General features: G+C 35.4%; 3 protein-coding genes across 4 annotated transcripts in view; 1 reads left to right on the forward strand and 2 right to left on the reverse strand.

The window, feature by feature from the left end:
• Positions 1-7,747, reverse strand: part of LOC135157721 (uncharacterized) — a 9,435-nt gene extending 1,688 nt beyond the window's left edge. The window contains exon 1 of the mRNA XM_064114428.1: positions 1-7,747. This exon is cut by the window's left edge and continues 1,688 nt beyond it. Within this exon, the coding sequence (XP_063970498.1) occupies positions 1-2,815 (2,815 nt within the window). The 5' untranslated portion in view covers positions 2,816-7,747.
• Positions 7,748-30,023: 22,276 nt separating this feature from the next.
• On the reverse strand, positions 30,024-30,713 carry LOC135157759 (uncharacterized). The gene has a single exon (XM_064114580.1). It carries the CDS (start codon positions 30,711-30,713, stop codon positions 30,024-30,026), a length of 690 nt encoding a protein of 229 aa, XP_063970650.1.
• Positions 30,714-38,350: 7,637 nt separating this feature from the next.
• On the forward strand, positions 38,351-108,699 carry LOC129260712 (A-kinase anchor protein 13-like). Of its 2 annotated transcripts, XM_064114160.1 has the most exons (8): positions 38,351-39,094; positions 39,753-39,936; positions 81,102-81,285; positions 88,407-88,427; positions 98,382-98,521; positions 99,174-99,296; positions 100,515-100,619; positions 105,167-106,592. In XM_064114160.1, the coding sequence occupies exons 1-8, from the start codon at positions 38,882-38,884 to the stop codon at positions 105,352-105,354; spliced, it is 1,158 nt and encodes a 385-aa protein (XP_063970230.1). In that variant the 5' UTR covers positions 38,351-38,881; the 3' UTR covers positions 105,355-106,592. The 2 variants fall into 2 exon arrangements, with proteins under 2 accessions (XP_063970230.1, XP_063970231.1); XM_064114161.1 differs by lacking the exon at positions 88,407-88,427 and having other exon boundaries at positions 105,167-108,699.
• The last annotated feature ends 35,480 nt before the right edge of the window (positions 108,700-144,179 follow it).

Here is a 144,179-nt window from a genome sequence, read left to right on the forward strand (position 1 = left end):
TCTGGACAATGCGGAATGGACCCTTCCAGTGCATGAGAAGTTTGTTATGGTCAGTCGGAAGAAGAACCAATACCTCATCACCTACTTTAAATGAGCGTTTCTTTGCTTTTCTATTGTAGCTCTTCCTGTATTTCTCATGCGATTTGTGTAGTTCTCGTTGAGCAATCTCGCAGGTCTTTTCCATCTTCTCCTTTAGATCCAAAACGAATTGGTAGGTGCTCTTGGTTTCAGGATGATCAAAGTCCTTTGTCCATAACTCACGTAGTATCAACAGTGGTCCCCTGACCACCCGTCCGTATAAGAGCTCAAAAGGTGCGAAGCCGGTGCTAGATTGGGGTGTCTCCCGGTATGCAAACAGCAAAGAATCAATGTACCGGTCCCAGTCTTTGGGGCGTTCTTCGCACATCTTCACTAGCATCCTCTTCAGTGTACCATTGAACTTCTCCACGAGACCATTACATTGAGGATGGTAGGGGGTAGTCATGATATGCCTTAAAGACAGTAGACGAGACACCTCCTTCATGACACCGGAGGTGAACTGTGAACCCCTGTCCGTGAGCATTTCTTTCGGAAAGCCCACTCGTGAAAATATACTCAACAGTGCCTCCGCTACACTGGATGTATCAATATTCCTAAGGGGCACTGCCTCCGGATACCGCGTCGCATAATCTACGAGGGTGAGGATATATCGATTTCCTTTCGACGAGATTGGAGCAATCGGGCCAACTATGTCTACTGCGACGCGATGAAACGGCTCATCGATTAGCGGTGTTGAGCCGAGGGGCACCTTTGTCACCTTCCCTTTGGGAAAAGAACGCTGGCAAGAATCACATGACCTGCAGAACAACTTTACATCATGGTGCATCCCCGGCCAGAAGAAATTTGCTAAGATCCGGTCACCCGTCTTGCTCGCTCCTAAGTGTCCACCCATGACTGACTCATGGGCCAGCTTTAGAACCTGCTTCCTTAATGGCTGCGGAACTATTAACTGAGTATTGACGTCGGCTGCTGCCCTTGAGTCTTGAAATTCACGGTAGAGCACACCATTCAACATCTTGAACGAAGACTTATTCCCATTACGGCTTACCTTGACCTCTTCAGCCGCAACCCGTTGTCTAATCTTATCCAGTGTCTTGTCAGCTTCCTGTGCTTTCCTAAATCCATCTGGAGTTACCTCGGTCAACTGTCCAGGTACTTTCAATCCTTTTATAGGTTTCCATCTCTCTCTGGCTTGTTGTCTGGTCTCTGCTGCCAATGCATAAGATATGGTCCCTTGCTCTGGTGGTTTCCAATCTAAGTCAGGATCGCTAGCATTTCTGACTCCATCTAAGTTGCCTAAAATCAAAGGGTAAATTGGATTACTAACACACAGAACTTCCAATTCCCCAGTAAAGTAGGGGGTATCTACATGTATACGCGCCAGTGGGAATCTCCTAACCGTCCTATCAATCAATAGGCACAGTCGCTGTTTCCCCGTCATTTGACCAGGTTTTACTAACTTCTCTTTTACCAGGGCAGCTGTGCTTCCACTATCTCGGAGGGTTTCCACTAAAACTCCATTAACAAGACCTCGGACAACTGGCATTGAACGCACAGACTTTGCCTCACATGCCACACTCACTACCGGTAAATCTTGCTCCTGAGACCGGTTTGCCCTGCCTGCTTCAAGGCACGGGATACATGAATCAATTAACAGACATGCTGCCTCACCTATATCAAGAGTGAAGTTACTCTCCTCAGTGTGGTGATCCCCTCTCTCTACCTCTGTCCTAGTCTGCATCTCGGCCGTCCCATACGACGACATCAGGGGCTGTGGTCCCAGACCAGCGTAGCCGCGTCCCGATGACCCTTGTGGTTCTGCCAACTCTACCATGCCCGCAGCTAGCCTTCCCTGTCTCTTCTCATTGCAGTTCCGAGCGAAATGTCCTTTGCTACCACAGACGTAACATCCCTCTCGCCTTGGTCGGTTGGTCTGTTTGTCCTGGGACGGCGGCTGCTTCCTCGCCTCTGGTGTACCTGTTATCTTAGAACGAAAGTCAGGACGTGAGTTCTCAGTTCGAGGTTTGTGACTTACATTGGTCAAACGCCACCCACCCCGAGCTTCTATAAAGCGATCCGCTATCTCTGAAAGCTCATCCAAGCTACGAGGTTTGCGCTCTCTTATGAACATCGCCATTTCTCTTGAACAACTATCATAAAACTGTTCTATGAGAACTAATTCCTTCATATTATCTAAATTTTCCTGATATCCACCTAGTATTAACCATTTCTTGAGATAAACTCTCATTCGATAAACAAATTGGCTCGCACTTTCTCCGGAGTCCGGCCTTGCTGATCGCAATTTTTTCCTATACTCTTCACTAGTAATGTCATATCTCTTCAAGAGCGCCCTCTTTAGGGTATCGTAATCTAACGCTTCAGTATCGCTCAGTCTACTATACGTGTCTAATGCCTTGCCTGTCAAAAGCGCGCTCAGATTAGTAGCCCATGACGCCTGTGGCCAGGATTGCGCCGATGCGTATCGCTCAAATCTGCTAAGATACGTATCGAGATTATCCCTATCCTCGCTGAATGTAGGCAATTTTGGTGCTCGTACATGCACTCTACTTTCATTCAGTGTTTCCTCGCTTCTCTCACCTCTCGAACGCTCTAGCTCCACTTGCAACCTAACCAACTCTTGTTCTTCCTTCACTCTCTCACGATCGAGCATGCGCTCTTCTCGTGCCCGATTTTGCTCTCCTTCTATAAAAGATCGTAACTCCGTACCTCTCAGGCCAAGAGATTCCCCGATGCTAGCGAGTTTTTCGACTTCCATTTTGAAATCTAAACTAGCCTAATAATTAAGATTTACACTTACCGCCGTTCTTGAACCAAGCCGCCACTCGAACCAAGTTTTCGCCAGCTCTGCACTCTCTACCGATCCACTACTTACATGTCCTATACCAAGAAAATTTCAAAACATTGTTTTATTATACCACATACCAAACGTTCATGTATATCAAAGCAAACGTCTTATACTAATGAATATCTAACAAGTTGTATCACCAAAAATAAAATCACTACCAGTGGTTGACATATAATTTGAAAAAATAGAGGTCCCTTCGTGGTCGCCAAATTGTCACCACTAGTCTCGGGAAATACAAACAGGTATTAAATAAGTCTGTAGAGTTGTTTGATGGTTATAAACTAGGTAAAACCAATTACCATCTTTATTACTCTTTGAAGAAATAATAGATTATACCTGGTGAATTTGATCACAACAAACAAACAAATCTCGATAATTCACAATAGTTCCATACAACCGTAAGGTTCACCTGTAAACAAGATTTGGTTTAAAAAAGAGTACAATGATTCAAACATTTGGAATTCGTTGCAATTAATTTGCATAGAAAAGAATATATATAATACAATTGTTTTGAAGTATGAATGCATTTTCTTGATAAACTAACAGCAGTATTAAAGAGTCACATTCGCGATGAATACATACAGGTAGCAGTCTGTGGATGATTTAATATCATTTTTTTCTGCCGTTGGCATGACGTCGATCTTGTCAGCTTATCGTGGGCTATATAATACGACGTCTTCAAGTGATGGTCGAATTCCTCAATCGCAGTGCCGAGGAAGATTTCCTCCAGTCATTTATCCTGCAGACAAAACTGGTTCCACAAATGGCGGCCTGGTATCACAGGCTTACCAAGGTGTGAGACTGTGGAAATGGGAATTACTGTTTCTATTAGTTCTTCTTTTACATAATATTCTATATTCTATTTATCTCTCAGTTAAGGAAATATAAAATAAGAAAACAAAAATACTTATAGAATTGTTTTTTTTTTTTCTCCAAAAAAAAAATCAACGACACAAATCACAATAAATGTTGTATACATACTTTATACCCAATCAAGGGATACATAGAAAACTGAATATTTCATGTCTTGTTTTCTTTTTTGTGACAGTAGTAATTATTATTTTTCATACGTCGCATTTACAATTCAGTAGTAAAACTTATTCGTCACCTTTGGACAAAAATAACTATAGTGATAACTTGTCGAAAATCCTGACATGTATATAGAACAAATGAGCATTTAAGTTAAATTTCAGGGTACAATATTTAAATGCTTCCAACCTTTCAACAGCAATTGCATGTAATTAATATAGGTTGAATGATAAGCCAGTTCAACTTACGTTTATCTCGTCAAAACAAAAGTGTAGTAGAAACCCCGCAGAACAGCGTTGGCGTGGTCCTTGTAGGGACTTGGTTCTGACGGCTAATAAACTGGAAAACATTGCATTCTGACAAGAAATCTCCATAGCCTTTTCACCTCACTTCCCACTACACCACGCCCTGGTCTCACTTGCCCTGCACACACACGTATACGGCCTTTCCTGTACACGGCTTTTAGCATTCTGCCAACGTGGCGCGAAAAACTCTCAACCCTAACGTAGCGACAGCGAATCATTATACGCATGGACGCATCGCATTCCGATACTAGTGTCCTAATTAAACCCACGTATTGGCGAACTTTGACAGACAGTGTATTAATATTGCTTTGAAAAGTACCTGACAGGGTATAATACTTGTCTATATTTATTAGGTAAGTAATCAAAGGCAGGGTTCCCACAGTCATGGAAAATCCTGCAAAATCCTGGAAAACTTTGTGGTTGTGGGAAGTCAGGGAATTTGGAAAATTTGTAAAAAGTCATGGAATAAAGATTATTCGAATAAGCGAATAATTGCATTTATTTCTTGGCTATGGCAGCTTTCCAGTTTGTCCTGTCGCGCAACTCTCATACTCTGCTATTATAATTGGTATTCATGATTTCCATTTTCCCAGCTTTGTGACATCCCAAATTTTATATAACTCTGGGACATCACAGGAAGTCATGGAAAGCAGCAATTTAGTCATGGAAAAGTCATGGAATTATGTTTTCAAATTTCTGTGGGAACTGTGCAAAGTGCTATTTTTTTAATGAAAAAAAAAAAAAAACTTTACACAGAGAGGGCGCTAAATGCCAAATATGAATTTGTAGCTGAAAAACTGCTAAATTTGATTCCTGAAAAAAAATCCATTGACCAAGTGCTATACATTTGTAATATGGAATGTGATATAGTACTCCAGATTTATTCACATTAACGACTCTTTGTCAAAACTTTAGAAAGGCTTTAAATCATGTCTTTAGCTTTGGTGAAGGCTCAATAATGTGAACTATACTTGAGTGTCATCTTACATTCCCATCTTAAAAACTGTAGATTCTCTTTTAAAATGTAAATATTCAAATTAAACATGTCTAGTGCCCTCTATTGGCAATAATTTTGTTTTCGTTTTAAAGGGTCATTCAAGTGTTTATCTTACAAATTTAGAGATCGTGTATTAAAAAGTAAGCCTGAGTCATATCGATTATTTTGAAAACCGGTGTTCTACAGCTTTAATTCGATCGAACATCGATGCATCGAAATTTGAAGGCGAGGAAAATCGAGTCTTTTTTTTGCTCCGGCCGGCCGTCGATGCATGCGCTATGCATGCACTGATGGTCTGCGCTGACCGCGCCGGGTGAACGTTGCAAAAGCAAATGACAGAGCAAAGTTCGTTTGTATTTTCCATGATCACAAAACACAAAAAAGGCCGGGGAGCAATGCAGAATTCTTCCCAAAATATCTTCAACAATGATATTTGCAGATGATAACATATAAGTTTAAAATGAAACAATTTTAAAGACATGAATCACGCAGAGTCGATCCGTATGATTTTCGGTTAACTAGCATTCGCAGTCCAAACTCGCACACACCAGCCCCGTCCGCAGCTAGCCCCGTACACTCACTCTCCCGAAACGACAGGCGTGCTTGCCAGAGCCATCTAACAAGTGCAAACAGCGGGGAGAGCGCTGTAACTTGCCTGAGATTGTGTAGTTGGCGGGGTAGTTGGATCCAAAATAAGCTCCAAATAAATTGATGGGAATAAATGTAATTTTCTCTGGATGGTCATTTGAATTGGTATTCAATGCTGATATAACGATTGTGAGGAAAGATTGTGGAATATGAGTTATGAAGATGTTTGAGACTTAATCCTGATAATGATAATCCATTTTTTTCTACACAAGAGCTTGTGATCGAAATAAATACGAATGTCTCGGATCGAGCTCTAAATTCATATAAATTATTATTGGATGTTAAATAATAACGATTTAATAAGATTTTATGGCTATACTAAAAATATTGACGATGTCAGCAAAGTATGTTATGTTAATATGGAAGAATTAATAGTATTATACTGGCATTATTTTTATTTTTTATTTATCTCTGGACGTCTCCGAGCTCCGAGAAAAGAAGCACAATGCGCATGCGCGTTCGATGACGTCTGACATATTTTCCATTCATGAAATCAGAGCCCAAAGTTGGACACAAACAAGCTTCAAATTGATGGAAAAAAAAAATCAAACGTAATTTTTCTCTGTTTTGTCATGTAAAATATTATCATATGGTGATATTACGATCTTCAAAAGAGTTTCTACATGTTGACAATGTTCGATAATCAATCCTGACGTGATAATTATTTTTTTAGACAAGTGCACTCACTCAAGTCGATAGTCATGTGATGTCCGCCATTGACAATTGAAACGAAATACAAACGTTTCACATCGAGCTCTAAATTCATATTAATGATTATTATATGCAAATTATTGTTAGATATTACGATTAAATCATGTTCTATGGTCATGATATTAATATTGTTTATGAAAAGCAAGATTTACTTTACGTTGATCGCATCAATTTTCCAGCCATTTTCTGATTTGATTAAAGCACAGTACTGCGCATGCACGATGAATGGCAACTTCCATTCATGAATTCATCGTGCATAAATTATTTCGGCACGAGCAGACAAGCCGGGCAGACGAGCCGGGCAGACGAGTAAGATTCGAACTATGATTGAAATAAACTTCAAATTAATGGTGAATAGGCATCATAATTACACAATCGGTTTCATTTTGGGGGAAATATAAATGAAGTAAGTAGTAGTCAAGTTGGATATTACTGTTTATTTTGATGTTTGATTGTGTGAACCAAATGAATCGGCCGGCCGACGTATTTTTTTTTGATGCACCGATTTTGCAAATCTGCACCGGCGTTCGATGACACCGATCGAAAACCGATTTTAAAATCGATTCGACTCAGGCTTATTAAAAAGACAGACAAAGTGTAGCCTACATCCTGAAAATTTTAGCCCAGTCCATGGTTTGGAATAGGTTATATATCAAATCAAATAAACCATGTAGATATTTCATTGCAAGTGACCAAATAAAAATACATTTTTATGTAAAATCACAAAATTGATCTTTCAAAACACCGTTTTATATCCTCCATAATAACTGTTTTATGGTAATAGTCAGAGCCACATTTGATGGGATTTACCAAAGCTAAAGACATGCTTTTAAGGGAAAGTTCACCCTGACAAAAAGTTTGATGTAAAAATAACAGAAAATATTGGTGAAGGTTTGTAATTTTGTTATTTGTGATGTATACAAGCAACTTCCTATGTGCGGTAACATGAATTTTAGAAAATCAATTAAATGTCATTTTCACAGAAAAATAAAGATGAGTTTCATTGTACCTTCAGTGTATTAACATACAAATTATTTCACACCCACTCCTGAAAGAAGAATTTATTAAAAATCATTATGAACCATAAAAAAACTGAAATTTATGCATTTTATATTACATCATGTATGAGGCAGCTGCTCATATATGATGTCACATATGAAAAAAAAAATAATTTTTAAAAAAATCTTGAATGGATTTTCCCCAAACCTTCACCATTTTTTAAAATGAGTTTTTATTGTATTTTTACAGCAAACTCTTCGTCAGTGTGAACTTTCCCTTTAAGACACATTGTAAATGTATCCACCCAGTTTGGGAGGAAACAGATGAGACATTGTGTATGTTATATTCCAAAAATAACTCTCCATATACCTCACCAGCATCATTTGATAGTGCTTTTAATATGTGTATAGGTTACCATGGTAATCAATCCCTTACCCACTTCATTTTGAGAGATATTAAAACATTTACCTGAGATAACAGTACATTAGAATGTTTAGATTCTAATTCTTATAGGGGCAATGATATATGATTTCACAAAGTTAATTTTATTTAACTGTGCCACATCTAAATCTATGATGGTATAGTTACAATTGATATTTGCTTTGCAGGCTTTCTCATGAAATCAGGGGTTACTGCAAATACATTCTTTTACCTTTAACGGCCACCGCACACCTTACGACTGTTCGCGATCCGATTTTGGAACAAATCGCACTTTGCTCATTTTCTGAAAATGTGAATAGAACATATCATTTTATTTGAGGTTAAAATTAATTGAAAGAATACTAATATAACCATTTTGAAAGATTGCAAACCTTTATATTGGAGTAAAGGCCAAATTAGTTTCAAATCGTAGCCAATCGTACGACTGCTATGACGTCATTACGACTAGATATTAAATTCGCTTTTATTCTAAGAAGGATGATAGCATAGTCACATATTTGAACATAGGTATTCGTACAATGATTTCGAACATTACACAGTAAGATATTCCAAGTCTCAATATTGGCATCAAATTCTACAACATTTTATTCTGAAATCGGGTCGCAGACCAATTGTAAGGCGTGCGGTCGCCTTAAGGAATATTTCCCTATTTTCCTGGATCTTCATCAAACAACCCTCAAAACCCTAAATAAAATCTCTCATATCAAAAGGTCAACACCAACCCACATCTTTTATACCCCAGCTTACTGCCCTGAAAAGCAAACAATTCAACCTACAAGTAATGACTTCACATTGCTACCTTTGATGCTGTTGCCATGGTAACATGCTACAAAATCCAAATCCCAGAGTCTCGGGTTACTCCCAGCAGCAACAGACAGTATGACCAATTTTTGTTGTTGTGTGTGTGTGTATGTGACTATGCTTCCAGAGAAGTCTATTCTGCGATCATTCAGAAGAGAACGTGACTGCTTCCTTTCTATAAAAGAGGATGGATGAAGATGAAAAGAATACTACAACGAATCAATCCCTCTTGGGAATAGCTGTTTTCAATGAACTGAACCAAAGAAGTTCCATTTTGAGCATAAACTCCTCAGCCCCAAGACATTCATGATAGCATTAGTAGGCATTGCTGACCAGAATGTTAAGGAAGGGGAAGTTAACTTTTTAAAATGAATTTCTTTAAATAGAGGCGGAAGCAGATAATGTTAATGTGTCGATACAAGATTCATTGAATTCAGGTTGAATTTAGATAAAAACATGTAGCTCATAATGTGATTTGTGTGACACAGAGAAAATAGTGTTATTTGTGTTAATATGGAAATTGCCATATAGTAGATAACAATGTACGCATGGTAAATAAAAATCAGACACTATTTACTGGAGAAAGGACAATTCTCTGGTATACTGGTATTCATTGGTGAGATATCAGGTCACACAGTTACTCCATTTATACCCCGTTCTCATCTACATGCTTAAACTAGTTCAGGTTACCAGGTTTGAAGATTGCTTCACTATGGTTCTAATCACCATTTCCTGAACTGGTTTCCAAATTACTTCACATGAAGTGGTCTTGTTGCTAAGGGAACGGTCTCGGCAGAGTAACATGTTTTGCATGAAATTTGAAATGGCAGCGTATGCGTTCTGCACACAGTGTGTACTGAGTAGCGTGCCCAACGTACACACACTCATTCTTTAGAGCAAAGATCGCTTCCCGAAGATTGGTTACGTCCTCACCTATGCTCACACCAGTTCAACTTGGCAAAGTGATCTTGAAAACCACATCGCGAAGTGGTTTTCCAAACTGGTTCGGGAGATCACTTATGATCACTTCCAGACTGCCTCTAGCATCCCCATTACAGGTCTGGTTTCTACTTAACTGGTTTAAGGACGTAGATGAGAATGGAGTCAAAGTTATCACACACTCTGTAATACCTTGGAATTTCATTTCATAAAAAGGGAATTTCACCATGATGCTCAGTTGGTTTTAATAAAAGCGGGAAAATTAGTGAGAAATATTTGTAAAGGTTAGACAGAAATCCTTTTGAGAATACAAGGTGATTTTTTTTAAAGATTTGAATATAGTATGAGAAAATGTTCTATAAATGTGACAGTACATGAGAGTGATGGGCAATTTTGCCCACATGATACACAGAATCACCCCTAAATTTTGCAAAACAAGCTCTTTTGGGCGGCCATCTTTTCTAAAGTTGCCCAGAGATCTGCCACAAACACATTGAAGAAAGTTTAGGAAATCAATTTTGTACCTGACATGTATACAACAGAATGAGTGATGCTTTTACAGCATGATTGCTTGTTGAGGGAAAAAAGTAGCCCCCAATCTTCAACAATTGCCTTAATATGGCAAAAAATATAACTCTTGAAAACAAATACTGAAAAATTATGTCCTGTCTTGTCACAACAGTAATATTCTTACAATTTCTTGATGGCTTAAAGTATTTTTCTCATGAAATTGTTTAAGAAATTATACTTTTGATAATATACAGAATGTATAAGTAAAACTCTTAATTTTTCTGAAAAAATGACATTAAAAAAATTCATATCAAGGGCTTTGTTGAGGAGGTGCTCACATGTGATGTTACAAAATCAAATTGTTTTAATATTCATAACTTAATCTTTCTTGGATAATGTTTCTTCAAACCTTCCTTAATATGTTTCTTTGTTTTTCTGCTTTTGAATGAATGATTGTTGTGATTATAATTAATTTTTTGAAGATCACTATAATCACTATTATTGTAACAAATGTGGTACTTATAGCTGTAAGGAATGCATGTATGTATATATATATAATAATATATATATATATATATAGAGGCCTACCAGTAACTAAAATTGGTTGGTCATCAAATATAAACAGATCCCAGGTGGTTAAATGATTTCAAGTATCTGCCTTTTGGTATGAAGAACTTTCATATTCACTTCAAGATGAAAATTTCTATTTTTTCTAATGACTAAACATTACAAAAATTCAACATGACGGAGAGATGATGTGATAGATTGAGCTTTATTTGCAATGGGGGGCACCCCACATGTTGACCCTGTGACTAGCTAGCTTGTTCAAATATCTTTATCAGATTGTATGATGTCATATGGAGACTGCTTCCACACGTTTCAATACACTACACCTACAGGTCTCTTAAATTGGAAGTGTTTTGTAGTTGTTCTGACACTTGTCTTGAATTCAGATGGTCTTTTGTTCTCAACAAACCACTTATTCCTTTCAATGAGGGGGGGGGGGGCATTGTTATTACAAAGTGGTAGACATCGTGCTTGTACAAGGACTTTCAAACTGGGTTCATCTTTCCCATGCATGCATGGTAGAAAATGACTCGCATAGATTTCATGTAAATGTTAGAATGAAAATTATAACATTTCCCCTGATTTTGACCATTTTTATTTTGATTACATCAGTTTAAAGTTTGAGCAGTATACATGCTCATTAATGAAAAAATATTACCCAGGGAGTGTAGAACCAATTCACTGTGTATTCTCTGCATGTGAGCAAGCTAGGACCAAAAGTCATGCAGCTTTGCTTCTAGTAAGCCCTCTTTTCATTTCGTCTTATGACTTAATTTGTAATTCTATTATTGGAAATTTGAAATAAAATGAATTGGCTTGACTAAATGAGTCAATCAATTAAGGAATGATTTAAAAGGTCAATATTTCTCTAGTCGGAATTAAAAATATATAGTTTTCTCTTGACAATAATTTTTTTTATGCCTCTGTCTCTCCAATCTGATAATATACAGTGTAAAAGCAATTCTCTACCAAGGTGTCTCACATCACCAAAAAGTTCTGCACGAATCTTAAGAAGCATACATTGTATGCTTCTGTAAGATATATTTCATAATTCAATGTGCATGGTATTGTGTCTGAACTGTTGAATAGTATTTCTTAATATACGTGGTTATTGACTTGTTTTAATGCTGCTACTACTGCAATTTTGTAAATTGCGCCATCTTGTGGTGGAGAAATTATGAGAGCTTGTCTGTTCTGGCTGTTGTATTTTTACTTCATTCCCATTTGAAATTAAAAAGAAACTGATAATGAATAAGATTCATAGGAATACAAATATTTTTTAGTAATGAAAATCACTTCATAATGATCATATATTACTTGATTTCATCATTGATACATGATGAAATGGCAAGCAGTGTAAGACTACATATATATGTTACTAGCATGGACTAGGTATGTACTGTACTGTAGTGTTGTTCATGTACTCTTATCTCTTGATCTGTCTCTTCTATTTCTATTGAGCCTGTAAATTCCAATATAGGCCTTTATGCATAAAAAGACCTTGAGTATTTAATGAAAAAAGAAGAGATGACAGATCAAATATATGCTTTGAGATAATGAAAGAATTTATAAATTCTTTGTGAAGGCCACATAATGTTTTAAGCATTGTTTCATGGAGTTAACACTTTGACAGAATATTTATTTAAATTGTCAGAATGCGGTTATAGACTTCTTTGAGAATGACATCTTTTGCTGGCTTTAATTATTTTTAGTTGGCAGTTATATCTTCCTGCTGTTATGAATCTTTAACATTTTTTTTTCTCAATATCATTCTACGTTATTAATCATGCATTATTTCTTTGACTAATGTTTTAATACTTACAGATGAATTATGAATGAACTATACTGTACATATTGTTGATTATTTATGAAAAGTAAAATATACATTGTAAGAATACTAAGAACTGGATACTATGTGTTTTGATGTAGGCTGATTTTTTTTATATCATTTAAGTTTCCTTATGAATAAATAAAAAATGATTTCATTTATCTTTTCATGTAATAAAGATCAAATTGTAATGTGCTTGCATTTAGACAGTGATGCCTGTTTCTCACAACTTTTCTTAACTCTGGACTCTCATTAACCCCATATTATCATTAACCCTCTACTTATATTTTTGCTCTTATAACAGGCCAATTTTTTGGTCTAACTCTAGCGATTATATAGGCCCTACTTACTAAATAATCAGACTATATCCCCACCTATAGTAGCAGATAAAGGATAATTTTGTTTGTAAGAAAGGCATTTCAGGCTTCACGACTACAATTTGATCTTGTTTTGAATGATGTTTCTTTCATATTTTTCACATTCTTGAAACACATGATAAGAATGAATATTATGTTTAATTTTCCCATCCAGATTATAGTTACTTACTTTGACATGGTTTATTTTTATCATTATTCCACAGGAGACATGTCCTTCTTCCCAACCGAATCTCCTATCTATGTAAGTATTATCACTTAGTCTCACTTAAGTATTATCACTGATGTGTCATCTGCTCACATCTATTTAGAATATTCAATTCTGATCTGGCTTGTTCTTAAATTTGTCGATGTTCATCCGAATCGTTGTATCAGTCAATTTTGGTTTTAAAATAATTATTTTTAGAATTTTGCAGAAAATGAAAGTACAAGTACAAGTCCTATTCTAAACAAAATTAAATTTCTAGGCAGCAATTTATTTTGGTTTTTGAGATATGTTGGGATTTTCACTGTGATGCCATACAAATTTTTAATAAAATGCACAGATCCCTTTGGAAACATTTACTGTTGCAAAGCAAACAACATCTTCGCACACTTAATATGCAAATGCGCGGTTAGCCAAACTGTCGTATCTGCATTGCATTGACTTTGTTCATGAAAGAACAATACGTTTTGCCTCATCATGCACATTGAAATCGCAGTCAGGGATGTCATATCCTCTATAGCCTTTTTTTACAGGAAAAATCTAAACCACTCCGACCGAAATTGCAAGCATGTAGCTCTTTTGCGATATTTTCTCTGATTCTTGGTTTGTGTGAAAATAAAGATACCAATCTCAAGCAATTGTCTTGGCCTTTCCAACCATGTATTTTTTCTCGGATTGAAAATGTTGTAAGGCTGGGGAATAAAGTGTGAAAATTATAGTAAGCTTTGAAGGTGTTTCTTCTCTGAAATGGGTTTGCACTGTCATTGTGTGATATGACGGTTCAGAGGATCGCTGACGAATCAATATGCATGTTTGCATGTGTCCCCTACAACCGGGAACGAAAGTGTGATTTATAAAAAGGTGATTTGAAAATTTTCAAATCTTGAGGGTTTTTCATATTTTGAAATTGTTATCATACAATATTTCGCCAAATTTGTTAATCTCTATTATTGCGTGATGTAAGTTTTAGTGCACCCTCGATGAGATTGACTAAAAGGAATAGAATCAATAAATATAGAACAAAGGTTGTCTAGTTTCAGAACACTAAATTTTCCAAACTTTTCAAACATTGACTCTTGCTCTCTCTCTGTCAATTTCCTGTACATTTTGTGTTTACATCTTGTACAGTTTGCACTCTTTGTGATAAAGATTGAGTGTTTCAAATATTGCTGAGATAGAGTTTGTTGAGAGACAAGATGACAAAGACCAAATACACAGTGAACTTGTGTGTTTATAATTATGATCTTTTGGCCTTTGAATGCATTTTGGCTGAAGATATAGATTAAGGTTTCCTCCATGAAAGCAAAGTTCTGTAAGATGAAAAAAATCCTGAATGGATGAAATCAATGATAAAGAATAATCAGAGGAAAATAAAAAAGATGTATAAAATCAAATGTAATTACTGTAGGATTTTGGATAAATTTTGTAATGTGTCTGTAATTCTTTGATGTCCAACTCAAGTTATGATGGTTCAGTGTACCTGGGGAGCGAGGTTGTCAAAAATTATCTTTTGGATATATGCATTGTTCTTGTAGAATGTTTTCTGAATTGTTAACTCCTTACTATACTTGTATAGTTCTGCAAATGTTAAAATGATGCAAAATTTTCTAAAAGGTAACATATTGTATTCAAAATCAATTACTCTGTCTGTGTTATACATGTAAGTACGAGAAAGAGAGAAAGAGAGAGAGAGAGAGAGAGAGAGTGAAACAAAAGAAGAAGGAAGAATGTTTTAGTTTCATAATGTTAAGCCCCCTCTATTGAGCTGTCATGTATGAGAAAAGATATGATGGATAGACCTGTTGACAAGTAGATTCATGTATTATTTACTTTGCAAAACTCAGCAGAAGAGATTATTATTAAATTTGTAAGACAAGATTTCACAAATTATGCGTAGTAAATCACAAAATGTGATATAATTGAATGTGGTTGTCAAGGAAGTATGAACTGATGTCTCTTGGATATTTTTGGGGCTAAATATATCCTGATTTAATATATGTTGCATATGAAGAGATTCTAGGCTCATGATTGGTGGTAACTGCTGGAATTAGATGCTCATAGCATGAAATAGCAACTAGGCTTACTCACTCATAATGTTCATTCAAAGATTGATGGTGAAATGTGAATTTCACTTTGGAATCATACATGTAGATAAAATACAGTAAAAATACAATGAAGATATCATACTAGAGTGATCTTGAAACTGAATGCCAACAATATGGAGGTGCCGTGGCTGAGTGGTCTAAATATCTTGTTGCCTGACAAGACTGGTGGAAGTCTAGGACTCGATACCAAGCCATGTCACCTATCCCCATGCACAAGGCATTTAATCCTACATGTACATTCAAATAAATGGAAATGCAATAAGCATTCTTAAAAACTTGCGATACGTGTACCAATAATATTAATGAATAGTGTCAATTCCTTCTTTGTAAACTATGATACTGTTTAACTTTCTTCCATTAAAGGGAGGGGGCCAGATTAAGATCAGTTTTGGACCAGGTACTCACCCTCCTGATGAGGATGCTGAGGTATTCCTCGTCTTTGAAGGTCTAAATCGACGTCATGTGACCTCTGCCAAGCGTAGTGCTTTCAAGTCTTATATCGGCATCATACCAGGTAAGTCTCTTTTAAGTGATTCTCAATCATCAAGGCCCACATAAAGTATATGGGTGATTTCAAATTCGGTGTTGACCTATATTTCTTAGGCTGCGTTTATGCGACGTCAAGCCATGATTTGAATCATGATTCAAAACACAAACATGAATCACAATACCACAGAATCAGGGTTTAAACGACTTAAATTCAAATGCTGTTTCTCCTCAGATTCGGGCCGATCCAGTGCACATCACAGTGCGCAGTTTGACCCAGGAGGAATAGGTCAACTTTTTTGCGCGTGTTCTAACTTTACATTGGCTGAAATGTTTTTTTGCATGCTATACGTGCATAGAGCAGCTAGATCGTATAGGTCATTTTTTGTGCAACGCTTGCTTGGCTCTTGAAAAATCAATCTTTTGCTTCTGGAATTCAGTCTATTATACATCATTTTTGTTTACTTCAATTCATCTTGTCGGTTTACCAAAAATGGTGTTCGGAAGTGAATTTCTTCGCAGATCCCAATTTGATATTAATTGGCACTGTTAAACTCACAACAACTGAGCTCATCGTCTGCCCAGTTTATAGTTCATTTACTAAAAGTTGAAGCCATGACAAAAAAAAAACAGAATGAAAAGCAGCGGATGATGCAATGACCAACACAGAACTTGAAGATAAATGCATGTGACAAGAAATGGATGGATATTCACGTGAGCATAGCGCATGCCTTGAGCTTGGCAAAAGTGAACCAGAAGTAACCCGAAACAGTGACGTTTTATACGACCATTTTCCTTCATGATTCTACAGAACATCTTTCTAAACACCCCTTTTTCTGTGTTTCATGTTTGTGATATGAAAGACGTCTATTTTCACTTTTAACTAAATGCAATCGTTATTCTGCGGAATCACAATTTGAAATCATGATTTAGATCATGATTGCAAGGGTAAAAAGTGGCGCATAAACACACCCTTAGAGTAGAGAGTATTGCGTAGAATGATGTGTCTGGTGATATATCTCCCATATATACAAAAATCACTTTCAATTATTTGAGAAAATTAAATTAAAAAAAATATTAATCACACAACACATGGGGATTTACTTGCCTTTCACAACACAAAATCAAACTTTTAAAGAGTCAAAACTCTTTTATTCTCTGATGTTTTTAATCAAACCATCACCAATAGTTTCCCTTATACCCTAGTCACACTAGAGGCGGAATGAGCCAGAATGCCATCGGAATGAAAATTCTTGGCACATTTCTGGATATTCGAAGTGCATTCTAAAATTTCTGACTGCATTCTGAGTGCATTCCAAATATTTGGGTCCATTCTTGTGTCCGGCCCGAAAGTTTTGCTCATGCTCAAAACTTTTGAGGTGCATTCGAACTGGAAAAATATTGAATGGCATTCAACGTGCAGTCCAACAGCACTCTGACTGCATTCCAAATATTCTGACAACATTTCAACAACATTTGACACATTTCGATCGCATTCATGGGAGAATCGAATCGCATAAAAGCATGGCTCGCTGTTGCTGCAACGTCAGTCAGCACTGAGGTCATCAAACTGCATTTTTACAAATTTAGATCAATTCGAAATTCCCTCACGATGTGACTCGAATTTTGACAAATTTTCATTCTGGCTGGTTCTGCTTGATTCCTGCTGATTCCGAGTAAGTGTGCCGGGGATTCAGTTTGTTTGCTTTTTTAAACCATCTCATTGTCAGGGTGAACTTTCCCCTTGCCACTAATATCAACATTTGTAGTCATCCAATAAATTCTTGTTGATGAATACTGTATAGCCTACATCCCCTCAGTAAGAAACTGTTTTCTTACCCTAATGAAGTTGACCAGAGAATATTAAACCCCTTGTCATATTGTCTTGTTGTATGCATCAACTGACCTTCACCACATCAAAGAGCTTGTCTTTTTTTTTCTTCTGTCATTATCACAGTGCTCTTTCAAGCTACTCTAATACCCCTTTCATAAACCCAATTATGCAGATAATATCCGCATAATTTGGTCGTAAAATCGGAGCGGGACCAGAGTTATCCGCATTATTTCGATGCTGCAATTATCCGCATAATAGCGGCATCGGGACCAGATTTTGACTTTATGAACGCATTTCCAAAGTAATGCGGATATCCAAAGTAATGCGGATAATTGCCATGGTGCGGTCACAAGGTCACCCTTTTCCAACACAACCCCATCGGAGGGGGTGTGTGCAGTTGCCATGACAATAATCCGCCTTTTTCAAGTCGGGCGCTCGTAAAAAATAGTGTGGATTATTTTCGGAGTTTGTGAATGCAATTTTTATTGAATTATCCGCATAAAATTGTTGTGGATCAAATTTCTTCCTCATTTTTTTTTAATTCTCATTATATTTGGCACACACATCAGTCTTGAGTTAAAGATGTGCAATGCACTTTTTTTGTATGTGTTGGTAGTTGTGTTGCCCTGGTAGCATCATATTGTGGCAAAAATTGCATAAAAATCATGCAGATCAAACTACTTTTGACCTTTTAACCAGTGCTCATGAAATTTGGCCTTAAAGGTCAAGTCCATCCCAGAAAAATGTTGATTTGAATAAATAGAGAAAAATCTAACAAGCATAACGCTGAAAACTTCATCAAAATCGGATGTAAAATAAGAAAGTTATGACATTTTAAAGTTTTGCATATTTTTCTCAAAACAGTTATATGCACAACTCAGTGATATGCAAATGTGAGAGTCTGTGATGTCCATCACTCACTATTTCTTTTGTTTTTATTGTTTGAATTATACAATATTTCAATTTATACAGAATTGACAATAATGTAAAACTTGACTGAACTTCATAATGTTAAACAATGTTAATTCCACAAGTTTAGGGAGGAATAAAGCTCGATTTCAAATGACATGGGTGAGAAAATCAGAATATTTCATATTTCAGATAATAAAATACAACAGGAATAGTGAGTGCATAATGTCATCAGTCCCCTCATTTGCATACTGGCCAGGATGTGCATATAACTGTTGTGTGAAATTAAGTGAAACTTTAAAATGTCATAACTTTCTTATTTTACATCCGATTTTGATGAAATTTTCAGTGTTATGATTGTTGGATTTTTCTCTTTTTATTCAAATCAACTTTTCGTCGGGGTGGACTTGTCCTTTAACAGTGGTCTTGGGGTAAAGTAAAAATGGGCAAGACTTTTTCCATGTGTTGGGAACTGTGTTACCATGGCAATATAATATTACATCAATAAATGTGTAAAAATCTTGTGGATCAAACTACTTCTCCTGTTTATATTATGACATTGGTAGTTTAGTACACATTGAGGTTTTGAGGTGAAGATGTGTAAAACAAAGTTTTGCATGTGTCAGAATTTTTGTTGCCATGGTAATAACATGCTATAGCTCACAAATAGAAAAATTTATTGTTGATTTAAATTCTTCCTTGGTTCTTGACCAGTGCTCATAAAATTTGGCGCAATCATCTTCTAAAAAACAAACTTCTATCAGCCAGAGTTTGTTACAAATTTCTCATAATAGAGATAGAAAATTGGTTAGCTATATATTTCAATTGATGCTTTATATGATACTACAATTCCATAGAATTGAGAGCATTGTTCTTTTCATCTTAATAACATGAACTGTCACACTGGCATCTATGCTCTATTAATACTTTCAAATGTGAAGATATTTTAGGAAACAACCGATTGATACTGCTTGGTACTATTAGATATTTGTAGACAGGATGTTAATTTTTATTTGTTCAGTAGCTGCGATATATTGCTTTCCGTGGCTTGAGTGCCAGCTTGCATACGAGACTGATATTATTCCGTGCTTGTATTAGCAATGAAGGTGATGAGGTGTATCATTTTGTCTGGAGGTGGTAGGAATAAAGGATTCATCTTTTTTTAAGGCTAGGTGAGTCTAATCAGAGTTTTGTTAGAAAATTGTGGTCTTTGTTATCAATGAATGTATTACATGTAAATGTATATTATTCTCCTTGGCCTTTAGTATACATTAATGTGAAATAAATTAGTATCAATTATATTTATAAGTTATGATTATGCGGCAAATACATGTTTGCAGGGCAGCAGAAAAAAGGTTTATAAAGCATTATACTGACTTTTAAATTTTAAATGAAATTAAGATATGAATGTGAACTGAGCTTAATCATTTCTTTATTAAAGGGGAAGTTCATCATGAAAAAAGTATTTTGTAGAAATAGCAGAAAAAAAGGATATTGGTGAAGGTTTGAGAGGAATGAATGAAAGATTAAGAAATTTATTAGAATTCTAAGTTTTTGATATGTGAAGTCATATATGAGCAACTGCCCCATATGTTATGTAATGTAAAATGTAAATTTTAAGGAGTGGGTGGGAAATACCTTTTCCATTGTTATACTGAAAGTACAATCAAAACCATTGTCAAATTTTTCAGAAAATGACATTTTGTTGATTTTCTTAACCATCCTACATGTTGGGACACTGGAAGCTGCTGGCATATGACATCACTTATCAAAATGTAAAAAGTATAATAATTTTTAAATCGATGGATTTTTCTCAAACCTTCACCAATGTTATTTTTGTTTATTTTTGTTTATGTTTTGGCAGGGTGAACTTCCCCTTTAAATTGCAAAATTTAGATACTGGAGAAAGAAGAGAACTGCCTTCCTCATTTTTTAAATATTTTTTTTGCTGCAATTTTGAATATTAATTTTTTGTTGTTGTAAAATCATTTCAACCACCTGAATATTATTAGTACTCATGTAAGATAAACAAATTGTTGAATTTCAAAGCTTTTGGCATTGTAATAGATTTTGAATTACCTGTAAATCATCATGCAAATAATAATATTCACACAAGAAATTACCAATATCAATATCTTTTTCGTTTTATGACCAGGCATCCATGACATGCAAACACATGTCAGGGTATGTACATACGTGACTAAGCAGCTGGTCTTGCAAGTAATCACAAAATTAGTGCAATTTCACTACAGCCACCTCCCTAATTGGATTCTGGAATGACTGGGGAAAAAAATGTTTTTTACCTTGGTGTCTTACAAGTGTCGGGGGCTTATTACCGAGCTGCGACCAACGTGAGCCCAGGTCTGTAATTGTCTAGCTTGAGGACATAGGTCATTTGGGATCCTTTGAGAGATGGAAATATATGGAACAAGATATGATATTTATATGCGTCTCATGGGTGACAGGTTGTGGAATGTAATTGTGAGTGAAATTAAATCGCTGTAGTTATAGGAATAGAAAAGAAAGAAGAAGGGAAGAGAGTTTGTGAGGAAGAGATAAAAGATGGCGGCCTTTTAAAAAGCTCTTAGTAAAATGTTTTTGCGCGCCATATTGATGCAGAAACGCCTTACGCAATGCCGTTATGTGTGCTGCTAAGGGCGTTTTTTCGCTCATGCGATGTGCAAAAGTGTAGTTGTCAAGGCATTGTTGACATGACAAAATATAAGTAGGTTTGACTGCAATGTTTTTTTTCTTCTTGATTTGATGATTGTTTATATCTTGCACCAACTGACAAGATTGATTTTTCATTCCAAACTCCTGATAATCTCCAAGGATAATGAAGTAAATTTCCAAGTTTAGCCAGAGAGCTGATCTCTCTTGTGCCTCAGACTATTGGTTTTATTCATAAATGTTGCACTTGAAGAAGATCATTGTCGATAATTGAAAACATGTCTCATCTCTTCTTACTTGCCTGGATACTTTAATGGAAATCATGTAGGAGGATGTGTTCGGACACATTGCTCTCTGGTAAGACCAGCTGTGGTTACTCGGTTCAAGTGTGTATATATGCGCATAGGTATGGTATTGATCCGACCTGGAGGGCAACGTCGCTATGGAGGCTAAGTATAGCCCCCTCGCACCAGCCATGCACCTTTTCAGATGATCAATGCAAATGCGTTGCAATCTAATTCCAAGAAGCAAGCAAGCAAGCAGTGTAGCTTGGGTTATGGGGGATGAGAGACAGAGAGAAGAAGAAAGAGAACGGTAGAGGATGAAGATAGAATGGGAGAGAGAGTGAGAGAGAGAGAGGAGGTGAGAGACGTAGAGAGGAGAAATACATGCAAATAAAGAGGAACATATTTTAAAAGGAGAAAGAAGGAGGAAAAAAAGTATATTTGAAGATATACTGAAAAAATGACTTTGATGCTATAGATAGAACAGAAGAGATAGTAAAAAAAGAGATAAACTAATTGAGATAGAAAGAGATAGATCAACAGGTAAAGGGATTGTGAAAAGGAGGAAAAGGGAATTTTTAGACCGAGAAATAAGATTAAAGTTGGAGAGAAGTAGAAAGAGAGAGTTGGAATTGAATGCCAAATTGAGAACGAATGTTGGCAAGAAAGAGAGAAATAGAAGGAGTGTAGAAGACAAGTGTGTAGGAGGAGAGAGGAAGAATATTGATAGAAGAGAAGGGAAGACAGAGTATGTGCTTTAGCTCAGGAAGCAGAGAGAGAGAGGGAGAGAGAGGGAGGTTGAGTTGGAGGTGGATTTGAATTGATCACAAGTTCCATGAGTCTTGACATTACTAGAGCTACATAGTGGATGTGGGAAGTTGATACATCTTCAGACTGGGAGTTGTTAATGTAATTTAAACCTTTTTTCATCATTGGAATTGCTAATTGCATGGATGAAGGATCTCTCCTGGTTGGATGGTATTAAACAGGAGCAGTATCTCATTTTCTGATTGTTATGTGGCTTTGATCATTCTTGGATATCAGTTGGAACTTGATACATTGTTCACAAAATCTTCTTGCCTGAAGGTTTGTCTTTGTAAGTTGTTTAAAATATTGTTATCAGGTTTTTACGTTATAATTAATTTTGCCTATTTGTCTGTCTTTGGTTAAGTTTTAGGTAAGAAGATATTTTCTAATGATGTATAGGATATTGTGTACCATTTATTGGAAAGTTTATTTAAAGAATGGCTTTTACCATTCTCTGTAGTTCCTTGATATAGCTTTCATTACTTATGAAGTTGTAGTGCTGAAATTTTAGGCCTATAAATCTATGTATTCTCTGAATTGAAAATAACTTAAAATCACATTACTAGATTTATAAGTTTTTTTTACATTTTGAATTTCAGTACCATGTTCAATGGATCCACTCACTCGCCAATCTACACAGTATGGTGCATATGCTCTACTCACTGGGGAGTATATACCAGGCAGTAGGCATGTTACATGTATATATATGTATATATTCATGTATTCTTTATATTTGCTTGGCTACATTTTCTTTTTAAACTGTTTACAATATTCAAGGGATTTATTCCTGCTAGTACCCATTCACACCTGGCTGGGGAGACGCAAATATAGATTAATGCCGCCTTGTCAAACAACCTACATGTACTCATGTACAGCTGAAGGACTTGTGCTGCAAAAGAAGGCCTGCAATGAATATATAATGTTGATTTTTTTTTAGTAACTTAGTGGTACAGAAATATTGAAAAAATATACATGTAGAATTACATTTATTTCTCCCTAGCCATTTTACTAAGGCAAAAGTGAGCTAGGCTTTGGGTGAGGTAAAATGTTATTCAGCATATGTAGGTTAATTGCTTCATTGGGATGGAATACTCTTTATCCTTCGTCAGAAATGGACTCCCAGGCAATAGCTGCTCGCGTTAATAGTTAATGCTTTCAAATGGTTTCTTCCAGCATTATGATTTGTAGATGCAATAAATTGTTTTTTGCATGTGTTCAAACGACCTGCTTCCCATGCATTTTGATTAAATAGCAGCTAAATATAGATAGACATGTCAAATATTGATCTGGTTATAAAGCATTATGGCAGTGATGTTTATCTGTCTGTTTCTGTTTTTGTTTATGCCCTTCATACTCAACAGTTGGAGGTTTGGTACAAATTTTGTTTCTGCAAGTATATTTCAAAGTAAGATTGAGACAGTATGGAATCTACAGGTTGGAAATAATGCTGAGTCATTCTATTTGTTATCCTGAGCACTGTATCACAATGAGAAATAACTCTTGAATTGTCGGCTACTTTAGGAAATGTTTAATTTGTCAAGTTCATATTCTCAGATGACTGTGTTGCCAAGATATTCTGTTGGATTTCTCTCATTTTCGTCATTTTAATAATCTTGTCTGTCATTGTCAACCAAAGGTCTTCTGCATTTAATACCAGCTGATGCAAATTTTTTTTTGTGTGTGTGTGTGGGGGGGGGGGGGGGGGGCTTCTATATTTCACTTTAAACTATACAGTATGTATGTTATTTCTTATAAATATGTGAAATCTGTTAAAGGTCAAGTCCACCTCAGAAAAAAAGTTGTTTTGAATCAACAGAGAAAAATCAGACAAGCATAATGCTGAAAATTTCACCAAAATCGGATGTAAAATAAGAAAGTTATGACATTTAGAAATTTTGCTTATTTTTCACAAAAAAGTTATATGCACAATTTAGTCACATGCATATGAGAAAATCGATGATGTCCCTCACTCACTATTTCTTTTGTTTTTTATTGTTTGAATTATACAATATTTCAATTTTTACAGATTTGACAATAAGGACCAACTTGACTGAACCATATAATGTTAAGCAATGGTAACTCCACATGTTCAGTGAGAAATAAAACTTTGTTTCACAGGATAATGAGGAGAAAATTAGAATATTTCATATTTCAAATAATAAAATGCAAAAGGAAAAGTGAGTGAGTGATGTCATCAGTTCCCTAATTTGCATACCGACCAGGATGTGCATATAACTATTATGTGAAATTAGACGAAACTTTAAAATGTCATAACTTTCTTATTTTACATCTGATTTTGATGAAATTTTCAGTGTTATGCTCGTTGGATTTTTCTCTTTTTATTCAAATCAACTTTTTGTTGGGGTGGACTTGTCCTTTAAATAAATGAATATGACTCGTGTGTAATAATCAAAATGGTGAATGATACAGCCATTGCTTGGTCATGTTGGTTGAAATTTGCCAACTGAAGGATGACCTTCTTTATTTTCCATTGCTGAAAATCGTTTCTGAGAAACAGAGATTTAAATAACGTATATTTGCCTTGTGGTAGATAAGAGCCACAACAAAATTCTTTTATTTCCTAAATCAGTGCAGTTGACAAGTAGACTGGTGTGTAAAGGTTAGTATAATTACCACTGAGTCTCTATACAATAATATTCTATGACTCATTGGTAAATAGTTCAGTGCAGACTAAGGGTTTTTGGTATCAAAGATACCATTTTCTTTGTCTCGATTGTTGATCCCCAGTTTGACACCCCCAATTTTTAGTCAGTTGTGTGACTTTCAAGTGGCTTACTTCTTTTTTTCTTTTAAGACTATACATTCATTATGTTGACTCATTTGTTTAGTTAGGATTTGTTTAGTAAGGATTTACTTTCATAGAGACAGGATAGGGAGTGAGCCTCATTGTTATTTTTTATGAAAGCACTGCTTGAAGAAGATCATTATTGGAACATAACAAATCTGGATAGAAATAGAGTCTCAAGTAGATTATCACATTGGGTAAGTTTTGGTGAATTTAATTGTTATTTTTTAGTATGGTAATAGATGAGTTGAGTGTGAGCCTGTATGATGTATTCCAGAGGTGATTTTAAAGGTTAAGTGTACTCTCTGAAAAAAAATGAGTGAATTTTCACTGGCTTTCACTCCCCTTAGAAGAGACATCAAGTATCACTCAATTTGGAGTGATTTAGAGTGAACATGATTACAGCAAAAAATGTTATACACAAAATTCACTTGCTGAAAGGGTGATTTTCACTCAACAATTGAAAGTCTCCTTTTCAAGAGATTTTTTTTATTATCTCTGAACATATGTCATATCTGCCAGCATCATAGACTCCTCATGTAGAGAGTAGTATGCTACAACAGTTCTGATGAATACTCACATGAAAAGTGCAATCAGCAGTGTCGATTCACCAGTATTACATTTCTGTACATGTATGGAAAAGCTTGCATGTCAAAAGCGTAAAATACAATGCAGTTTCTCCAAAAATCCATCATTTTGAGTAAAAATATACATACAATATTTCGAAAGAGATCTTGGGCATTCTCGCCATGTACTTATAAAGCAGTGAATTTCATGAATGTGTTTCAGTTATCACAAACAATGGCAATATATAAAGAGTTTAGTTGCAAAAGGGGTTAGGTGAACCTTGGACCATTCCGAGAAAAAACATGTTTTTTATTCTGACTTACAGTCAGACTGCAGGTCCCAAGAAAGTGGCTTCTTTCATCCAAGTGATATTCATGACTTGAGATGTTTTGCATATTGAATGAGCTTGATGCGGACCAAAACACCTCTTTTCATTCGGTCATTGCTGCTCTAATTGTGCATCGAATTTCATGAATTTGGTACCATTGTAAAGAAGAAGAATCATTTTTTCAGGTCATGTGTTTGGATTTATTCAAAGATTTTGTAAAATAGGTTAAAATTTTGATCTAAAATATGCTACAAAAGAAATATTTTCACCTGACAAAAGCTGCTATTTTCACACTTTATTTTTGTTTGAGCCCAAATGATTTTTATATCATGATAAAGCTGAATATGTATGCTTTGAAATGATATAGGTTTCAAAATAAGAATTGGTTTAATCGGGTCAAGATCACACTTTTAATTTGCCTAGTACATAAAGCAGTTTGAAAACAAGAATACTGCACTCTGATTGGTCAAAGAGACCACACAATGGCAAATTCCAACGGTCCCAGTGCCTGGGTTCGTGGGAAGGTCACACTTCCCATGTGGTAATCTCCTCAAATACCCCGCGCCTGTAGTTCTGTGAACCATATCCAGCCAATCAGAACTCTGGATTTCATGCAAGTACAAAAGTTCAGAAATCTCGTCTTGTACCTTGTTGGGAAAAGTGTGATCTTGACCCGATTAAAAGGTGCCGCATATCAAGAGTGGTATTGTGAGAAAGTACAGAAGTTCAGCTTTATGGTGATATAGATATCGTTGAGGCTCAAAATAAAAAGTTTTGCACAATTTGCAAAAGAAAACAGAGGAAGAAAATTCATTTTTGAGGCACATTTACTTATTTAACAAAATATTGTATACAAAATAAATGACCAATATGAAAGAGTAACTTTTACTCTATCTGATGGTGCAATAATATTTCATTTAACTGGAGGTTAAAACAGGTAAATTCTTTGAGAAAGAAAATCTCACGAATCACGAGATTTTGCAAGGAGGAGGATTCAGTCACGAGATGATTTGGATGAATCTGGCCTTTTTGCTCATTAGCATAGGGACCTGCGGTCTGACTGCTTATTGCAATACTTATATGAGAAACTAAATTGTCATGATGTACTACCCTATCATGTGACCATAAAATTGGGTATAAAAGAAATCTACCTGTCTTCAATTTTTTTTCTATATAATAAAAAAAAATTATCATTGTGGACCTAACCCCTTTTGCAAGTAAACTGAAATGAATCCAATCTCTTTTGATTAAAAAAGTGATTTTTCTTTGCCACTTTCATTCATATTTTCATTTGAATTTCAAATTTTCTTTGGTATCATCAGAGTGACTAAAAATTTAGAGGTTTAGAGACAGAAAACAATAAAATTTATGAAAAAAGTACCTAACCCCTTTTGACAAATGAGTTCTTCACAAGAGTTTGGTTGCAAAAGGGATTAGGTCCACTCCAAGAAAATCATTTTCTTTAATTCTCCCATATTGCAATATTCTTATGCGAAACTGAATTTTCATGATACCCTACCATGAGAACATAAAATTGGGTAAAAAAGAAATCTACCTGTCTTCATATTTTTTAAGATAATCTTTTCCAAAAAAAAATCTGTGTGGACCTAACCCCTTTTGCAACTAAACTGAAATGGACCTAACCCCTTTTGAAATAAAAAGTGATTTTTCTTTGCCATTTTAGTTCACTTTTTAATAGGAATTTCAACTTTTCTTTGGTATCATCTTATAGAGCTACTAAAAATCTATACATTGAGACATAAAAATCAAATTTGATGAAAAATGGACCTAATCCCTTTTGCAAGTGAGCTCTTCATAATTATATAGTTTAAACTTGATTTTTAAAAGTTCACTTTGACCAGCCAAACATTAGGTTTATTTTTAATCTACACATTTAAATCTCAAAGATTTAAATTCAAATCTTTGAGCTTTACATGTGAAATAAATATATCAAGGAAATTGTTTTGAATCAGCCAGTTTTCAAATTGAAGATATCTTTCATAGCTGTGAAGTCTTCAATTAAACAAGGTGTTTTCGATCTTCTTTCCTTGAAATATCCTCCATGATTTCAGATAGCATCAAAGGTGAACCAGTTGAACTGTACTTATTCCATGTAATGTCCAAGGGCTTTTTTGGAATATGACCAACTCATACTGAGTGAATTACTGGTTTGAAGAGCATATACCAAACACCCCCCTCAGCATGGTCTATTTTCAGGTTCTAATCACTCTTGAAGGTGGTAATAGAATGCCAAAATTTACAATGCAAATGGGTATAATAACCTACTACTGAGATCATTTTACTTTCAAATGTCAATTTAACTAACGGTGGTGTGTGGGTATTTTATATTTTGTATTTATGCACATCAACTTACGAAGTAGGATGGTGGGGGGGGGGGGGGAATAAGCAAGAAATAAGATGGTTGATGAATTGATAGGCAGTGTGAAGGCAATTCAGAGGAAGAGGGAAAGAGAATCTTTGAGAGATAAGGAGAGAGGGAGAGAAAGGGAAAGATAAGAGTTAAAGGGATACTCTGCACTGAGAATATTTATATCTTAATGAATAGAGTAAAATTTTCAAAGCATAACGCTGAAAATTTGATAAAAAATAAAGAAGTTATTGAATTTTAAAGTTTAGCAATATTTTGTGGAAACAGTTATGCATGTTGTCATGAATATACATTAGGTGGGCTGATGATGTCACATCCCCACATTCCTTTTTCTTATGTTATTACATAAAATCATAATTTGTTCATTATTCCATACTTGTGTGAATAATATGTCTCCCTTATAATGAAATAAGTTGCAGTAATAAATATCTTATGTACATAATCAGTTGTCAATCCAATTGTTTTAGTTCTTGGTAGACAATTTTTGAATAAACCTAATTTCATATAATAAAATACAAAAGAGCAAGTGGGGATATGACATCATCAGCCCACCTAATGAATTTTCATGAAGGCATGCCTATTACTGTTTCACCGGAATAATGCAATTTTTAAAAATTAAATAACTTCATTATTTGTTATCTGATTTTGATCAAATTTTCAGCGTTTTTCCTGTGAATTTTACTCTATTTATTGAAATATGAATATCTTCAGCCTGGAGCATCCCTTTAAATTGGAAGGTCATGAGGAGATATTAAGAAAGATGAAAGAAAGCAATGTAGAGAGTGGGGGGGGGGTGGAGTGAGAAAGAGGTAATGATAGAGGGAGAGTGAAAGAAAGAAGGGGAAGAAGAGAGGGAGGGGAATGTTGAAATTCTTAAAAATATAGTACGTTTAAAAAGACAGTTTGTAGGGAAAATTTGAAGGCAGGATGGTATCAGCTGCTAGAGAATGTTAATGCCAGTTCAATTCTTTGGTAGTTGAGTGATGATTATATTAACCCAAGTTCAATAACCTCTTTAAAGATTGCACATTTCAGTCCATGTTCTTTAGTGTAAAACCTAATATCATTTCAAGTTTTAAACCACTAAAAGTATTTTGTATTCTATTTCAAATTGAGATATGGATGATGTGAGATTCATCACGCCATCTTTCGACAGGCGCATAGGACTATGATGCAATCCCTGGACACGCTATAGATCTTAGTCATATTGATACTGTTTAAGAAGCAGAAACTCTCCATGATCTTGACACCTACATCATGCTACTTGCATGCTCCGATTCTCTCTGGGTTTCATCCCTACTGCCTCCTCTACTCATTGGAGCGTGTCTATGACAACGCATCATTGGTTGATTGACAGCCTCATGTAACACCCTGTCCACCCCTGTTTCATCCAATTACCATTACAAGGCCAGTCAGGATTTGACTGTCTACTTGGAATGCAAGGTTTATACATCTTGAAAACAGAGAATGTGGGGATGAAAGTGTCACTGTTGCCTTAATAATCTATCATTGTCAATACTACTTTAATACAGCACCACCACCATCATGAGCACTTCTATCATCACTCCAACATCAACTGTCAAAATACCACTACTGCGACCACCACCACCACCATCACCACTACCACCACAACCTCCATTACTACCACCTTCACCAACCTATCACCTACTACCGTCACCACTATCACCACCACTATCACCATCACCACCACCACCACCATGAATACCATCACCACCACCACCACAACCTCCATTACTACCACCTTCACCAACCTATCACCTACTACCATCACCACTATCACCACCACTATCACCACCACTATCACCATCACCACCACCATAAATACCATCACCACTACCACCACAACCTCCATTACCACCACCTCTACCAACCTATCACCTACTACCATCACCACTATCACCACCACTATCACCACCACTATCACCATCACCACCACCACCATAAATACCATCACCACTACCACCACAACCTCCATTACTACCACCTCTACCAACCTATCACCTACTACCGTCACCACTATCACCACCACTATCACCATCACCACCACCACCACCATAAATTCCATCACCACTACCACCACAACCTCCATTACTACCACCTTCACCAACCTATCACCTACTACCATCACCACTATCACCACCACTATCACCACCACTATCACCATCACCACCACCACCATAAATACCATCACCACTACCACCACAACCTCCATTACCACCACCTCTACCAACCTATCACCTACTACCATCACCACTACCTACCCCCACCACCACCACCACTGTCATCACTACCACTGCTTTCACCACCACCACCACAACATCACCTCAACCATCATCATCATCACTATTTCTTCACCGCCACTAGGACCACTGTCTACACCAGCAACCCTAACCACCACCACCACCACTTCTGGCAGTGACCTCTGTTTAGAACTACATTTACATCTACTCCTGATGTCACTTTTTAAAACTTAATCCTACCACTTCATTTTTAAATCCCACTACTTGTAACAGTGGTACCACAACATTTCTCAATAGATATGAAATAGAAAGAATGTTATGGAGATATTGAATTTGATATCTGTGTTTGGCGAGGTATATTTCATGAAAAAATTGCCAATGTGAATTTTCTCCTCCCTATAATGAATATGACCACACGGTATTTCTTTTTCAATTAATGTGACTCATTGCAATTTTTGGTAGGCTTTAAAGTAGTTCGAGAATAGAAATGGGTATTTTAGAAGCTTCTCTATATAGCTATCAGAAGCCATTAAGCACTGATCCATTAACAACATTGTCAGTGGTCATGGCCACGTTCTGTCTCTTAAATACCTCAGTCCATCATCATCATCATCATCTGATGTGGACCTGCAAGCTGTCTTGAGTATATACCTCAGGAACATCTCAAGAACATCTCATGGTTAGATGCAGGGTTTGATGCAAGTACAGTCTCTTTTTTTGCATCAGTTCCTCTGCAATTAAAGGTTTGATGAAATGCCTGAAACCTTCTTGGCAGTCTTCCTAATCAAGCTACTGCTATCATCTGTCATTGATGATTGTTGATGCACTTTACCAATATAGCTTTATGGGGATCAAGAAAAAAAATTGAATAAAATAAAGATGAGATAGTTCAAGGAGTTTTTTAAAGAGAATTAACACCTAATATTGATAAAGAGTATTTCCAGTATTATTTTCAATTGATATCCATGGTAGGGGTTAGTTTTATTACTGTGGTTCCTATTGCCTTTTGATCAATGACCAAGGTATTTCCATTATATCTGATAGTCCTGAAGGAATACAGAAAGGATATTAAAACAAGTGTGCGTTTAGACTGACAATATTTTCGGTTGACTAATGACTTTAATGCTTACTTTGTAGGTATTAATAAGTTGGTCCATTATTCTGACATGAAATATTTTTATTTTGTTATGAAGATTCAATTTATAACAAAGACAGGGGTAAAAGAAAGAAAGGAAGAAAGACAGAAGGAAGGAAGGAAGGAAGAGGATGGGTTGAATATACCATTGTTCAATCAAGGGCAAGAATTCAGTTTGAATATCATATTATTAGGCTTCATCAAATTTAGAGTAATTCTTTATTAAATCATATGGGTAGGGCCCTGTGAATGATGGTTTCCATGCTATTGTAAAATAAGAAATCAATGGAGTTCCTTTTGGAATTGGTTGAAACAAAAAAGGAGCAATTAGAGAATAAATCTTGTAATGGTTGGCTTTTGTTTGTTGCTTTTGAGGCCCAAGACTAAGAAGAGGAAAATGAGACTGAGACACATGATAGCTAGAGCTTTGGAGTGCAATTTATTGAGATTACGGGAGGCGGGATCGTGACTGGAACAGTCAGTTGATGAATCAAGCAATACGATATGTGATGAGATGCTTTCCATGCCACCCATTTGGGGAGTAGAAATTGTTATAGATGCCATATAGATCTTTGCCCACTTCTATGAGAGAAAGAATTAGTGGTGGACAGGTGTGCTCTTCAGATAGCATTCGTGCATCGTCATTGTATGTTGAATCCCGTGAGGCGGAGCGTGTTCCATTCCATTTACGAAACTGGGACAAGGGATTTGGCGTTGCCGGGGTAGGAATCAAAGACGGTCACTAGCATGTTTGGATGAAGAATAAAAAAGGATTTTCCATCAGAATCATGAACGAATGTGTGTGAGAATAATCAAATTCATATCTCAAGCTTCAATGACTGATCAAAGCTTTATACTCTGTTTGAACTGTTTGCATCTCCTCTTCAGATACATACTGTACTATTGAAAGAGATAATGTAAAAGATTTTATGATGGTTTAGGTTAGGAGGAGAGAAGCCAACAAATTTACAAATTGTAAATATTCTGTCTCATAGCAAAACATCCTGAAGGAAAATGAAAAAAAAACATCAAGTCATACACAGTAAAAATGTTGTTTAAATATTGAATACAAGGATGTTTGTCTATATGAACTTTATAGTACTTGTTTAATAGTTTAAACAAGTGTTTAGAAATTTTACACAATGAAAAAAGTCATCCCCATGTTGTTAATATTTCGATTGCGAGGACTTTTTTAACGTGTAAACTTTTTTTTATTGATACACACTGTAGTTATGAATAATGATTGTTTAACTTTGACCTGCAACCAATAAACTTGCCTACATGTAAATGTACAGAGACATAACACCTGGACTACCTCCTTCCATGTTCAAATAAACATATACTCTTCAAGGGATGGTCCAGGCTGGAAATATTTATATCTCAATAAATAGAGTAAAATTCACAGAGCAAAATGCTGAAAATTTGATCAAAATCGGATAACAAATAACACAGTTATTGTTATTGTATTTCATTATATGAAATTAAGTTTATTCCAATTTTTTTACCAAGAACTAAAACAGTTGGATTAAGTACTGATTAAGTGCATTAGTTATTCATTGCCGCAACTTATTTCATCATAATGGAGATACATCATTTACGCATGTATGAAAAAATGAAACATGATTTTATGTTATAACATAAGAAAACGGAAAGTAGGGATGTGACATCATTAGCCCACCTAATGAATATTCATGACGATGTGCATATAACTGTTTTCACAAAATATTGATAAACTTTAAAATTTAATAACTTTGTTATTTGTTATCCGATTTTGATGAAATTTTCAGCATTTTGCTCTGTGAATTTTACTATATTTATTTAGATATAAATATTTTCAGCCCGGACCATCCCTTTAAGTAACCCAATTTTTGGATACTCAGTAAATTTCATGAGTTTATGCAATGTTGTGTAAATCTATCACTTGATTTTTATCTGGTTTATACTCTTATAAGTTTTGTTTTTTCTCAAATCATTTGGTATTTTCCCAACCTTTTCAGAGTGTAACATACATGTATAAGATGAAACATATTATCGTAATCACAAATGATTATACAATCAACTAGTGACAGAATGACAGATAAAAAAAAAGGAACTGTTAACGAAAAGCAATAAGAAAGGGAAGAGTAGTTATGTGAGTGTCGGATGTGCTGCAGCTGGTTGTACGTCATTGGAAATCAATACCAAACCGCTTGACATCGTCCATACATGTACAGAGGATGCTGGTAGCTTTGGTTGTTTTCAAACCAATATTATTTCTTCAGCATACAGGATGGGGGACAGATATTAATATAAACTACTGCTTGTAGGAAGAGGGGTTTGTGTCATATGAAGTGGATTGTCAGGTTTAATCAGAAATTTGGCTGAGTGATAATTGCATTATCTAAGATTCTGTGATGTAGGTATCAACTAGACCAGTTGATCATTGGGTCAAGGCCAGACATATAGTGTAGTGTAGATGATTGTACAACTGAAGTAAACCTGTTGTTCAAATGGGTGATTTTTATGAAGTAATATCCTTTTCTCAAATTTAATGTGGATCATTGATTAAAAGGAATCAGTTACCAGAACAGTCTATCATAAGTGCTCATTGTTTAAAGTTTGAAGAGGTAAATTCAATTTGAGGACAGAGTATGATTTATTTTTTAAATCAATATTTTTTTCTGTACAATTTAATACAATATTGCTTTCCATGAGAATCTTTAAATTCATGCAGAAGCTCATTATTCATTTTGGTGTCATTGATTTCTTAATTTGATGGTAGTTGATCTATCTTGTTATTTAATGCATGGCACAAATCAAGAGTTTTTATTTAACTATTTTTATTCTCATTTCAAAGCTCACATCTTGCTTAGATTCCATGTGTTTTTGAAAATGCCATTTAAATTCAGTTTCCAATGTCACTTCAGAGATATATACAAAATAAACTGTAACTTGGGTATCTTTTACAATACTTACTAATCTTTTATAAAATATTCTTCCACTTTTTATATTCATAAGTTGTTGCTATGAATCCACATCTTGTCTACCTTTAATGTGATGATGTTTTATAGGGATTCCATGCAAATCATTTTCTTTCCTTGTCAGATTGGTAGCATTAACAAATCACACTATTTGTCTATTTTCAGCTAGGGCAAAATAAGCTGATTAGTTTAAAATGTATGTGGGTAGGTTAATAAAGGCAAGTTGAGGACACTCAAAATTGGCTGTATCTCTCATAATAAAGTCTTATGGAATGATAATATTTCAAATGTGTGGGTTTGTAGAATAAAACACCTCCCACTCTGTATATAGCTTTCTGGAAAATCTGTTCCCAAAATATTTCAATATGACCTGCAATATATGTTTTATACATGTCTATCGTGATGAAAGGAGGAACATTTACTCACAAAATGAATTATGATTTCATATCCAGATGTCTTACAATAACCAACGGAAAGAAAATTTGCACAGCCTTTCTTGATGTCTTAGTAAAGTGTAAAACCTTTATATCATTTGATATTGTAAGAACATTATTAATTACCAGGGCCCTGTTTGTACTAAGAGTTGTGATTGATCTGATCAGTCACAACTCTGGAAAGCCATCAATGCCACCTTCTAGAATGCATGGCCCGAATTCACAAAGGTGGTTTTGAAAACCCACGGTTGAGTCCATGGTTTATGCAGATTTCCTGTATAAATTATGCTTAATTTAGCGCGTATTGGGCGCGTGTATAAAAAATGTCCAATGCTGATGCGCGCTTTTGTCACAGTGCGCCAACTTGATGCCTGTTGCTGTGGTTATTCACGCTATTTTATTCATGAGTCCACTGTTTTTATTCATGAGTCCACTCTTCAAACATTGGACTCATGAATAAAATAGTGTTTCTAACCATGTTAACAGGCGTCAATTTGGCGCATTGTGACAAAAGCGTGCATCAGCATTGGACATTTTTTATACACGCGCCCGATATGCGCTAAATTAAGCGTAATTTATACAGGAAATCTGCATAAACCATGGACTCAACCGTGGGTTTTCAAAACCACCTTTGTGAATTCGGGCCAATGTGTCTGTTCAAATTATTTTCTGAATGTGACTACACCCATGTGTGCTCCTGATGAAGAATTCAGACATTGATGGACATCGTCAGTTAATATTGATAGGATCAATCACAATTCCTTGTAAAACAGGGCGTAGATGTGTGATGAGTGAAGGATCAATGAACAGCTAGACAACAATTCATTGAATAAAGTGATATATTCAATCATCATTTCAGTATATCTTTTCAGTAAACAAATGTACTGAAATATACAAATTTTGCATAATTTACATGGACCAACTAAGGATGTAGATGTCTTTTTTTTACATGATTCAGTAATAACTACAATAAAAGGAAACTTTTTGCTGCAGTCTCTTGGCAAATTAACGTTACATACCTATCGATCAGGTATGTAACAAGTGGTTCTGTTTATGATATTCATTGTAATTTGAGAGATAGAGGAGTGCTACTTGAAGAGGGTCATCGTCCTTCTACCTTACAATTTAAAATGCATACCCGTTGACGTGATACATTAGCTTGTCATATGTGAACGTTCCCGAGTGTTGTTCTGTGATTAATTCAAGAGAGCAGTAAGCAAAGAAGAGTGGATCAATTGACTTGTTGATTCAATGTAAAGTATTCTATAAATAGAGAGACTCCAACCCTTTTGACACTTTTTCAATAATAGGCTGCGTGTAGAACCGTAGGCAATGGGTAAAATAATGATGTAAGGTAGATTATATGTGGTTCGGGTCATTCTGATGAGATGCATGAGAAACAAAACTTGTGCTCTTTTCATTGTTTACTTTACACTTCATCCATCCTCCTAATTTTGTGAGACTGCTGTAGTTTTAAAATGGATATAATATATATATATATATATATATATATATATATATATATATATATAAATATTTATAATGACTATACGAAACTACAGTTACTGAAAAGTGCTCAACTACATGTACATATAGGAGCTTCATGTAGTATAGTAATAGGGTGGAGCGAGTTGCTTAGATTTTAGTTGTACAGACTGTTTCCCCCTGAGGGTTCATCAGCTGAACCCTCAGGGGGAAACAGTCTGTACAACTAAAATCTAAGCAACTCGCTCCACCCTATTACTATACTATAAATATTTATATATATTTAAATCTTTGTAAATTATTTCTCATACACTTACACTTATGTTATTGATTAAATCTTATGTGTAAATGGGTCCAGATATTTGAGATACATGTTGCTATGACTCATAAATATATTAATTTTAGTGGGTAAACAGTACATAGTAAGATATATTGTCATTTTGTTGCAATTTCCAGGGAATTTTAATGATCTATTCATATCTACTGAAGATTAGTGCATTAGAGGCTGTGCATGTAGAATAGTTGCAGTTTATAGTGCTTTTTGAATCCTCATCATCACCATTATCATCATCACCATCACTATCACCATCACCATTATCATCATCATCAACATCAACACCATCATTATCACCATTATTGTCATCATCATCACCACCACCACCATCATATTCATTACAATCATCATCATCGTCGTCATCATCATCTCATCATCGTCCCTATCATCATTATCACCATCACCATCATCATCATTATCCTTTTCATCATTACCATCATCACCGTAACCATGATCATCATTATCATCGCCACCATCATCATCACCATTAATGGTAGAGGATAAGTGATAAAAGGCATATAGGAACAGCCCTTTTCATATTACAATGTTGATTTTATTCCAAGTGTGTCTGGCAATAACAATATCTATGGGACAGTTATCAAATCAACTTTCATTAACTTAGCACAACCGAATGCAGTAATCATTTCAGATATTGAGAGCTTATGGCACTTCTCTTTTATGTTTACATAGCTGCTTTCTTGAAGACATTTTCTTTACTTGGAATACAGCCCTCCTTAGCTATCGATTGGTTCTTTCTCTAGTAGAGAAAAAACATGGCAGAGTTTCTTTTTTCCAAATTGTGAATCAAATTGTGCTGACAGGATGTTCAGTTTGTATTCACTTCTAAGTTAAGTAGGAATTTCCTAAAAGTAAACTGTGTTTGTTGACTTGTGTTACATGTATCTCATTCACTATTCAACAGCTGTCTTTGTTGAGGGTCACAAGAGGATCTTTTAACCAGAATACACTTCTAGAGAAAAGTCCTCTCAATCAATCAATCTTTGGTCTCTGTAGCACTGCAGTCAGTACTGTGTTTCAGGCTTTTCTAGAAGAAAAGATACCTGCTAGACAGAATTTGTTGAAATCTATAGCGAAAAAGGCCAATGGAATTAATATTTGTGAGTTTCTTTGAATTCCTTGCGGAGTGTAAAATCTATTGATCAATGGATAGTATTCCAGGATTCAACCTATAAGGTAATCAAAAGAACAGTTCCTTGCCATTCATTTTGCGGTGACATTTTCTTGCTGGAAAATAAAGTAGTTCTTACTTGTACACTTGGAAGGAATTTGAAAGAACCACTTAAATTGTGTGGGTTCTGCCCACGTTATCCTTGCTTGTATAATAGACATGTTATGCAAATGAGATGCAATATTTGAAAAGGCGTTATGGAGAGGGATATTATCTGTGCTGAAGTCCTAGAATAGTAACATTGGCTGATGGACATTCCAGGGTGGGAGATATTCCCCCCCCCCCATTGTGATTAGGGAGGGGAATGCTTTTGTCATAATGTAGATTGTTCAGTGGGAAAATCTGGGTAGGGTAAGGTTGTATGGCTCTTCTTGGGGGAGGGGGGGGGGGGTATTATTTGAATCAAACAAATACAAGTTGTTTCGTTGTGTACATATGTTTTACTAAACAGATCATCAGTTATAGGACCTGTATATGATTACTACTCCTTGTGTTGCAACATAATGCAATATACTGTAGATTATTTGAGATGGGATAGATGTATCAATGATGTTTGACGTCTCCATGTCTACATTATGGTAGAGCATCTGTTGATTCATCCGCATAAGGAATTCACATCATTTGATATACATTTTTTGTATGAATAACAAATCTCATACATTTTTTGACCGATCAGATTTAGGACTCATTAATGAGTATTTTGTGATTTATTCTTTTTCAGGTCACGACACTTTTGAGGCTGTATCATTGACTGTGTGTTCTCTTCAAAGTGGATGTTCTACTGTTGAGTTGAGGGCACTTTTCAATGGAAGTTTCATTTTTGTGCCAGATTCTACTTTCTATTTAACTCAGGTAATTTTTTTTATTTTATGGGAATAATTGCATGGAGAAGAATAAATTCGGTGGCTCAGGACTTTGTATATTTTCTACTTATTCTAAGTTCTAAACAATACTATTGATTTATCGATTCATATTAGGGCTGAGTCAAATGTATAAATGTTGTTCAAATGGGCGCATAGATAGAGTCTTGGTAAAGCCAACGAATGATTTTGTTAGGTTTTTTGTATTTGTATTTTGTTCTTTTGGTGGCAGCACTAGTAAAGCTTCTCTGCCTTCTAAGCTGTCTCATTGCTTCATAGATTATTTCTATTTCTTGTATATTCCTATATTATTATGTTTGTAAATGTTATTTTTAATCTATGAACAAAATAAATGCATATGAAAAAAAATGTTTACTTTCTCCACAATGCCCTATGATTCTATCTTTTAGCTGATGAAATCTTAATTTTTTTGTCTTACAAGGAAACCCAAAGCATGAATAAGTTCAATATCAATGATTCTGTTACTCATTCTTATATTATCAACAAAACCCAACATCAGTATCTATATTAATTCACCGTGAGACACATGATAACAAGACACAACATAGATAAATTCTGATAACTGATGAGTGAATTATGATTTAGATATTCATGGCGTAAACATTCTGTGATCTTCATTTTATCCTCAGTTCTTGATCAGTAGTGTTTGGGACCCAGACTCATTAGACAATCCAGCTAGGATTAAAGGAGAGAATTTCAATTTATGTGAGGAAGATTTCCCTAATCTAGATGGGAGAATAACCTGTGCATTCAAGCACATAGAACGGCCGCCATCTTGGAAGATTGTAACAGACTCGCCTCGGATCGATCAGAGTAAGTTTTATTTGTATTTGATATTCCTCTTCAAACATCACATGTATGGAATCTTTACTTTGAGACAAATGAAAAAAAGGGAAATAAAGAGGTGTTGATGCAGATAAAACATTAAGGATAAAGTGACAAGATTTTGTGGTTTATTCCAAGGAATTGTAATGCAGAGCACTAAAGAATAATGGAAAGTAAGGAGATAGTATGGAGGATTGAATTCTCTCCTAAATGTAGGTTAGAATTAAAGGACAAGTCCACCCTAACAAAAATTTGATTTGAAGAAAAAGAGAAAAATCCAACGAGTAAAGCACTGAAAATTTCATCAAAATCGGATGAAAAATAAGAGAGTTATGATATTTTAAAGTTTCACTTAATATCACAAAACAGTTATATGCACATCCTTGTCGGTATGCAAATGAGGAGACTGATGATGTTATATGAATTATGAAATATTCTAATTTTCTCCTAACTGTCTAGTGAAATACGATTAATTCCTCCTTGAACATGTGGAATAGGCATTGTTTAATACTATATTGTTCGGTCAAGTTGGTCCTTATTGTCAAATCTGTAAAAAATGAAATATTGTATAATTCAAACAATAAAAAACAAAAGAAATAGTGAGTGAAGGACATCGACTGTCTCGTTTGCATGTCACTGAGTTGTGCATATCACTGTTTTGTGAAAAATAAGCTAAACTTTAAAATGCCATAATTTTCTTATTTTACATCCGATTTTGATGAAGTTTTCAGTGTTATGCTAGTTTGATTTTTTTCTATTTATTCAAAGCAACATTTTTCTGGGGTGGACTTGACCTTTAACTTAGAAATTGAGAACACTAGCAAAAAGTTGTATGAAACATCCTGGTTGTCTCCCGTTTGTATTGATTAAATACCGCATCAATAGTTCCACACCAAACATAATTGAAACTCTTGCATTAATGTCTTTAAAAGGAGCTACGTGGTCATTCCCATGGGTCAAGCTTGCTTATAAATAGAATGCGATTGCTATGCATCATTTGGATGTGGAGGATTTCATGTCGTCGTGAGAGAGAGAGAGAGAGAGAGAGCAATTATGTATCTATTATCTGAAGGTCACATGAAATCACATTAGTCTGTCTGAGAATATCAATGTTCACTGTGCCATGAAATCCTTGAACGTAACCCGTGCAAATAATTATTAGAAGAGTTCTGGTGAACCTGGGTTTCTTTCCAGGAGATATCACTCGAGTTGTTTTCTTTTCTCCGGAGGGTTATGATATCCTTAGTATTAATTTGAGCACAGGATACAAATAACAAAAATATAAGCAAGATATTTTAGGGGGAACCATGATTTCAACAAAATATGACACTGTTCTCACTACAGTCCTAAAACTAGTTCAGTGGAAACTAGTTTGGTGGAAACTAGTTTAACGTGTAATGAGAACGGTCGAAGCGGTCTTGGAAGCGATCTTCCAAACCAGTTCAGAAAACCACCTCGCGGTGTAGTTTTCAAGATCGCTTTGCCTCATTGAACTGGTTTTAGCGTGAGGACACAACTGTTCTTTGGGAAGCGATCTTCACACATTTTGAGCGTGCTTCTCCACACACTGTGTATAGAATGTCTACGCTGCGGTTTCAAATTTCGCGCGAAACATATCACCCCCACTGAGAGCATTCCCATAACAACAAGGCCACTTTACGTGAAGTGGTTTTGAAAACCACTTTCGGCTGATCAAATGGGAACGCTAGCAAAGCGATCTTCCAAACTGGTTTCCTGAACTGGTTTCTAGTAAACTAGTTTTAGAAAGTATAATGAGAATGGTGTCTATGTTGCTTTCGAATTGTTATTTATCTTACCATCGTTTTATTTTTCAGACCTGACCCTTTCACTCAATATTCCTTTGCTTACATCTTTAGTATGAATCATATATCAGTTTGAATTCTTCTGATTGTACAAGGCAGAATTGTGTATTGGAAGGTATTATGCAACGTACAGTCTCTTATGACTTTTATCTGAGTACTCTGATTATCTATGGTAGATGTGAAAGTATTTATCTCAGATATTATATTTATCAAAGAAGGGGGAGAAGAGCTAGTTTGTAGGAATACAGTGCATGTAGTTTTGTATGTAAACATCAAATAATTTGAATTATTCCTAGATCTATTTACAATATATAGGTCCTATTCATAGATGTAGACTGGATTGTAGCTTGTAGAAAAAAATAGTTAAGCATTTGTGTGTTATGAGAATGGTCGATGAATAATGAAAAAAAAAATTACAAAAATTGGATTAACTGAGGAAATATTGATTTTGATGGAAAAATACTGCTGCTACAAAAATACGGATTTGTGAGATACAGAATGCTATGTGACCACTTCCACTCCACTTCCGGCAGAGCTCTTGAGTGAAGTGAGAAATGTTTGTTTGTAAAATTTAAATGAGGTGGTTGTCAGCTTTAATGGGGAGTAGATGTGCCAACACCAAACTGTGTAGAAAATTATTGGAGATATCTGTAACACAGACATCTGAGGGGGAAAGAAAACTTGGTGTACCAGTGAGAATTTCTTTGGGGCAAGCCTGATCTGATTAGCCTTGGGCAGTTGTCAGGCTAGGGCAAGTGAGGTACTGTCTTTACCATAATTTTCCAGTGGCATAACACAAAGTCTACTATTCATAAATCTTGATCTACCATGGTTCGATTGTGTATGATATAAAGTATATCAGAATAATGTTGAATTCCCCATGAAAACAGATGACTTTAAATGATGAATTTCAGCAGGTAACGGAGAAGAGCTCAGTATGAAAGGGGTATGAGCCTCAATCAATGTATTGCCATGTGATTATTAGAAGATTGAGGCATGATCAATGAGACTTGGAAGAATACACCCACTCAAGATGAAAGTCAATGAATGAATGTCTGATATCATCCTTTCTCTTCCTTCTTCTCTCTCTTCTGAGTTTAAGCCTCCCTGACAGCTTACCCATATTACAAGTTGTAGGCTTTCCCTTGTAGAAGTGATTGGATGGCCCACCATTTGAGAGAACATCGTCTGACTCCCAAAGGCACCTTGCAAAGAGAGAAAATCCATTAAGTCCAGGGAGATGTTTGAAATTAGATTAATAGGTGCCAAGTGTGAATAATTATCTCATACAGAGGAGAGGGATGGTTTGAGCAAAGGGTCTGTTGAATTGCGATTAATCGCGATCTGCTTCGGATATTCCCTGGAGACTACCGAGCCATTGTTGCCTCAGTTGCTGGCCGAGCATTCCAGAGCTGAATCTGTTTGATTTATGTGGATTTGAGCCTCTCTGATGTTCCAATTTGCCCAACGTAATTGGTGGCAGAGGTCTGATAGTTTTATCAAGTAGTCTGTGGATTGGTTTCTAAGGATAGTATGCTCTAGGTGTTTATTATTAATAAGGATTTATTATGGACCACCTGCTTGGAATGACTCTTTACAGAATTTCTTTTTCAACCTAGGTAAGTGGATTACGTGGATGTATCTTAAACTAATCATCCATTTTTTGATATTGCCATAATATCATCTATGAGTCAAATAGAGCGAGAGGGTAAAGATTTGGATGATGTATGGGCTATTAGTTATATCACCAATTATTATGCATCTTTCATATGGATACTCTGACGTAGTAGACCGATGTAGCGATATGCACAACATAGTTTACATTCAAATTGGATGTAGAGCTTACCCCACATTAGTGGCATCCATCCTGTTAGAAGGATGTATGTAGCCTGAATGCCTTTATGTTACTCACTCACCATTATCTTGGTACCCAATCTAAGTAAAGTGCTATGACTGTCCTCCTGTCCTCTACTCCTGGAATATATTGAATCTAATTCGAGATAACAACCTGTTAAACCATAGTCTCTTATGAATGCTCTCTTATCTGCATCTGAGAAATATGTGCTACTTTCATAGAGTAACAGAAACATAAAGCACCCTCTTTTCTGAAGAATAAATGGATAGACCGAGGGCAAAGATTTAATTATCTGCGGAGAGCATCCACTTTCCCCGCTGCCGCTTTACTCCTACGCACCAAGGGTAAAGAAAAATGGAGGCTTCAGAATGGGTGAAGGATGCTAGGAATTGGTAGAAATATGGATATTTCTTTAATCCTGAGATGAACCGTAGGGTGTAATATGCATTAAATTTTGATGCTCCATGGGCATTTTACATTAGTGGGATGGTGATTGGATGAGACTGTTCAGTTGGTCATTGTGATGTCATAGAAAAATTGGTACAATTAAATGGATCATATTAATTTTGTGTTGTGATCATCCTTTTCAATACCGGTATATATTTTAATGCAATAACTGAATTGATACCATTGTATGTATCCAAAAATGAGTGGCTGTAAGAAAAAGATTCTTACAAAATAATAATGAAACTTCAGAGTGGTCATGACCAGTTAGAAAATGAATTGGAGAACTTTCAACTGGAAAATAATTTGTGTAATTGAAATAAATCGTGAGTGCAATTTTTTTCAGCAGTATTTAAGGTTTGGAGATATTATTATCCTTGATTAAAAGTTCTTTTAAAGATATATTAATATCATGTTTCTTATTAGAAGGAAGAAGTAACTGAATTCATGACTTCAAAGGAATCTTGCCTTATGAGATATGGGGGCTCATATGTATTCTTTGAAAAACTCAGATTGCAATGTCTGTGGAATCAAAGTGTCACTGTACAGTAGTAGCGATGAGTTAATATAAGGTGCTTTCATAACCTCTATATCTAGTCTTGATCACAAGAATACCTGTAAATTGCAAGAACATATTCAGGCCCCCAATATCTCATGTTTCATAAGGTGTGAAAAGGTTCCTTTATGAATTCATGAACCAGCAACAAGACTCTTCCATTCTTTATCAAAAATAAAAAATATTGCCTAATATATAAAGTTCTTGTAATTTGCTTTCACACTGCTGCAAAAGATCATGCAACCTTGGATTAAATCTTAGGAAAAAAAAGATGTAATCTTTATTGTTTTTAGTTTTCAAATTACTAACTTGTAGGTCTTTTGCTTTAGGATAATTACAAGTGATTAAATTCCACACTGGCAGAATATCTGGTATTTCCAAATGTCGTCCGTCCGTCGTTTGTCGTCAGTCCGTCCGTCGTTTGTCGTCAGTCCGTCACAAACCTTATGACACATAACTCCACAACCGTAAGTCACTTTAAAACCAAACTTGGATGGTAGATGTATTTGGGGACCTGCATGTTAGGCTGCAGTCGGAGGTCACATGGTAAGGTCAAAGGTCATTTTCAGGTCAACGTTAAAGTTCCCATGCAAGACTCTCTTATGACACCTAACTCCGCAACCGTAAGTCACTTTTCAACCAAACTTGGATGGTAGATGGACTTGGGCGACCTGCATGTTATGCTGCAGTCAGAGGTCACATGGTAAGGTCAAAGGTCATTTTCAAGTCAACGTTAAAGTTTACATGCAAGACACTCTTATGACACCTAACTCCACAAATGTAAGTCACTTTTCAACCAAACTTGGATGGTAGATGTACTTAAGGGACGTGCATGTTATTGTATTGGGAGCTCACATGGTATGGTCAGAGATAACTTTGAGGTCAACATTAAAGTTTACGTGCAAGACTCTTATGACAAGTGTTATTCCATCCCAGTCATTTCACAATGAATTTTCGATACAATTCTGTTGTGTGCCCTCGCAAATCACGATATTTCTGGTTATTTTCATATGTGGGCGAGACACAAAATCGCTTATGCCTTGTTTTAATTTTGGTAGAATTTCTGATTAGAAAATAGAGGTATGTTTGCAACATATTGAGGCTGACTTGATATGACTTGAAAAGAGCTCCTTTGCAATCTGTAGGATCAAAAAGAGAGAATTTGATAAATTTAAGGTGATGGTACCGTACATTGTAGTCAGCTTTTTTTTTTTTAATTTCAGGGAATTGCATTGGAAGAGGAAGTAGATACAGAATGGACATTTTTTTTAAATTAAATATTACTTAATCAATTTATTTATTTATTTGTTTATTCATTTATCTTTCAATTTATTTATGCATTTATTATTTATGCATTAATTAATTAATATATTTTTTAAATTATTTATTTATCTTATTTCATTTTAGTATTATTATTATTTTTTTTGGGGGGGTAAATCTTTGGAACCTGGGATAGAGTTTGCTACCTGTGTATAAAGGTCAATTTGATATTGTTCTAGGATGAGGAGAATAGGTGAATTGTGTGTTTATAAGAAAGGGTATATTAATAGAGGATGGGAATAACCGGCCATCCTTGCAATTCATTGAGCTGAACTTTAAGTAATTGGAAAGATAATTTTATAGATCAGAAAATGTATTGATATAGATTTTAGATTTGGAAAAGTAGGGGAGAGAACTGGAGAAGATTTTTGAGCGTGGTAATTTATATTGTTGATTTGGGAGAGAGACAGAGATACAAAGATAGAGAGAGAGAGAGAGGGAGAGACACACACACATTTAAATGGGGGAAAATTGGCTTAAAGAGAAGTTTCAAATGCCTTTGACTTGAAACAACAACTTATTTGAATTTAGACATATTGGAAATGAAATATGGATGAAATAATGATTTTACAATTGACATCACATACCTAAATAAGTAGTTTTACTTCAGTATCCTCCAGTAATCCAAGATTGGATTTTAAACATTATCAATTGGAATGCAAGATAAAACATGAAACATCCACTGTCTTCTTTTTTACCCATCGTATACTTGAGATGTTTTCTCCATGAAGCTCTGAAAGGCTGGTAATATGACATTTTTAAAAATCATTCATGTTCCAATCATATGGGCATGTATTAGGTTTCTTTAGCAGTAGTATCTGATATTTCTCCTACATGATAGATGAGGAGGATAGCAGGGTGGGGGGGGGGGGGGTCTGGTTGGAGGAAGGAAGACGTGCTCAGAGATGTTATTTCAGTAAGAAACATTCATAAATCCATCCTTGAAGTTGATTGACCATCTTGGATTCTCTCAAGGGTCTATTTTCTAACCTGCCTTCCATGTTAGGTGAAGCGTGTTGTAAAATGATTACAATCGATTGCTGCTTCATCCAATTACAGTTCTTCATTTAGGGTTGCCAATTTGCCCGCTTATTTTTTATGTCATCACCTCGGTCCGGTGTTGAACGAAGAATACCAAGTTTCAGTGTCATTCAAAATATGCATATTCAACGATGAAATTTTAAAGGGATGCTCCGGGCTGAAGATAATATGATTTCAACAGATAAAGAAAAATCAGACAAACAAAACACTGAAAATTTGATCAAAATCAGACAAGGAATAATAAAGTTATGGCATTTTAAAGATTTGCATTATTCCTGTGAAACAGTTCTAGGCAGTCTTCATGAATATTCAATGAGCAAATCGATGATGTCATATCCCCCACTTGTTCTTTTGTATTTTATTATATGAAATAAAGTTCATTCAAATTGTTTCTGATAAAAACTGAAAAAAATTGGATTGACAACTGATTCCGTGCATTCGATATTCATTGCTGCAACTTATTTCATTACAAAGTAGACAAATTATTCACGTATGTATGAAAAAATTAAACAATTATGATTTCATGTAATAACATAAGAAAAAGGAAAGTGGGGATGTTACATCATCAGCCCACCTTATGAATATTCATGATGATGTGCATATAACTATTTTCAAAAATATTGCTAAATTTTAAAATTCTTTAATTTTTTTGTTATCTGATTTTTGATTAAATTTTCAGCATTTAACTCTGAATTTTACTCTATTTATTTAGATACAAATATTTTCAGCCCGTAGTACCCCTTTTAGTAGTGAACAGCTTCAGAAAAGCAAGTAAAAAATTGGCAAAATCAAATATAACTATTAATGAAATGAATTAGAAATTGAATAGAAATGCCGAATCAATGAAATTGAATTTTAATGAAAAATGGGTAAATTTATTCAATATTTCAGTTAATGTCTTTCACACCATAACCATTTTAGGCACATGCATTAATGGTCAAGTCCACCCCAGAAAAATCTTGATTTGAATAAATAGAGAAAAATCAAACTAGCATAACGCTGAAAATTTCATCAAAATCGGATGTAAAATAAAGTTATGGCATTTCAAAGTTTCGCTTATTTTTCACAAAAGTGATATGCACACCTCAGTGTCATGCAAATGAGTCAGTCGATGATGTCCATCACTCACTATTTCTTTTGTTTTTATTGTTTGAATTATACAATATTTCATTTTTACAATTTTGACATTAAGGACTAAGTTGACTGAACCATAGAGTATCAAACAATACTAATTCCACATGTTCAGGGAGGAATTAATCATTGTTTCACTTGACAATGAGGAGAAAATTAGAATATTTCATATAATAAAATACAAAAGAAATAGTGAGAGGATGACGTCATCAGTCTCCTCATTTGCATACCGACCAGAATGTGCATATAACTGTTTTGTAAAATTAAGTGAAATTTTAAAATGTCATAACTTTCTGATTTACATCCGATTTTGATGAAATTTTCAGTGCTATGCTTGTTGGATTTTTCTCTTTTTATTCAAATCAACTTTTTATTGGGGTGGACTTGTCCTTTAACAATTATAATCTAATAATGAATTATATGAGTGACATGCACATTTAGGGGATTTTCCAAAACCAAAGGTGGGCGTTAATTATCATATATGTTACTTATGAAGCTTACCTTCTAAAATATTTGAAATCAAGAGTCACTTGAGACAAACAAGCAGTGATGTATATTTATGTGTGGTAACTCAATATGTCATTGCAAAAACATGGAAGAAGAGATGAATTAGGTCACTTCCTTTTAAGTTCAAGACGTCATACTGGTGTCTTTACACTTTAGGTAATAGTCTACAGTATTATTTTTTTTTACAATTATTTATCTTTCTCCTCCATCACATCTTGTCTCCACTTCATTTCATATGTCTCTCTCTTCCTGTTTCCTCACTTTCTTTCTGACCATCGCTTCTCCATTTGTTCTCTTATTAGCTTCCCTTTCACTTTCTTCTCTATTATCTTCCTTCTCCCCTCTCCTCTCTTTCCTCCCCCTAGCTTGCTCTATCTCTTCCCATTCTGTTGTCCTTTTATTCTGCCCCTTTTTCATTCTCTCTCACCACACTTCCCTTCTCTCTACACCACTCTTCCATTCTCCTTTCATCCTTCTTCCCTTCTTCCATCCTTCTCCCCTTTCTTCTCTTCCCTCTCTCCTCCCTTATCTTTCTCTCTCTCCTCATTCTGCTTTCCATTTTCTCTGCCCCTTCTTCATTCTCTCTCCACCACTCTTCCCTTCTCCTTCAATCCTTTTACCTTCTCCTTCCATCCTTTTCTCCTTCCTTCTTCCCCTCTTCTCTTCTCCTTCCTTCTTCCCCTCTTCTCTACTTCCCTCTCCTTCTTTCATCTCTTCCCCATTCTTAATTGATTCTCCCTCTCCTCTATTCTCTTCATCCTCTAGCTCTTCCCCTCTTCTCTCTATCATCTTTCGCCATCAATACACAATGGTGTAAATTGATTCCCGTCACTTCATTAAGCATCGGAGGGTATGGCGCCTCGGAGCAGAAGTATGAATGAGATTATTTTTATCGACAAGAAATCATGAACTTGACTTGGAGTTGGTATTAGCTGTGCTGGTTTCTCTTTGGTCCTGGAGGCTTTCACAAAAAATTCAGATTCTTCCTTGCATGATAGAACTAAGCGAAAAAATTATATAATTTTGAGTTTGACCTGAATTTGACGATCTTTAGCAACTTGTGCATGAGATCAAAATGTTTTGATTTTGATTATAATGTCATACATTTCCTTCAGTGTTGGCATTTTCTTTGAACAATTTATCCTCTCCATTGCAAATAAAATGAATTTCTTAATTATTTGGTAAAAATGATTGTGCTACGTATGATATCTAATTACTAATTTTGAATCTGTCATATGTATTTGTATTTATTTATCCTCTGAAATTCAAAATAAAAACATAAGTACACATATCAAAGCAAAATATGATAAACATGCAAGAAACGAAACACATTGTACAAGGGAATAGTAAAGAGACATGAAGGTAATAAACATGGAAAGGACACCCAGGTTAGTTATGACCATGGACATCACTATTCTTTGATAAGAAAAAGGAAAGAAATCTGATCTATCTTTATAGTGATACTTCTGTCATTGAGAGGAAATGAACTTTCATTCAACCAATTGACATCATTTCAAGATTGACTTGTGATGTTGTGCATTAGAAGTTCATTCGATTTTATCATGATTGAGCAAGAGAGATATTGAACAAGCCTTTTTAACATGGAGTTAAACTCCCCCAACATTATTTGCCCTTTAGAAGAAATGGAGGAATGGCGAACAAAAGGACATTACTCACTTTTTGCCATTTTAGGTTTTGGAATTGAAATAATCTTTAACACTTAGCCTATTCAGAATAGCATAAAGCCTTAATAATGATGATGATAATGATAATAATAGTAAAAATAAGCATTTATGTAGCGCTATCTGTCTAAAAAGAATCTATTTCAAGGCACATTTTTGTTATCATTCTCTCTCCACCACTCTTCCCTTCTCCTTCAATCCTTTTACCTTCTCCTTCCATCCTTTTCTCCTTCCTTCTTCCCCTCTTCTCTTCTCCTTCCTTCTTCCCCTCTTCTCTACTTCCCTCTCCTTCTTTCATCTCTTCCCCATTCTTAATTGATTCTCCCTCTCCTCTATTCTCTTCATCCTCTAGCTCTTCCCCTCTTCTCTCTATCATCTTTCGCCATCAATACACAATGGTGTAAATTGATTCCCGTCACTTCATTAAGCATCGGAGGGTATGGCGCCTCGGAGCAGAAGTATGAATGAGATTATTTTTATCGACAAGAAATCATGAACTTGACTTGGAGTTGGTATTAGCTGTGCTGGTTTCTCTTTGGTCCTGGAGGCTTTCACAAAAAATTCAGATTCTTCCTTGCATGATAGAACTAAGCGAAAAAATTATATAATTTTGAGTTTGACCTGAATTTGACGATCTTTAGCAACTTGTGCATGAGATCAAAATGTTTTGATTTTGATTATAATGTCATACATTTCCTTCAGTGTTGGCATTTTCTTTGAACAATTTATCCTCTCCATTGCAAATAAAATGAATTTCTTAATTATTTGGTAAAAATGATTGTGCTATGTATGATATCTAATTACTAATTTTGAATCTGTCATATGTATTTGTATTTATTTATCCTCTGAAATTCAAAATAAAAACATAAGTACACATATCAAAGCAAAATATGATAAACATGCAAGAAACGAAACACATTGTACAAGGGAATAGTAAAGAGACATGAAGGTAATAAACATGGAAAGGACACCCAGGTTAGTTATGACCATGGACATCACTATTCTTTGATAAGAAAAAGGAAAGAAATCTGATCTATCTTTATAGTGATACTTCTGTCATTGAGAGGAAATGAACTTTCATTCAACCAATTGACATCATTTCAAGATTGACTTGTGATGTTGTGCATTAGAAGTTCATTCGATTTTATCATGATTGAGCAAGAGAGATATTGAACAAGCCTTTTTAACATGGAGTTAAACTCCCCCAACATTATTTGCCCTTTAGAAGAAATGGAGGAATGGCGAACAAAAGGACATTACTCACTTTTTGCCATTTTAGGTTTTGGAATTGAAATAATCTTTAACACTTAGCCTATTCAGAATAGCATAAAGCCTTAATAATGATGATGATACTGATAATAATAGTAAAAATAAGCATTTATGTAGCGCTATCTGTCTAAAAAGAATCTATTTCAAGGCACATTTTTGTTATCATCTTGGCTTTAGCTCGAGCTAGCCATTTCAAGCGATCAGTGCATTCAAGGGGTTAATCCTGTTAGGTAGGCCTACCCATTCACCTCACCTGGGTTGAGTGCAGCACAATAAGGGTAGTTTTCTTGCTGGAGGAAAACATACCATGGCTGGGATGTTATGAAATTAAACCAAGAATTTACTATTGCCTGTGAATGAAATGCTCAGAAAATGATCAAACATCACTTTTCTCAAAACCTCTATTTATGAGATACAGCATTCTATTTGGCAGCAGGCAGATCAAGACATGTGATTTGTGCTGGGAGACTTTGACATTGTATCATGTACCTGTTGCTATGGAAACAAAATAGTGGCATGAAATGTAGCTATCTACCTGTTTTATTCCGGGTTTGTTGATTTTAACAAAATTAGCTCCAGTGATGGAGTGGTGAAGTAAATCAAGAAGAAATGATATTGGCTAAAAAATCAGCTGTTTTTCATTTGAGCTAGTCGATACTAGCAGGTGAACTTGGATATATATATATATAATATATATATATATATATATAAAAAATAAGGTAAAAGGAAATCGCTTGTTGTCAAACTTGACATAGGTCGACATTAACATCTTCATATCTACACCTGAAAGCTGGTATGAAATACCGGTAGACACTCTTGTATATATTCTTTCCTTGAAAATGTTACAAAATTTTTCAGTGTGCTATTTTTGTATGCATTTTGAACATTCTCCAAGGCCATAATATTCCCAACTAGCATCACAAGGAAAATAACATAGGATGGCATATTCTGTTTTCACAAAGTGATAGTGGTCATTATCGTCATTTGATTTTAATGCAAAACTGAAATTGTCACTTAATGAAAAGATTATGTGCTCACTGTGTGAATGTGTGCATAGATATCATTCCATACAGTCCCATGCGTTTGAATCGTGGGATGTTGCATTGGGCCGAATTCCCATTTTAAACCCCCGTCAAACTCGAGCCGGAATGTCGTCGGAATGAAAATTCTTGGTACATTCCTGGATATTCGAAGCGCATTCTAAAAATTCTGACTGCATTCTGAGTGCATTCCACACATTCGGGTCCATTCTTGTGACCGGCCCGAATGTTTTGGTCATGTTCAAAACTTTCGAAGTGCATTCGAAGTGGAGAAATATCGAATGACATTCAAAGTGCATTCTGACTGCTCTCTGACTGCATTCTAAATATTCTTACGACATTCTAAGAGCATTCGAGGCATTCTGATCGCATTCTAGAGAAAACGGCCAGCTGCTGTTGTAACGTCATTTAACAGTAGAAGTCACCCGGTCATGATATCTTCTGGGTCTTCTCCTCCTTTTTCTTCTCCTGGCGTCCTCCACATCTCTCTCAAGCAGTTCTTGCTGGAGGACAGCAATCTGGAGCAAAGTAATTTGGTCCAGGAGGTCTATACTCTGTGGTGGTTATGGGCTAGACTGATGAAAATGCTAGATTCGGAAGCATTTTATAGCCTATCTGGGACCATTCCGGCGGCATTCTTGATAAGTTCGGGACATTCGTGTTGCATTCTAAGTACATTCGAAGTACATTTTAAGTATTTGAGGTGCATTCTATTTGAATTCTTGAAAGTTCGAACCGAACTCGGCGACCTTTCCGGCAGCGTTCTGAATTCAATCGAGGTACCTTCCAACCAGACTTCGGGCAGTACATATACGGGAAGCAATCAAACCGCACTCGTACGGTATTCGAAGTGTATTCTAAATATTCTTGCTGCATTCTAACAGCATTCTTAATATTCTTCCTGTGTTCCGACTGTATTCGACAGTCAATACACCCGGAATGTGCAAGAATCATTTGAGGCGGGATCGAAGGACGTTCTAAGTATTCGAACAACATTTTTGCAAAAGTAGTGAAAATTTCAAATTCCCTCCCGAATGTGGCACGAATTTTAAAAGTTCTTCATTCCGGCTGGTTCTGCTCGATTCCTGCTGATTCCGAATAAGTGTGACGGGGTATGATGGTTATTACCGTAAGTAACGGTGTATTAACCGCACCATTTTCTCGGCGGGATATAAGCAAAAGTCGGGGGTGCGGTTTATCCACGGTGACGGGTCTGAGCCCGCCCGCGTAACCCCTCCCGAACATGTAAGAAGTCTGCCAGTTCACAACACATCCAGCGGCCGGGCGTAGCCGCCCAGGGCAATGTCGTTTAGAGGGGTATGAGCTGCGGGTAATGGGAAGCGATTATTACGATCTTAATCAAATAGTGTCCATAACAAATGCACCCACCTTCATGACACTAATTTCGACTTTATTCTCGATTCAAAGCAGCGAAGTTCCCTGGCTAAGTTCAAAGAGACGCCAAGCATTCTCGGTAATAATTTGTCACAGCTGAGCAAGAGCCGAGAGCTAGCTTGCATTGTATTGTGGTTTTAGTGCGACGTAAGCTGGCGCTATTCATTTTAACCCCTCAAAGTCCCGTTTCGCGCCAGCTTATTTTTTTCTTTCCTGTTTGCTTTTCATAAGATATCATGTACACCGTGCACCACGTATGAGAGAGACGGCACGAAGCCGTAAAACAACGGGAAAAAATGCCAATTTCTTTGTTTCTTGAACCTTCCTGTAATCCCGTATCCAATATTCATGCTAAGCCATCGAATGCTAGACAAATTCTGAAAGTGATTGTGAGGTTGTGATGCAAGAAGTGTGAAAGACACAGTTCACAATTTGATAAGATGTACTGGTAGTGGTACCGTATCGAAGTTTGCAATGTACATGTACAAGAACGGCAGTGCTGTGTGTGTGAACACTGTGACTGTGAGGTGAGTGAGTGTGTAAGTGGCCAATATTGTCGGGACCTTTCTTTCTTGCTAACATTTGTAGATGAATTGATCAAGAACAGCAGATTTCCGCATACCGGTAATCTCTTTGAATACTTTGAAATCTTCAACTAAGTTTTTGTTTCTTCGTACCTCAAATATGCATGTAAATGTGAGAAGGATTTTTTTTTTTTTTTTTTAAGTCCAAAGTTGGGGGTGCGGTTAATACACCGTTACTTACGGTAAATAATTTCCGTTTAACAAGTTAGATCCTACCATAATTTTTTCAATTCTATTTTTTAAAGACATTAATATTCAAGTTTTCAACCGTTGTAGATCTACTAAGGAAATAAACATGGTTTTTACACGGTTAATACACGGGTGCGGTTAATACACCGTTACTTACGGTAGATTATATTTGTTTAATACTTTCATATATATTCTCTGCATCTGTTTATGAATGTTAAAGAGGATGTTATAGAGCTATGGCCTGTCTCATAATCAATGTTCTTGAGTATAAAACCATATTCATTTTTAATTTCTTTTTATAAGGCATCAATTTTCATCATCAGGTCCCTTGGAAAGGACAGCAAGCAATATCTTACTTCAATATTTGATGCTTTCTTAATAGTGAGGTAAAAAAAAAGACCACTACAAAACAACATCGTCTAAGCTGGCTCTTCATTGTGTAGCGTATGAAAAATTGAAATATCAAATGTTTCTTGTTTGATGTTCATTAAACCTCAAAGTATTTTGATCCCTTAAAAGGAATTTCAGATCATTTGATGGATGACACTAATCCCTCTGGATATTTTTCAGGGAATAATTGAATATTCATGAATATCTAGTCATGATAAAATCTTCTTCCCAATCAATAAAATGCAGGAGATATTCTCGTTTGAGAAAGTGATCAGGGTAATTGATGAAAGCGGTTCCTTTCTTCCTATTTCCTGTGGTTTTTCTCTCGACCACTTTGAAATCCTCAAAGGGAGAGTATTCTGACAACAGTGATATTCTACAACTTTATTGATTTATTTATTCTGTTCTAAATCAGTGTTATGAATTGCCATAAATTCATATTTTGTACATTTTCTTAAAAAAAAGAAGAAGAAAAGAAGTTACCTCATTGAACATCATATCACATTCAGATTGTTGATCTCATTCAATTTGTGATACAATTACCCTTTTCTCATAATCCAATTTTTGGTTAATCCTTTGCTATATAAATGAAGCTAAGTTCCAAGTTAGCCCCACTTTTAGTCCGGGGTTAAGCCTAGTCCACTTTCTGTTCTCACAATATTTTACAAAAGAAAACCAACCCATCTGCATGGCTAACTCTCTTGCCCTACCAATAAGTAGAATTAGCCATGTGATTGCGATGGTTAGCATGAAAGTTGAGAGTTACGAGTTATTGTGAGACCAGAAACCTTTCCGAGCCATATTCCATGTATGCCCTAGACCAGACAGAGCGAGTGCTGTTGTCCAATCAGAGATAAGCACTCATGAACCGCTAGTCTAGGGGTGCTAAATGTTTTGTGAGAACAGCAAGTATTTTTTAACCGGGTTTTGACAGGAATATAGGCACATGTGAACTGGATAAATTGTAGTATGAGGTTAAGACATTGCCATGACAAACAAAAACATGCTACTGTAACAATTTTGATTGGTTGAAGGTGGATATATCAAATCATCTTGTCTATCACTAAGTCTGGGGGTTTTCTGTATCTATTAATGGTGCCTCTTCTATCAGGAACAACAAAATATACTGTATATTGTTAATCTTCTGTTACTATTTAGAAAGAAAGAGGGGAAGAGAAAGATAAAAGAGGTTTGAATTTTGCCCGATGAGTGGAGATGGTGTAAGGCTCATCTATTTGATCTTAACATCATTCATAAAGCGACCATTTCTTACTTAGGGTAAGTAGTCTTGCCTACTTAATCATCTTACACAGGCTGGGGCTTGAGATTTATTTGCTTGGCAATTTCCCTTAATGCTCTTCAATTGGCCCTTCCCTGCTATTTGTGATGACCATCAATTGATGGGACTGGTCGTTTTTCTGTCAAGGAGTCATTTATCATGCATTAGAATATCCTCGTGCATTATGGGAGTAACGTTTAACAGAGTGAATCAGGCAACTGGAGTCAAATTCACAGATCCATATTTTGTTAGCCCCTGTGACTATCGGATGTTAGCTGATTATGTGTTTTCATCAGTAGGAGATATGAATGTAGTTTAGTCTTTAGAAGATAAAGATGAAGTGACCTTGTTATACAAAAATAATCAGAAAACATGCTTGTATTCTACTTTTGTTTAATGTTACAAAGCTAAGAAAATCAGTTATCATAAATACTAAAATTGGAATAGAAGTCGACTCTAAAAAGACCAAGAAATATGAAATTACCCTCCCCATTTCAGATAATTGCCATAATTAAAGAAGGTCATTGAAACCAATTTGAAACGAATGTAAAACATGGATATTAGTATTTTGGAAATGTATTTGACTGATATATGTCAGAAATTTCAGTGGTATATATATGAACTATATGAGATACAAATCCTCAAAGAAATACATTAATAAAAATACATATATATTAAACTCATTTTCATTTAACTATGTTTCAAAAATTAGTTGAATAATTTTTTAATATGAATTTGGGAACAAAAATTTTGAGTAACGAAAGCAAAACTATTTTCCTTTCTTCGGAGGTCATTAAAGGTCATGATATTTAGAGTGACAGTTATGATGCATTCATTAAGTATGTTTTGATCGAGATAGGGACATGATGACGCGCAACACGTCTTCAAGGAGACTTTGCCCTTGCTGGATTTTCTATAGCGCATTTCAAATGTTTGAACAGCTTGAATGTAAATGAACAAGTTTTTGTTTCATGCCATTATTTCGATGTTCAATCATTGAAAAATCTTATGTGTTGCACTTCAAATCTAACCCCAAATGAATTGGTTCGGATGCGATATGAACTTATTTCAGATTTGGACATACTAAATGAGAAGATTCTATCATATTTGACCATTTACGCTTTTTTTTCTATCCTTTTCTCCCTCTTTTTCTTGGTCATGAAACTTTTTGGTGCCATGTCCCTCTTAGCCCCCCCCCCCTCATAGAGTTATATTATGAGCTGCTAACAGTAATATGTGGTTCAGAAGTACTTGTAATATTATTAGTGGCCTTATCTGAACATCAGTATGAGGGATGAATTCACTTCTCTAGGGTTTAGTGCTGTAGAGTAGAGAGGGATAAGTGCATGGGATCTTCTGCTTAATGCTTCCACTATTATAGTCTACTTATTTTTCTTACATGATTTCCACCTTGTCATGTTGATAATCACACAAAAATGTCCCCCCCCAAAAAAAAAAAAAAAAAAATTATCCCCATGTATAGAAAAAATAATTTTCTTCAATGTCCTTGTTTTTTGTTGTTGTGAGATATCCTGTGGATAAAAGGTCTCATTAAGCTTATAAACATGAATCTGAAGGCTTTATTCTTCATTATATTTAATGAATGTTTAAAGTTCCATATACCAGGGCCAAAATGTTATTTACCATCTTCCTCAATGATAAACCTTGCTGCCTCCAATAGACATTGCTCACTAGTCCAGTTGTGTTTTTGTTGGCCATTAAGATGGTCACGAAGAATCATATTTAAAAACAAACTTATTTTGCACTTTTTCTGATTGAAAAGGATTAGACATGGTCTTAAAGGGGTACTCCAGGCTGAAAATAATATACCTTGAATAAACAGACAAAAAAACACTGAAAATTTGATCAAAATCAGACAAGGAGTAACAAAGTTATGACATTTTAAATATTTGCATTATTTCATTGAAACAGTTCTAGGCATGTCCTCATGAATATTCATTTAGCAAACTGATGGTATCATATCCACACTTGTTCTTTTGTATTTTATTAAATGAAACATATGTTTTTTTTTCAAATTTTGTCCTACATGAACTAAAAAAAAAAAGAATTGACAACTGATTTAGTGCATTAGAAATTCACTGCTGCAACTTATTTCATTAAAATATACCCACATGTGTTAAAATATGAAATAATTATGATTTCATGTAATAACATACATGTAAGAAAAAGGAAAGTGGGGATGTGACCTCATCAGTCCACCTATACATATTCATGATGATGTGCATAAAATTGATTTCTGCTATTCTTTAAATTCAATAACTTTTTTCATCATTTGCTTGGTGAATTTTGCTTGAGTTAATTAGACAGGCCTAATTATTTTTTGCTTGGAGTACCCCTTTAAATAGTTTTTATCATGCTTATTAGTAGCTTGGTCAAAATTTGAATGCCACTGGCAATAAAGTAGTTTTAGATTATGTTGCATTAAGGGTATAACAATTGGAATCCTGTACACCAAACCATAAAACAATGATTTTGTTTGATGCACAGGTTTTGTTTGCCTTCCAACATGTCTGCATCTAGAATCGATCCATCCTTATTTTACAACTGTGTTTGATTTTAAACATTCAACTCAATAGCCCCTCATATACTCTCAATTTCATGGATTTAAAATAAATCCAGATCAGGTGTTTCTAGTGATCAGTAAAATACCTTAAAAAAGTAGATCTAGATTTAAGATTTCAATATATACCTTTGAGATTGGAAAACAAAATCTTAAAGATTCAAATTAAATTAAGAGTATAATTGGTCATTTAATGTCGGTGATCTGGTTTTATTTCAAATGTTTTAAGTTCAGAGTGCAATATAGATAGTGATGTTTGTTAATTGATTAGAAAGGCATAAAAATATGTTCTACTCCATCAATTCATATCCTTTCTCTTCTCACTTACACCTAGATGTATTTAGTGGAAGGACCTACATTCTAGTTTAAACTTAATCTGCATTCACTCTGTTCCATTGCAAATATATCCAAAGAACTCCAAGGTTAGACCAAGTGCAGGTTTTGTTTACAAATTTGAGTAGAAATGGATTTGTGGAGAGTGCATGGAGGTAATATTACATAGGCTTCTATTTGTAGTTATAGTACTGAGGTCAGATTCCACTCTTTCAGTGCTGTGTTTATACCTGATTGCTACTAATATCACACTCTGTTTATCACTCCACATTCCAACCTCTGACAGGAATATATTGCTCTGATTTTTATACAGAGAGAAAGTGAGGGTGGGGGGGGGGGGGGGGTGAGAGCGCGCAAGCAATAGGATAATTATAGAATATCTAATACCCAATTATTTCAGAAAAAGATAACTTTTTTTGATATTATTTCTATGAACCTATCAAGTGATAGATTTTACATTTAGGCTTAAGTCAAGGTCAATTTTGAGGTAAGAACTTTTATGATTGATATCATATCACCATTGAAAGTTGTTAGTCCTATCATATCATCATTTTGACAGTTGCAGGGAGACTTTGTACATGTGTCATGGGTCAAGGTCGAGTCTGGTAGAATGTAACCTTGTGGCCAACCTGGACTACATAGCTGGACATTTGCTTTTTGTGGAAAAAAAGTCAAAGGCCAGAGTTTCTCATCCATTCTAACCCAAAGATTATATTGAAATTGTCAGAGCTGATGATTCAGTCAGTGCAGACAATGTTCATGAAACAGTCCCCAGTTATTGTGAAACGAGTCTGGCCATACTTCTAGGCCTACATAATTTTCTTTCAGTAGAATAATCAAATGTAATTAATGGCCTGTCAAAAACAACAATTAATTATGACAATGCTCAATATCCATGATAAATTAGGATGGTGTATTTACTTCCTTACTTGTTTGGACAAGGAGCATGCATGCCTTGTTGAATTTAGTGAAGTCATCATGCATTTGTTTTATTGATTTAAAAATATGCATTAAGAGCCAGTCTTGTCCAAAGTCCAATGTCAAGTATTTATAGTTGAGTCTTGGCGCTCTCAAGGAGGCTTATCAAATATGTGGGATTTGGTCTTTGCACTGTGAGACTTTTGATAGAACATGAAATTCAAACAGATCAATTGGATTGTTAATAGCCAGATATTCCTGTGAGAAATTAGCTATTACATACGTAATGATTGCCGCTTTTATATTGCGCTGAGTGGATAAGATTACCGATTGCTTCTAGGAATAACTTGCAACGTCGTATCCTGGTTCGAACAATTTTGATCATTATTCTTTTCAAAATTGATGATATTATTGGAATATATTGAGGATGCATCGACAAAGTAAGTATTCCAATTGCATTGTCAATCTTTTAATGAAGCCATAATCAGACGTGGGCCTGTGAATCCTGCTAGTTTGATTTATAAAAAGTCTTAAGTTGTGGAATATCGTGTTATAAGGAGCGTTGTGGCCCAGTGGATTAGTCTTCTGAATTTGAAACAGAGGGCCGTGGGTTCGAATTCCAGCCATGGCGTAATTTCCTTCAGCAATAAATTTATCTACATTGTGCTGCACTCAACCCAGGTGAGGTGAATGGGTACCTGGAAGGATTTATTCCTTGAACACTTTAGCGCCTATTAATATGGCGGCTCAGCTACAGCCGGGGTAATAATATACTAAGTATCAAAGCACAGTTGAGTATATGCACATAGTAACTGTGATATATAAATTGACATATTATTATTATCATTATTATAAAGTGCTCCAGTACTAAGCTCAACATGCCATAATTTATCACCTATAAAGGGTGTATATCAGAAAAAGGAAACTGGACTTTTATTTCTTTTTGTGATTAAAATATTAAATTGGTGACAATTATATCACCTAAATAGAAATCTTATTAGAATTGGAATTATACCTTGATTATGTTCTGAGGACCCCGGGGGGGGGGGGGGGGGGGGCACTCAGTATATAATGCATAGTGGGTATGTGCCGCGGAGGGGACCCCCATTTTTACACTCAAATTTCCGTTCCAAGGCATAGCATTTTTGTCTTATTGAGAAAAAGAACAAAGAAAGCCGCTCCAAGGCATAGCATTTTTTTCTTATCGAGAAAAAAAGAAGAAAGAAATCCGCTCCAAAGCTTCGCATATTTTTCGTTACGCCGTTCCGGTCGCATTGATCTGCTACAATGAGCGGCCGCAGAGCGCTGTCCGACCATCGCCTCTGCGCGAGCGCACCCGGCGGAGGCCGCGCTAGCTGCATCATGCACGCATGCCCGTTCCATAGGGATGCATACGCACGTACTCACACGCTGGCGATCCGTTCCAAGGACCCCCGTTTTCACAAACATTTAGTTCCGAAGCCCGTTCCGAGGACCCTCCTTTTTACAATAAGCCCGCTCCAAGGCCCCCGTTTTTTGTCTCGCCCGCGGCACACCCCCACCACTTTTTTGGTCGAGTGCCCCCCCCCCCCCCCCCCCGGGCTGAGGACCATGCAGCTCCAGTCCAAACACCATGTTTTTTTTCTCAAAAAGACAGTAAATAATGCAGGGTCCAAATTCACTTTCTCTACACCAACAAATTCTTGAGTGCACATTGAATACGGTTGCTACTAGATATTTTCATTGCAAACATGTGTAATGATGTTATGTTTCTTTCTAATAAACCCTTTGCTGTTATAATTATCTAAGTATGTTGCATTAGAAGCTTCAGTGGTGGAACTTATTCCACTGCAGCACACTGCAAAGATGTATAATATAATCATTTGGTTATCTTTATGAAAATGGTCCTATTATATCTTTATGTAGTTATCTTCAGTGCATGCTTGGTTCCCTTTGACATGTCATTGCAAAGGAAGTCATGTTCTGACACCTGTGAATGATATGACCCAGTGCTGATCTCTTGTCTCTATTCAAATTAGGAGTGTGTACCCTCTATATCACTAGATCTTACCAATCTTGGTAGATCTGAAGGATATCAATTGACCAAATCAGATTGTGAGATATTCTGCTCAGTGATCCATCTCATTGTTCACAAGGTCAAGATTCCTTTTTATATATCCAGCAGACCAAATTAACATTTGTAGGCCAAAATGAGCATTTTCAAACATGAAAGGTTTTAACAGAATCGCACTGTTTCTCATGTCTATGGCAACCCAGTTCAAGAATACATGTTGTAAACTCACCCCCGCATGTAATTTCGAGGAGACTGGAGCACATAGTATTTCATTTGATGTTTTACCTGATAATTCACACGAGTTTCAACCATTAATGTTGTGCAGGGTGGACTCTTTTAACTCCTCGGCTTTAAGATAAGCACTAAAAAGGAGTCCTATGAACATTTATATATTTCTTTACCATGTGGTAGTATTAATCCACTTCAATACAGAAAGAATTTGCATTTACAATGTGAGTGAAGTCATTAAAGGACAAGTCCACCCCAACAAAAAGTTGATTTGAATAAAAAGAGAAAAATCTACGAAGCAAAACACTGAAAATTTGACCAAAATCGGATGTAAAATAAGAAAGTTATGGCATTTTAAAGTTTTGCTTAATTTCACAATTATATGCACATCCTGGTTGGTATGCAAATGAGGAGACTGATGACGTCATCCACTCACTATTTCTTTTGTATTTTATTATATGAAATATGAAATATTCTAATTTTCTGCTCATTGTCAAGTGAAACAACGATTAATTCCTCCTCAACATGGGGAATAAGCATTGTTTAATGAGTATATGGTTCAGCCAAGTTGGTCCTTCTTGTCAAGTATGTAAAAAATGAAATATTGTATAATTCAAACAATAAAAAACATAAGAAATAGTGAGTGAAGAACATCGACTGTCTCATTTGCATGTCACTGAATTGTGCATATCACTTGTTTTGTGAAAAATAGCGAAACTTCAAAATGTCATAACTTTCTTATTTTACATCCGATTTTGATGAAATTTTCAGCATTGTGCTACTTTGATTTTTCTCTATTTATTCAAATCAACATTTTTTCGGGTGGACTTGACCTTTAAAACTTGATGAGGATTATGGATCTTCTAAGAAGTCTCATGCTTGTAAGTTGTATACCGATTGTGGTCAGTAAATTGAGCTTTATTTTGTGTTTACCATGTTAAAATCATTGAGCTGTACATGAGATCTCTGTTGCTGACGCACTTTGTATTACGACAGTATTATATAACACCACAGTGGCTTAGATCATTGACACTAGAATTTGTTATCATTTTTTTCTCATCAGAATCACTCAGATATAAAAGGGATGGTCCGGGCTGAAAATATTTATGTCTTAATACATAGAGTAGAATTCACTGAGCAAAATGGCAAAATTTCATCAAAATCGGATAACAAATGATAAAGTTATTGAAGTTTAAAGTTTAGCAATATTTTGTGAAAGCAGTTGTCATGAATATTCATTAGGTGGGCTGATGATGTCACATCCCCACTTTCAGTATTCTTATGTTATTACATGAAATCATAATTTTTTCATTATTTCATACTTGTGTGAATAATATGTCTCCCTTATAATGAAATAAGTTGCAGCAATAAATATCTAACGCACTAAATCAGTTGTCAATCCAATTTTTCTAGTTCTTGGAGGAAAAAATTTGAATAAACCTAATTTCATATAATAAAATACAAAAGAACAAGTGGGGATGTGACATCATCAGCCCACCTAATGAATATTCATGACGACTGTTTTCACAAAATATTGCCAAACTTTAAAATTCAATAACTTTGTTATTTGTCATCCGATTTTGATGAAATTTTCAGCATTTTGCTCAGTGATTTCTACTCTAGTTATTAAGCTATAAATACTTTCAGCCCGGACAATCCCTTTAACAAAGTTTTTTAACAGATCCTTGCCTTAAAAACATGATTTAGGGAAATTCACTGTGAGAAAGGTGGAATTTATAGTAATTGTGAGCCTGTAAGTTCTTTTTCTGTTATTTGAAATAATATCCAGAGAAAAGATTCTCACATTAAATCTAAGATCTAAACCAGCTGAAAAGTTTTTTGGGGGCAGAAAAAAATATGCCTCATCATCTCAGTAATGCCTAAACTAATGTATCCTGCATTTATTCTTTGGGGCATTATATTCAATTTTCCAATCACTTAGAAGCAGTTTCGTCTATGATTTATATTCAAATGGCCAGAACTTTATATTCACTGAATTCATTCATAATCTGTTTTGGGACGGCAAATATGACATTTGGAATATATTGGATGATAAATTTTACCCGTTAATGATAGCAAATTCGGATATCTATTCATTCACAATGTCAGTTATAGATTAGTGTTATAATGTTTCCTTTGCATTAAAGTCATTTTGTGAGATCATTAATCTTGAGTGAAACTAATTTAAGATAAACCTTGACTCATATTATAGTGGTGGTCACAAATTCACGACAATACTATTTTTTAAATGCTGATTTGAAGGCTGAAAGTGAATGCTCACCTTGTAATAACTATCTGACATTGACAAATCTTTTGGAAATAAACTGATATTTATCAAACATACGAATGCTCATTGTAAATTATGCAAATAAAACAATATTTAAGATAGGAATTAATGCAAAATTTTGCAATGAGTTGTGCTTGATTAGTTGTTGAAAGCAGTGTTTATCATGATGGGGTGGCCAGAAATCTTCTGTGCTGGTTGGGCCCGCCGTCCCCCGTAGATATAGCAATTATATTAAACCTGCCAATTGGTTTCTACTTTTCCATATTTTCTCCTGCCTACATTCGGATCCGGCAGGGTTTGATCAGGTGTTCTGTCATGTGACAAGTCTATAGAGAAGTGATTTAAATTAAATCAAGAAGAATTAGAGAGATCTCAGTGGTCCGCAAGCATGTAGGAATGTTACTTCAAGACCAGGAACAAAAAAGGAGGGAGAAATCAAAGACAAGAATTAAGGACTGACCTGGTACATGTATATGTCCTAATTCCTTGGTATTCTGTTCTACCTGATGTTATGGTAAATACTGTCTCCCGCTAAATCCTGTCTTTGATAATTTCTAATCCCCTATATGAACTGCTTATGTGTACTAATTAAAAAGTAAAGGTAATGTGTGACATGCTCAGCAGGAATTGGAATGATTTTTTTTTAAGAATTAAGAGAGATTATTTGACTTTATAATCAAGAAAAGAGATTTCTAAGTATACATGTAGATTACTTCAAGAAATACAGTCAGAACTGTTTATATTAATGCATAATATTGTCCTCATAGTTGTGATGTGGAGGGTAAACAATATAGATTAATTTTACTGGATAGATTTTGGAATTTTACATGGTCAAGCAAATGCTCAAGCAGCTATGAAGGAGCTTGAAAAAACCAAGCTTCAATGCACAAGCAAAATGTTCACTTTATGCTTTTAACAATGCTTAATTGCCAAGCAAATGCTAGCAGGCAATTATCAATGGCTTAAGCTTACTGGCAAAAGCATTTGCTTGCAGGCAGTTGCTCATTTTTATGCATATGAAATCAAGCAAAAGCGTAGCAAAAGCAATCACTCTTTTTACGCATCTGACCCATTGTACATGCTCTATGATGTTACATTTTTAGCTATTTTTCCAAATTAAATATAATCTGTTCTTGACATGTCTTATAATCCACCATGCTTTTATCTTAAACATTTTATCTGGTGATCAGTGTACCAGGCACAAAAAAAATTATTTTTAGCAATGTTAACACATATGTATTACACTACTGTATCTGTATCACACCAATCCATGTTATTTGTTCAAGAATGCAATTATTTAGATAACATGCCTGAACATGAAGGATTCCCAGGAATGTGATCTTTGTCTCAGTCAGACAGTGTCTGAACCTCAAATGTAAATATTATAAACATATAAAGTCCACAAGGCTAAATACAATATTTTTCAGTTGAAAGCCCATCCAATTCTAAAGCTTGGTAAAGTGTCAATAATGTGAATTATACTTGAGTATCATCAAATGTTCCTATCTTACAGATGTGTAGTGGACATTTAATTTTTTTTGTCAGCCATTCTTTGCAAAAATTTAAATTTTGATTTATTAGGTATCTATCTAGCACCCTCTCAGGGTAATGACTTTATTTTTCTTCTAAAAATTGTCCCTTGAGCACTTGCCTTTAGATGAGAAAGCTACGGCAAGCCTCCAAACAATTTTTTTTTTGGTGTTTGTCCATTTCATCTACCAAAACATGTTTTATTTTTAGTGGATGGAATGAAAAAAATGTACAAAACCCTAGAAATTAATAAAGCAGGAAAATCTGCAGTCTGACACCAACATGAGCACTGCAATTACAACCAAATACAATGTTTCATGTAATTGGATTCTCTTTGGTTGTTTGTTGAATCATGAAATTTAGCTTTTTTTTCGAATTTATTTTTTTATAAATTTTTTTTCTGTTTCTAACCTAAGAGAGTAACATATTGGTTGTGTCCCCCTTCCCCCCTCTTATATCAACACAGTGGTTAATATATATCTCCTAAATGTGAGAAGCAGAGCATTCCTTCTCGGTCCAAGCAGGGAATTGCTAAGAGTATTCATGTTTGAGAGGGTTCACTAATTTTACCAAGTCAACATTTCACCTAGTCAACATTTCACCTAGCATCGTTTTACACAGCTTTCACAGCGGTGCACTTTATATTCAGAGTCTGCCTGTTAATGGTTGGGGGTACACTTCTTCCAGGCAAGTGCTTGTTCATTGGAGTGAGGAGCATTGGATCCAGCCTGGTCAGAGAATGCAATCTATCAGTGATTGTCTATGGGTACAGGTGTGTTACCTGCTTTGGTGGAATCATTGACCTGGTCCTTTTGCTGGACATTGTTGTTTGCTGGACACTCTAGCGAGTCTCAATTATCCTGTGGAATTATGTTTACCTAGGATCGGTTAACTCTCAGCAGAGACTCTGATTTGTTTTATTCTTTCTGCCCGCTCTGTTCCGTTTTGTAGTGAGTTTATGGTTTGGTATTATGGAATGGAATGTAACACCATGGGTTTGGTTGGTTTATGGACATGTTTAGAGTTGACGATTGCCGCTGAAAAATAGCGCTACTAACTCCACCAGAGGAAGTTAAGAGAAGGTAGTGGAGTTCAATTCTTGCCAACTCAAGTATGATGCATGAATAAATTCTTGAAGGATATTGATGGTTGGATAACGTTAATGTTTTAAAGAGGAACATAAGTGGAAATACAACATCTTTATGATATTTGGAAGGTGGTTCTTGATGCTCAAAAAATTTCTGTTTTGCATTGGACCAACTATCAAGGTACAGTAAAGATATTCATTGGTATGGATCACCCAAAAGATGGGATTTAATTGGCAGTGACTCTGTGAGGCCATTTTATCTATGTTTCTCTCAATTTTACTTGTATTAAACCAATTTAGCATTTTCTGAGGTATTTTATTCACATTTGCCATCTTTACTTTTGCTGCAAATTACCTGGTACATTGCTAGGGTTGTAACCTTACATTGTCTTTAATGGTTAAAATGTTTACAGGTCTGTCCTAAAGAAACTTGAAATCTATCCTCTGGTACCCCTCTGAGTAATGTGGCTAATGTATATGGTTTTGTTCTACGAATATAAACCCTGTTTCAGCAAAACCAAAGTGTATTTAGAGTTGATTTAGGCCTTTAATTAAATGAAAGCAATTTCTGTTAATTGCTGTTAGCAAGGTTTGAACATATTGAGAATATGTTTTTGAAAGAGTTCAATTCTTTGGAAATGAATTGTAGCAATGTGATTCTTTGAAAAACACCCCCACAAAATCAAACTGATTAAGAGGCTAATGTCAAAGGATTTGAAATGAAAAAAAGATGAAAAAATCTCAATTGTTATGACTCACCATTTTTCCTCTAGATCTTTTTTTGTCAGGCTCGTTAATTTTTTGCATTTCATTGGTCTTGATTTAACATCATTGTTAAGTATGTGATAAAAAAAAGGTTTTAAAGTTATTGTTGCCTGTACATTTATTTGAAATTTATTGTTCAGCTGTTCTCTTTACAAAGTTGTTCTTGTTCTTATTTTCTCTTTTGTTATGGAGGTTATCATTAAATTATGTGATATAAAGCGTTGCATGAAATATCATATTTGACCACAATTTGCTCATTTAGTCTTCAAATATTGTTTTTAAGACTTAGAACAATTTTTTAAACAGTTCTTGTGATGACATGAAACAGGAGAAGTCCATTGAATTCCCAATTTCAATCTTGCTTGAATAACCTTTAAAGGACAAGTACACCCCAGAAAAATGTTGATTTGAATAAATAGAGAAAAATCAAACAAGCAAAACGCTGAACATTTCATCAAAATCGGATGTAAAATAAGAAAGTTATGACACTTTAAAGTTTTGCTTATTTTTCACAAAGCAGTGATATGCACAACTCAAATGAGAAAGTTGATGTCTCTCACTCACTATTTCTTTTGTTTTTTATTGTTTGAATTATACAATATTTCATTTTTTTATAGATTTGACAATGAGGACCAACTTGACTCAATCATATAGTATTAAACAATGCTCATTCCACATGTTCAGGGAGGAATCAATCATTGTTTCACTTGACAAGGAGGAGCAAAATAGAATGTTCCCTATTTCATATAATAAAATACAAAAGAAATAGTGAGTGGATGACGTTATCAGTCTCCTCAATAGCATACCCACCAGGATGTGCATATAACTATGTTGTGAAAATAAGCAAAACTTTAAAATGTCATAACTTATTTTGCATCCGATTTTGATGAAATTTTCAGCGTTATGTTTGTTGGATTTTTCTCTATTTATTCAAATAAACTTTTTGTAGAAGTGGACTTGTCCTTTAAATAAGAAGGCTGTGTATAACATTGTTTCAAAGAAGAAATATCATGTTGTAAATAATAAACCAAGTTTCAGTATCATTATATTGTGTCATGCTGATGGGCTAAAAACTAATTAGTATTCAAGTCCTTGTTCAAGCAATGACTATCGACCAATATAATCACTTTGCTTTAGATATTAGTTTGGATATTACATGAGACACTGTTAGCAGAGCAGCAGGACTGAACATATTTGTTTTATACATCAATTTGATCTATTTCATGCAGAGGGATTATCTGACGGCTCTCATGTTTTTATTTATATGATCACTTGTTGGATATACACGTAAATGGGTAAATATTCTATTATCAGTATGCAGTTGAATTTAAATGTGTGAAATGATTTTATTTTTAAAAAAAAGGGGGGAGGTCTCAGTAGCCAAAAATCTTTGTGTATTTTGTTTCTATGTAGATTATTATGTGAAGCTGAAGCATGATTGGGTTAAGGAAATTCTCCTTTGGTGCTATCAAACATATCCTTGTCAAACATATTGAGACACTGGCCTGTGTTCTTAAGTAAGGTTTAACTGTGGCCCCTGGTCTAACTATTTGTTAAAATTATGCGAAGCCAGAATTCCATGATGGCATTTACTTTACATATTTCCTGTCTCTACTTGGCTCTTTCCTCATGTTTCAACAATGAAAAGAACCATTTGAGTTATAACTCTCAGTCAGTTAAGACTGATTTGAGTGTCAAATGAGCCGCATGACAAATTGAACTTGTAATGTTGGAGATCCCGGGGGGGGGGGGGGGGGGGGGGCACTCACATATATTGGTACGAGGAGGTGCGGCTTTGATGACCCCCTTTTCCAGACCTGATTTTCAGTTCTCTAGATACTCCGAATGATGAAAGTTCCATTCAGAAGCCACCCCGCCCCGCTCACAAGACCCCCATTACGAAACATCTTGGTTCCCTAGCCCTGCCAAGATTGTCCAGCGTGAGTACCGCATGCGAGAGCTGCACGCACGGCTTCGCAACTCTCTCCACTAACTGTTCCATGCACTGTCAATTCCCGCATATACATGCAAACGCGATCATGCACCGTACCTACTGTACCACGATCCCGTTCCGTAGACCCTGTTTTTCACACCACCAGGTATATATTTAGTTCCCAAGACACTGTATTTTACCCTTGTGGTCAGTTCCTTAGACCCACATTTAAGGGTTTCGTGAGGCACACCCCCATCAAAATATAATTTTACTGCCTCCCCCCCTCCTGGGTTGAAGATACCTATCACAATTGGCTATCCATAGTTAAACCACAACTTTAGACCAGGGTTTAAATAAACCATAGTTCAGGATACGGGCCACTGGGGCTAATGGGAACTCAGCAGAAGGCGCTAGGGAGCATTTCATTAATATTTGTTGTCCGACAAGTTGTCCAATGCTACAATTTTTGTTGATTTTGAGAGGCGCTGTTACTATGGTAACAGTCTGATAAAACATCTGATAAAGTCTTTTCATAAAATGTTCCCCTGATACCTTACACATCAATGTGTCCTAGATCCTTTGTTTCCAGCCAGTAATCCTGTCTAACACCTGCGAACTTCCTATCTTTAGGCATTCTAATTAGACATGATGGATGATGTCACATTAATGATAGGCATAAGATTGCACTGCACTCTTCAGCCTTTCATTAAGGAATCTCCTAATTCACATAGAGTACAGATAATGAGTTACACTGTATCACCTACATGTAGCTTGCAGAGACAAGTATGTTGTTTGAATAGCCTTTTAGAACTTGGAAAGGAACAGCATACCTGTAGGTTGTCTTAAAATTGTTTTGCCTAATTTCAACAGCAGTCTATATTTAGAAGAATTTTCCAATTCTATGCTTTTTTTTTCCTCACAGGGATAGCGTTTTTAAGGGTTTCCAATACATACTATGGTATAAGTCTGTTAAATGGTAAACATAAATTCATAAGACAGAGAATTCCTATCCACCATTTATAAAAGACAATGATGTGTTAAAGTTAAAAATTATGGAGTGCAGATAAATGAGGACTTTCACCCTGCATACATCATGTGTGGGCAAGGAGTAATCTAATAACTGGATTTATGATACATTTTAAATCTCTTAGAGTTATCACCATAATACAAAGCAAAATATTAATATTGTTAGTTTTGTTAATGAAAAAAAAAACACTGTGAACCCCTCTAAATTCGGCATTATAGAAAGATAAATTTCTCAAAAGTGATGTTTCTCAATGTATAATGATATGTAAGAACAACAAAAAGTAATAAAGTCCTCAGTTTTGTGATATGATATATTACGCAAAACTGAAATCGGCTCTATATACAGAGCGTGCTAATTGCTAATAACTTGTCGATGAGGTTGATAGGCTTGATAATCATTTTGTGAGGATTATCTTGTCAGAACAATTAGTCTCATCTTTAATGAGGAACAGGTTTCATACAGTACAAAGTATCATTAACACATTAAAGGGGAAGTTGGTTTTTTTATAAAAGCAGTAAAATTATAGAAAAATATTGGTGAAGTATTGTTCGAAGTCCGATGTGACAGACGCGCAGCTCCTCCATATGTCATCATTTTTGTTATTATTATGTGTTTGGCGTCACCTGTGCCTGGGAGGCAAAAAGCGAACTGAATCACCATGACCCGCATGTCTCTCCCGATATAACTGATTGGGGGAGTGCAGTCTTTTAAAAAAAAAAATGAAGTTGATTTTATTTGTGCAGTAGGTGTGTCATCAGACACATGATTTCATACCTGCTTCTGTAAGAAAAATATTTTATATTATCATGTTCCATTAAAAAATTGGAATTTATGTTCTACAAATGTTGAAAGCAAATTCTGTGCACTGTAATTGTGTTTCGTCTCTAAAATTGGCAATCATCATAATACAAGCTGCCAGTTTTCTCGAAATTTATCCCGAACCCATAAATTTCTTTTTGTCTTTTCTTTGGTATGTAGACCTATTTCACTGTATCTTGTTCACTTGTAATTCCATTCTCTCATAATAATGATACTAAGCATCTATTTTGTTATACTCACACACAAATGATATGATCTACTGCTTTTGTTTTTTCCGTTCCCAACCCCCTAAATTTGCGCATCAGTCATACACTAGTTGTTTGTTTTTCTTATGAAGTTCCACATAGAAAGAGCAGCTGCGTATGAGAAACCTCAAGTTTCAGTCCAGAAATGCCTTTGAGACAGATTTTTTTTTTCCTGGAGAGGCCATAGCTTAGTTGGATACATGTCCATTTTCTTACACAGCCATCATAAACAAAGACTAATGTATGTCCATCCGGGGGGGGGGGGGGGGGGGGGGGGGTCACTCACCACATATTCTGCTACCCATGCGCGTCCACACACTTAAAAAAATGGACCCTAAACGGCGTAAACCCTGTGCAAACCTGGTCAAAAAACATACCATAAATGGCGTAAACCCCGCATAGAAATGGTAAAAAAATATACCCTATATGGCGTTCACCTTGTTAAAAAAAACGAAGATTTTAAATTGATACCCAAAACATCGAATATAGAATTTATAATTTAGTACCCTAAACGTAGAAAATAGAATTTGATGCTGAAAAACACCCCTTTTTTAAGGAAAACGTCAACGATGTGGAAGGGCTGAAAAAGACCCTTTTTGACACTGTAGATGCGCGTGTGTTGTATATGATATGGTGAGTGACCCTTCCCCCTTCCATCCCCCTTCTTGTTCTCATAGCTTAATATTTGTATGAACCTTGATTAAGTATGGTTATAGTGTCAAACACACTTGCAGGATGATTGAAGAATAGATGAGATTTTGAAATGCATAATATCACATGTCAAAGGCATTTAGATGAAGGACTTTGTGTGGGAATGCTTTCACTTTTCAAAAGAACAGTTTATCCCCAAAGTATGCTTGAAATTCAACATATGAAATTATTTTTGTGAACTATCTATGCTCTTCTTGTAAATACATTTTTTTTCCTGTAAGGGTAAGCAACTTATTTGTTTGTTATTGATGCTCTTCTGGAGATTACATTATTTTCTCGTTTTGTAGAAAAATGAGAAAGCCTGTTATGTAGAAGGTAATATGTCATATTATAAGAAAAGAACTGTTGACCCAGCTTCATTTAGGCTGCGTTTCTGCGACCTCAAGCCAGAATCATGATTTGAATCATGATTCAAAACAGAAACATGAATCGCAATATCACATAATCAGCGTTTAGATGACCTTCATTCCAATGCTGTTTCTCCTTTGCCAATCCAGTGCGCATCACTAGTGCACAGTTTGAAAGAGGAAGTTTTTCACACGTGTTTCGGCTCTCGAAAAATCTTTTGCTTCCAGAGTTTAGTCTGTTATACCTCATCTTGTTTACTTCTATCATAGGGTCCATGCTTCTATTCATCTTGATGGTTTATCGAAAATGGTGTTCGGAAGTGAATTTCAACGTAGATCCAATTTGATATTGACACTGTTAACTCAACATCAACTGAGATCATTGTCCAGTTAATTCATTTACTAGAACTTGAAAGTTGAAGACATGACCAAAAAATGAAAAGTAGTGGACGATGTGATGACCAACACAGAACTTGAACATGATAAGAAATGCATGCATAGCACATAATTATATACATACACTGAGCATATAGAGCGCCTTGAGCTTGGCAAGAGTCTAACCGAAAGTAGCCCGACACAGTGACGTCATAGAATCATGATTCAAATCACGATTGTGTTATACAACCTTTTTCGTTCGTGATTTTACAGAAACGTCTTTCTAAACGCCCCTTTTTCCTTGTTTCATGTTTGTGATTTGAAAGACGTTTACTTTCACTTTTGACTAAACGCAATCGTGATTTTGCAGAATCATGATTTAAATCATGATCCAGATCATGATTCAAGGGTAAAAAAGTGGCGCATAAACGCACCCTTAATGTCTAGGAGGCCGTTCTCATTACGCTTTCTAAAACTAGTTTACTGGAAACCGATTCAGGAAACCACTTTGGAAGATCGCTTTGCTAGCGTTCCCACTTGATCACACGAAAGTGGTTTTCAAAATCACTTCACGTAAAGCGCTCTTGTTGCTATGGAAACGCTCTCAGTGGTGACACGTTTCACGCGAAATTCGAAACCGCAGCATAGGCATTCTACACCTGTCGTGTGGAGTAGCGCGCTCAAAATGTGCGAAGATCGCTTCCCAAGAACGGTTGTGTCCTCACTTACGCTAAAACCAGTTTAACGAGGCAAAGCGATCTTGAAAACTACATCGCGAGGTGGTTTTTCAAACTGGTTTGGGAGATCGCTTCCAAGACCGCTTCGACCGTTCTCACTATACGTTAAACTAGTTTCCACTAAACTAGTTTCCAGTAAACTAGTTTTAGGAACGTAGTGAGAACAGCCTCCTAGTCACTTTTAAGAAATTAATTCCAAGTAACATCCTGTATTTGATTTAGCAACCAGGTTACAAACCTAGAAATGAAACAACCTTTATAAAGAGAAGATCTGGTGATAGCTTGGCGAGGGGGGGTGTGCTTGACAGCCATCGAGCAGTGTGGAATTTCTAGGTCAGGAATAAGATCTCAATCATTCGTTTTTTGTCTCCTTGAATTTGTTTGGATATCATTTATGGTACATTTCCCTCATTAGTAAAGGCTTTATATTCTGGTGACCTTGATCATCATGTCTTCGACTCTCTATCTTGATAGGAGATGCATCAATGAAGCATTGGCCCAGATGGCGCCTAAGGCAGGTGCACATCTAGGCCTACTATTAAAATAGTCTTGTGTCAATGCACTTCAAATACTATTTCTTAGAGCAAGAGAGAAAGAGAGAGGTTGTAAAACCAAATCGCAAGATTGTTTTGTATCTTGCAAGAACAAAATAGAGAAACCGATCATTCTTAAAGGAATGCAAGACTGTAAGTTGTCCTCCCCTTTTGTTATGTCTACCAGAAATTAATCTGATTCATACAGGTATAAATGCATCAAAATTAAATTGTCTGTTACATACATTTTGACGCCTTATTACTGGTTCACGTAATAATAGTCTTGTACAGGTGTGAATATGTCCAGTGCGTGATTGTGAGGAATTTCACAGCGTGTAGTTCAATTTATCCACACAATAGAAGTTACCAAGCCATACTAAGATATTTTATATTTTTCTCATTTACTTTCTTAAACCAGTCTTGGTGGAAACCAGCTTAGTGGAAATAAGTTTAACATGATAATGGGAACACTCAAAGCAATCTCTGAAGCGATCTTAAGTGGTCTTCCAAACCAGTTTGGTTAGGGTTAGGGTTTAAGGGATGGGGTATAAATCACTTTACATTGCAGGGTGCTACATAACTTTTTATACCCCTTTCATATTGCGCTTTTACTTGGCGAAGTTCGCCAGCGAAGGGGAAAGTGTCCAGTATGAAAGGTACACAGGAGAACTTCGCCAGCGAACTTCTCCACCTCTAGAGGTGGAGAACTTCGCCGGTGAAACTTTTCCCCGGCGAAGTTCGCCGGTGAAACAGCCAGTATGAAAGCAAACCGGAGAACTTCTCCTCTTTAATGATGTCAGAGGTCATTTTCCCTCCCCGAAATCCCCTGAACTGAGATATTCCGCGCGCTAGCTAGCTATTATTTCCGTGGCTAAATGTAGAAGGCCACGCTTTATGAGCGATTCGATCATTCCATAGAGTTAAATACTCTGGAACATACTATTTGTTTTTTTTTCACTACCGATATTTATTATTTTAAAAGCATTATCTTACATGCTGAAAATGCGCTTATATATCAAAACACTTTGATTATTTTTTTTTGTTTTTCTTCTGATATTTCTAGAATATGTTGTAATTTTTTTACACCTTTTTGTAATCAGTAAGAAGCAATGTTTACAATATTCCTTTCGTTCGTTCTAATTCTGCATGGACGTGCGAGTGAGCTGATCAGCAGCAGCTAAGAAGTGTTTACCTGCCGTCATCTCCAAAACTTCACTGATTAAATTAATTAGGTATCTGCAATTATTAAGGGAATAGTACGATTAAAATTCAAATAAAAAAAAAATTGTGCGCTTTCATTTGCACTTACTTCCGCCCGAGCAAATCACCCGTCGACTTTCGCCGGGGAAGAGATGCCAGTGCGAATGGGTGCATTTTTTCTTCGCCGGGGAAGTGAGGAATGCGTGCCGGAGAAGTTCGCCGGCAAAGTTTGTCGGGGAAAAATGAAGAGGCCAGTATGAAAGGGGTATTAGAAGCACTTGCCCGAAAAAATCCTTGAAAAAAAGTTTTACCTGTTCAAACGAAAATATTGTGGTTTTATAAACCATTGACCTTTTTTTCTCTCTTTTGACATGAACTGATGTACCGTGTTCTTGCATTTTTTTTACAAAGTGATTTTATCTTGCCCACCATTACCAAATTTAGGTTCGATATATAATATCGACCCCCATTTTGGTCATTCTACTGTGAGAATTTTGCCTGCCCGATTCGGACAAGTAGTTTTGGTCTTTACTTCAAAACACTTGCCCGACTTTCACTTTTACTTGCCCCGGGCAATCGGGCAAGTGCTTATGTAGCACCCTGCATTGCTTGGTATCCTCAATTATGGAGACATCAACATCTCCCATATCCCTCCCACTTTCCTTCATCCCTATGTAGCCTTGTCTGTTTGTACTTTGTAATATTTCTATGATACTATATTCCTGTGGGATTCCTTTGTAATGTCAGTTAGCATTTGAAACGGATGTGTTTATCAAGCACTTTTATCTTTTGTAGATTGAAAGGTTCTGATCTCTTGAGAAAAGGAGAGTTATTGATTTTTTAGGGTACTTGAGCTGTATAAATATCACAAGAATGTCATATTCATATTGAAAATATACGAAAAGCTATTTTGTACCACACAATATAGAAATGGCATAGAATGAAGATATGCCAAAAAGTTGTCAGCTTGCACTTATCAAGAGCAAATGTAAACATGAATAGAAGACAAAATCAAAGAAAGCTAAACATAATCCAAAATAACCAAATGTCATAAGGGGATATATGATGAGTGGTATTTTGTTTAAAGACCTTAAGTATGGTTGGATTTCTAATAGTAGTAAACTTCAATAAGTAATTGGTACTAAGCCTATTATTACCATTTAACTTGCCTGTCTAGCAAATATCGTGTGCAAACATAGGACAATGTAACCATGTCATGGTTGAGTGAGCACACTTCATAATTAATGCAAACATTTTCCTTGTTAACCCATAGGAGACTGTGTGATTATGATATAACACACTTTTCTCATAAACCTAAGCCAGAATGTGTGGACTCGATCTCCGGTTGGTTATTTTTTAATAAGAAATGACTAAGGTGATGGTTTGCCGTAATGCATGCTCTCTTATACATGACTTGACAAAAATAAATACATTCATACTGAATTATTTTTGAAAAAAAAGTTATTAGTTATTTGGAAAAAAGAGGGAAGGGAATTTTTGAACTTTTTTTAATATGTTGAGTTAACTAGAAAGCATGAGATGTTGCTTGAAAGAATCAGTTTATAAAACCATTTGGTTTTTTATGATATCATTACCAGCTAATTTTGAAGTGAAAAGTCCCATTAAGCTCTATTTATATAAACTAAAGAAATTTCCTCCTCTCATTTTTATCCAAAGGGAGATAGAATGAGAGTATTTGGATGAAAATTTTGAACAATAGGAAACTCCAAATGGTTATAGATATGGTCTAAAACCGCAGAAATAATTAATGCCCATATTCACTAAAATAGTCACTTGTAGGTTGCATAATAACCAGGCTCCAGTTTTTGTAAGCTTTGGGGGAAATAGAGTTTGTAAGAATAAATATAAAAAATAAAGATAAACATGTGAGTGGTTTCGATTTAGCAAAGTAATCCCTAGACTCATTGTTCAACATTAATTGGATCCATTTTCCCATTATATTCATCTTATAAGTCCAGGAACCTGGTAAGACTTTCTAGAGTATTGTCTTGCAGGAGATGTTGGTTAATATTGTTTTAGATGGGAAGGAAAATTTGCAATAAGTCATAACAGAAATTATACCCGTTTCATTTTACAAGAAATGGCATTACATAAACTTTTTTCTGTTCTCGGTGTTATAATGAATAAGAGTTTTTTTTTAACTTGGCAGTGAAACTATATTAATGTACTAAATGTTGGGTGCACCATTGGAACTTTGGTAGTTTAGTGATAAAGAGAAATGACAGTCATGATAGAAATTAAAAATAAATATTTGGAAGATATTTATGAGATATATTTCAAATTCTATTTGATTGATTACAATGTGAAATATTAATTTACACCAGGCAATAGGGGTAGATCCAGGATTTCATATTAAAAGGGGACACTGAAAGTTGGCCAATTTCTTTCAACATTCTGACATCCCTGAAAAAGAAAATGTTTCTTAATTTTAAAAGCCCAAATCATGAATTTGCCTAAGTATATGTTTCTTATCTAAAAAAGGAAAAGAATGAGGGGTGGGATCTTCTTACAAAAAAGGGGAGGCACAATGTACAATTTTCAGAGGGGCTGGGGGGGGGGGGGGATGAGGCCCCTCTGAACTCCTACCTCATTACTGCCACTATTTGTTTAATGGGAGCAAACTCTTAATTTAAATCAGCATAACAATAAAACAAGACCAAAGAATTGTATGCCTCAGAGTTCTATAACACCTATACGATTGCAAATCATAAAATATAGTAAATATGTATGCACCAGTAATCACTTTCCAGTATATTGGACAGAATATGGGATGTTAGTTGGAAGGGAGCTGATTCAGGTAGATCTTGCCTATGAAAGAGATAAGCAATATACCCCAATTTCATAAGAGGAATGACTGAATGGAATGTAAGAAGAGACGTGTGAATGGCTTTGAAGGCTTAGATGAATGAAACAATTTGTAATGGTTTAAATTTACTAAAGTGATCTATTTAGGGGACAGCAAGTGCTGCCTTGATGGGATTAAATAGCTTGATTTCACGTCCCCATGTCATCTTCTTAAAAGCTTCGTCATGTTGCCAATTTGAGGGCAAGAAGACACTACTTGTCATCATTACAGCTCATGTTACTTGTTGACCCAGATAGCCGTTCTATAATCCTTGCTGTTATCTCTATCCTGTCTCATGATAACTTCATTGAAAGAGAGAGAGAGAGAGAGAGAATAAAGAAGAAGTATTCTAAGAAATACATTCTGTTATAACCTTGTAAATACCATACCTTGGTTTCAGTTTGTAGGGGCATAGATATATTCTCCCAGGATTGGAATCTTTCTATTACCAGTAATGGCTTTGAGCTTTTGGAGCAAGTGCATAATATATGTGCATATTATTATTAGGAACTCTTTTTTTATATTTATGTGTAGTGACTGTGACATCATGGTGTTAGTTGACCAAATTGCTATATATCCAATAGCATAGATGATGTAACCATAAAATATTTCAAATTCAATTTATTAAAAATAATTGTATTTTATCAATGTCATCTTTTGTCAAAAAACTCAAAATATGTGATCATGATAATCCGCCTTCTTTGCCATTAAATATACCTCCAGCAATACAAAAGGTTATCAGATGAAATTTTAAATTTTCACTTTTTGCTCATTTCTAGTTTCTTATCTTCCCAAATATTCTAATAAAGTCTTTTTTTTTAGTGTATATAGTAAAATTTACTGTACTTTAGTACAATCTATATCTGCCGATATTTGCACTTCCCATATAAACATGATCTATACATCAAATGTTATATTACCTTCCCCTTTGTTTGATGCAAAATATTATTAAAATTTATTATGAAAGCAATACTTTTTATGATTTAACCTTCAAGTAAAAGTGCAAATTGTCTTGTCCTTGGTGAATGAAAAGAGAACAAAGCAAAAAAGAATAGGCATCCCATTTCATTGTATCTTAATGCCAGCATATCTTTTAAATTTGTCAGTAGACATTGACTAGTATCATTTATTGTATCATTCAAGTTTAGTGGGCACCATAAAGGCTTCTGAAATATTATTACACTCTGAATAGTACATTTGAAAAGTGGGGTCAAGGATTTATTCATATGCTGTATGCAGTAATATGTATTTTCTTTTTAGAGAGAAATTCAGGCTGGATGAAGATATATGAAATTTCAACCTTATAATGATATGAAAGTTGAGTGACAGCAAACTAATAATTTATGTTTTTCAACAGATCTCTTTCATCAATATGTTTACCATGTAAGTTCTATATTCTACATCTGTACGACCACGTGAAGATTACTGTGAATAATACTATCAGAAAAAATGGTTTGGTTTCAGCCTAACTAATTCAGTAATTCTTTAATTGGTATTGATACCACCTGAAAACGGATACAAGCATTTAACCGTCACTGCATGAGTGAGTCAACCATGCAGTACTACCGGTTTTGATATTTGCCTAAGAATTTTTGCTTGTTAGTATTGAACGATGAGGTATTGCAACTAAGAAAACTTATTTGTTACCACTCTGTGTCATGCTGAAGGTGATGTATGATTTGTGACATAGTGGACTATTTTAATATTCTATAGATAAACTAGACGTATAATCATTGTTGTTGTCATCATCGTTATCATGGGTGGCAATATTTTAGGTTTAGAGGATTCACCTCCCCTTCCCCCTTTTCTGCAATTTTTTCATTGTATTCAGGGTCCCCCATTTTGGATAAGAAAATGTATGTCGTAATCATTAAAATTGAATTCATTGATCTATTGGCATGATAGTTTCATCAGTAAAGTGGGTGTTTGGATTATAGTGATCCTCTAGGAGGGACCTCTAGGTCTCTCCTAGAGGATGTCAAATCTTTGGACCTTTGTTTGCTTGCTTAAAAGCCTTCATTCTTTCATATCAATCAGGTAAAAATCATCCCCATTTACCATTCTATTTTACAGATCCACCACCAAGGGAGACATTACTCCACTTTGCAGCTCGTTTTGGACTGCGGGACTTTGCTGAACACCTACTGGATCATCCAGCTTCTGATGTAGCACTCAAACTACCTAACAAGGACGGTGATTTGGCTGTAGAACTAGCCAGGACATCGGGGTTAGATAGCCTTGCTGATCGCATGCTAGAGTAAGTTTCTTTCTCTTTAAAACTCACTTATATTAGCAGATGTTTAAGTAATTAACTAAATTTGATGAGCCTGCACCTTTGAATATATTTTAATAAAAATATGGCGCGATAGAAATGCTGTGAATTATTTATATCACCATCATTGTAAAAACTGGGGTGTTACAATTAACACTATTTGGTGTTCCAAGAGGACTTCAACCTCAGCGTTTAGATTACACCCGAGATATTGAACATAACACCATAGGGTGTAAAAGTTACAACTAATGGTGTTGTAATAATACACATGGGTGATGAACTAACATCACAAATTTAACACTGTCATAAAATGTCTAATGTTATCCGACACCGTTAACCATCACAGTGTTTGGTGTTTGGTGGTGTACTCTTCAAGATGTGTTAAAAAAAAAGTTATTTAAGCATGATCTTTGTTTTATGTCTTGGTCTTTGTGGGAAGGTGATTATTGAGGTAAGGTGAACCACTGTTATAGCCAATATGTCTCGGAGCTGATTCCACTTCTCTCCATGTCCAACAAGAAAGTAAACTACAAATATGAGATTGTGAAAATTTGCATGCAAAAATTGTTTATCATTTTTGATTTGTTATCGATTTGGTAGAACTAAACAAATCAGCAAAACCATAACATTTTGAAAACCTTACATGTCAAAGAATAGACAGATAATGGGAGTTAGATAAAGATAAGAAATGCACTACTTGTCATTGGCATTTGTAGAGTTTAGATTTTCACTGTAAGTCACCCCTATTTTATTAGGTAATGATCTTCACAAATGAAGAACCATCAGTCCACTTTAATCTTGTAATTTACAAAGCATAGACAGGAGAAATCCTAGAATTTTCATATTATTCCCGCATATGATGAAACATCCCTTTAAATGTCCTTACAAAGTGACACCCATTCTAGAAGCAGAACCATACTTTGACCAGAATCCCCTTGATTTGATCACGGGCGAGCACACTCTCGTCATCAGGAGTGACGTGGAAGCGGGGGCATTGTCAAAACACAGATATAGAGTCATGTTTTCTCTTTCGTCACGTGCTACGTCCATTCAATATTAGCGGAGAGTCCCTAGATTGGCCCACTTTCACCAAATGAGAAATTTCTTCCTCTTTTTCCAATCAATGTGTACCATTTGTACCCTGAATGAAGCAAGGCTTCTTGAAGGACAGGCCATACTGGGGTAAAAAGGTCATTGCCTAAGGTAACCTTGCTGCTACTCTCCTTTCCTATCTGACTTTATTTTCTTTCTGACCACCTAGTTTATTAAAGAAGAAAGATATCCAGTCTCCTTGATTAGTTTGGATCCAATGGGGACATGTTGATGGAGGGTAAGAGACCATCAATTAATGATTGGTTGGTATATTCTTTTTGTTCAGTATTCCTGATGCTCAATCAAGAGAAAGAATTTTTCCAAGCAAGTAATCAGTTCGAGTGTTTTTATTTCAACGAAGATAAAGTAGGTTGAAAAGCCACAAGCTGCATTGATCAAAATATATAAGTTCCCAATCGTCATCTTAACCAAGTGAGATAATAAAAAGTGACTTAACTTAACGCTAAAATCTTAAAGATATTTTTTTTTCTTTACTATGAACTTTGAAAAGAAAAGAAAAGAGACTTTAGTATTCATACTATGGACATTGAAAGAATAATGATTGAATGGGAGCTCTAATTATTATTTTTAATGTAAAATAATGTTACAAAGGGATGTATTGATAGTAATATCAAACATTGTATGTACTTATCACCAAGATAACTTATAATAAAGACTTCCTTCTCTTTAAAAGAGTGAATGAACAAAATGATTGTATACAAGCAGATGACGGAGCAAATTTCGTTTGTATTTTCCATCATCACAAAACACCAAAAAAAAGCCGTGGACCAATGCAGAATTCTTCCCAAAATATCTCCAACAATGATATTTGCAGATGACAACATATAAGTTTAAAATGAAACAATATTAAAGACATGAATCACGCAGAGTCGATCCGAATGATTTTCGGTCAACTCGCAGTCCAGACTCGCACACACCAGCCCCGTCCTCAGCCCCGGGCCCGTACACTCACTCTCCCGAAAAAACAGGCGTGCTTGCCAGCGCCAGCAAACAAGTGCGACCAGCGGAGAGTGCTGTAACTTGCCTGAGATTGTGTAGTTGGCGGGGTAGTTGGATCCAAAATGAGCTCCGAATAAATTGATGGGAATAAATACGTCATTTTCTCTGGATGGTCATTTGAATTGGTATTCAATGCTGATATAACGATTGTGAGGAAATATTGTGGATTATGAGTTATGACGATGTTCAAGAATTAATCCTGATAATCCATTCTTTATTTTAGAGTCAGACACAGAGCATGCGATCGAAATAAATTATACGAATGTCTCGGATCGAGCTCTTATCATATAAATTATTCATTCTTTAATAATTAGGATTTAATAAGATTTTATGGCCATACTAAAAATAATGACAATGTCAGCAAAGTATGTTATGTTCATATGGAAGAATTAATAGTATTACTATTATACTGGCATTATCTTTATCTTTATTCCATCTCTGGACGATGTCTCCGAGCTCCGAGAAAAGAAGCACAATGCGCATGTGCGTTCGATGACGTATGACTTTTTTTCCATTCATGAAATTAGAGCCCAAAGTTGGGCACAAACTAGCTTCAAATTGATGGGAAAAAATATCAAACGCAATTTTCTCTGTTTTGTCATGTAAAATATTACGATCTTGAAAAGAGTTTCTGCATGTTGACAATGTTCGAGAATCAATCCTGACGTGTTTATTATTTTTTTAGACAAGTGCACTCACTCAAGTCGATCGTCATGTGATGTCCGTCGTTGAAAATTGATACGAAATACAAACGTTTCACATCAAGCTCTAAATTCATATTAATGATTATCATATGCGAATTATTGTTAATTATTACGATTAAATCGTGTTCTATGGTCATGATATGAATATTGTTCATGAAAGCAAGAATTATTTTACGTTGATCGCGCCAATTTTCCGGCCATTTTCTGGTTTGATTAAAGCACAGTACTGCGCATGTATGATCGATGGCGATGACTTCCATTCATGAATTCATCGTGCATAAATTATCTCGGCACGAGCAGACGAGTAAGACTCGAACTATGATCGAAATAAACTTCAAATTAATGGTGAATAGGCATCATAATTACATAATCAGTTTCATTTTGGGGGCAATATAATTCAAGTAAGTAGAAGTCAAGTTGGACATTACTGTTATTTTGATTTTTGATGATTGATTGTGTTAACCAAATGAATCGGCCGACCGACATATTTTTTTTTTTTTTCGATGCACCGATTTTGTAAAATCTGCACCGGCGCTCGATGACATCGATCGAACACCGATTTTAAACCCCAGACAGACAAACAAATATAACAGGTGCCATATACCTTCTCTAAAAACTCATTCAATGAATGATTACACCATAACTTTTGACATTTTCTCTTGCCCAATATATTCCAGCAATGAGGCATGTAAAATTTCCCACTTCCTTTCAATTTGTATGTTCTGAACACAAATTTGAATATATACTTGTTTCAACTTTACTCAGAACAATTCAAAAGATGGTAGAATATTGAAATGTCTACATGCATCCCATACATTGATTCAAAAGAAGCTTGTGTGATCTTCCAAGTGATATACAAAATGAAATATCTTCTTCTGCTATTGTAGGCTATTATCAAATTCTATTTGCCACCATTTAAAAAACACTCCGTAAAATGACTCCACATGAAAAATGTACCTTGGGTAAAGAAACACATTGTTTGGATTTTTCTAACCAAAAGTTGGCCTACCTTTCTTTATTATATATTAGCCAAATTTTTGGTTGGTTAAAACATTTTCTGAAAGTGTAAACACATGAAAATGGCTTAGTAATATCAAACCTGTCGTTAGTGGCCACCTGTCTATAGTGAAAAACCTGTTTTCAGTGACGGCCAGAATTGTCGTCCATTTGTAAGGAATATGTGTTATAGAACCTGTCGATAAAGGACAGCTTTCTATGGTTACCACTCTTTCTGTTTCCCTTTAGTAGCCTTATACCCAACGTAAAGAGATCACCCTGAGTGGGATAGTATGCTGGATGATTTGAAAATGTGTGCTTGTAGAGATGGACCTGATGATTGTACAGTATGATATCATACTTATGTAGCCTCGGGAGGAATAACCTGGGGTGAAATAAAATAAATCAATGTCATAAACCTACCAAAAGTTCACTGTCATTTTCATGACACTCCAATATCTAAAATTACTGTCTCTCTGAAATAAGTCCAAATATAGCCCTTGCATCACATTCTACTGTATGCTTTCTCCCAGAAATATGTAAACAAGGTATTTGGTGACTGTTAGCTCAATTTTTTCTATACTTTCTGTACTTGCCCTCAAATATTATTTAGTCTTATATTTCTTATGTGAATTGGATTTTTAAACTCAATATTCAGGTGAAATTGTTTCGGAGAGTGACATGTTGATGTATGAGAATTCAGATGGGTCAATATATCAAAAATGAATATCTTTCTCTCCCCCTCTCTCTCTCCCTCTCTCAACCCCCTTATACCTGTCAGTTTACTGCCATGGATTCATATTCTCTAGAGCAAAGTAGGATGTGATTGAAATAGAATGCAAGATGTATTGGTTCTCAAACATTTGAATGAATGGTTTGGGGATACGGTAGTAGAATGTATTATAAAATAATTTCTTTATGTGTGAAAGGAATTATTCATTATTCTGTCGTTTTAAGGAAATTTCCCAAATGGGGATAGTATAGTTTGATTCATTCATTCATATAGGAATAGTCATTTTTTGTCTCGCCTGCATTGCAGAGCGAGATTGTAGGCGCCGCTTTTCCGGTGGCGGCGTCGTCAACATCAAATCTTAACCTAAGGTTAAGTTTTTGAAATGTCATCATAACTTAGAAAGTAGTTCATGAAACTTGGATATGATGATTATTAAGTGTTACTGAACATCCTGCCATAGTTTGAGGTCACATGACCAAGGTTAAAGGCCATTTAGGGTCAATGAACTTAGACCATGTTGGGGGAATCAACATCAAAATCTTAACCGAAGGTTAAGTTTTTGAAATGTCATCATAACTTCGAAATTACATGGGCCTAGTTCATGAAACTTGGACATAATGGTAAGCAAGTATTGTTGGACACCTTGCCTGAGTTTCAGGTCACATAACCAAGGTCAAAGGTCATTTAGGGTCAATGAACTTTGGCCATATTGGGGGTATTTGTTGATTTCCATCAAAACTTTGAAAGTTTATGGATCTGGTTCATGAAACTTGGGCATAAGAGTGATCAAGTATTACTGAACATCCTTTGTGAGTTTCAGGTCACATGACCAAGGTTAATGAACTTTGGGTGTGTTTGGGGGTATTTGTTGAATTGCCATGGTAACATTGAAAGTTTATGGATCAAGTTCATAAAATGTGGACATACAGGGTAATCAAGTATCACTGATCATCTTGCACAAGTCTTTGGTCACACGATCAAGGTCAAATGTCATTTAGGGTCAGTGAACATACTAGTATTTTATCATCATATGAATGGTGTGTTTTTGTGAATGATTATTCTATAGTCGTTTTCAAAGTCAGCACTGCTGCTATATTGAATCGCGTAATGCAGGCGAGACTGCCAGAGGCACTCCGCTTGTATAATCTTAGTATAAAAAATATGTTTACTATTAATGTTTCAATAAGATGTACTCTTTCTCTTCATAAGACCATTAACAAAAAGTTAAAAAAAAACGTCAACATAAAAAAATGAACAAGGAACAAATCCATGTCAGACACGCAGTTATAAATGAAGTCATATACACGGATCAAGTATTGCGAGAGGAATCCCAAGAATGCCTGTTATGTAGTACACTGTAAGGATCTCATAGTTGAGATATTTGGTGAGTGGTGTCTGCTGGGTTTACCCATTGGATACAAGCAAGGAGTTAGCCATAAAGATATGACCAGCGGGTGACTAGTGGGTGGTCGGTCTGTTGTTCGTGTTCAAACCAAACCGGCTAAGGGTGTGTTCAATGTTGATTTTCCAATTTAAACGGCAACATGAATCATGATTGAAAATGCAATTCTAAAACACCGAACATGAACTCGATCAACGGTGCACCATTCAGTGTCGAAAATATAAAGCCGTTTATATGTTGATCGTCTTTAAAATTCCCGCTTTCGTTAGCGCAGATTTAGTGCTCAGTTTGACCCATCACAAGAAAGGTCAGTTCTGGTACCTGTTTGTGTAGGCTTCCACTGCGAGAGCAAATTTAAAGACGTTTCAAAATGCAATTGTGTTCAATGTAGCATTCGCGATGGTCAAGGTCGTAAATTTGAGCTGATTGCGTTTACAAACGCATCTTTTTTTACGTTTAAATTTTCCTCCGAATCGTGATTTGAAAGACGTTGACTTTTACGAACGGGCATAGTTGACATTGAACACACCCTTTGTTTCTAATATCTGTGTCTTGTAATCACGTTTTCAATCATAATCCATGTTGCCGTTTAAATTTGAGGCTGACTTCCCTCAACCTGATCACAAAGGGCCATATTCTGAACTTAGGTTTAAATTAAACTCTGGCCTAAAGTTGTGGTTTAACTATGGAAAGCCAGAATTCAGAATGAGGTCAGAATACAGGCTAAGATAATGAGTACTAGGGCTGTCACATATAGATCTGACATAAATGAGCAGCAACCCACTTATACATTATCATTCTCTATGTCTTGTATATGAAGTCATAAATGCACAAGGGTATTGTAATTATATCAAGTTCATTTTTTCAGAAATAAGAATCAGTGTATTGTTGATTTGTAGGAAACTCCGTCGATCAGAGAATTATCTATTTTGTCTCACCATTAAGTGAACTGCAGAGTATCAGTCATTCACTTCTGGATAAAAATATTTATCAACCTTTCTCACATGTGTAATTAATTCAGGAATGCTAATAAAGAAGAAAATAATGACAAAGAATATGTAGTGTTTATTCCAAATATAATGCATTAGATTTTTTCTATTATTAATCAGTGATGTTTGTAATATTTCCTTTCTCTGACATTTTCATTTTTGTTTTGTAGTATTTCAAAGAATGTTGAAAGGTATGTTCTTACATATTTTGTTGTTGGGATATATGTTCCTGGTGTAGTCTGGTAAATAGCACTTGTCACCCTAGATCTAAGCATGTAATTAAAGGTCTTTTGGGGCTCACATGTCAGTGATTTTTCGAACAGGCACAAACATAATTTTTGGTAAAATTGTCAAAATTGAGTTTTTCTATATTCTGAAAGCCCTTCATTAACTCTATAGAATGACCAAATGTCAGATCATAATTTGTATTATTCAAAGTAGAGCACATTTAGATTTCACATGAAATGACACGTTCCCCTCCTTTTGATTTTATGAAGTGGCACAAACAGTTCTTTCTGTACTGTGGAAGTCTCCATAATGGCGAGGTCAATTACCCAACCTAGCTGTTGCGCGTATGCATTGAATGATTTTCCAAACTAGCATGGTTTGTGCCGCTAAAAACTCAGTATTTAACAGTTAGCATGATACGCATGATTTTACAAAGTGATCAAACCCCCGTCTTTGGTAAAAAGTTCAAATATTAAAAGAATAAATTTGAATCGTCAACAAAAATTTTGCATGTTATAAAAGGATAGAATGCATTCTTTAAATTGAAATAAGTAATTGCTCTGGTTTCTTTCAAATTACAAAGTTATTAGCATCAGAAAAACACCAAAAACTTTGATTGTGATTTTCTAAAAAATTGTGTTTTGGAGACCAGCCGAGGTTTGAGCCAGTTCGTAAAATCACTCTGTTACAGTTCGGGCTTTTGGAATAATGACATTCATCTTTTTCTTTCATTTTCTGTTTGGTTAATATTAGATTCTTTTGTTCAGTCAAGAATATTATTTAATTTCATTAATCTGCTTTAGTTTAAACTCTTGGATGAGATTTCTTTTAAAGATCTCCTTCAATATGCATAATATGCACAAAAGATGTCTAGGGTTCATTCTCACCATGGATAATATTGTTCTAAATATTGTTACATTCTTAAAGTTTGCTTTAACATATGTGACCAGCCACCTCAAAACCAACAATAAGTCACCCAAAATAAATTTTGAGATTTTCCTTGAGCTTGAAAAAGCATATCCTTAGCTTTTGGTCAACAATAAATAGCATTCACAAGTACTTGTTTGAATGCAAAAGTTCAGCGAGAGTTTCTAAAAACGAGGAGAAAAGAAGGTTTGAAGAGATGTAGATGAAGATGTGAACACTGTGTAATCCCATTGAAACACCCAAGCTGCAAAAAATGGTGTCAGAGAAACTCTTTTACAACTTAAAATTTTGACTGTATGAAGAAAACCATTCCTCTTTCTTGTAAACTAATTTTTTACTTTTGAATTTTGAAGACCAGATTACTAAGAACCTTCCACTGTGACTTATTGTTGGTTTTGTGGTGGCTATATGTGATGTGTGGTATGATAATGCACAATACACTATACATGTATATTGGTTTCATTTTAGAAATCTGGTGCTGAAAGTCAAATCTATTTCCTCCTATCCCCCATTTCACCACTTTTAACTTTTGGATCATTCTGGGTAATTTTGTATTCATTGACCACAGGTGGTTTTGGGTCGTTTCAGGTTAATGGTGTACTCTAGCCGGAAAAAGAAGTTGAAAAATGGGGTAAATTTAAATAAGCAAAACCGAATTTTTAAACCAAAATTCAAATATTATGGAATTTTACATTTTGTATTATTTCAAATGATTTGTATGCATGTTAACAGTGGTGGCGCCAGGTTATATTGATAAGGGGGGGGGGGGGAGACTTAAAGGTCACATTATTTTCTCTTCTCAATCTAATAATTGTTTTATAAATTTACAAAACTTCAACCTCTCTTTTTCATAATCTTTTTTCATTTTTTTTTCTTTCTCTTTTTTTCCCCACCACTTAAGAGATCGGGGGGGGGGGGGGCATTTGCTACATCTTCTGTTAGTGTTACACTGTATTTCCCTTAAAGTTTGATTCTGTCTGCTGAAATCGTCATTCAGCATGACAAAAATAATAGGGATATTGATCATTACATTTTCATAATATTGCATAAAACAGTTAATTAAACTTTGAAATGCCATTATTTTTAATCTGATATCAATGAAATTTCCAGTGAAATGCTTGATTTAATCTTACTCTATTTATTCAATTTATATCATTTTAAAGCGAGAGTACCCCCTTTAATACCCACGTTTTTGTTGTTGGAAATCTGATGAATATCTCACAAAGCAATATTGCAGTACGGTGATTTCGTCACATACCATGTGTCTGCTGCACCTAGATAGGTGCAAACTCAAGCACCTTTTCCTTAACACACATGCACTGCATGTTTTTATCATGAATTTGTGAGAAAAAAAAAATTAATCAGTGTGCCTATGTGGGGGTTAAGTTCTATTGTGTATTTAAAAGTAAATGAGTCAAACCCATTTCAAAGTCTGGTAAAGCAAGCTTAGCAAATATCAATTAAAATACCTGTGCACAAAAGGAATTTGCAGATGATTATTTCATGCCCTGATTATTGTTTGCTAACACAGATGTTGGAATGTTTTTAGAGGGTCTAAATATGAAATTTATAAATTTTGTCTAATTCATAAAACTTTAAAAGTAACCAATTAATCCCTTACCAAATAATTCTGTTTAGATGTTCCAAACTCTAAAGTTTCATTTCATATTTATTGGTTGTTCCGCTGGACTAAATCTTGCTTCAGTCATTCAGGGCTCTGTACAGGGAACCTGTGCCCCTCAAAATAATTCTTGGTTTTTACCATTAATTTATTTTTTCATAAAAAAGCTTTAGATGATTTAAGTTTTGAGAATAATCAGAATCCAGTAATCAACAACACTTTGGCCTCTATGATTGCATTTTAACTGAGAATCCTTAAAAATCAATACCCTCGCTGTTTTGGGAAGAGTAATATATTGAACCTATGGGGCATATATCTCACAATGTGTGGGAGTAGGCTAGCCGTAGGAGGAGAAACCACCAAAAAACAAACAGTAAAAAAAGTGTTAATACTCCTCTAAGCAGACGGGTTTCAGCTGTTTAATTTGACATCACATGTAATTTTAAAATACTCCCTGTCTGGACACTAGGTTGATCGCTGTAGTCACTATTGTCTAGTAATAATTTCATATCTTTGTTAGATAACCAGACCTTCTTTTCCTCATCCCTAGACTCTTTCCTGACCTTCCATTCCTCATCCCTAGACCCTTTCCTGGGCAATACAGACTCTCACAAGTGTGTGAGATGGCCAGTCAGTGGCAAGAGGGAGGGGGGGGGGGGCAAAATGGAAGAAAGAAGTGGTGGAGGAGAGTAGGAGGGTTTGGTCGAGGGAGGAGGATGCACTAAATTGAGTAAAGTGGAAGGATGGATGAGGATGATTTCTGTAAATGCAAGATGATTCTGGCCAGGCTACCCCCGTAGTTGGTGACTATAGATGTCAAACCAGGATTACCACTACTACTACTACTACTAGGATGTGTTAAAGTGATCATTATTTCACTCTTAGATTATGCTATTCATTGATATTTATACTAAGGCACTGTTGAATACAAGTGACCATTCTTTCACATCTTGAATATTAGTAATAATAATGATAATAGTTATAGTTGTATAGCGCTTCATACGTTGGTTTCTAAGTGCTTTACATTGTAATCATTATTACCCCGGTCATAGGATCCATCACTGTTCCACACATAAAGTGCACCATCTTCACTCCCTAGAGAGTATCCTGACCAGGCAACCGTTTATCGGTGCATACACACATGCCAATCTAATCACATTGACATTCACATCCTACCGGGTGCTTATTTAATTATGGTTTTCATAGATATTGTTTTTTTTTGTATTCAAGGGATTTTGCATCTTTAGGTCATACATAAGAAACAGCTTTCCAAGCCCTAATATGGAACTATCCTAAGTTTTATTTTGAAGAATAGTCTTTGAAACCACATTATGTTAAAAGTCCATTTATTACACTAGAGTTTTTTATCATGGTAATCATTATAGCAGCCTGCTTACAGTTCAGACATGCATTGTGTACACTTTAATTTGACCTATAAAATATGTACTTCCTGTGTCAAACCTAGCAGTATGGTTTATCGAGGTATATCTTCAAATAAAGGTGTTAATGAACAATTGAATTGTAGTAATGTTTTATGCTTCACATTTTAATATTGTAGTTATTCTTGTTTGATAATAATAAAAGTAAAGACTTTAACATTAGATCTAAAAAATAACCTTCTTTAATATCTAGGGGAAGTTGTTTGTAATCTTTGTAATTTTAGCTTGAAATGAGAGTCAGTTGAACGCATCCCACGCTCTCAGTGGATGTTGACATAGCATTCTTATTTGCCCTTGATAATGGAAACCACCCCCTCGTGATAATGATGCAATCCTGTGAGTACTGGTCTCATCCTCCGGTCTCATCCACCGGTTCAATAATCAGGATGGACTGGTCTATAAAGTGGGATGGAATTCAGATGCTATCTATTTATGTTCTATTTTGAAATTTGAATCGACAGTGCTCTCTTGTCCAATTACTCTGTAGGATGGTTTAAAAGGGGCATATATGATGGGAACATGACAGCTGATTGCCTATTGAAACAGGTTTATCCATGTACAATTCTGATGGAAAATACAGAATTAGGTGGTCACTATTACAATAGGTTGGAGGAAGATAACCAACTATAAATCACGAGGGAATGTTTTCTGTAAATAGTAATTTGGTCTTCAATAAGTAAACAAAAATGAAAAATTACATGGAGCTTATTTGTAAGTGTACTTCTTCTCAATATTAAAAAAAGCAAGATATAAGAGTTTCTTTGACACCAATTTTGGGGACTGTTTGGATGTTTCACCGAGATAGCATAACGTGCACACTTCATGCTTGAATGAACACAAACTTAAATTATTTTCTTCTCCTCATTCTTGGAAATTCTCACTGAATTGTTTCTACATTTAACCAAGTACTTGGCATGGCTTATTGTTCATTAATTTTTACAAGTTACATATCACTTTTAAAGCTTAGGATGTGCCTTTTCAAACTTGATTCAAAATATCAAAGTTTAATTCGGTTGACTTATTGTGGGTTTGTGAGTAACACAGGTCACATTCATACGCTCTTTCATACCTTGATCACATAGAGCAAGAAACTCAGAGAATACATATGTAATTTGTCATATCCAATCCTTTGGAATACTAACTGCACATGCTTTCTGTGTGTGTGTACCACTTTATAGAAATACCACTGGAAATTTAATCTTTTATTAACACTTTTGTTATTCCTGAAAAAAGTAACTGCTTTAAGGTCTAATGATATAATGCAGATGATACCATGTTATTTCCGTTTAATTTGTAAAATAAGGGCAAAGTTGTTAACTGCATTCATGTTTTGGGGTAAAAAAAAGTCCTCTCACATAGAAAAATAGGATGAAAGGCAATGTAAAGTCCTATTTTTTGTCACCTCAAATGATATCAACTCGATCTTTATTTGCTTCATGATATCATGGACACCGTTCTCTCTACCTTCCTAAAACTAATTTAGTGGACACTAGTTGAACATGTATTGAGAACGGTCGAAGCGATCTTGGAAGTGATCTTCCAAACCAGTTCGGAAAACCACCTCGCGATGTAGTTTTCAAGATCGCTTTGCCTCGTTAAACCGGTTTTAATCTAAGTGAGGACACAACCGTTCTTCAGGAAGCGATCTTCGCACATTTTGAGTGCGCTACTCCACACGACAGGTGTAGAATGCCTACGCTGCAGTTTCAAATTTCGTGCAAAACGTGTCACCCCACTGAGAGCGTTTTCATAGCAACAAGATCGCTTTATAAAGTGAAGTGATTTTGAAAACGACTTTCATGTAATCAAGTGGGAACGCTAGCAAAGCGATCTTTCAAACTGGTTTCCTGAATCGGTTTCCAGTAAACTAGTTTTAGAAAGCGTAATGAGAACGGCCTCCTACAGCTTAGTTTTACAAGTCATTTTCCAGGTTTTTTTTCTAAGCTTTACAATGGTGTAAGAATAATTTTTATTTGTCAAGTTTTGTGTTCACATTTTAGCTTTAAATAAAGATATTCTAGTCCACAAACCAATGGCTTAAGCTGTCATATCGGGACGGGCGCGTACTGTCTCTTGCCCGCTGGTGGGGCCAGGTCCGATCAGACCAGCACGCAGCCAGCAGAGCTAAGCGTAAAGCGTTAGCTGAGCTGACTCAGGCCAAACTTGTGCATACGCCCTGTGCGGCGTTGCGTTCTTGGGGTCTAAACAGCGTAAAAGGACTTGATAAGCAGAGTTATCAAAGCTATATAAAACAAAAAAACCTGTCAGAGTCTAAGGTTTGTTGTGCGAAATAAAAAATCACAAACAAGAATCACAAATCCAAATATAACTGCCAACACAAGTCACTGACATCTCTTATTGATTTATCTGTCTTGGAATAGTATCTGGAAAATCAACATCTGAAACTGACGAGCTGGCAGAGCAATTTACTCTGCTGCCCTCTTGTGACAAGTATGTTTTATTTAGATAAAAAAATCAGCACAAGGGAATTATACAAGGATTCATACCAGTACAAATGTCTATCGAGTCCAGTTTCTATAAAAGTACAAAGCTAGTTAGTTTGTATTAAAAGTTCATATATTCTAAAATTATTTGATTATTATTTAACAAATCTTAATAGGAATAAAATAACAATGTATTAACCCATTAAAGCTTTTTGATAAAAAGGTGAGAGTGTTTATATATATAGTTATACCTTGTCCACACTAAGGACGGGTTTTATTATAACTATATATATGTATGCAATTTTTGGTAATTTAAAGGGCATGTCTTCTCCAACAAAAGTTGATTTGAAAAAAAGAGAAAAATCCAACAAGCATAACACTGAAAACTTCATCAAAATCGGATGTAAACTAAGAAAGTTATGACATTTTCAGTTCTGCTTTTTTTTCACAAAACAGTTATATGCACAACTCAGTGCCATGCATATGAGAGAGTCGATGATGTCCCTAACTCACTCTTTCTTTTACAACCACACATAAATTGATATGCATGCAGACACCATTGCTGCCTTCGCTCAGGCAGATATCATCTGACATTTTACAAAATTTGCTTTGAAACCTTAGAAGTGGTTCTCTACCCCATAGTTTCAGATCATTTTTATTTGTAACATTGATAGATATGAAAACATGTGCTAGTTTACCCTCATTTTACAATGTTATTGCTGAACACTCCTCCTCCCTCCCCCCCATGACAATTGAAATCCTTGATGCAATAACCAGGATTTGTTATATACTATCGATCAATCAGGTTTCAAATTACATTTCTTTCCCACGCAGAGTCTTTTGCACTTTCATTTCATTATGTGATATTTACTTTGAGATGGAGTCTTTCCAAGAGATTGAAATAATGTGTAATATTGCACTTAAAAAAAATAGCTGTTTTTTAATATCATCAATGAAGATAAGAAACTTTGGGCTGAACAAGGCACTTGTCTACAGGAAATTGGATTTACATATGTATTAGTCACATTATTATTCAATTTTCAAGCTGTTTTTCTTTCCTTATTTTGCAAAATGAGTGAAATAAATCATCTTAAGATATTTATTTTGAAAGCTTTATATCATGGTTATACAATAATTCTAGTGGCATTAAAAAAAACATGATGCTTTGAATGCTAACAGTGATTCATCTATTCAAACTGTCCAAGATTCACTATGCCATTCTGTGTGGTGTATAGTTGTCATTGATTTTACATCATTATCAAAGCACCTTGCCTTGGTGAGCAACAAATTGGCGTGGCATGGAAAATGAGCTTTGGATTTATATTGTTTTATCTTGTGCTTAGGCACCTACACATTTCTTTTGAGTGGATAACTCCACTAATTTTCAGTATATTACAGATGTCCACCTGGTCCCCAAGAATTTTGATACAAACATTAGAGGTTTTATCAAGCATTTCAGAACAATATTGCTCTATCAGCTGCCATAACAATGTACTCATAAATGTATTATAATGACTGTTGTAATATAACTCTTTGCTAATAGATGTCATCCTGATGTATGTATACTGAGATATAAAAGTGGTATATCCTGATTATTAATTTTAAATGGACAGTAATGTTTGAATAAGCCATTATAGCTTATATTTATGTATCATGTTTTGCTGTGGTTTTAGTCTCAGGATCTGCTAGAGGCGTTATGGGAAAATAACAACAATCGTAATCAATAGAAATTTCCCCCATCCCTTTTTTCAACGGATAAGACAAAATTGTAAATATTCTTTCCCATGGTACTGGTGAAACTAATGACAAAACAAATTTTACCGTGAAATTATGGGTAGCATAAATTTTATAATTCATCATATCAACTGCAAAATGGTGGAAAAATTGCAGAGATTGAGGTTTAACCCCCTCCCACCCCCCCTATACCCGCATTAAACAAGAACTGGCAAGTTCAGTTTAGGCCTATTTTTTGTTATTTTGCGTTTGTGTACCTGAATCAATCAAAGAAGTTTGATGAAATGAATGAAATGGAATGGGAACTCACATTCTTGATCACGGATTGGATTGTGATTGTATCTCGTGTCATTTAATAGTTATTTTTCTTTTTAGAATCACTTGAAACTTAATACACACATACCTTCAAATTTGCTGGTAGTTGTATCATGTGTTTGGAATGAGTCATTAGAATTCAAAGTTCATATCTTCATTTTCAACACTCTCATAGTCAATGCTTACATTCACTCTACCTTGTATACTAGGATGTGCTACATTAGTTGAATGAACTTTGGTAAATTATTTAACCCTTTACTGATAACCTACATAAACAGGATGGTTGGTTATAAAGCTCTTCATAAAGTTACATAAGACCTTACAAATATTTGGAATACTTTAGGAATATATGGATTATGACAAGCAATGTGGGATTCTCACCTATTTCTAATCCCATCAGCTGAATTTGAAATTTAACATTTTTTCAATTCTTAAAACTTTTTAATGCAAATATATATTTGCTGTTTTTTCTAGAGTTCACATTTAATAATAAAAAAAATCTGGTCTGTTCAGAAGTCAGAAAAACAAGTGATGTCACAGTTCACCCTTAATAGTCTAATCATTTATAAAGTCAGGCATTGGTGTTAACATCTTTTTAAACAACTACCGATTGTCGGTTTCAAACCTGTAGCAATATTAGAACTTTGAAATTTGTCTGGAATAAGTTGTTTTGTAAGCAGAACATGTTGCACAAAAGTAAATCATTTTATATTGGAGCTGTTCATGTTAATAATAGTTCTTAGTACTGAAGTGGGACAAATTGTTTTCTTTTTCTCCTGATACTGCTTTAGTTATTTCTACGAATTCTAGTCCACACTCAAATCCAGAAAGTAAAACTTGCTTTTGGTAGCTCACAGGAGACCACATTTCTTTTGCAATATGCCCCTTCAGTGTGATGGGGGGGGGGGGGGGGGGCACACACCTTCATCAGACATACAAGAAGAATAGGCACCCACTCAACAAGTCTTTGTTCTATAGTCGTATACTTTCTTGAACTTGTTTCCCTTAAACCAGTTTAGGAGACCAATTTAGAAGATCGCTTTGCTAGCGTCTGTATCATCATATCCTGAACTGGTTTCCAGAACCACTCCATGTAAAGTAGTCATGTTGCTATGAGAGCCCTTTCGGTCTGAAGCCTGTGTTGTGACTTAACATGCCCCTCACCTGTTCCATAGACTTAGATTATAGAAGAGTGGAAAACACTCTGTCCCTAGGATAGGACGTTAAATAGAGGACTTAGTGGAGAAAAGAGTCGCCACCTTTGCACAAGAAAAACCCACTGCATTATTTGTTGAGAGTAAGGGAAAAGCCCTCGGTGCGTGGTCCAACTACTTACCCCCTATCAATTGTGTATGGAAGAGAGACCTCCAGCATAGGTAATACCAAACAATAAATAATAACTATATATTTTCCATTTTTGAAATTTACTTCTTGCAGACAATCATTGAATGAGGATTGCAGTCAAAGAAGTAGAAGACTGGAACATGTTGAAGGCAAGGCGTGTAAGATAAAGAGACATTATACACTCAGTACAGCTACTATAACAACCAAGCTGGATGAGAGTAATAACGCTATTGGTAAGAGCTCTAAAGCTAAAGGTTACCCCAATGGAATTAAAAGTTTTACAGATGCCTATCAGAGTGCTTCACACCTGGAAATAAGCCAGCTGTGGAACTAGTGATTTCTGAATAATGTTTATTTGAGGTCCCCAGTCTTAAAATTGGAAACTTGTACATTTCAATGCTGGTCTTGTACAGTGACATGCAACGTCTCTTCGGGTTTGAGCTACAATGGAAACACCAAATATGTTAAGCTAAAGTATTATCCTAAAGCATGGATGGATAGTTTTCAGATGCAATTTATATGCATTTGTTGTGTTAAAATCTCCATCTTGTGTATCTTCTACTACTTATTAGTACTATTCCTCTTTATGCTTGCCGCACTCTGACTTTCCTAGCAAAATATCTTAAAAGTTTTGTGCAAGGAAATTGATTCAAAAACTATATTAGATTGAATAATTAAAAACAAAATCTACATTTGTGAAGATGGTGTGATTTACCTATCCTCAGTCTTAAGATTGGATTTAAACAATTATCATATTAGGGCCTACTCATCATTGGTGTAAATAGGGTTTAAAGAAATGGTATTAACGATGTACAACTTGTATGGAGAGACGCTTTTATGCAAACTGATTTCCTTGCCTGTATCTATTCTAACCTGTAAATACAGAGGACGATATCCAGATGTTACGTGACGTAGTGAGTTACATGGAGGCAGACGATGATGATAGTCCGAGGATGCTGTCTCCTAGAAAGCTTGGAAAACACACCAAGTTTGGCCAAATCTCACCAGGTCAGAATTTATTGTACTTTTTATTAGGATGATAATTTTATCTATTTTTGGTGAAGTGATGAGAGAGATAGGTAGTCAGGTAGGGTACATGAGAACTACGGTGTTCCTATTTGATGAATGACTCTAAGCTACAGAGATGCCTACACTCCTGATTCCATCGTAAGGCTCCTGAAAAATATCCTTTAACTTCCATCCTTACGATCACTACCTAAATCCTTCCGAAATATATGTATTTATTTTGAAAATCATATAGAAATGCATATTTCAAATATTTATGTAATGTTTATGCTAAATTGTGGAAACTGATTTTTTTAAACATGTCTACCTACTGCAAAATAAGGCTCAGATTGCACCAGAGAGCATCTAGTTGCCCAGAGCTGGATCTTGGCCACAAGGGTTGAGTGCATGTGCCTTCTTCCCCTAAGAATAATTTCCAAAAGTTGGCATCTCTGAAGTTAGCTAACCTGACCCTGTTCATTGACATCACATTGTGATGCTCAGTATGGCATCTAGGGTGATGAACGGTCCATACTACCAAAGTGTTACTTAGCAGCTCTTAATCAGTGGCTCTATTCATCCTCTTACCTGAATTTTCCTTTTAGTAGGGTATGTGTTTAAAATTCCCTTACCTTTTGTGAACAATTTTTTTATATCATGACAAAGTGACTCAGGCTCTATTTCATGAAAGTTGTCCGCACTGACTAAGTCATCAGCTATGTCTGACAATTTGAGTGAAATCCTTCATTTTGATTGACCATGAATCACTGGTTGATGATAAGAGAATTGTAAATTGTCAATTCATCCACTCACCACATGGTTTACCTTCATTTTGTCTAATGTCATCCCGTCCATGAACATTTCGGCTAACAACCATTTGGTCCAATCATTACTTCATCTAATCACCAGTTCATCTATGACCATTTCGTCTCGGTGAGTGGACCAAATGGCAGTTAGACCATGTGGATAGTGGACAAACTGTTGGGAGACCAAATGATAGAAGACAAGTTGGCAGTTGGACGAATTGTCTTTGGACTTGATGAAAATAAACCAAGAGAATTACAGCTTGTCGGTGCACAGTTGCTGATGGGTCTCTGAAACTGTACCCAGATATCAAAATAGAGTGATACCGAGACATCCGACAGACATCTATTCATATGTTCATTATGGTGCTCTAGACTATATGTTTAAAATCTGAAATCATTTTTCATTGGTCTGCAGATCAAGGATTAAGTGAGAGCAGTTGCTCAGAAGATGAAGAAGACGAGGATGAAGATGATTACATCCGACATCGAGAGTACAGAGGAACGCTAGAACCTGTCTTAGGTAGGATCAATCAATTTTAAAAGCACAGTTTTCACAGGAGATGCAAACATTTTGTGAAGGATGTGAATGTGAAAAAAAATGGCAAAGTGCAAATTCAGAGAAGTTTCTGTCTGAATATCTCACTGCAATGCGCCTATAACAAAATCTTAGGTAGTTTGTGCAAAGTTTTTATGCTGCTCATGTCTACCATTAATAAACTGCATTCCGTCAACATACACTAAGAATATGCAACTAAAATACTAGCAACACAAGTGTTGCAAGAATTACAGGCTAAACAATAGGTTGAACTTACCAGCTTGCATGAGATATTCATAAAATCTTCATGATTGGGCTACGTATTTTCTTTTCAAGGACACATCACATATATTTTAAAAAGGTCCTGGGCATAAAATGCAGTTTATTAGAATGAATCACAAAGAATTAAGTGTCTTGGGATGCAAGATATGTTCTCAATTAGTTTCTGAATTAGAAACAAAATTGTGAAGAGCTAAAAATTACCCCTCCATTCTTGCTAACATGTAGTGGTCATATTAAGGTCTATATTCTATTTGAAAATTCATAATGTGAATGAATTCGTAGCAAGCTCCCACTAAGTTATGTTCCTGTTTTTATTTTAAACAAGACCCTTTGAACACTTTTTTATAATACACAATTAGTTATTGTAAATCAGACTTTTATAAACAAAGATCATATCCTGAAATTTCAGCCCATTCTTTGATTGAGAAGTATTTTATATCAAAAAGTAGAAATATACAAATTTCTTTTTTGAATTTGGGGATCCGATCAAAATAAAAATTCCTGTAAATCGAATATACAGGTTTTTATTTTGTAATTATAATAATTACTTTTTTTGTCCATCTTTATTTCAATTGAAATTTTACAAATATTTTTCAATTGAGAGTAGTGAATTAACAGGTCTAATCAAATATCTTCCAGTTAGAGAAAAATCCCACTAACTTCTTTGATCTGTGATCTTGTGTAGCACTTGTAGAATAAATCTCAATTCATAAAATCATATGCTGCCCTCTTATGGTGAAAATGAATAAGATCTATTAGCAAGTCTTGATGCTGTGAGATGTATGAGGATGGATGATATTCACATCATGCACTCATTCAATGAAATAGGATATGTCAAAACTCTATTCAAAATGTAGGCACAGGGATTGGGGATGTTGGAAAACAGGTTTTAAAAAAGCTAATTCCTTTGAGTAAAGCGTTTTTGGAGACAGAGTTCGTGTCTATTTTAAAGTCTACATTGGAGCTTTTGTCTACAGTATTCGTTGCGATGAATATAAATTTTCACGTTTTTTTTTCAGGAGAGGGGTTGTTTTAAATCATACATGTGAATATATGTTTAGTCTGAACATTATATGCTCTACTTTTAAGGAACAACTTAAACTTTCCTCGAAAACTGTTAACTGCAGAAAAAAATCTTATGAGTATCCATAATGACGTCAAGGTTTATGTTAAAATAAAATTGTTTTGGTTTTATCATTTTATTTCAATGTATTATGTTTCATTCAATCTTTTGAAATCATGAAATGGTTGTTATACCTTACCTATGTTTACAATGTCTGTGTTTAAAAACAAACAGATATTGATCAGTGATATTAATTTAAGAAAAAGGGGTAACTTGGAAGTTGTTAGTCTTTCAATATTTGAAATAAAAATGTGACTGTTTTTTTTTCTTTTAAGAATAATTTTATTGATAAATAATCACATGTAATAGTTACATAAAATGTAAACAATGTCATACAAAGCATGAAATATTTTCTTCAACAATACTGTTTTAAAAAATACAAAAATTTTTACTTTTACAACGCTTCTCTATTTCTAAACGATTACGAATCAACCTTTTGAATAAACAAAGTATACAAACTCATGAAATCTACAACTATGATTTTCTTTTCGAATAAAAATTGAATAAATAGCATACCTTGCATACATAATAAGAAGATTCAAAATTCTATACTTTCTGTTTTTTAACTCATATCCTTTTATCAGAGTAGCAACATTAAAATAAAAATTAATGTCTACAACTTTATACACAATGCTACTAAATGTTTTCCAGAATAATTGTGTTTTTTTACACGTTACAAATAAATGTACGCTGTCTTGTATTTCATTGTCATGTGAACAGAAAGGATTATATAATAACTTACAAAACTCTGTTATTCTATTTTCTTTGACAGTTTGTAAATTAAATATCCATACAGATTTCCAATCAATCTCTTCTTGTAAAATATTTTCCTATCTTTCTTCAGCTTTAGGCTTAATACTTATTTTATTTGAAATAATAGTGTAAAATAACTTTGAACCTCTTTTCCTATTTACATTCATCAAAATATTCTGTAGAATGTCTTCACTTTTAGGTTGAAGAATTTCAAAATAGAACTCAAACCTGTTCCTTTTCCAAACATTCGGTATGGCATTCATTACAATGTTATACTCCTGAAAAAGACTTGCATACTTTTTTCAAATAAATCTTCTATTTCCTTTAATGATTTGAATTTGGAATCTGAAATAATATATTTTACCTTTAGAATTCCAATATCGAACCATCTTTAAAAAAACAATACATTTCCATTGCGATCTTTTATATTCGAATTAAACCACAAACTTTCCTTCTCGATCTGGATATTTTGAAAACCTGATTTATTGTTAACAGTTTGCTTAAAATTCAACCATGCGTAAATGATCGCCTTATAATAATATGGGATTTTTATTTTATCTATATATACTTTAATTTCTTCTTCTGTACAGTTGCTATGTAATACAAAATCAAATCCTCCAAATTGAGAAAGATAACTATCAATAATTGTACTAAATTTCGATTTTTTGTTATTATAATAATACAAAATCCATTTCAATAAAAAGCTTTGGAGTAACATATTCAAATCAACCATTTTGAGTCCACCTAGATCATATTGCTTACAAACAACCTTTCTCTTTACTTTATTGTCTCGCCCACCAGAGGTGAAGGCGAGACTTAGGGATCCAAATGTTGTCCGTCGTCTGTCGTCCTTCCGTCACAAACCTAATGACACATAACTCCACAACCGTAAGTCACTTTCCAAGCAAACTTGGATTGTAGATGGACTTGGGGGACCTGCATGTTATGCTGCAGTCGGAGGTCACATGGTAAGGTCAAAGGTCATTTTCAGGTCAACGTTAAAGTTTACATGCAAGACTCTCTTATGACACCTAACTCCGCAACCGTAAGTCACTTTTCAACCAAACTTGGATGGTAGATGGACTTGGGGGACCTGCATGTTATGCTGTAGTCAGAGGTCACATGGTAAGGTCAAAGGTCATTTTCAGGTCAACGTTAACGTTAACATGCAAGACTCTCTTATGACACCTAACTCCGCAACCATATGTCACTTTTCAACCAAACTTGGATGTAGATGGACTCAGGGGACCTGCATGTTATGCTGCAGTCGGAGGTCACATAGTAAGGTCAAAGGTCATTTTCAGGTCAACATTAAAGTTAACGTGCAAGGCTCTTATGACAAGTGTTATTCCATCCCAGTCATTTCACAATGAAGTTTCAATACAATTCTGTTGCATGCCCTCGCAAATCACGATATTTCTGGTTATTTTCATAAGCGGGCGAGACACAAAATCGCTTTTGCCTTGTCGTTCCATTATTTTTTTATTGTAATGGTGACAGCGTTATGGTCACCATTGACTACTGTTCTTATATCAGTTTTATGTATATGTATAGCGGGTATGTCATCTAATAGGCTCATGGCTCTATACTGTAATGGCATTGTTATTATTTGACATGACATTTTAACTATGATTGCCAAGTGGGAATAATTGACACAAATTCCTTAACTGTAATGATCTGAATTGGGCACCCACACAAATTATGGGGCAATATGTCATTATTGCTTGATTGTGGGTAATGAAATTTGTTGAGCATCTGAAATGTCAGGGTTTCTTCATGATTTCCTTACATTTCTTTCCACTTTACTTTTTTTTTTTTTGGGTGGCCAGCAAACAAAGCAGCCTGTATTGTGAAGTTGGGTTTAATTTAAACTCTGGTCTAAAGTTGGGGGTTAACCATGGATAGCCAATTGTGATATAAATCTCTAATTTAGTAGAGGTTCATTGTATCAGCTCATTGACTCTCAATTCATTCCCTCAAAACTGTCTGGGAATGATAAATAAGATAGTTATCTTCACCATAAAAGAATTGGGAAAGAGCACAGTAAACATTAGAAACATGCAATGTAAGCAAAATTTCAATGCTTTTGGCTTCCCATATTTTTAGTTTGACCATGATCTAAGTTCAATCAGACTTCAAAATACAGGCCAGAATGTGTACAAGCCTGGTGCAGTCCATCTGTGGAATTGAGACATCATATGGTATGCTTAAAAATAAAACACAGGCGGTTTCTCTTCGACATAAAATTTTGCAAATAGTATTACAACATACATGTAATAAGCTTGGACAATATTGTTTGAATTTTAATTCCTGGACAATGTTACTAATAGCTTTTTATTTTATTGTTTGTTTTGTTTTGAATAAACAATTCCAGAGGACAGCATACAACAACTCCAATCAATCAACCATCATGTACAACATCTCAGGAAAGAAAATAGAGTAAGACTTGCAGAGGTAAGGATCTTCTGGCTATCTTTCATCATTTACTATTATATATCAATGATTGTATTGGAAGAGTCAATATTTGCATTTATATACCACATACCAAGGATCATGCTCTAGGATTGGTGAAAAGTCAAACCCTTGATAAGAGTTTAGTTGCCTCATGGATTATCACTCCCAGGAATATAACTTTTTTGTTTGGCTGAGCCCTTCACCTTATAGACATAAAACATTATAAATGATTTTGAGTCTTCATGAAATAAAAAAGCAGTGCCACTTGATTTTGGGGGGTCCATTTTTCTGTAGTAACTTTAAAGTACCTTTGTTCTGTTGCAGTTACATTGCTAGAGCAAAAGTAATTCACAAGATAGAAATTAGCAAACAGTAATTTACAAGCAGTGATTTACAAGCAGTAATTTATACCGTGTTTTACACGCTTGGCTTGCGGTGGAGAACCGAGAGCCGATACAGAATCAGCTTTTTTTTTTGCGTGTAAATGTGATTAACTTGCATCGGCTCTTGGTGCAGAATCAGCAATTTTGCACTGCCAAAATAGTAGGATCAGAACTGTGAGCCGATGCACAATAGGCCTTTTCTACATGTAAACACGGAGCCAATTTTGCACAGGCAATTAGCTGATTGCTCACCTGTTAACTTATTGTGACGTGAATGCGCATGACGTAAAATATGCGCAGATAGAATCCACTGATCTGTGTTTTTGCCTCGCGGGCCGATTCTGCACCGCAAGCTGTGACAGCATGAAAACGCGATGCAAGATAACCCAAGAGCCGATACTGCACCGCGAGGTGATGCAGGGTGTAAACATGGTATTACAAGAAGTAATTTACAATCGGTACTTCACATGCGGTAATTTATAATCTGTAATTTACAAGAAGTAATTTATACCGTGTTTACACTTAATCGGCTTTTGCATCGGCTCGCGGTTCTGAACCGGCAATTTGCACCACCAAAGTAGTAGGTTCAGAACCGCGAGCCGATGTAGAATCAGCTTTTTTACTACGTGTAAACAGAAAGCCGATTCTGCATCGGCAATTGGTGCGCATTTCATTTGCTTTTCCATTGTGACGTAATTGTAAGCGCACAGATCCAGCGTTGTCTTTATTATGACGTATATTGTTGTGCGTATTATTTCAGGTCTTTGCATAGGCTCATGGTTCTGAACCGCGAGCTGTAACAGCGTGTAAACACAGTGCAAGATAAACCAAAAGCCAATTCTGCATTGGCTTTTGGTTCTGAACCAAAAGCCGATCAAGTGTAAACACGGTATTACAAACAGTAATTTACAAGAAGTAATTTACAAACAATGATTTAAAGATGGTGCTGCACTACCCTGAACTAAAAAAAAACACATTCCAAGTTTCATCAACTAGATCCATAAGCTTTCAAAGCTATGACCACATTTAAAAAACTTTCCCTTGGTTAAGATTTTGATTCTTCCAACATGGTTCATTGATCCTAAATAACCTTTGACCTTGTTCATGTGACCTGAAAATCAGGCAGGATGTTCTGTAATACTTGATCACCCTTATGTTTAAGTTTCATGATCTAGGTCCATATTCTTTCTAAGTTATGATGACATTTCAAAAACTTAACCTTGGTTGAGATTTCAATGTTGACAACGCCCCCTCCACTGCCGTTGGAAAAGCGGCGCCTGTAGTCTTGCTCTGCTATGCAGGTGAGACAAAAATATTGTAGCACTTGCTCAAGCAAATGACCTACCCATACCAGAGGACCCCTTTACAATAAATGAGCATGCTTAAGAGCAACAAGAGGACGTAGTGACACCTGAAGTGCTGAAATATGTCCCTGTTGATGACATCATCTTAAAACTCATTAACTGTACTTGTGAAGATGGTGAGCTGTCAGAACGCAGAACAGTATCTACCCTTAACATCATCCCAGTACCAAAGTCAGGGGATCTTTCCAAGACCGACAACAACCGTGGGATCTCTCTGAGCTCACTTCGTAGCCAAGACTTATTATAGAATGATCCTGAACCATATCAGACCCTTCATAGATCCACTACTAAGGGACTCTCAAAATGACTTCCGACAGGAACTACATGTATCAACTATAGGTCAAATCCTGGCTCTTATGAGGCTACTTGAACGAGTGAGGGATAACCTTCATTGATTTCAAGAAGGCCTTCAATATTATTCTAGGGAAACTCCTTGAAATTTTCCATGCCTCTGGCATTCTTGAGAAACTGGTTCAGGCAATCAGTGCCATATACTCTAAGGTCTGTTGAGTACTTCAACATACTGGCTGGTGTACTTCAAGGTGACACACTTGCCCCCTTCTTTTTTATTTTTTATTTATTCACTTCTTATCCATTTCTGTATTTTTTTTTGCTTTTTATTTATTTTTTTTCTGATCAGAATCTTTGCCACTTAAATCAGATCATTAACAAGACAAAATGAATTGTGTTTAATCAGTGTTTTTAAAATTTCTTTTGTATTTCTTTGTCAACTTTTTGTTTTTTTTGTTTTTTTCAAGCAAAAAATAACTTGCAACATCATTTAATCTTTGTCATCAAAGGACAATGAAAAAAATATGTATCGAAGAAAATATTTTGGAAAGTAGAAGTTACATGAATGAATAATCCTGGGGTAGTGATATGCTATGGTATGATTTGTCATGCGAAGATTGATGATCATTTGGCATCTAATCTGGACAGATTAGCGTATGAAAGTTTGTACATAGGAGACCACTGGACATCCTGTCTGTGTGTGTGTATTCATAAGGTCATCATACCCGACGTCATCTTGAAAGGGAAATAGCACTGTTTTTCCTCATCGATCCTCCCTAAAAAGCAATCAATACGATGTATTGGACCGTGAACTGAACCTTCTTACATGATTGGGGGGGGGGGGGGGGGGGGGACACCCTGCTCCAAGTTTTTTTCCTCTGAATCGTTTTGAAGGATCCCCGTTCAGTCCAATGTTGTTTCAGAGCGTTCATTTCCATATTGTTTTCTTAGTGATAGGTATGATTCATACTCTACATGGGATAATATGAAGTAAGCTGGATATATCAGGCAATACTTAATCACATCTTCAATTTTCCTGCCTTTGTTATATTGTCTGATTTGAATTTTAAATTCAGTCGTTTTCAAATCAATTTGACTTCGAACGTGACTGGGAATATGCCTTATAATTATATACTGATACCAAAAGAACGCATAAATGGAAATGAGATAAAAACATTTGAATGAGGTACTGTGAGTGAAAGAATGAACCTAAATGTTTGCAAAGGAATTAATTAATTACTGGAAATTCTGAATAAAATCTATTTTTATAGGCAATGGTTTTTAATACCATCCCCAGCCATTTTAGTGAATTGCTATTATGGCCGTAACATCATCAGATAAGAGTGCTAAATGTAAACACCTTTGTGATATTCATGATATAAAGGTGTACTTCTTAATAGTTACACCAATATTAGAAATAAAAAATAAGAATTAAATAATTCAAGAACATAATCAAAGCATATGCATTAAGGTTCAAGCTTTAAAATGTAAGATATTTCCAAAACAAAGTTTAAAGCACATGTATTAATATAAATAATAGATTTTAAACCAAGTCAAGAGAAAGCATATCATCATATCAATTGTAATCAGTTGTTAAGCAGAGATACAGATGAATTCATGACAAAAAAAGTACAAATAAGAGAGAATCAGATTGTAATGTTTGCACATCTGTTTAAATGTCCCCATACAGCTTCTTAGAATTTGGGTAAATGAGCTGAAATACTCTATTTTTATTGATTATTATATAAAAAAAGGAATAATGTCTTAAAATGATAGCATTCGGAAGTCTGTCAATATGATAGTGGTAGCTCTGTTGAAGTCAAATTTTTTTGAAGACTGAGAAGAAGTAAATAACACTTTTACTCAAACTGATCTAAACATCACTTTGGATTGGCGACTATACTACTTGTGGAGGATCAACCTATTTCAGATTTAACCCTTTTAGTTCAGGATGTAAACAAGGCCAAGCATGAGTTCATAAACTATTTTGATTATTCACACCCACAACATTGTTTGTTAGAAATTTTAATTTACTTCCTTGAAAGAGATAGGAATAAATTATCCATAAACCTAGCTCTTAGCCTTGAGAAAAGATCTGAATTTGAACATATTGGAGGAATTAGATGCAAAAGGCAGAAAATAGAAGTAGAGTACTTTGATTAGAATTAATCATAGTGTGGCATATTAGAAGGCTAGAAATTGAAACAGAGAGAAGGAGAGAGTGAGAGAAATTTAAAAACCATATGATATCGTGTTTTCCCAAATTTATAGATATAGTAATTTGCTTGGAGGCAAGTAAGCTGCTTATTATAAGTTTGTTTTTGCAAACACACCTTATACAAGTGAAAACATGGCCTTATTTATTTCAAAGTCGTTTGAAGCAGACAGAGGACTTTTCCATTTCAAATCCATGTACATCTCATACCCGCCCACGATTCTATTTCTAGACCCATTGGCTAGTTGGAAAACGGGGGCGGTGTTTTCATCCTTTATGGGACCATGTTGCAATTCTTGCCCATGGGCGAGACTGTTAGTCTCTTCAGCAGGCTCATAGGGTAATTATTGATGGAAGACAATTATATTTGAACATTTTTCCCTTCGGGATGTTAGGAGGTTCACGGAGTCGGATTGTCATAATATTTGTGTACTCCCAAATGAGAAGCTGAGGGTTATGTTTGTGCAAAATAGGAAGATTACCCTGGAAGGCAAATAATCAAGTCATTTTCTTCTAGTTCTTATCAAAGTAATACCAATGTGATGTATCTTTCTTCTCATCTCAATACAAGGTCTTTGATGCATTATGATCTGTCTATTTGGATTTTATACTTATCCGTGCTAATTCTGTTCAAATTATTTGATGCCAAGATTCCCCGTTGTAATTCAGATGTTGGCTTATCATGCACAATCCTTTGAACCTAACTCGGTCATGACCAAGCCATAGCCAAGTCATAGCCTTCTTTGAATTCAGGTCTTTTGTTTACATTTCATTGATGGAGTAGATAATCATGTAATTTACTTGCTTTTATTCATCTTATCGATTCATTTGTTTGATATATTTTTCAATTTATTAACATACTTATTCAAATGATTTTATTTACCTTTTTATTTATCAACTCTCTGCAAAGTGAATTAATTCTGAGGGGATAATAATTACTTATTTCTTTTGTCAAGTGATTTACGAACCAGTATAAACCTAATTTTGGTCAAACTCTCAAAAGGGCCGTCTGCACCATCCCGAGTTTTCAAATTAGCGCGCTATTTCTGATCCGGCAAATTATCCCGATCTGAAAAATCTCGAGATAGTTTGCAGTGGAGACGCAGTTATCGCGCTAGTTCGTAGGATTAATCTCGAGATTGCAATCCCAAGTCAACTCGGGTTTATTTGCAAAATAGCGCGCTATTTTACGAATTTTCCCGCTAATTCGTAGGTGCAGACGCACTCGAGATTGGACTCGGGGTAATTTATTCATGACGTCAGTCCATAATGCAATTCGGGTTCCACTTCCACCTTGGTCAAAACATAAACACGTGCGAAAGTCAACTTTATACGTGCGAATAGATATTATCGCGAATAGCGTTCATCAATTGCCTAATCAGCAACGATGGTGTCCCACCAGTGAATGGATTTTGGGAGAGACCAGGCCGAAGGGGGGAGGCGCTCATCGACGATGGTCATATTCAATAACAACACTGACAGCAGTGTCGTCTTATTCCTTCGCAAAATGTGAGCAAATAGCATTTCTTTCCTCCTTCTCTCCCTCTCTCTCTCTCTCTGTCGTTGCCTCCTACTCCGCCATCATATTTAACGAAGAATACATCACTTCTTCACTCGCTGAGCTGAGAGGATTGTTGCATAACACCGGTCGAATTCGGCGAAATTGCTAGTGAAAGGAGTACATTGCTTGTATATCGCGGGAAGTTATTCAAAAGCGCGGGCCGTTGAAACTCCAAGATCCGAAAGTGCGCATGCTCGGAATATCGGGCTTGTTGCCTCGCTCGAGCAGGAATCGCTTTTCTTGCGATGGTGGAGACGGGGTTTCTTGAATCTCGAGATTAATCGCGAAGTAGGCCGATCGGGCTAAAATCTCGAGATTGAGCAAACTCGGGATGGTGCAGCACCGCCTAAAGTGAGCTTCTGAAAACCATCCAAACCTTGAACGCGATTATCTTGAAATCTTATCTTTAAGTTTTGCTTCCCTTATTGCAACATTGATACTGATAATTGTGGACGTTACTAAAGAATTATTGCTATCACTGAGCTTTACTGGTATAAAGATGAAGGAGAAAACTAATTATCACAATTTCCTGCATGTAATATGCAATTTTGCAACATTTACATGCAAATGGTTAATGGAATTGTTTTCAATTAATTCATTTATGTTTTTACATAAATTCATTAATTTGTTCTATTCCTTTGATTTATTTGCATATTTTTCATGAAAGGAAAGGTATTACAGTCTTCTTTGTCTTATCATTTACATGTATGTATTTTTCTGTTTTATTTCTTTCCTATTTTTTTAGGGATGGTATTAAATGTTAGAGTTTCTCATTAAAAAATATTTTCAGGAATTAGTACTTCTTGTTGATATGGTTTGATATTAGAATTTGATTGAATTCAAAATACTGGTTACTGTAGAGATGTTAATCTGAGGGTTGAAAAGTCATGTTTTAAAGTGTGTATGACCACTGATTAGAAAACCAGGTCGGAGATAGTGTAGCAAGATATTTATACAGACATGTATAAAAGACTTGACCTATAAAATTAGTCTTACTCATGAATCTTCAATTTCCTGCTGGAAAGGCATCTCACAACAGAAATACACATATTTAATTTCCCTTTCTTGCTTCATTTTGCTTTTCATTTCCCCTCTTTAGATTTCCTCAATCAATATCTTTCTGTTTCTTTAATTAGTGCTGTTCCAAGGTATCAAAGGTAAAGATTGTTTTTTGCTCATCATAAGACTATATGCAATCATTATGATGTTCTCCCCCCTAATTTATTTTACTTCTCCTTAAGTTTTTGCTGTTTTGTAATTTTATCATGATTATTATGATAGTTTTTATTATTACACTACAAGGTCTAAACCTTTGTGATATAAAACAAATAATGACTGCTTATGCTCCTGCAATGGTAAATATTTATCATTCAAATTCAGTCAAATTTGGACTTAGCCTTTTTCATTTGACTACGTCTTGTGAAACAGAAAAGTAAGAATTTGACCTCATGATACAATTTGTACTATTGCGCTCTATGGCATGTAATATTTGTATAATGTCCTCTCATCATAAATAAGTGATCAAAAGTTAACATTTGATGTCTCAATGGTTTGATTTTTTTAGTTATTCCCTTTTAATATTGCTGTTAATCACATTCCATATAGCACATAAAAATAAAGAAATTACTGTCTTAATTTTTCCAAATCAAAGGTTTTGGCAGGTATTCAGTAATGATAATAATGGTATATTTACCCAGGGTGGCCACTTGAGTTCCAAAAACTGTTCTCCCAGTGGGCCCTGTTATTACTATTACTACCCCCAGAATTAGCTCAGCTACCTAGGCACTCAAGCATTTGAGCAATTCCTTCGTACTGGGTACCCTTTCACGTCACCTGGGTTGAGTGCAGCACATTGTGGGTAAATTTCTTTCCGAAGAAAAACACACCATGGCTAGGAATTGAACCCACATCCCTCAGATTGAAAGATGAGAGTCATAACCACTAGACCATGATGCCCCATATACATACTTTACAGTTTACATACTGAAGTTAAAGATAAATTCCAGTTTTGGTAACGATCTAAAAATGACTTTTTACAGAATCTAATATAATGACCACCTAAGTGTCTGTTTGTATGAATAAAAAATATGTGCCAAAGGATTCTGGAAGAAATTGTGTAATTGCTGAGAAATAAGCAAAATAAGCGCGGATTCGGTCACTTCCGTCGGGTCTTTATTTTAGCAATGATAATACACTGTCCCACGTGTGCCTATCTGTGTTGGTGATCTTCAGTGTGAACATTTTTCAGCGTAGATTTCAAGATTTCACAAAGTTCAGTTTATGTAACTGTACCAGATCTAGATCTCGATGATATACTGACAATTAAGCCTTGTTTTACAGACTTTCTCATGAAATCAGTGTTTACTGCAAATACTGGAATTTCTCTTTAAAAAGCTCACTATTCAATTTAGTTTTCCATGCCAATAAAATAAGTACAAAATGCAAACAATGATCAATGCATCACCTAATATTCATTGTTAGGTTCTAACAGACAATGTGGATTATTAAAATTTTATTGCATTAGTGGGATTATGAGACCTTTGAGAGTTAGTGAAGACAACAAACCTAATCCCAATTTTCAGTATTGTTTTTAGTATTTTTTAATAGTATTTTTAGAACAACCAGAGTTTTTAAATTGTACGGTTACAAGATGTTTTTGCGTACATGTAGGGCCTACCTTGGATTTAACAAACCATGATTAAAGGAGATGGAGTGAACCTGTGTCATTAAACAAGTAAGACAGTTTACATAGGTTCAGTAATAAAGTTATATTCCTTGAATCCATTTCACAAACTAAAGATAAGACTATAAATGATAGATGAAGATTGATTTTTTTGTTTCCTATAACTCTTTTATCTATTGAGGAGCCCTTTCCTTTTAATCATAACATTGTAAAGAAGAGCTTTCATACTGGAGTAGCCAAAGAATGAATGTTGTGAAAATGCCACAATAGTCCCATTTTCTCCCCGCCTTGTGACGCCTGATGAGATGCTGCAATTTTTTCCCTTAACATCCAATCTGCATCGCGTTGCATATTTCTCGATTGATTACCAATTCCGTGGCCTTATCAAGTTTCAAATCTACAATTCAAGAGAAGATGCTAACCGAATCTCTACCCAGTTAAGATTGTCTTGTTAGCTTTTTGTCTTGTGTGTCTTTCATTTTCTCAGTCTTCCTCTCTTTTCTCTCTCTTTTATTTGGAAATCACAAACCGTTCTCTTTCTTACCCATGACCGGAGGGGATACCCTTTTAGAGGAAGAAAATAAATTGATGAAAAAATGGGGTAAGAATTTGTTTTGGGCTCTTCTCTTTCATCACTATTTTTACAATTGAACCAAATTCTTACTTTTCAATTCACTATAAACACTTTATGCCTCATTATTCAGACCAGTCTGTGAATTCTGTACAACAAACCCAGACTACCCCTGTGTAGACTAACAAAGAGAAGTGATTAAAGGGTTAAACAAGTGCATGTTATCACAGAGCCTACATTGAATCAAGATGCACCCCTTTCCAAATTGAATATTTTTTTCCTTTCACTCTTTAAAGAAGTGATTACATCCATGAAAGTGTTCAGACCAAATTTCCAAGGAAATATAATTTCAATCTCGTGTTTTGCATAATTTTTTTAAGAAAAAGAATAATTATACAAGATGACATAGGGAACATGAAAGCATGGAAATGAGATAAATTGAATAAATTTATATTATTTTCAGAGATACTTGTGACAAATAAACTTGTCCTGTTGAGGTCAGATTTATTATCTTTGATATTAGATCATGTGGAGCGTCGTGGCCCAGTGGATTAGTCTCCGGACTTTGAAACAATTGGTCGTGGGTTCAAATCCCAGCCATGGCGTAATTTCCTTCAGCTAGGAATTCATCCACAGTGTGCTGCACTCGACCCAGGTGAGGTAAATGGGTACCGGCAGGAAGTAATTCCTAAGAAAAGCTGTGTGCACCGAATAGGTAGCCTAGCTTAGCCGGGTAATAATAGCAGGGCCCGCTGGGAGAACAGTTTTCAGAACTGAAGTAGCTACCCTGGGTAAATATACCTTTATTATTATTATTATTATCTTCAGGAAACTGTTGTAAACATTAGGGAAACTAAATCATGTAAGAAAGGTCAAATAACTCAAAATAAAATAGATGCAATTAAACTGAAATCCACAGTAAGAAGGTATAACATTACATAACACTAATGAACCCATTCTAGTAGTTCACTTAACGTGAATCGACATGCAGTTTTATGCCTGAATTTATGTATTATGTGGTAATTATGGTGTTAAGTTCTTTAGATTGAATCCATTTCATTTTATCCACCCATCGGTATAAAATACATACATATAACAGCATTACATAACAAAAATAAAGTCATAACATCTGTAGTTTTGTTTGTTTTAAAAAAGGATACCTAAAAATCCTTGAGAATAAATCACTTATGATTGTTGTCAATGTTAATGTCCTGAGATGCTCTAGAAATAAGATTCCATGGAATGACTTAGTATCATATATTCAATCACCTGTCATTAATCATGAGAAATCTATTACACCTGTTCTTGATTAAAGTGAGAGTGACTGCCTAGTGAGTATAGTGATCTTGTCATATATTTTAGATTAAAGATTATGGAGCATTAACCTTTAAATACAGTTCTTGCCTTTCTGACCCCAGAGAAAGTGGTTCATTTCTTTATTTTTGAAAATATATGATAATGAAGATAATAACGATGATGATGACAATGAAGATGATTATGATGGTGGTGATGACGATTACGTTGAAGAGGATGGTGATGGTTTATGATTTCTTCCACTTTTCAAATGAACATTAACCCTACTGAGACTGGGGGTTGATTCAGCCCCATCCCCATCAACATTAAAAAATTCTGTCACTTTGAGACCAAATTTGCGACCCCTAGTTATGTGGTTCCAAAATTATGTAATATATCTTAAATGTATGACATACCCAAAATGGCTAAAAAACATGAATCCTTGTAATGCATGTGCCGATTTTCAATGCAAAGGCGTCTTAGGCATCAAATAGCCCTTTTTTTAGTGTTGACCCTAGAAGTACTATAACATTTCAGCTAATCTACCGTAATTCCTACCAGGTACAGGTACTCATGTTCTCTTCACCTGGTCAAATGTCACAAATCTAGATTAATGCCTTGCCAAAGGGCGGTATTACCATTCCTTTGACTTCATTCAATCAATAATTTGTAACATAAAAATATGGTTTTCAACGATTTGTAGTTCAGAGTTGCATTCAATCAAGTATTTTTTGTTTGTCATATAATGACTGTCTTTTAAATCGCAAACATGTGATGCTGAAAAAAAGCGGCATTTTGAAAGACGATTCTGCTTAAAGATAAATTCATGAGAAAGTCTGTAAAACCAGGTTTAATTGTCAGTATATCATCGAGGATCTAGATCTGGTACAGTTACATAAACTGAACTTTGTGAAATCTTGAAATCTACGCTGAAAAATGTTCACACTGAAGATCACAAACACAGATAGGCACACGTGGGACAGTGTATTATTATTGCTGGAATAAAGACCCGACGGAAGTGACCGAATCCGCGCTTATTTTGCTTATTTCTCAGCAATTACACAATTTCTTCCAGAATCCTTTGGCACATATTTTTTATTCATACAAACAGACACTTGGGTGGTCATTATATTAGATTCTGTAAAAAGTCATTTTGAGATCGTTACCAAAACTGGAATTTATCTTTAACTACATACGTTAAACCTATCTTCGGGGGAGGGGGGGGGGAGTTGTGTTGCAAGAAAATGTTTGTGATCAATTGTGGATAGTTTAATGCCAATTTATAATTGATATATTAATTGTAACTAGCTCAAATTGCTTTTTACTGTTTGATACAAGAACCATACCAGATATCAAGTGCAAATTGACTTGCCAGGTTTGTGATTTTTTACCCTAAACTGACTTTCAATTAATTAAAAGTTTCTGTTAATGCTCCATAACTCATATTAAGATGAACTGTGATATGAATATTATCGTATGTTCGTCGCATAATACTTGCAGGTATAAAATTATGAATTCATTTTCATCACTAAGTAGTTTTTAAATGAATGGATGATGCTTTATCTCTCTTTTCTCATTGTTTGAATACCTAGCCATGACACAAAATAAATTTCATTCAGAATGAGAAAATACCTGCTTTTATCCCAAACAAAAATAGTGCATTCCAAAGAATTCCATTTAAAGACTACTGTCATACATTGCACCAAAACATATTTGGGATAGCCCCTATTGAGTAAAGAAAACGGATGGAAAAACAAGATTGAAGTTGGGCATTTAAAGATCAAGTAAAAAGTGACATTTTGTACAATTTGATTATTGAATGTTGTGTGGTCATACAAGCTTTGAATGTACATGTATGACATATCATGCATTGAATATAAAACAAGTATATGTATAAAGACATTCTAGACTAATAGTTACTGTAATAGGCAGTCTGATATAATGCCATTTTGAAAATATATTTCCAGTACTGTGTGAAAAGGAGGCTAAAGGATAAGAGATACAAACATAGATAAATGTTGGAGATATATAGGATGAGGAATGGATAGTTGGTCAGAAATTAGAATCTCTCATTTCAGAAATGGCATTAGCATTTGATCTTGTGGATCTGACTAATCCGCATTATTTGCACGACACCATCTCGTTTCACCCCCTTAGGACTAGTGGGCACAAAAGACGGACAAGCCTAATTTAGGCTAACCCTATTCCTGTGGGTGACATCTTATCGTCTCTTACGCATCACTGCCTGAATCCTTTGAAATCGCTCTCATCCATCCAGAACATTGACCCCAGGAGTTTTGCCATCTTTCTCGTTGCCGACGGATTTCCATCTCTTTCTTTTCTCCTCCTCTTCGTCTCCCTGCTCTTCTCATGATATTTGACAAAGCATGTCCTGGTTTTTATTTTCCCTGAATACTGCGTTGTTTAATGCTATTGATTCGCTGGATGCTGGTAGGGCTTGGTGCTTTCCGTCAATCTATCCATTTTCTATGAGGATATTGTACTTACAATTACAACTGCATTTTGCTATCTTTTGAAGTGATGGTCAGGATGCAAAGGCCCTTTTCTTTTTGTGATTTTCTTCTATCTTGATCTTAATTGTGCACACAAATATTTCTTGCCTCTATTTACTACCCTCATACTTGTGTGTAGACTCAAGATTGATCCATTGTGTATGTTAGGGGTGTTTATAAACTCTTTACATGAGGGTTGGAGTCTGATCTAAAAAAGAGAAAGTAGAGTGTAAATACCCAATCAGCATTGCAGTGTGGTTGTTACTAATTGAATGGTGGTGCACCGGACATGGAACCAACCGTCCAAAGTAAAATGCAATCATCACGCGTCCATGGCGACGGATGCCCTTAGTTCCATCTTACTCGCTCTCTTCAGCTCTATGCATAATGTGATGTCACCGATTTATCCTTTTTTTCCGGAGTGACTTGCTCTTTCTTGTCTCACGTCTGGTGAACTATCTTGTGATTGCGTCACTGCTCTTCTTGCCGGCATGGAAGGTTGGACTCGACGTCGTTCCCTGTCGTCGGCGGCCACGCGCCGGACGTCGGCATCGACATCGCGCCGTGCATCCACCTCATCGCGCCGTCGGCCATCGACGCTGCCTCCTCTGCCCCAGCAGACGGAGATGGAAAACTGGCTTGCCCAGATGTCGCCCAGCACCGACGTGTCGTCCCCGGTGGATGCGACCCCACCGACTCCCGATGATGATATGAAATGCTCTTGGCATATCGGACGTACTACCACGAAGATGGCTCCTGTGGAGGATGGTCTTAAGTACATGCTTGTTGAAGTCTTATACTTCACCAGAGTAATGATTCCTGATAATGCTTCTTTATCTCCACAGGGTGCTCGAAGAGAATCTCTTTCAAGATTCAGTACATCCTGTCCGTTACTCACAGAGGACAAGCCAGAGGTCGAAGGTCAGTTCAATTATTTCTTTATTCACTAACAAGTTTTCATATCCCACCATAACTTATCATCTCAATCACCAAATATATTTTGATTAATCCCACGAATGCAAAAAAGAAACCCAACCTTCAAATGTCTTATGCTTTGATAATTAATGTGTGACTTTTTCTTTATATATTTTATTTATTTATTTATTTTATTTATTTATTTATTTGTCGTTTGTTTGTTTATTTATTTATTTGGGGGATACATAGGCTATGCACCGTGCATATATTATGATAATTCAGATAATAAAGGTGCAAAGTCTGGTCATTTCAGCTCATTTATATTCTCATATATTAGGACAGTTGTTTCATCTCACAATTTATCGTTTTCTTTCCTTTTCATCCCATTTACTAAATTTAACTTTTACTTCCAAGATTTATTCTTGATTTTTTCCACTTCCTTACATTTCTTTCCATTTTATCTTCTCTTTTTTATTCCTTCTGGTCACAAGTCAGTATTATAATGATTAAGTTTATATATTATCCCGCCATGTAATGCCCCTCAACCATCATTCTCATATTTCTCCAGCTTCATAATTCCTTTACGGCACAAGTTACTGCTGATTTCTCAAAAGCATAAGCATCCATATTTATATTGATATATCATGATTGATGTTGAATTACAAAAGTACAATCAACTCGGTGTTTTAACTGTCTCTGTGTTTTAATATCTTCATTAGATAGCTGCATTATGCTTCCAAATTTAAAGAAGATTGAAATAACCTTATCCAAAGCCAAGTTACTCTAGATTTGATTTTGTTTACATTTTAATTATAAGATGTTGAAATCACTCATATACAGATTGTCTATTTGATTGGTTGATGTGATGATTAAACTAAAAATAAGTTTACTTGAAGATTGAATAGTGAATGTGAATTTATGAAGATTGGGGTGATTTCAGCTTATTTTGTGCACAAATGAATTAAAATGGAAGAACTAAGTTTTTAAAAGGGAGCAATTGATTTACTTGTAAAATTTCTTCATTTAAAATCATTTCAAGGGTAAATAGATGCTTTTCAATCAGTCTTTGAACTTTTGATCCTTTGTTGAATAAATGTTGATGATTAGTTAGCATTTCTCTTGAGTCTTGATGTAAGATCTACTATTTCTGCTGATGGGAAATATTTTCCTACTTATTTCTCAATTAATATTAGTAATTTCATACATCATGATGTTTTTATCAATTTATTGATATATACAATTCTTTCATCAGGTAGGACCTTACAACTTTTAAACATGTTTATGTCCTTTATGAATTTATGTAAATTTCTCATCATTTTTTGTTCTTTTTTTCTGCATTGTAATTTCTTTTGCTATTTTTCTTCTTTAATAGTTGAAACAGTTGATATGACATATTTGAAATCCAATACTTGGGATACTAAATAAAATATGAGCTGTCAAGTTTCTCCTTTCTTTTTGATTAAGACAATATTATTCCTCTACACTTTTCGTTTTGAAGTTAGTTTTACAAGTTTTTCCCCATTGTTCATTTTATGTTGTTTCTCTGTGATCACTGCTTGATATATTTTTGAGTGATTTTAATTAATCAATTGGTCATTTAGATACATAAAAAGTAGCAATTGCTTCAAGCACAAGCACTTGTTAGCCAAGCAAAAGGTCATACCATAGCAATTGATTTATTTTGTATGCATAACCATCTGCTTGTGCTTAAAAGCCCCCTCACACCTGACCGAATGTAGGCGGACGAAGGGTGATGAATGGGAAAAATGCACAAAATGCACGCAAATTCAACGAATTCAAATACATTTTCTGTCAAATCATGCGATCAGAAACTGTTGTCAAATTTATAAATGAACGGTAAGCGAAGGATAAATATGACATGTGAAGGATATCGATTTTTCGGTTCACCTCTTTGAGTTACTTGCAGCCGAAGGCGAGCAATGGTTTGATATGGCATGCAATTAGAAACAAAGACGAGGGAATAGAATGGGCGTTCTTGTACGTTTGTGTCATCGTGTTGCTTCTTTAAGGGTTCTTTCGAGATCGGTCCACTTGGCAAAAGCGCGATAAGGGACTTTGCGCCACAATAACACACAAACGATTACCGCAGACTTAATAAGAGATGTGAATTCAAACAGTTGACCAACGATTTTTCAATTTGTCTGGATTTTTTAAAAAACATGTTCAAAATTTCCGCGCAAATTTGAATAATCGCAGCTGCTAGTTCAGAAGGTGTACGAACCCAGACAAGAAGGATAAATATGATTTACTATCAGTTGCCATTGAAAACGATTTAAAAAAATAGCCTTTTGCCAGCCATTGCATGGCATATATCAGGCAATTCGGTTAGTTGTGAGGGGGCCTTAAACCCTTTTCTTGCCTTCAGGAAGCAATTGCAAGTATAGAGGAGAGTGGAGCCTTTGGTTGATGTATTTGTGAATGCATCATTATCAAAATTCTCCACATTTTTTCAGTTTTCTCTTGTATATTTGGAATTTAAAAAATTTCATCTTCATTGTTGGCACAGTTTGATTTCTTGGTAAATCACAAAAGCTGCTCTATATTCCTAGTACATATTTGGATGTGATATTGAAACATATATTGGTTCATATTTTTTATATTTCTAAAGTACTAGGTCAAAAGTTTGCATTTATCTATTTGTAGTTGAAAAGTTGTTTTTAAGTACGTTCCACAGTTATGTTTGTGCGCATCATGATCTGCGCATATTTTACACTGCGCGTTGACGTCACAATAGACAAACTTGTGATTTAATAAGCTGTAGGTAATGTGAGCTGATTTTTTTCTCCTTATATATCTGCACTAACTGCAGATCTGATGTGTTATTTTATGAAGCTAATAAACTGGAATTATTCCATGGACCATTTTTTTATTCCTCTACAATTTCATAATAGTTTCTATGTAGTGCTGCAAAGTATGATGAATATGACCCCGAGTATGAATAAATAGAAAAGTGGTTCAGAATTTTTCCTCACAGAGATACTGCTTTTGGCGCGTTTTCGGGTGGTTTAAGAAGCAAATTTGCTCTAATTTGCTGATAGTTTGAAAACAAGCATATGAACCCATATCTTTTAATGTTTGCACCTCTTAGGTGTACCTTCCTCTACAACTTTTCAAAGTTTGGTGAAAATGACATGGGTTTTGAATAAAGTGCAGCATTTCTTTTACTTCTCAATAAGTTTGTTATTGAAATTTGAAATTTTTTAGGTTGAGCATCGTAGACATTTTGGACGGTATTAGACTTTTGCCCGTTTTAGGCGCATTATAGAATGTTTCAAGCCAACTCGCAACAGTTTGGACACTGATAATTTGAAAACGAGCACATGGACCCCATGTTTTTAATATTTTTACATCATCAAAATATATTCCTCTGTAAATCTAGAGAGTATGATGAAAATGACATGGATTTTGAATGTTTGGGAACAGAACTACGGAACCATTCGTATTTTAGACATTTTGGACGGTATTACCGGGCGGTATTATCACACTTATACTTGTTTTCGGGGCATTTTGGGCGGTTTCAAGCCAACTAGCAACAGTTTAGACACTAATAGCTTAAAAACAAGCACATGGACCCCATATTTTTAATATTTCAATGTCTTCAGAATATATTCTTCTACAAATCTGGAGAGTATGATGAAAATGACATGGATTTTGAATGTTTGGGGGCAAAACTACGGAACCATTCGCATTTTAGACGGCATTATTAGACTTTTGCACGTTTTGGGCGCAGTTTGGGCAATTTTCATGCCAACTCGCATCACTTTGGACACTCAGTTAAAAAACGAGCACATGTACCCCATATTTTTAACTTCCCTTCACCTTTGATAAGCATTCCTCTACAATTTAGCCGAATTTGATGAAAATGACATAGATTTTGAAAAAAGTGCAGCTTACAAAATACTTTTTTAAGTTTTGAGTAGATTCACGTCTTTGAAAATTTGTTTTTTCTGAGTTGTTGCACAATTCTTGCCAAATGAGGGCGCTTCTGATTCCAAATAGATATAGTTTTACCAATGAAAAGACTTTCTCTTACTTTGGTATACACTTTGTTATATATCTTGAAATTTGATGAAGTTTGATGCGGTATTCACTGAGTAAAGATGATTTAAACTCATTTGGTGAATTCGTGAGGTCTAAGAGAGGCACAATTCTCTTGATTGCGCAAGATTGCATATCATTCAAATACGGCGACTTTGAAGACCCGTAGAAAAAAAAATAAGCACATGAACCTATATTATTTTTTGCATTTTCATAATGCATAGATACCAAAGTAACTCTCTGCAAAATTTGGTGAAAATGACATGGACTTCATTTTAATTGTGGAACGTCCTTAAAGTGGTGTTAGCAAAATAATGGTCGCTTTCTGGTAGACCTTGCTTTTTTTGAAGTACTGAGTTGGCTGAAAATTTTTAGGATAGGTGTTCAAATCACCTTATGAAAGTAAAAAAAACAAGAGAGGATTCTACCGTAATTACCGTAAAATGGAAAATTTGAGTATCTGCAAAGAATCAATTTAAAAAATGGCAGCTACTTGTTTGTAATATTGGAATATTAGATATTTCAATGTAGTTTGGATTATGACAATTTTGAAACCATGACATCATTCAAGGGGAGGAAGAACATATTTACCCAGTCATGCGTGCATCTTACCCCGAGATAGCATGGCTCAACAGGTTAATTTATCAAATTGATTGTAATCATTTCTTTATTTCAAAGAAAAGCAGTATACAAATGAACAAAGTCAAAGTTGAAAAAGTAACAAGCAAAACCAGGTCCATGAATTTATACTGGTTCAAAGGCAGGTTGAAATGTACATAAAAAGTGAAATTACAAATACATAAAATATTTATTGCAAACAAAAAGCAATCATACAATAAAAGTGAATAGGTAACTTTGCATTAACATTAATAAAGAACTGGCTCTTTGTAGATACTTGCTTACATCAGCAAAGGTACAAACATGACATCAATAATGGAGCATTCCGTACATCCGTTATGGTAACCATAATTATATTGGAGCATAATTAGATACCAAAATTGAAAATGAATCATACTTTTTTCCAAAGGAATGATATCAGTCAGCTTAACAAAAAGGTGCTTTGATTCAATGAGTCTGATTGATATCTAAGATGTGCCAAACAGAAATACAATCATTTTCAATTCTCAATCTAAACGCCAAACCATTTTATGTCTTGAAGATCTTTTGACTTTCAACTCTAGTTTTAAGTACCAAACCGTTTTATGTCTCAAAGATTAATCTTTTACATATCAATTCTCAATCCAAATGTCAAACCTTTTTATTTATCAAATATTAATTTTTTAGATTTAAAGATTCTATACAAATGTAAAACATTTTTATTTCTAGAAGATAAATCTTTTATAATTTCAACTCTAAATTAAAATGTCAAACCTTATATTTCTTGAAGACTAGTCTTAAATTTCAACTCTTAATTCAGATGCTAAGTCTTTTTACTTCTCAAAGATTAGTCTTTTATATTCAAGCTTTAAAATTTCAAAGGCCACAACATTTTATTTCCCAAAGATTAATTTCTTAAATTTCATTCCTCAATTTTCATGCAAACCTTTTTATTTTTCAAAGATTAATCTTATGACTCAAAAGATTTTAACTCTCGAACCAAATGCTTACCATTTGTATTTCTCAAAGCTTGAATTTTCAAATTCTTTCTGCAATAGGAAAAACCTTTAAAAAAACTATATTTTTCAAAGATTAATCTTTTAAATTTAAATCTAAATTCCAAACCTCTTTATTTCTCAAAGATAAATGTTTTATGTTCTATCAGTTCAAATGCCAAACCTTTTTATTACTCAAAGATTAACCTTATGACTCAAAAGTTTGGGAAATGACCTATAACGAAAGGTAGAATAAAGATGGCCACTGCCGACAAGTTGATATTGGTTCACTAGAGTGGATTAATGTAAGTCTCTTCTAAAAGGAGATAGGTAGGTATATCCAAACATAAGACATCTCGTCTTGATCGCAATAGACCAGGGTTGGCATGGCGATTGCACTCTTTACTCAGCCCACACGAGTCCCAGAGAGAGTTATTTGTATTTTACTTCTTTTCCTCTCCGTCTTCTGACGTTCCTCCCCTCGGGACTCCCTCCATGTTTAGGGGGCACTTATCGCGTCAATAATCAAATTGCCCCTATTTAATTCAACTACGATATTTGCGCAAGACTCGCAAATGTCAATTTTTACAGACCCCTGGAACGTTATTTTCTCTCCCCCTTTCACCATCCGCTGTTGCTTTCTGACGTAGCGGAATAGAAGACATCCCACCAAGTGGATAATTCCATGCCATCTGTTTATACCACATGGATTAGATTAGATAGAAAAACAAGTTTTTATGTTTAAAAATCGACCCCTTTAAAAATGTTAAAGGTGGAATATAAATGTATGCCCATTGTTAATTGTCATACAGTCCATCCATCCCCCCACAAAAGGAATCCTGTTTTCAGAGATGAATGTCAATATCATAAAATTTTTTTGAATAATAAATTTGACGACACTAATACTTGGATTGAAACCTCTTCTTTGATTTGAGATCAAAACATTGTAACCAAATCTTACAGCAGATTACATGCAGGGAATACTGAGGCATGTCCGAAACAATTTGTACCAAAATTTGTATGTGTGAAACCATCCACTCTCATTTGGAGATTGTATAAGAAACTTAACAAAGATACAACCAAAATACTAATAATGGGGCAACCAACCCTTTCCTATCCTTGACATTGAAATTTCAATTTGTCTTGATCGTCATTGCATTAGCCTTATATATTATATTAGGTATCAAAGTGAACAGAAAATCTGAATTGTATGATAATGCAAATGAAATACATTAAATCAGTTGCTAATATTGGGAAAACTAACCATGAATCCCAATTTCATTCAATCTGGAATCCACTGTATAATCCATTTTCCTTCAGAGGAAGTTCTGGTTGTTTGTACTTCGTATCAATTAATCATTTATTTATATTGAGGTTTGCAAAAGAGAATCCTGCTTATTTCATTCTTAATAAACCCAATTAAAATGTTTGTGTACAATCATCAAAGGGAAAGGATTTTGATCCTTTCGATATTGCTGATATTGATTTTTGTAAGATAATCTTAACCATACTTAACAGAAGTTTGTCAGAAAATATTTGAGGAGGGAAAATAACAGTCTGATTCTGTAGCATATCTTAGTATCGTAACATAAAGCCTAGTGACTTATTATGGGGCTGATTTACATTAATGAATGTGATTAATCATAGAAATTAGCTGAGCTATCAATTGCTAAGTTGTATGAAAGTAGACCCAGATCCAGAGTGAGAAAGTATTTCGTTCTCAGATTGTAATGACATGATCCAAACAGGTCTATTTGACCAGTCTCACATGACCTCTTCCATCAACTATTGACCTCCTAAGACCATGCATCAACCTACCATAAAGATTTAGAAAAAGAGGTAAAATTATATCTAGTTGATACATATTTGTAAAAGCCCAATTATCCAAGATGACGTCATAACACACAGATTTTTAGTTCCGTTGCCATTTTAATGACATCACAATATACTTAAAGGTCAAATGAGACATGAAATCACTCTTTAAAAGATTCATATACAAAAATCAGGAAAAAAACTGCTGTCAAATTGATAATTAGGTTATCATTTCAGTCATGTTGGCATTTTTCATCATGACATTCCAAATCACTTCATATCTCATGAAGATAACAATACTGCTCATTGATAGTTGGTTGATTCTACATGGTTGTTTTAAGAAACTTATTTTTGTATAATCAAAGGGGAAAAGGGAAACATATAGGAAGAAAAAAAAAAGAAAGATTTTTAGGCCAAGCATCACATCAATTATCGATTACACAGTTGATATGATGTTTTAATTCCAGTCAATTGCTTTGTTCTATCTCCTGACATGATGTAAGACATTGTGGTGAAGAAGTGATGTAGTCTTTGACAAGATGATCAAGTTACAAAACTACATGAAATGCCAGAAGAATACAAAACCCTTTCTCAACACTCATGTTGAGTATCACATGTCCCTGCTTCTCTTACCAATTCACTTTGCCAGTAATGCACAGAATATGGCCTATACAATTAGAATTTTTATATGTTATGGTGGTACGTTCTAGCTACATGAATATTCTCTCATGGAAATATGTGAACAAACACTTTGTCTGTGTAGCACAAGAGATTATTGACTGGCATAAATCTTCGCAATAACGCTGACAACAGTAGCTGGGATAGTGATTTCGATTATAACTCCAGGGCCCCTTAACATAAAACTTAGCAATTGACTATGGAGCTGATTTTCATACGATTGATCTTACACAATATTCTATTGTGGTGAATGGGTACCTGGCAGGATTAATTCCTTGCATGCACTGAGCACCGGTGATGGTAGCTCGAGCTAAAGCCGGGGTAGTAATAGCAAGCACTTTGTATCCTCAGGCAATAAGCGCTATATAAATCCAGCTATTATTATTATCATTATTATTAAATTAATCATAGATAAGATAGTCATAGTAGCATCACAGTCAATAGGCTTTTTGTTTCTGGACACCCAGGACAAAGTTAGTAACTGCCTTTAATGGCTTCCTCCACCCTTACTTGCTACCAAACCTGGTACAACAAAGGATGGTCTCCTCATGTTAAGCCTTGGAAACATAATCACCAAGTGATGACAGCATCTCTTTATATACCAAGAGAGAGAAAAAAAGCACCAACTCCTCAGCAACATCGATTTCTACCCCATCAAGAGGATTTCATTATTCTCTATTGATTCCTTAATGGATGTATATGCATATGCTATAACCATGGCTTGATAAATATCATAGTTTATATAAGTTGAGATAAGAAGACATTTTTCAGCTTAAAGTGCATATTCTTCATTTTTTCTCTTGATGATGAGATTTAATGAGCATTAGGAGTGTTAGCCTCATTTATTCAAGCAGATTTTCCTCATCTTGAAGCTGTATATGTTAAAATCTACATTAAGATATTTTCATGCCATTACTGATATAAATTATTCCTTTATTTTTAACACTGCCACCTACTGCACTTACAGCTTGAAAAATGATAACAATCTTCAATATGTTGTGTCAAGTATTCTGATTTTGTGATGAATTTAATGTTAGATGCTCAATTTTATACTTAACGAAACCAATTTTTGTTACAGCTAAAATAATAATTTTGTAGATTTTCCAAGCCCAAAGTATGCTTGAGCTACAATTAATGTTTTCACTGTGGTGGAAGCAGACAATCTTTCTTTGTTGCTCAGAATAGAGCTGTGGTCAAACAGGGCTAGACTTGGGAATTCACAATTTCAACGAGGGTAGAAACACTGCTTTTAGATGAAAACAAGACAGCATTCCACTGTCATTAACGCTAGCTTGGATGACCTTCATCGATTTCACGTTTAACCTTACATTGAGCTGAAAACACATTATGAAGGCCATACGTCAGAGAGTATAAGAGAGAGACACCCCCTTCCCTCTCTCCCTTCATTTCTTCCTCATCTTTCCTCTCGTATCCCCTCTTATCCTCTCCTCTCTCACTCTCTTACTCCCTTCCCCCTCTCCCCTCTCATGCTATCCCCTCCCTCCCCCTTCCTTTTCACCCCTCCCATTTACTCTGTTTCCCCTCCCCACCTCTTTTTCTCTTTCCCTCCTTTCCCTCTTCTGTTACCCCCTCCCATCCTCTCCTATTACCCTTCCTCTCTCTCTCTCCATACCCCTCTTTTATCTGATAACAAATAACAAAGTTATTGAATGTTAAAGTTCAGCAATATTTTGTGAAAACAGTTATATGTCGTCATGATAATTCAGATGATGTCACATCCCCACTTTCCTTTTTCTTATGTTATTACTTGAAATCATAATTGTTTCATTATTTCACACATGTGTGAATGATGTGTCTCTCTTATGAAATAAGTTGCAGCAATGAATATTTAATGCACTCTAACAGTTGTCAATCCAATATGTTTAGTTCTTTGAGGACAATATTTGAATTATTCTAATTTCATGTGAAAAAATACAAAAGAACAAGTGGGGGTATGACATCAATTTGCTATTCAATTCATGAAGAAATGCCTAGAACTGTTTCACCAGAATAGTGCAAAACTTTAAAATATAACTTTGTTATTCCTTGTCAGATTTTGATCAGTGTTTTGTTTGTCTGATTTTTCTTAATCTGTTCAAATCATGTCATCAGCCTGGAGTATCCCTTTAATGATATTAAGTGCCCCACCCCTCTCATCTGTCTACTCCCCCTCTCATGCTTGTTACATCATGAATTCATTGACCTTTTCCATCCCGGAATTTGGAAATTTACTGTGTTTTAACTGAATGTTACGAGGGGGCTGTATAAGGCCATGTATAATTATTGCTTTGTTCTGTCAAACAAGTTCGGAAAAAAATATCATCAGTGTTTGTGTAAATATAGGCCTCCTCATTTGAATGGAATCTCCGAGCTCTTGATTTGCGTGTTTCTTCAAATTCTCTCATGCTGTTTTTTATTCAATGATGTGTAAGAAGAGAGCCTCTTATTAGCTCTGTTGGACATCAAGGTAAACCTGCTGGAGAGAGGGAGGGATAAAAAAGAGAGAGAGGGGGGGGGGGGGGTGAAGAGAGATGTTGTGGGAGTAGAAAGAGAGTATAAGAATAAAAGAAGGGAAAGGGACCCCCCCCAAGAAAAAAGAACTGTGGGAAGGCATAGTTTAAGATCATGAGCAAAGGAAATAACTCAATGAAGCAAATCAGTTGCGTGTTGAGATCGTCGTCAAACCTAGCAGAATGTTGGATTACTGTACTTACCGAGGATGCAAGGGGCCTGCTGGATGTACGGGCTGCAGAGTTTCTTGGGAAACAAGTGCTTCTATCAAGATGCAAGTTGCTGCCAATTCTACTGGGGTTTGGCATCTGATGGGTTCGTGGTAATCATCTATCATTCCTCTTTCTCTCCCTCTGAAGATTTCCTTACCTCCATTTTTGTCTTCTATTCTTTCCTTCTCATACGCTTGTGTAGAAAAGGATAGTTACTGAATGTCAATATATATTTACTTAGTTTGAAGCTGCTAGTCCTAAGATACCAAAAGTACAATCAGAGGTCATAATTCATGTTCAAAAGTTTTTATCCAAAATACAATAAGAGTTCAATTGATCAAGATCATTTTTTAGATTTGATGTCTCAAGACAATTATTTGTTTCAAATGCAAAGAAGAGAAGTACCACTTTGATAAAAAAAATGTTATGAAACTGACTTGATATTTGAAATTGTATTTTGAGAATGAATATTCTGTATCAATCAGAGGGTATGATTCTTTTTCATGCTACATTATTTCTACTCCCTTGTTTTTCTTCTTCTTAGGGTGTGTTTATGCTTCCATTGCGGAGACAGAATCAGCATTTTCAAATGTCATTTCAGAATGCTGATCGCAAACGTGGTTCTAGGAGTGCTGTTTATGCTTCATTTTTGTATCTGCAGCTGGCTTTGCATCGTAATTTTCATTGAGCAGGAAAGGAATTGGGCACGCCCTTTTTCAAAAGTTTTTTTCCCAAGTGTTGTTATGGTCGACTATTATTCTAACTTCGAACAATTTCTGTTATTTTAGTAATTGCATGGAGCTACTTGACATAAAATTTCTACCATGGTGAGGATAAGACAAAATAAAGTATATACATTTACAGAAGAAAATTATAAGACATCAATTTGTTTATGCTACTGCAGGGCTTCTGGCTCAGCGATATCTCATCATAACTCATGTTCTGTTTTTTTAATCCCTCAAAATTCATTGTGATAGTGATAGTACTTAATTTAATATTCACACATGCAAATGTACATCTGTCAGGGAATTTTTTTTTTTTTCGGGGGCTCCATTTTAAATTTTTTGTCAAATTTCGGGGGCTCCATTTCTACCTTTCTGGGGCTACTTTTTGTATTTCGGGGGCTCTTCTTGAATGCTACTTTTTTGTATTTTGAGGAATATCTGTTCACTTATTAATGAATTATTACTTTTTGTTTAATATTGTATGATTTTTTTAGTTATTTTTTTCATGCTTAGAATCTTGGGTGTGTGTGGGTGGGTGTGTGTGTGTGTGGGTGTGACTGTGAGTTGGACTTGGATATAAATGAATTCAATATCTAATTTCTACTCCGTCTATTCCAGTACGATACCCTGTACTCGGCCATGTACATGTAATAAAGGCCCACATACCCTAACTTTTCGTGAAGTTCTTTGAAAACGCAGATCTCCATGAAAATTGCATTTCTCTATGGGGGAGTCTAAATTTGGTGAGAATGTATTCATTAAGAACTTAAATATACATGACATTGAAGAAATCATCAAACTTTATTGGCAGTTTTGAATAATATACCTGAAATGTAAACTCTGTCTGAAACAGAAAATCACCATCATTTAGGCATTTCCGGGGCGAATTCGCCCGCCGACCCTGTGTATATTTTCACTGACATCTGTCATTATTAAAACAAGGTAGTTGAGAGGTAATTTCGTGGAGGTAACTCCCTGTAATAGAACCATGCAACTGTATTTGCCCGCGGATTTTCATCTCACCAGAAGCACGTACCAAATGACATCATTAAACATGTTTACGATCGTGGTCCTGTTTATACTTCCCCTAAAACCCTGATTCTGGTCAAACACATTTAGAAACGCACCTTTTTGTAAGTTGTGATCAGCGTTCTGAAATGTTGTTGAAATGAAAATAAGCATGGACACACCTGTGTTTTATGATTCTGGCCTGAAAAGTGGAAGCATAAACATGCCCTTACATTGATCAATCAGGACACGTAAAGACTGGATCTTCATGAACAGATTTGAAATATTGAGCTGACAATATGTTATTGTCAATGCATTCTCTGCAAGAGGCGAACATGATATAGACAGTGTTTTCATATCTATATTAGCAAGTCAAAACTGCAGCCCCTAATGACAGTGATTTCATATCACAACGTGCCCTTACTAATATAACATCCACTAAGTGGCATGTCAAAACTTACTGCCTCTGCATGAAATGAGAGGGAGCAAGTAGGCCCATTTTAGAAGGAAACTAAATATCTTCCGGCAGACAGTGTATTTCTAATTGAAGAATGCCGTGCTAGATTAGCTTTCGTCAAAGAGTGGTGCACAAGATTGGCAAATGGTCTGTCTTATTGACTGTTTTCATGACTAGTTTTTAAACTTCTATGTTTTGTAATCACATATCTGGTGGGAAGGAAAATGATGTTATTTTATTACTCTTTCACCTGGCATTTGAAAATGGACTTAGTCACAACGATGTGTGATTTATTCATGTGCACTAGCGACAAGCAATTCTCCTCCTGAGATTTGCATAGAATGTACTCTATCACAGTCTTTGATGATTTTCATGGTGTGTCTTTTCAATTATTATTTTCTTGTTTTATTTTCATGTTATTTAATCTTCCCACTGTGTCGTATTTAATCTTCAGTTCTTCTCCTTCATCCTTCCATCTGTATTAGGGTTTGACAATTCCACAAGTTTTCAAACTGTTTTGATTTGTAGCAAATTTTGTTTTGGAAGGAACGATGATGATGTTCTTTTATTACTCTCCCATATTTTTCATAACATCTAAGTCCTATATATATATTCCTCTTTAAGCCTTCTTCATCGTCATTCTCTCACATTTGTATTTTCATTTTTAAGTTCTGTTCCCAATTCCTTGTTATACATCCATATTATATTGAAAGGTTTAACACTGTCCTTATTGTCATTGTCATTTATTGTTTCCAACTCTTTCCACATGGCTTTTGTTCTTGTAGTAGTACTAGTAATACTGATAAGTTTACTACTACTACTACTGCTACTTCTACTACTACTACTACCAGGGTAGGAATTGATTTTTTTTTTTTAGGGGCTACTTTTTTTTTACATTGGGGCTACCTCTGAATATCTTGGGGCTATTTTCTAATTCATGGGGCTACTTTTTTTATCGCATATCAGCAATTACCTTTTGACATTCCGAGACTCAATATGATGCCTAAAAGCTCAGAACATTTTTAACTGTAATTACTGTAGGCTACAGGCCTTACAATAAACAACACAGTGATCCCACCAGAGCAGTGGCGTATACCTAGGATTTTTCAAAGGGGGGCAAATTCGTCCGCCCAAAAATGTGACAAGCAAAAAAAAAAAAGTCTTCAACCACAAATATAGGATTTCGTACCAGAAAAAAAATTGACAAAAAAAAAAAGTGCATGGTTTGTGACTCGTCATGGGGGCAGACTGCCCCCCCCCCCCCCCGTAGGTACGCTAGTGCACCAGAGTCGCCTTCAGGTTCACACACTTCAGATTCGAGCCAATCAAGGCCCCAAGACTTTATTGTCGATTGTCTCTGTACAGTACTGTTTCTTTTTCTGTTTCTTTTTTGGCTTATCCTTCTCAACAGTATCTCGATTTGGAGAGGCTTCTGGCGCTGGCCGTTTGGCAGAGCCAGGTTGAACTCGAATTAGAAACTTATCCATCTCGCACTCCGACTCGGAAGATGTCGATAATCAGCAGTCACAATCACCAGCTGATCGCATACAATTCTGTGCATGCCTACATAATATACCTTAGATGCACGTGGTCTCGTTACCAGCTGTGCAGTCTAATCGTGCACGCGTACATGTACATAAGCCATGCGGCAAGTGCGTCAATAATTCTAAAAACCCCGTGCTAAAGACTATGCGTACTCCGCATCCCATATTGCATTGCGCGTTTATTTACAATCACAAAGCTTCCGGTGTAACGGAAGGTTCGGATATTGCATCGACCGTTCAACTTAAAGCTGGTAAGGGCGATATAAAAGATGCGCTTGCTCCGCCGCCAGAGAACGTAATTATGTGAAGTATTTTTTTACATTGTCGATGGTATTTTATTGGGGCGATTCTGAAATAAATAGTCGCCCCAAAGCATTGGGTTTTGATAATTTTTAGGGGCGATTTGGGCTGTCATGGGGGCAAAATCGCCCGTCACCCCCGTGTAATTCCGACCCTGACTACTACTACTACTAATAATAATAATAATTAGAATACTACTACTACTAATTCGATTTATAAGTGTTATCCTTTCAATGACTTCTGTATTTCTTTCTCTAATACCGTAACCATGTATTGGGTACAATAGGGTATAAGCTATTACCATATTTCAGAAAAACCCACCATTTGCGATACAATGCCAGGATTAACAATTTCAGGAAAGAATTTAAATTCAATTCAGTAATTCAAAGATTTAAAGTTTAACCAACTTTCTGTTTATTTTAATTGGTATTGTTCATCAAGTAATATTTGTTCAAAAGTTCTATTCAAATTGGTTTCAAAATATTTTTCAAAACTTATATAGATTATGATAGTAACCAATCACTATATGCTTTAAAACCATAAGTTTAAAATATACATTTGTCTGTATTAAGTGTTATTTGGCCTACAAAAAACAACAACACAAGACTAGGCAAGACATTAGGGATGCTAATTATAAACCTATCTACTTGAAATACTTGATGGATGCTTCAGTTATATGAATTGATATATCTCTTGGATACTAAAACACGAGTGAAAGTAGATTAACACAGATACCAAAGATAATGATCCATCTTTCTCTTAATCCGTAATGAAAGGTAGAATGAACGCAGGGAGAGTGCTTTTTTTCTTCTTTCTTTGAGTTGTTAATGTTGGTGTATATCCCTAGAACAATGATGCGTAAATAGTCGCAAAAAGGGGTCTCTGGTTTGACGATGGCTGACGATGCAGACAGGCTTGGTCGCCGGGGGCGACATTTTGCATTAGAGTTGTCAATTATGCTGTGGCTTGGAGGGAAACGTTTCATAATATGATTCTCCTCTTCTCCCTCACTGTTTTCTCCCAATCTCTATCTCACCAACTATAGACCTATAATGAGAGATGAATGTAGTTTGTGCGATATTGATAAATTTATCGATGAAGTGAATAGTTGGGAAAGGGAGTAGAGAGGAATTATTGCTGGAATACGGTGATATGTATGGATCTTGAAGCTTCTGATAGATAATTTCTGCTAATCATTGTAAATTACTTTATCAAAACACAGTGTCAAAACTGCTTTACTGTTGTAAAATGTGAACATATTATTTCCTTTTAAAAGGGACTGAAAAGTCACAAATCATGAGGAACTTAAATTGCACAGAGTGTCATGCAAGCCTGTCAGACTAATGCAATACAAATTCAGAAAGCATGATTTTGACCAAACTCATTACTCTGGGTTCCTTGATCTTGAGCCCAACCTGGTGGGTGTTTGTAAGTTACTAGTGACTTTGTGAATGACTGATGATCCTTTCGTAGGAGTTAAATCAACGTCAATGACAATTTGGTTTGTAAAGTCGCTCGTAACTTCTGAACAGCTTTATAAAACACCCATCTGAATGTGTAGAATTGCCATTGTTGTAGTGTGATTCAATGAAGGGCTTCCTGACTTTAAAAATATTTGATATGTCTTGTAACAGAAAACAGAAGAAATAGTTTGCAACATCATAAATGACACTATAAAATGTCATTTTAAAGTTTTACGTCTGACTTTTGATGAAATTTTCAGCATTATGCTAGTTTAAATGCCCTCTCTGTATTCAAATCAAATTTTCATTTAGATAGGTTTGACCTTTAAAGGATAATGAGGGGGGAGATTCTTGGAACAAGTTAGCTTTTGTTAAAGCAAAAATTCAAAGAAGAAGATTTACAAAAGTTTGAGTGAAATTGGACAAAACATAAGAAAGTTATGTGCATTTGTATGTTGAGAACACAAATGCTATGGAGATCTCCTAAATTGCAAGTAAGGTATGTGGCGTCACACACATACAACACTCCCCTCAGAACACTGAAAAATACCCCCAAACAGTCTCTATTTGCACATTAATGATTTGACAACAATCTATGATATATCATTGTGAAAACTGTATTGTATGCCTTCTACTTCCATCTTGAAAAGACTAGAGATAGAAAATTTAAGTGAAATATCTACAAAAGTAATGGGGAAGTGTAAATGTGTGATATCACAGATCTTGGTACATAGTATTAGTTATCTCAATATTAAAATGCTCATAATTCTCTCACTATTCATGCAATCTTACTCAAACTTTTGTTGATCAAGCTAATGTGTTCCAGGGGGGGGGGGGGGGTGAGAGATGGATAAAATTGAACCATCTCAGGCTGACATAAGACTTTAAATTCAGGTGGGACATTGGAGAAACATCAATAACGTTTTACACTTGTCACCTTTCCATCTTGCCCCAGCTTGTAAACCGTATGATTGGTGGAAATAAATAGACTCCAATGTGCATTGAAATTTACACTTCATTTTCCAAGGAAGTTCATGTTTGGTATTGGGTGCATCTCCTCTTGTATATTATTTTTAGCCCAAGTTGCCATTTGATCCTCTTCTAACTCAGCTCATGTTTATTTCATGCCAAGCAATTATTTGTTGGAGACGTTCTATCCTTGTATCCCTCTATATCATTTCTCTTTCCTAATGTTTTTCTCTTTTCAACTTTCCTTTTTCCATGACATAAGTAATTTTGATTATTACTGTGTCTGTCTATATCTTTTAATTCTTTAATTCTTGTTCCACAATGTATCACCTTCTTGTGATTGTGCTTTTTTATCATTTTTTTGTCTCGCCTGCAATAGCAGAGCGAGACTATAGGCGCCGCTTTTCCAACGGCGGCGGCGTCGTCGTCAACATTAAAATCTTAACTAAGTTTTTGAAATGTCATAACTTAAAAAAGTATATGGACCTAGTTCATGAAACTTGGACATAAGGGTATTCAAGTATTACTGAACATTCTGCCTGAGTTTCTGGTCCCATGATTAAGGTCAAAGGTCACTTACGGTCAACAAACTTTGGCCATGTTAGGGTTATTTGAGGAATTGTCATCATAACTTTAAAAGTTTATGGATCTAGTTCATGAAACTTGGACATAAGAGCAACCATGTATCCCTGAATATCATGTGCGAGTTTCAGGTCACATGACCAAGGTCAAAGGTCACTTAGGGTCAACGAACTTTGGCCATGTTAGGGTTATTTGAGGAATTGTCATAACTTTAAAAGTCTATGGATCTAGTTCATGAAACGTGGACATAAGAACAACCATATATCCGTGAATATCATGTGTGAGTTTTAGGTCACATGACCAAGGTCAAAGGTCACTTAGGGTCAATGAACTTTGGCCGTGTTGGGGTTATTTGAGGAATTGTCATCATAACTTTGAAATTTTATGGATCTAGTTCATGAAACATGGACATAAGAGCAATCAAGTCTCCTTGAACATCCTGTGTGAGTTTCAGGTCACATGACCACGGTCAAAGGTAATTAAGGGTCAACAAACTTTGGTAATGCTGGGGGTATTTGTGGAATTGTCATCATAACTTGTCATAAACTTGTCATAACTTGGACATAAAAGCAGCAGTGTATCCCTGAATACCCTGTATGCATTTCAGGAACATGGTCAAGATCAAAGGTCATTTAAAGGTCAATGAACTCTGGCCGTGTTGGGAGTATGTGTTGAATTGGCATAACTAAGGTAGTTTATGGATCTAGCTCATGAAACATCGACATAAGGATAATCAAGTAGGAATGATTGTTTTGCACATGTCTTAGGTCACATGATCATGGTCAAAGGTCATTTTGGGTCAATGGACATAATATTTTATTATCATATTAGTGTTTTCTTCTGTGAATAATATTCATTAGATATTTTCAAAGGAAGCACTGCTGCTATATCGCATTGCGTAATGCAGGCGAGACTGCCAGAGGCGTTCCACTTGTTTAAATTTTGATGAAAAATCTATAGAAATCCATATTTCTATTTTTGTAGGTTCTCTTCCTTTTTGTTCTTTTTCTTTTTCATGTTCTTTTTTCATATTCTTCTTCTTTTTCTTCTTCTTTTTCTTCTTCTTTTTCTTCTTCTTTTTCTTCTTCTTTTTCTTCTTCTTCTTCTTCTTCTTTTTCTTCTCCTTCTCCTTCTTCTTCTTCTTCTCATTCATCATTTGACTAGTCATCTTTTTCTTCTTTACTTATTATTCCTATCCATTTTATTCTTGTAAATTTTCTTCTTTCTTTTTAAGCTCTTCTCACTCTCTTATACCCTATACCCTGTGTACCGTGACTGAATGTTCTTTCTTCGACTTCTTCATCATCTTATTTTCTTATTTTCAAGTTTCAACTAATCTCTTCTTTCCCTTCCATTTACCACCATTTTTCTTCTGTTTATATATTTCTTTTCTCCTGAATAAACCCTCTTCCTACTAATTCTGTTTCTTCTCAGTTGTTTGCTGTTGTCAAAATAATCTAGATGTTTTTTCTGGTTTTCGTGGTTGGTCATATTTTTTCTGTTAAGTTTCAGGACTCTTCAGGACTTTAGATGATGTTAGGGAACTATATTTTATACTCACTTATGGGGAGGGGGGGGGGGTCTTCCCTTCTTTGTGAGTGCCTCTAATGTACTTTAAAAAATAGAAATAAAAATAGATAAACATCAGCCATTTGATCATCCTTGGCTCTTATCATGCATGAAAGGGTCTTGGTATTTTGAAATTTTCAGAGCAGTCAGTCTCCTGTCAGCTTTTTAATGTCAACCAAAAAGTAAAATACATCTGTTTTTTTAAGGAGAAGAGGAGGTAGTGAAATTTTGCACAGATGGGCATATATACATACACGCCATACATTCAATTAGTTAAAATGATATATACTTGAATATAAACAGTATCTTATTATTATATCTTATCATATTTTAAAGTTCTTTCATTATAGAGTATAGAGTTTAGCGATAAGTAGTGTATGACTTCATTGTTTTGCTTTGTTATGATTACTTGAAGATGCTTCTAACAATAATTATATAGTATTTTGATTCTGTAGCAATTCATCTGAAACAATGTTTCTATGTGCTATATAAATGATATAGAATTATAATTGTCATCAGATTGTGGCTTGTGTGTAGACAATTCATGTACTTTTTCTGTTCCTCAGAGAACATCAAGAAAGAATATGAAAAAATGTCATTTTGCTCCCTCCACCTTTTATATCGGAATACAATTTGATAAAACCTTTTTTTCTTCAAATGTCTCATTTGTTTCATCAACTGGCATATAAGCCTAATGCTTAAAAAGAGAAAGATTATTTCACAATAATGGCTTCTGAATAATTACAGTTTGATTTCCCATACTTATCCTTTAGCATGGGGATTGCTTTTAACCACTTATTGAAAGACCAGATTTTGAATCTTCTATTATCACAAACTGTTCTTATGAACTTTTTTTTTCTTGAAATTTGGGCTAAATTCATACATCACTGTGTGAAATGCAAATTTAAATGTTGTACACTCGCAAACATTTCAACGAAGTGACAGATTAAGTCTCTGCCCTTGTAAAACATAGGAGATATGATGAGTGTGTATCACTAAATATTGAAATATTTAATAATATTTCAAATGATAGCATACAAAAGATAGGCCTACTGTATATGTTTTTGCACCATGTGTAACATCCACTCCCTCATGTGTGCTTTGCATTTGCAAATAAGTTAAAATTAAGAATGTCATAACTTTTTTTATTTTTCTTCAGATTTTGATGTTATTTGTCAGTTTTATGCTTGCTTAGTCATAGTCATCTGTAATTATTAAGTGTCAATGTTTGTGGGATGAACATGAATGTTATGCAATTTCTAAGGGCTGATTCATGTATTCATATGTTTTGGACATTACTACATTGCATATCATTGCATGGTTTGTGAAAATTGTAACAGGTCTGTTAGGATTTCTAAATCTATATCTGCCCTGGCAGAGGGACACTCATTATCAGAGCAGGTAGATGCATTCATATGGTATTCAGGTTTTCATTTTCAGGTCAAAATGTGCCAATCTGATTAGGAGGAACAAATTAAACTAAGGTGAAGAACATGGAGGTCCCAGGATTGGTAATGACATATTTCCTGGGGAGTATTTCATCAAGCATCTATGCAGTGATTTTGACAGACAAATTTGCTCTCAGCCAATCGGATATGAGGATTTCCACAGCTTATAACAGTTGTTGGTGAAATGCTGTCCATGAAAACCTCACATTTGAGGATTGAGAAAGCATTTAGAATTAATTGCACCATCAGCATGTAGTTTATTTGTATTATATTTGGGGAGCATTCAATCAATTTCTTAGACTAGAATAACAAGAATCACAAATTCAAATGCAAATGTTTGCTTCAAGGGAGTGTTCAATCGCAAAGCTTTCCCTCTTCTCCTTTGCAAACCCTTTACTTGAGTTAAATGGTCTGAATCCACAACCTATAATGACTTGTGTATTGAATGAAGACCTACTTGTTGGTCAAAGTTTCAATTAGGGTCTGTGCCTGCAGACTAAGTTTCCCCCTCTTTTTAAGCCCACCCACCATACATCAGTGAGTTTGACCCAGGAAGTAAAAGTCATCTGTTAACTACATGTACACATGATATAATCATAATGTGTTATGTACTATACAAGAGCTGTTAATTATTATTATGGTTGAGATGTCTGCTGTGTTAAAATCCACAGTTCTGCCGATTCACCTTTTCAAAACCTTTCAAAATATATCTTTTCAGCCCTTGATGTTTTCATTTTATTAGACATTGATTATCACAACTTACTGAAAATAAATTGAATATAACCATGATTTCAACTAGTAAGGTGTATTTGAAAACCATATTTCTAGGGTAAAAAAAGTTGAACACAGCCAGAGAGCCTTCACCTCACTCACTATTCCTGCTTCAATTCCCATTATACAGTTTTGAAGTTTCCTTCAACACTTGACAAAAAAAAGTGTGATGGTTTGTAATTTGTAAGTAATAAGGCTAGCAGTCATGAATGATGTCTGTGTGTACATGTTTGTATACTACAATGATTCAATTTGTATCAGGCATGTTAGTTACTGAAGTACCTATTAATTACCCCTTTCATTTTTTCCTGCCTTAACCTACCAGCATTCTTTTCAAGCAGGGGTGCTTACCCCTCCCCCAGTTATCCTTCCTTTTAAAGAAAGGCTCCCAGACAAAGGATTAGAGAAACTGTTAATCCGCTATCAATACGAACACTTGGAAAGATTAAAAGATTTGTGAAGGATCCATTAGTGAAGAATAGGGGTAAGGCTTAACAAAGATCAATTAGCAGGAAGGGGCTTATTTACACAAACCAATATATGCTCAAATACACAAGTCTACGACATGAGAACCAATCAGAAGTCAAGTTCATTGCCTTGGAAAAACCATCGAGATTAACCCTGTTTATACTGGTATATGGGATAGTGTTTTTGGAAGTGGTGAAAATTGTTGCCTTTTGATTTGCAACCTTGATAGTGACTTCTGAAGTAATTCATGGGATATTGTCTCCAAAGGTGAACTTGAAATTTGGACAGTGAGAAGAAATGGGAGTCCTGGAAGTGCGTTTCCTAGAAAATTGGACCAGGGTGGTTGTGTTTGTTTTGTGACCCATGCATGTGAGTAATAGGAGGAAAGGGAACGCAGTTTAGGAACACGTTCTTTCAGCGCCGCCGCCGCTTGGTCTGGTGTGTGAATTACGAGGTGGATGTAACTAGGGTGCGTCTCATGGAAATGAGTGCTTCCTGTCACCCCAATGAATTTGGTTCTATGACTGGGAGGGGCTTCCCTGGAGTCAAATTGGTGTACAAAAGGAACCACATAGGGGCGGACCAATTACAATGGGGGATGTTCTAATCTAAAACAGGAAATAATATCCTAAGACCTAGTTCAAATATATATCTTTCAGGGTCTGTTGTAGTTATGACATGCTTTCTTCTCTAGCATCTGAAACACAGCTGGTAATCATTTGATCAACACGTTGTTGATTGATGATTATTAATCAGTTGCCATGGATATATGAAGACACTAAGGATTTAGTTTGGATTTAAATCAAGCATCATCTTTCAGACTTATTTTGGAGTATTTAGGATTCCTCTAGCTCTAGAGACCACCTTCATTCACATTTGTATTCATGGTAAACCATTAATGGGAATGTGATCTCTGATATTGGAATTCTTTCAAAGTGGATTATACATTGATGGAGATTCCATATACCAAACATCATTCATATTTGTGTGCTCGTTTAGGCCTCAAGAAAGTCCAGGATAAAATGCCTCTATTTGTTACAACTCAGCGCCTGTTCAGTAAGTATTGGATGATAATTAGGGCCGTCTGCACCATCCCGAGTTTTCAAATTAGCGCGCTATTTCTGATCCGGCAAATTATCCCGAACTGAACAATCTCGAGATTATTTGCAATGGAGACGCAATTATCGCGCTAGTTCGTAGGATTAATCTCGAGATTGCAATCCCAAGTCAACTTGGGTTATTTGCAAAATAGCACGCTATTTTACGAATTATCGCGCTAATTCGTAGGTGCAGACACACTCGGGATTATTTATTCACGGCGTCAGACCATAATTCATCGATGCCTCGCTCGAGCAGGAATCGCTCTTCTTGCGATGGTGGAGACGGGGTTTCTTGAATCTCTAGATTAATCGCGAAGAGGGCCAATCGGGCTAAAATCTCGAGATTGAGCCAACTCGGGATGGTGCAGCACCGCCTATTGGAACCTTTTGAGGTTACAAATCTGTCAGAATCTCTTGGAATCTTTTGAGACCTATCAAGGTTCTTTTTAAAATCTTCTTTGGTTACTCAGTCCATTTTCAAATAAACTTCTGCCATCCACTGACAAAAAGAAGTAACTCTGATTTTACTTACTTTTACTTTTTTTATAATTTTTTACTTACTTTTTACTTGTATAGGATATTTTATTTATGCTCTTCCTGATTCTAAATGAATTAGAGTCACATTGCCCCTAATTTCTGAAATACAGATGTTTCAAAAGCAAGTAACTACATAATTCCTCATAAAACAATGACATGTATATTTTCCTCATTTACTAAGAAACTCATTCCGAGGAGCTGCTTCCTTTTCTCAGTGGATGGCAGTAGTGAATCATGTAATAGTGATTTTTTAGTCTTAGTAATGCCAATTGAGGGGGGAAAAACAGATCTCAATCAATGAATTCCTTGTTTTTACAAACAATTCAGGAGAAACCCCCCCCCCCTGATGTTTGAATGGGGAAATGAAGTTCCAATTATAATAGAAAAGACCCAAGGAAATCTGTACAACATATAAAGCAATATAATGGATGATACATTTATACTAAGCCTGAGTCATATCGATTATTTTGAAAACCGGTGTTCGACAGCTTTAATTCGATCGAACATCGATGCATCGAATTTTGAAGGCGCGGCGGAGAAAATTGAGTCTTGTTTTTTTTGCTCCGGCCATCGCGTCGATGCGCTATGCACGCACTGCATGCCAGTATGCGCTGGCCAGGTGAGCGTTGCAAAAGCGGATGACAGAGCAAAGTTCGTTTGTATTTTCCATGATCACAAAACACAAAAAAGGCCGGGGAGCAATGCAGAATTCTTCCCAAAATATCTTCAACAATGATATTTGCAGATAACAACATATAAGTTTAAAATGAAACAATATTAAAGACATGAATCACGCAGAGTCGATCCGAATGATTTTTGGTCAACTAGCATTCGCAGTCCAGACTCGCACACACCAGCCCCGTCTACAACCCCATACACTCACTCCCCCGAAACGACAGCATCAGCAAACAAGTGCAACCAGTGGGGAGCACTGTAACTTGCCTGAGATTGTGTAGTTGGATCCAAAAGAGCTCCAAATTGATGGGAATAAATACGTAATTTTCTCTGGATGGTCATTCGAATTGGTATTCAATGCTGATATAACGATTGTGAGGAAAGATTGTGGAATATGAGTTATGACGATGTTTGAGAATTAATCCTGATATGATAATCCATTTTTTTATTTTAGACACAAGAGCATGCTATCGAAATAAATACGAATGTCTCGGATCGAGCTCTAAATTATATATACATTATTATTGGATGTTAAATAATTACGATTTAATAAGATTTTATGGCCATACTAAAAATATTGATGATGTCAGCAAAGCAGGTTATGTTCATATGGAAGTATAAATAGTATTATACTGGCATTATTTTTATTTTTATTCCATCTTTG

This window comes from Lytechinus pictus, unplaced genomic scaffold (genome assembly GCF_037042905.1).
Source record: "Lytechinus pictus isolate F3 Inbred unplaced genomic scaffold, Lp3.0 scaffold_19, whole genome shotgun sequence".
Taxonomy (NCBI): domain Eukaryota; kingdom Metazoa; phylum Echinodermata; class Echinoidea; order Temnopleuroida; family Toxopneustidae; genus Lytechinus; species Lytechinus pictus.

Excerpts from the sequence above, each read along its gene's own strand:
- LOC129260712 (XM_064114160.1), top strand. The coding sequence starts at position 38,882 with ATGAATAACAAATCTCATACATTTTTTGACCGATCAGATTTAGGACTC. Across the intron at positions 88,428-98,381 it reads ATTTCAAAGAATGTTGAAAG|ACAATCATTGAATGAGGATT; the intron begins GTATGTTCTTAC and ends TACTTCTTGCAG. Across the intron at positions 99,297-100,514 it reads GTTTGGCCAAATCTCACCAG|ATCAAGGATTAAGTGAGAGC; the intron begins GTCAGAATTTAT and ends ATTGGTCTGCAG.
- LOC135157759 (XM_064114580.1), bottom strand. The coding sequence starts at position 30,713 with ATGGTAGTAGGTGATAGGTTGGTAGAGGTGGTGGTAATGGAGGTTGTG.